Genomic DNA, 144,179 nt, shown 5'->3' on the forward strand with positions numbered 1-144,179 from the left:
TGGGCTCTAAACCCTAGAGTTTGAAGAAGAGGGCATGTGTCTAGCTAATAGAAAACACAGCACAAGAGAACCTTGACTTATGAACACTCTTAACGTCATTGAAATGCTAAATGTCCTTTACAGGAGGAGGGACAGAATCCATCCTATGTAATGTATGTCAGGAATGTCACCTAATGCACAGCTTGAGGGTAATCAGTTCTCCCTGGTGGTGAGGGTGGTTTAAGAATCTTATGAAATATACTGGAATTACTGCCAGGACCAACCTTGATTGTACTGAGTTTATTTTGGGGTATTATAGGAAATACAGGCTTTGAACTATTTTAAGGTGACAAAAATATTTCTAAAATCTCTGATATTGTAGCTCTTTCAGTAAATTAATTCAATTGCTTCTTTAATCAATCTAAGGCTATGATTATTACATTCATGCCTTCCTCCAATTTCCTAGAATGAAGATACAACATGACAGTACAAATACATAGGAATTAAGTACTGAACCTACATTGTTTCTTACTACCTGCCAAAGTGTTTTCCATTGCATTGTCACGTGTATTCTAATATTGGGAACTTCTGAAGAAAGTATCTGTAGACAGCATGTAGATTTTTGTTAATTTCAATTAGGTCCCCTCCCTTTGTTACAAGCCTTTGAGCTTCTGATCCTTTTAGTTAAAAAGTGTGTTAAATAACACTTAAACAAGTGTGTAATAAATAACACTTAAGGAATGTTATTTATTACACATTATTACACATTATTCATTTTCAACTGAAACACCAAGGTATTCTTTGTAACACTGACAGGGTTTTGCTTAAATTTGGAAGACTCTTTAGAACCCTGACTTTAGTAGCATACTTGGTCTTGAAGTGTTTTCTCACTCCCCAGATTTGTTGTCTAAAGAAATTATGCTTGTTCTTGGTGCAAAATGTACAGTCTGCTGTTCTCCTACAGTTCTTCCATTCTTTCTCCTACACTCTGAAATATCTGAGGAATGGTACATGACTGTATTTAGTGAATTATTATGCCAAAGTGGAAAAGTAACCCTTTTTTTAAAATGAGACAAAGTCAAGCTTGTATATATATAGTGTAAAATTATTTAATAAGTAAAAATAAAGTTATTTAATTGGACCAAGTGTAATTATTCTTCCCAATAGATAAAGTCAAATGAAAATGACCCTAGCACTATTCAAACATGCAGTATTCTCAATATCCGGGAACGCTCAAGTTAAATGTTTAAGGACAGCTGCTTTAGAATGATTAACACAGAGAAGAAAACAAGATTCTAAGTTTATTATCGTGCCCTCCTGTGAACGTGCAGAAGAAGCCAACAGCCATTCAGCCTTACCTTATTGTTTGCTAGTAGCTGAGTGCCAGAATAATTACTCTTTGTAGCCAGCATTCTTCTGGGCCCACACAGACCTACTCAGAAAATAGCTCATTAAAAGGACCTCTGAAAGTCCTTGCTGAGAAGGGGAAAATATGACCTCTTCTTCAGTTTTATCATAGACATTTTGTTGCTGCTTTTTTAATGTTCATTTTTTTATTTATCTTCCAACTGTGCTCTACATACTACAGGCAGCAGTCTGCAGAAGGAGGCATCTGAATTATCAACCCTCTGAGTTTTATTAGTAGGGGACAGGTAAGAATGCTTGTAGATGAGCTTGTATTGATTATTCCTTAAATGCCTGGCACAGATGACTGTAAAGGGTGCAGCTTCTGATAGGGAAGCCTATTGCTGATAATACAAGAAGAAATAATCCATTTCTTGGAGATTAAAATATTAACTGCCTTCCCTTATGTGTGCTTTGTTTAAAAGCTGAAAATTTAGCAGCAGATATTTCCAAAGTGCTCTGTGTATCCCTAATGTACCATCAAGGAGAACTCTGTTCTCTTCTTTGTGGAAAGGAGCTGAGGAATATGGGCTAGCTGGTATTACAAGACTTTCACTGCTGTCTGCTGAAATGACAGTAGAAAAAAAATTATGCCAGATTAACTAGAAGCCCTCAATCCTGGCATATATGCAGTAGGTAAAGACAAACACTGCCTGTGTTGAAATCTATGACAGCATTGCTTTTCTTTTTTCAATATACCCTTTTCTGATTGATAAAAAAGCTTGTTAAATCCAGAGGCCAGATGGCTTTTTGAATCTTGGAAAACATATTTGAGAGTATGTCACAATAATTTAGTGAGGTAATACCAAAACATGGAAGATGTGCTGTTATCTGTCGTTGGTATGTGGGTGGCAGCTGTATGGCCTTTTGAAAATCTAACACAACTCTTTATTAATATTCTTTGGATTGCAGCTCCAAAAATATAGTTCCTCAGCAGTACCAGTGGCCATATACAAGCTGCAGCAGTTTGGGAAAGGAGATACCTATTGAAGATGTGATTCTTATTTTAAAATAATAGTAATAGCAGAGTCCAAACACAGAAAAGAATCTGTGCTGCCAGAAGCAAATCACATCAGCCTTTACTTTCCTCCTGCCAGATCAACTATTTTTAAATGAATATTTACTTTCCAATTAAATAAAACTTGTCCAAAACATTTTAACTCTCAAGATCCCTTACTTTCTACAGTTTTTAAAAATGAAAATATTTTAATAAACTAAACTGAAAAAGCCATCAAAAAATTAAATGTACTTTTAACAGATTTTGTTTAGCTGAGAACAGACAACAGTAATAAAAGAGGAATATTAGCGGAAAAGGAAACTTTTAGGAAATCAGAAAATCAAAATGAGGAGACAGCTGTCAGTGGAGACATGCATGTCGTAGCTGCAGGTTGTGTATAAGCATTTCACTGCATTTTGGTGTTTGGATGAGAGCAGCTGGAGCTGGTTGGTTGTATCAGGGCAGGAGGTAATGACAGGGTCTGTTAACCTGGGGCATGGGAATGGGAACAGTAAATCTTACAGAGGTAGCTGCAGTCTCTGAGGGGGAAGTATTGGATACTGTCTTCTGTCCTCTCCTGGAAAGAATTTTCTTTGCTGAAAATGCTGGCAGTGAGAATGAATTTGAACCTGAAGCTGTAGTCCTTTGGGTTAGAGGACAATGTTTCTTGGAGTAAATGCTACAATTAACAGGTGACCATGGTACAAAGGGCCATGGTTGTTCATTTCTTCCTGTCAGATGTGGGTGACTGGGGTGTTCACACTGTGTTGGAGTGTTTTGGGTAGAGTTATACCTGGGGGAACACAGAGAAAATGCTGTTGTGAAACAAATGATGTTGTGCTTGCCAAAATATTGCTGAAGTGCTCTTGCTGACAGCAGGTTTGCCCCAAAGCACTGAGAGCCCTACATCCAGCATGTCCTCATAAGGGTCCATGAGGGATTTCACACACAGCTGTTAACCTGGAGAAGTTTGAAGTGTAACTCTGTATAAATCATCTGCTGAAGTGGGGCTGTTCCAGTCCTTCAGTTGCATCTAAGCAAAGGAGCAAAGCACTGCTTTAAAACTGAGCAGAAACCTGCACAGGTGGGAAATGCTCAATCTCATCTGCTGTATTCAAATCACTACCAAACCTCAATAGAGGTAAGACCAGATACCTTGTGCAACTCATGCAAGCTAGAGAAGCATCTATAGAGATGCAAAAATTTCTAGTTACACTAATTGGAAAATTAGCAGTCTAATCACAGAGTTATAATGTTATTAATTCCCTTTTCCCTGACAGGAACAAGTTGAAGGAAGCACTTCTCAAAAACAACATTTATATGAGCCCTTTTTCTAGTCAAGATATTAAGAGAATGAGGCTGTTGTTGTTAAAGCAGATAACTTTGCACAGGGTGTGTTTGGTTGCTGAAGCAGCTTTCTCAAATTCTCATGCACTAACTCATGTCCAGCTGGAGGCACAGCCCTTTGTGCAGAAGTAGAAGGCTTTACTACTGTGCCTTTGGCTTCTTGGTGAGCTGTATGTGTAATCCTGCAGTCTTTGGGTACAGCAGATACAGGGGGGTTCAACTTGTTCATTGCTGATTCCAGTGTGTTCTGTGGGTCTTGGGCTGATACTTGGTATTCTGAATTTATCATTTTTTTTGTATTCAACTGGACCACTAATCCCCTGAGTTTATCCATTTGGGAAAGACTTTTGTGCACTACCTCTCACACTTACCCTCTCTTCAATCTGTTTTCTCTTAGCACCTCCTCATTGGACTGTTCACCCAAGTGCACACAAACTCTCGTGTGCATGGGGCTTATATAATGGTGTAGTCCAGGTACAGACATACACTTAAAGTCCAAATGTCCTATTATTGCAGCTCAATGGTCTCACAGTTGAAAGCAACCTAGATAACTTTCTCTTTTCTACCTCTTTTATTTTCTGTGTATCATTATGGAAACTGCCAGCATCTCCAGTTGTTTGCAGGAAGGTGGATGATGGTGGTGGTGGGGCTTACCCTGTGCTTTGGGCCCACTTGAAGCTACTTTACTGTCTTTGTTAGCAGTTTACTTGTTCCTCCTTCATCAGCCAGCACATCTAAATTTAATGGTGTTTGACATGTTTTATATATGCTACATAAAACATGTTCTTCTCTTGCTCTGTTATCCTTAATACCACCAGCACACAAGGTTACATTCCTGTTGTGAGTTACAACTTATTATTAATGATTTGTGCTTGTAACCCTAAGGCTCCTATTCCACACTTGCACTTTCAAGGCTTCTGCTATTATCTTGTCCTTGTACTTTTGGAAGCATCTTTTAAAATCCCTTGTTTTTCTTCAACAGCCTTCAAGCTATGATAGCATGACATGTAGTATTAGAACATATATATCCTTTTTCTGGAGTCACTCTGTAGTTAATCCAATGTACAAAATTAATGGCATAATGGTCTGCTAGGAGATTAGCTCAATTGGTTAAAGCATAAGCTAAAATATGCCAAGGCTGTGGGTTCAATCCCTGGCCACTCACAACACAAAAAGCAAGTTGGATTCATTTTTCCTTATGGGTCCCTTCCAACTCAGACTATTCTGTCATTCTATCAATAAGAGGGTGCAGTTTTCAAAACATGCAGGGGTATGTGCAGGCACAGCTGTGATGCTGGGCACCACCTGCTTCCAAAATGCATTGCTTGCAACAACGTCACTGGTGTGTTCCCAAACTTGCTCTGCAGTGTTTTTGGAAGGAGAACAGCAGAGATGCTCACCTGTGGTGGCTGCACCACTGGGCTTGGTCCAGGCAGGCAGGACTGGCAGTGCTCAGGGTGTGGTGGCAGAATGTCAGAATGTGAATTGGTGGCACGAGAGCCCCAGCTCTGCAGGGAGGGAGCTGCTCTGGCTGAAACCTCTCTGCCCTCAACCACTAGGACATTTTGTGACACCAAAAGGCAAATGGCTGATGTGGGATACTATAAAATTGAAGTTCCTTCCTAGCATCATCCCACAAGACTGATATCTCAGCTCTGACAGATATAAGGAGGGATTTATTTATCCTTCCAGTGCTTGATTTCAAACAGCACCCTCTTACTGATAGGCACAGCTTTTGGGAAAACACAATGAGGGGAATTATGTCATATAGATTAATGAGAACATGCTTTAAGTTTGCTGTGAGGGTAACTTTGGTACTCTCTCACAGGGCTGAAATTGCAAGAAACTTACAGGAAAAAAGAATAAATTCTAATTTTCAATTTCTCACTGAGTAATCAAGTCAGAATTGTTCAAAAATGAACTGGAAAATAGGGATCTATTTTGCCTCTCTGCTATAGTAATGTGACTGACCAGTGTGCAGCCTTTTTTGCTGGGCAGAGGTATCATGACATTGCATAGGCATATATTATATATATCAGTTTTTATATGTATCTGCTAATGTGCTAGCATGAATGCTTTACATATGAAGGCGTAAGTCCTATGACCTTGCAAGGCCTCCAGTTTTAAGGCAGATATTTTTCTTTACCTGCAGGCACTGGATTTGATCTGAAGTCTCACATTTCCCAAGAAGTCTTCTGACAATGATCAATATAAAAATATTTAATAAACAACCCATGTGCATGTATGCAGCACCAGTTTTTTGTTTTGTTTTGATTTTTTAAAAGTTTTCTTTTGCTTTCAAACTTTTTCAGTCTACTTTTGTCAGTCCTTGACTGCCTTCCGTGGAAGGCCAGATAGCAAGCCTGGCCACACTAGTGCAGAATCAGCAACAAGATTTCAGCTTAATTTCTGCTTGATCCACACAGCAAAATGAACACAGGACAGCCAGAAGGAAGTGGTGATTCCCTGCTGAGGAAGTAGCCAGGGGCAGTCTGGGTGTGGGACAACCTACCTGTGGTTTTTTACATGGGTGATGGACTAGAGCAGCTTGGGATGTAACAACACAGTGTTTTAACTTGGGAGATGTGGCTTCTTAGGAAGTTTCAGAGACTGAAAGCAAATCAGCAGTTTAAGGGTGCCAGTGACACTAGAAATATAATTTAAAGACCCAGATCATCTTAGGGTCTAATATTTTATGACCATTTAGTCATACTGCATTTAATTAAGTCAAGTAAGCATAACAGAAGAGGTATTTTACTTGCCCTTAGCAAAAGGAGGAAATTAAATGTTATTTTCACTTACTTTTCATCAAACTTAGCAGCATATGTGTAGAGCAGTATCAGAGAGCAATTACAGTTGTATAAAGTCTGCTGGGCTGAAGAGCTAATTAAAATGAGGTTTGAAAAAAACCACTTAATCTGAATGAGCTCTTGCATTTTGAATAATAGATTAAATTTTTTTACTATTAGTCATTTGCTCTTTCTAGTGCTTTACACACATCACACATTAATTTTCAAAAGATACTTGTCTGCATTTGAGTGTGTGTTGATGTAATGAAAGAAGCACAAATGATTTGCTGAAGGTGATAAAATGGGCACATCATAAAGCTTGGGGAAGCTTCTGGGCCACAGTTATCCTGGGAACTTTGGCACAAACTTCTTCTTGACTGTAATTTCATTCTGGACCTTTGGAATGCGTTTAGCTTTTTCCTCTGAAGTTCCACAGAGAGAAAGTTGGTGTTCAGATGATCAACTGCTGCTGTTTGTAAAAGGTTTTAGAAAAGCCAGAGCTCATTACACAATAAACAGCTAATCCATATTAGGTTACTGTGATAGCTATAATGAGTCAGGATATGAAGACAGGCTGAAGGTTCTTACATCTCATTCACTGATCATTCCATCTGACTAGATTTTTCTCTAGATTTTTCTCTGTCTCGAGGAGGGGGCAATGTCTCTTTGTGGTTTGACTTTAGTCTGGACATAGAAAAGGAGTTTAAGGAGCGATTACAGAACTCAGGCTGTGCTTTTGGATGGCCCCTCTCCCTAGCTGGGTGAATGGTGTTAGCTGTGTTCTCTCTGAGTGTCAGAGCTATATTTATCACTCAGGAATTGTGGGCATGTGAATTTGTGCTCTGACCAAAACAGTGCTTCAGTCAACATGTTTCTATTTCATGATGTACACACTTGTTATTTTGCTATTATTTACTCATCATTTCCTTTTCTGTCCTTTAAACAAATAAATATCTTCAAAGGAAGAACTAGATGTTTCAAGAATGAGGTTTTCTCAGGGTGTTGTTTTATTAATAGAATGACTTACATTAACAAATCAGTGCAAGAAGTGGTAACGTGACCCAGCATATTGAATTTCACTTTAGCAATCTGTATTCCAGAAGGAAGTCCTGAGAAGCAATCATTGACAACAGAACCTCTATTTAAATTACAAAATAGGCAGCATGCTGAATGCATATGGAGCATATGAGAGATTAAACAGAAGTGTTTGTTTGTGTTCATAAGGTAACCAAGACAATAAAAATGGGCTCTACAACTAAGGACTACAGAAGCTGTGGTAATGAAAACAATAATTAATATAATTTAAGTTACTATCCCCAGGGCAGCTGTGAATTGATGGTATTAATTATGCAACAAACCTGTTTGTAAATTGATGACATAGGAGCTCATGGAAGTCATCTAGAATAATTTTTGTTTTGAAGCTTTTTGGCAATATATTGTGCAGCTGCCCATAGGCACCAATGGATATATATAAAGGCTATTAATATTAAACTCTATAATTTCTATTCTTCAAAAAACTAGTTAATGTGAAGGCTGCAATTATAAAAAATCAGTTATTTCATGTGCATAAGATTGATTATATAATATAAACCAGAATTCCTTAGTTATTGAATTCAATAGATGTCCCATTTGGTATTTTTCTGCCACTGTAACTGTATTGATTCAAGTGAATTCCAGCAGCAGGGAATGTATGATATTGAATTACCTCTGCTGTTACTACTGATTATGAAGGAAAGATGATAAGAAGTTTAATATATTTTTTAATATATATTTGAATTTTAAGCTTTTTTCTTTATTGTCTACCTCTACATATCAGAGTGGCTATTAACAGATGTAATGAAGTGCTGGAGGTCCAGCCTGTTAATTTCTTTTTGGTTCTTCAAGGTTAGAAACATCAGCCAGAGAGAGAGAGATGGTAAATGAGATGAGCATATTAAAAAGGTATAAAAATCTTTTTTCTACCTTAAAGAAGGAAGTAGTATTTAACAGTTCCTTCTGCTTTGCATTGTTAAATGAAAAATTAAATTTTAAAATGTCCAATTATTTTTACTTATTTAAAAAAAATAAAATTAAAATAAGCACTTAAAAATAATTTAAATCCACAGGTATTTCTCTTTTGTTTTCCCTCAGTGGCAATGTTTGTGTTTTCTGGCTATTCATGTGATATTTGCTTGTCTAGGTTTCTGTGAAGCAGCTTAGATTGCATGACCAGTTTTACCAGCTGGAAGTACCTGTTTCTCAATTGCTGTGAGTGAAACTAAGAGGAGCACAGTCCTGTCACTGCTTAGTGCAGTACCTAGCAACTTGAAACTGTCTGAAATGCAGTAATTGTATTTGCTTGTGTATGCTTTCTAAACTTTAAGAAAATAATATACACTAGGGGAATATAAATAATGCCATGATTTAATGGCATCTCCCACCTGAAAAAAAAATCTTGTTTGTCTATTTTAATGTATTTTCCAATCATAGTTTTAGCTTGCAAGCAATTTTGATTATTATTTCACCAGTGTCTTTAGGCCAAAGATGGTAAGGTTTTCTTTGTGTGTTCTGTAATTTTTCCACCAAAGCAATAAAAATGGGAAGTGCAGGGTAAGACACATACAAAATAAGGTAATATTAAGATATCTCCATTACTGTGCAACAGCCTGGAGCCTCTAGTCTAATTTCTTGTTTGTATTTCCTTGTTACAAATATGCAAATAAAATAGTGGGAGTTTAGCAATGCTGACACATTATATTGGAATTTGCCATAAATCTGTTTGTGTTTGGGCTTGCTATTTGCACACTTATTCCCTCTCTTCCTTTTTCTTTTATAAGGAATATTTTGCCCTCTGACTCAATAATGTCCAGTGATACAGAACAGCTGCTGTCAAGTGTCAAAACAAGAGCATGACTAAAGGGTGAGGTAGAGGGGGGAAATGTTTTTAAAGACAACCAAGGAAGTCAAAGTCCTCAGCTGCACTTCCTAATTAGAGAGAGAAGATGAAAGCAAAACTACAGGTCTTCAGGAAAGCAAAGGTCATCTCTAGCTGATTTTAGTGTAGACCCAGGCAGGGTGTAAGACTGCAGTGAAGGGTGTCAGCTGTACAGAAATCACTAATGCTGATGTGATGCTCCTGCCTCTGTGCAGGTAATCCTGCCCCTTGAAGGCACCTTGGGCTGGAGGCTGCATCCCTGGCTGTGTCCTGGGGAGTGGCAGCTGCTCCCTAGGGAGTGCATCCTTGAGTACTGATGGTACTCATCTGGCTTTTATCAGGTGCAAGGACTGAGTGTTTATTGGGCTGGCTAATAATATTTAAAAATGGTGTTGGTCTGTTATGAAGAGCAATGATCAGACTCTGGTACCTTAGCTCCTGAGAGAAGGACAGAGCTATTGTTTCTCCTTCACATAAAATAACATCCTGAGCTCCTGGCATGGTGCAGCATTTAGCTGTTATTCCTTTACTGTTGATTCAGGCCGTGCATTATTTGTTCCAGTGCTTGGTCACTTGTGTGAAATGGAGGGGGAAGTAAAGGTAGGAGAGCACCTTGTACCTGCACACCTGGATGTGTCTGAGAGAGCACAGTTGTTCCAAACTGTAGAGGAAAGAGCAGTTGACTGCATTTCTACATATAACCTGCCGCTGTTTTGCCCAAGCACTCCAGGAGACAGCTGTTAGTAGAAGTAACTAATATTTGCCTAGAGTTTTTTAAAACTAGAAATCTGTGTCCATCATTTTAATGTTCCAGCCACAAGATGATCAAGTAATGTAAACCATAATTCTGCTCTGTTCCATAATTGCTATTTGCTTATGGATGCAAATTACAAAGAAGCATAATGAGAGTCATAGCTCTTCAATTTGTTTCACTTTAAACAAGCAAGCAAGCAAAAAAAAAAAAAAAAAGAACAAGCTGAGGCAATAATCATGTTTTCCTGTATGATTCAATACAGTTCAACCCTCTGCATATTAGAGTTCATTGAAAAGACAATTAACAGTCATAAGATTTACATAAGATATAACAAAGGAATATCAATGTACTTCATATTCTTGAGTCAGAAAAAAGAATTTTTTACACCAACAAGTAATGGGAAGGCCAACATGTCAGGTTCAGTGGTTTGGGGTGTGGCTCCCTCTATTTACCTGGTGCATGTGCAGTTCCCCTTCCTGACATCTGGCAAAGCAACTGAGAGCTTTATGATGATGTGGACTTCTTCTTTTCCCTGGTCCATCTCCTGTGCAGGGGATTCAAGTGATTGGAGAGCACTGTGATAAAACCAAACATTTAGGTGAAATTGCCTTCATTTAGTCTCTCTTGTCTTTAGTGCATTCAGGCCCTATATACACAGCCCTGCTGAGAGGGCAACGGGGGGAAGGAGAAACAAGCAGACAGACAAACAACTAGTTGGTGTAGGTGGCTGGGAAGCCCAAAGAAAATGGAGAAGATACTTAAATTACAATTTATTTCTGATATTGCTCAGAATTAGCTGCATTTGCATTAGAAAATGTGAACATATTTTGCTTTTTTTTTTTTTTCAGAGCAAAAGTTTTTCCAATTTGGTATTTGTTAACCAAATACTCTAGGGGCTGTAATTTGCCCAGATACACTGATATAATTGAATTTTTGTTCTTCTAAAGTGGAGTTAAACAAAGATAAAAACAGCCGTGAAATGGATTAAATATGGTTTCCTAATTTTGTTATGGAAAATTGAAAGAATAGCAAGCTATCAAACAAAAGTTCTCCTGTCTGCTGAGCCACACTACTAGAATATAGAGAATGTTGATGAGTATAACCATGGCAGTGTTTTTTCTGTTAAAAAAGGCTTTAATACACAATTAGCCAATTAAAAACCCCCACCAAAACAACTGCAGGTAGAGTTAAAAACAGACATGTAAGTTACATAGATTCATTATTTCATGTTATTCATATTATCTCAACTCTGATAAAAATTGTCTTTGTTTGGATAAAAAAGTTGAATTAATTTTGTGTTTTGTAGGTCTCTTCTCAAGAATCTGGGACCAAACCATTGACCTTCACATTCGTACCATCCATTGGACAGCTTCCAACTCATTTTGAGGTTGTGGATATCTCTAAGTTCCTTGTGACAATTCCAGAGGAACCAAAGGATCTGAGCAACCAAAAAATTGTAAATAAGGTAGATTTTTCTTTGCATTGCTTTTTCCACTTCTTCAAAAGATAATTTTATTCTGAGCATTACTGAACTGAAGCCCTTTCCCTTGAATGGTTTCTTGGCTTGTGCTTGGTTTAATTACCAAGATATGGAATCATTGTGCAAGAGAAGGTGAGTGTCTGCTCAATAGCTTGCATTGCCTTTGCCAGACTTTATACTGGAAGGAAACCCTTGATCATCTCAATTCTGTGCTCTGTCAGTCATGCAATGACAGAGGGGGATTCCTTCTTGATCTTCATGACAACAAGGGCAGTGTGCAAGGAGTGTTATTACATGGAAATGGACCAGGAGTTGTTCACTGGCTCCTGGTTTCAGCAAATGCCAATGCTCTGGCTTCCAGAAAGGTGCCAATTCCTTTCATAGCTGCATAGTAATGCATCAAAGTCGAAGTAAGCTTTTGATTTTTGAAAACTTTTCCCTGTGATTTCTTGCACAGTGAAGCCAGCAGCACAGCATTCCTGGCTCTCCTTCTTTTAGTCAAGCCTTTGTTTGTTTCTTTCCTGCCTCACAACACTTAATGTGCTATTTTATTCCATGCTGCTTGAAAGGCTACCACAATCCTCAGGTTAATATTAGTGCTTATGGCAATTCTGCTTTTGTATAATTGCTCTTTTCCGGGGACATTGCTGGGGCTGCAGTTCTGGGTGCTTTTCCATAATAAACTTTTCAGAGGAGTTCACAGCCCTCTGACCTGAACATATTCCAGCATTTCAGCGATCTATCTGTCGAAAAAGGGGTTAGGTCTGGGCAAAGGGTGGATGTATTTGAAGAGACATTCACTGGAATATTATCCTCAGGTGGTTTAACTAATTAGTTACATTTACAGATGCTCAGTATTGGTTTTGTTGTAAGTAATGCCCAGGGTAAAGCAGAATCAGGTCATCCTGTGTATCTCTTCCCCATGTGTTTCTCTGTAGACAGAGGAACCCTTTCTGGAGGTTGATGCAGTAGTGAGGCCTTCATAGCACAGATTAGTCCCTCTTCTAAATTGTCTAGAACCTGAACAATGTTTTGACAACCAACATCAGATAATCAAAATAACACTGTCAAACTTGTAGTGGTGCTATCCCCCTTTATGGTCCAATATTTTTTCTAAGAACTGAACTCCAGGACTCATGGAGCCGCCAGTGAAGTGGAAATTTGTAATTACCGCGTTCCTCAAGCAGCATTCAAATATGAGCCCCATCTGGAGGCCTTCTCTTGCAGTACACAATAAGTCTATTCATTTACCTGATTCCTCCTCTGACAAGAAACATGATTTACAATAGCAGTTTCAATACTGAATGCTTTAATGATATGTGTGTCATGTGTGTAGTCTGCACTATTCCTGCTTTCATCTGAAGCATGCTTGAGAAGTGACATACTGGATGTGGAAATTACAGCAAATACGAGGAACAATTGTGGTCTGTGCTGCGAAGCTTGAACATACAGCAAAGCTCTCTGACCTCTGAGTCTGTTTGCTCTCTTCGAAGAATGCCTTGTCTTAAGGGCCTTTGTTTCTTCATTAATATGTATAGGTTTTGTCCCAGATTTGTCTGTCAGGCTCCTCTGAGGAGCATTGTCTGCTCCGTGGATGCTGTGGTCGGGGTGCCTTCCCACCGTGTCTGGTGTAGTGCGGTGTGACAGCTCACTCGGCTCGGCTGCTCTCTCCTTCCCAGCCCCTGTGCCGGCTCTGTCTGGGGCCATCGCTGTCTCAGAGCCCCCTGTTGCTCTGTGAGCTGCTGAGAAGGCAGCTCCCACAGTACTGGCTGGGGGCTGGAAGCTGGGACTCCCCAGGGAAGTGGCTTCTGCTGTGCACTCATGCCTAAATTCTTCATTTGCCTACAGCACTTTTGGTAGTGCAGAGACAGCCACTACCTAAAGCCAAAATTACCTCACATTTTGGGGAACACAAATAAAATGCAGTTAATTGGGATCTTTTTCCTTGTGTCTTTTGCAGTCTGACGCAGTCTCTGATGAGCTGGTCTTAAAGAGTGGGGCCAAACAAGGCTGTGTGTCCACTGTCTGTGCGGGCAGCACCCGAACGGCTTTCCCGTCCCTGGGGTGTCATTCAAGCAGAGGAGAAATGCAGGAGAATGACCTTTTTAAGGCTGAGTTTATCCTGATTACGGACTCTGGTGATGAAGATGAAGTAGCTGCTGCCTCAAGCAACGTTCATCAGCCTTCCGATGGCTACAGTCCCATCAGTGCTCAGCTGCTGACCACATCCCACGATTCCCCTGGCACCGAGGCAGGGAAACCTCCCGGCGATGGGCACCTTCCAGGTGTTGCACTTTCCCACAGTATTACTGATCCACAAAAAAACCAGGTAATGAGATCTTCAGAGATAACCTTTGCTTTCTAAACCTTTCAGGATATGGAACCAGTTTGTGCAGCAACTGGGTGAATTTGTTCTTTAATTAACATTTTCATTGGACATTTCTGTAACATTTGGACCTTAAGGAGGTGGCCCATCCCTTTTGACTTGCTGCCTCTCCAGCCTACCCATATGATTCTGCTGTGTGTGTGGAGCAGATGAGGCAGATGTATTCTTTAAGAGCAGCTCATCATGACAGCAAGTTAATCAGGAGATGTTAGATTCCTAGCTAGTCTAAATTGGGTAAGGTCATTGAAATCAATGGAGCCTCGAGATCATTTGAATTATTAGCATCAGACTTCCCAGACCTAGATTCTTTTTTCTCCTCAGCACCTCTTGCAGTCCTTTTTGCAAGAGAAAGAAGCTGTAAAAATCCTGTTATTCTGATTGTTGGTTGGTACACCTGACTTTGCACGGATGTAAAGAACAAATGAAGATGAAATTTCTATTTTATGTGGATCTTTATAGGTGCATTTATCGACTGATTAAATTTTCAATTCTCCCTGGGGCATTTCCAAAAAAGAGTCTTTGAAACGTTTCATTTACAAAATGCATCAATCCAAACTACTTCATGAAAAGTTAATGTCTCTCCTCTTGGGAAGAACACTGATGTATATTGAAGGGTGTATATGCAGTGGAAAATTCCACCTTTAGCAAAATAGCAATGTCCATGTCACATGAAATAAATTCAGGCATTTCCTTTGACCTTGACTGGGTTACCATCACTTGAAAATGCAATTCTTCATTGATGATTTAAAAACAAATGTTAAGCATGGCTACTTTGTTTCTGAAAATGATTTCCAGATTTCCTATCTTGTGTTGAAATACTTTTGCCACTCAATTTTTCATAAAAATTCAGAGTCAATTTATGATAGAAGACATTGTGGATAAGAAATCCACTCTGGTTTGGGATTCACAGCATATGAAATGTTTATTTCTTCTGAGAAACTCCCAGTAAAGTCAGTGAGATTTTTCCATGAGGAAGGTTAAAGTCATAGGTAAGCATACATAGAGGAAGCAGCCTGTAACAGAATACTTGTCCTGAGGAAATACAAATTTACTTTAGCAATGTTCAGGCTTACTTGGGTAGTTTTTAAAAAGCTTTTACAGAAATCAGGTGAATTTTGGAATACTATATAGAAGAGTTCCTATGTTGGATCTTAAGCTTCTGGTGACTTGAGAAGAAAAGAGGGGTTTGGCTGGTAACAGAAGATAAAGATTGCACAGAACAAGAAATTAAGTCCAACTTTGCTAACTGTCCACCTGAACAGGAAGAGAGGCAGTATGTAATATGGGTAATTGCATATCTTGTCATTATTCCTGAGTCACAAATTTTCAAGACTGTACTTCCTCAGTCTTCATTATCTCAGTATCTTTAGCCACCTCTATTCTTTCATAAAAAACAGATGTTTTTACTAACCCGCCTTTCACTGTTTTGGTTCTAAAGTGTTTCCTTAGGCATCATTCTTTCTGACTTGCTATCTAATGAAGGATCATCACTTCTGAAATGAGGGAAAAACTACAAAAAGATTAAAGAGATACATTGTTTATCTGTTGGTATATTTCCCCTTTACAAAGGACTCCATATATGGGCTACCTTTTCAGTTCTTGGATTATAAGGGAAGTATCATGTCCCTTTTAAGAGTTATTGCATATAACATTACATTAACTTAAAAACATAATTAGACAATGAGTTTCCTGTCAGATGTGAAAAAAGCAAGGACTGGTATTGGGGACCATTGTGTTGCAGAAGGGGTCACTCTAACTGACCCAGAGGGCTCATTCAGCTTAATTCATTTCTGACTTTGTTTAAACAAAAGGAAAAAAGGAAAGCACTAAAAAATTGGAAATTTCTGTTCTGTGAGGCATAGAGGTCCTGACTGATGTTGGAAAATGCCATGCTATATTCAAAGACTGAAATAAAATAACCTGTTATTCTGGTCACATTTGGAACTTTTTGGTAATAGTTTAATGTTTATATGTTCTGTTGGGGTTCTTTTGCCCCTTTTTTTTTTTTTTTTTTTTTTTTTTTTTTAATGTTAAAGAGAGTCTAGCTATGCAAGAGAGTCAGACTGACTCCTGCCTTTGGGAATTTACCCTTTGGCTTCAGTGGGATGTCTACTTCCCTGAGTGTCAGGGCATGGGCTCAACTTGGAGAAATTTCTTGACTTGCTGTGGGGGGTCAGTAACTGGAAGGATTTTTAGTTACTTGAAGTCACTTGACGTTCCTCAGTCCATTGAGTGCCATCTGGTTTGGCTTTTCCAGATGAATGAGTCGGGGTTCCTACAAACTCACGCCATTGCTTGGACAATGCACCTTCCTTGCTGGGAGAAACTGGAATAAATAGCATTTATATTAATTGGGTCTCAGCTCATAGTCTGATTTACTGTGTTGTCTCTAGGGATTTTTTCATGTTTTTCACAGTTTCTGGTATTTCCTTCTGACTTTCTGGTTCTCAGGTTGCAGTCTTTGTAGGCAATTTGTTTTTATTTTTTCCTGTCTATAAGGATATTCTACTGAGGTCAAAGCATGGTTAACTGGGCCCAGGATCAGGTCTAAATTGAAGACATGATTCACTCAGACGTGATTTGTGCCTTTTGGGGTCTCAGTTTGCACACTCTTTGCTTTTTCCTGTTTGACCAGCACATCTTTCAGGGTCTTGCTGGTATATAACTAACCACATCTCTTGTGCCCTTCCAGAACAGTGTGGCCTCACCAGAATGACCATTTGCAATGTCTCCAGCTCAGTTCTGCCATTTCAAATGTGCTAAAGGTCTTCTGGGCAAGGCTCAATACTAGTATTATGTCCACTTTGAAAATTCTGGAATGATTAACTACAAAGCATCAAGATCTTTTTCAAGTGCCTTTATCCCTTTGTGCTAACGTAACCTTGCCACCTATTTCAACTTTCTTCATACATTTTTGGGACATGTATAGGTACTCAGGAGAACAGAAAATGGCTTGCAGTTGAATCACAGACCAAAGAAGCACAAAACTACTTTGGTCACTCACTTCTTCAGCACTAATCCAATTCACCTACAGGAGGGTTTAATCTGGTAGAGAACCTGAAAAGAAAACAATTCTACTGATTGAGGGAAGTTATTCTATCTCACCTGGCACTGTTGAGGCTGCAACTGTAAAGCCATGCTCAGTTTGGTGCCAGCAACCTTCAAATTCAAGAGAGATGTGAGGAAGGGAGTGGGGTCCAGCACAAAAGTGTAAACGTGTCTGGGGCACATGTGAGCTGAGGCTGAAGGAGCTGGCTTTGTTGACTCCCACCAAGAGACAGCCTAGGAGGCATCTGGGAGCTGCCCAGAACCCCTTGCAGGGCAGTTATGGGCACGACAGAGCCAAATTCTCCTCTGCAGGGGCAGGCGAGGCAGCAATGGCTGCAAATCACAGCGTGGGTGATCCCATCTGGACCCCAGGAGCAGCTTCCTCAGTGGGAGGTGGTGCAGCACTGGCACAGGCTGCCTGGGGGTGCTGGAGCTCCATCACAGCTCTGGGGACTGAGGAGACACAGGCACAGCTGACCCGAGCCACTGGTGCTGGTGAGAGCCCTGCTTTGGGTAGGAGGCTGCACTAGATGATCTCTGGAAGTCACTTCCAAGCCACTTTGATTATGATTCCCTGATCCTGTAAATGAGGTTCATCATCTATGGATGTGGTTATTAATACTGTGTTGCAATAGCAAAATCATTTCTGAATACTTGATTAATGGCTCAATTAGCTCAGCATGTGAATGTTCAGTGGTATTTAAACTGGAAGAATTCTGCAAAATGTCTTGATCTTACTTGCAGGAGCATATTTGTCATCTGCTACCATGAATATTTTTGTAGCTGCTTATAAATCTTATTAAGTTTTAACTAATTAGAAGTCGGTGCACATCATATGATTTTATTATGAAGTTTCATATTTGTTCCTCGCTTTCTTTTAATCTGTTGTCTTTGTAAGGGAAATTTATCTATTCTAGTTTGAAATACAGAGATTAAATACCCTAACTCTGTTTTGGTAGTTGATTAACTTCCAGAATTCATTATTAAATTCAGGAGGCTGCTCCAAATTATCAGATTTATTACCACACTGCTTTTCAACTTGTTAAATAATTTTATCTTTCATGACATATTTAATAATAGTTTTTCATAATGATTAAATGCTGGTAAATGATTTTCAATTTCCAGCATTTTTGCTTCTTCTTAATTAGCAGTATTTTCAACGAGTCCTAATTTCTCAATTGAATAGAATATATATACAAGGATATAAACAACATTAATTTTTATATCCAATATTTTCCCTGTATACATCCATTGACTTTCCACTTTGAAATGTGACACCTTAACACATGTATAAAACAGGGGAAGTTAGTGTTGTCGTAAAGGCATTTGGAGGTTTTGTGTTTATTCCCATAAATCAAAGCATTGACCTGGCTTTTCTGAAGTTACCTTATGCAGAAAGCATCTTTGGTTTAAAAGGCTTGCTATTTGTATGGTATCATTTAGCAAGAAGACCTCACTGATTTAAAGTTACAAGGGCTAATAGGGTTTTGAAGTGTGTGTTTAGCCCGTATTTAGGCATAGTTTTGCCTTTGAAAGCTTTTAAATCTTCCTCTTCTGTAGCAGCTTCTTCCAGCATGTGCTCTCACTTGAACATTAGTTGTTTTGTTCTTATTTTTGTTTTGTAATATATCAATACTATATTACATAATCATCATAATTTGTCTCTATTATGGGTAAGATATATGTATTAAAAATATAATTAATAGGCTGAGCCAAAGCCATGAGCAAGTAGTGTGTTGAAACTGAATTGTATAATAATAGTCTTTCATAGAGCTGCATAATATTTTCAGGGTATCTAACAGCAGTTAAATAGGTGTTCTGATATATACATCAAGTTTGATGAAATTGGAGTCAATTTCCCTTCTTTGAAATTGCTCAGTCAAATGTTAGGTGACAATTTGTATCCTTTTGGTTTTACAGTTGACTTTAATCATGATTTCATACTGCTATGTTTTATTCATATTGTGCATACCTCAGTTTTTAATTTCAGCATTATAATAAGTTGGAAGATTTTGAGAGAATTTCTTTCTTTAGAAGCATGAAACTGTATAACAGGTTGATAATATACTTGTATGCTCTAATTAGTTTTGACAAATCCTAATTAGAATAGACCCAAGAAAAAAGACACTCATGAAAGAGCTCATGACTGTTTTATTAGTGTATTGAAAGACTGTGGAGAAGGGGATAAGGACTCTAACATGCCTGCAAACTGTCAAATGCTCTGCACTGTGAATGACAGGAGAAGTGAAAAGCAGACTGGATGTCTGATTTAAGTAGTTCCAAGCAAATTTCGCATTCTGATATCACAGTGCTGCAGAAGGGCAATTTGGTTGTTTACTGAATGAGAAAAAGAACACTTGACTTGAATCCTATTTTCAAAAAGGCTGCTTTCCAGTGAACTGGCAAAGTGAGATTGGACACTATTGCAATTTTCTTACCTTCCACTGTGTTTGCATAATGTGGATGGCATCACATGATTCCGGACACTCATGGCACCACTGTCTTGGGTTTTACCTCAAAGGAAAAATACTGTAGCCTTGAACCTTGTTTACATCAACAAAACTGAAGTGTCATAAACCCGAAGTACCACGTAACTTGTCTGCCTCAGTCACCTCCCCATAAGGACCTTAACCATCAGGCTCTATGGCCAAGCTTAAAACAGCCCTATGCTTTTAACCCACACAGCAGTACTAATGGAAACCCTATACGCATGACCACAGGACTGAAATGTGGGGTGTTTAACAGTTCCACAGGTTCCACCTATTTTAACAATTCTGTTCTTTTTTTTTTTTTTTCTCTCCAGTTAATTTCTACTCTTTCCACCTCTGATCATCTTTCCTCTAAACCACCTGCTGTCCACTTAATTTCTCCAATTAATCAGAAAGTAGCGTGCGGTCCCGTGGTTAACATGAATCAAGCCTCTTCGCTGGAAGATTCCTGTAACAACTGGCAGTCAGCAACCAGGTTATCTAAGCAAGAGTCATCTCTCTACTTTCAGTCTGCTTCCCATAGTTCATCTCCCTCAATGTGTAAAATATCCTCTTCTGCATCAAAGAGTTGGTACTCCACTCCTCGATTGTCTGATAACCTACAAACACCAAGTCTCTATAACCCTGACTGTGTTTGCAAAATGGGAGGCTTCACCACATCCTCTGTTCCGACAAAGACTCCAAATCTTTCCTCCAATCCTCCATGTTCAACTGAAATTCAAGGATCTTTAGCTCAGTCTATATCCCCTAGTTCTTCCAAAAAATTGAATGCTCTGTCTCCTCTCCCTGTACATATAATAACACATTCATTATCTCCTAGCCCTAAACCTTTGTCTCCACCCTCTCTTTACGGGTCTTCTTCGACCATATGTAGTATAAATGAGCCTTGCACACAAACGTTATCCAGAGGAAATTCAACCAAGTCAGGAGTCAAATCCCCTCTGCCAACCAGACTGACTCTCTTAACTGCTATTCTGAGATCAGGCTCCTCTCAGCGGAGGCCGCTTTCTCCTGCTTCTTGTCCCACATTTTCCCCTAGCTCCCTTAGTTCCTCAACACTTGCAATAGATCAAAAGTTCAAAACAACTCCCCCAACCCCCAAGAAATCTCTTTCAAGCCCTCCTATAAGGCCAGATTCCCCCAGCAAAGAGGATTATTGGCTTTCAGGATGGGCTCAGCATCTGCCTTTACCTTCCAAGCCTCATTCCACCCCTCAAGCAAGGTCCCTTTCTCCTAAAAAGCCCCCTCCTGTTCAATCACTTTCTCCAGACTGCCGAAATTCTTTGTCATCCCCTCTCTCTTCCCATAGAAGATCAGTTGCTTCTCCAGATTTGCAGTCTTCCCTGCATCCTCCTTGTGCCCCAGCTCCCTCTTCCTTTGCATACCCCACCTCTCCTTCTCCAGAAGGGCTGGGCGGTTCTGCCTCCCGGTCCTGGGCACCTCAGAAGTCTCAGAGAGTGCACACTTACTCACCCATCTTCACTTGCCGGTCATATCCTTTGCTTGCTTCTACCAGTCCTAGTGGTGCATTGTCTCCTCCCTCAGAAAAACACTCATCTCCTTCCCCAAGCTTCTTGCACTCACCTTCTAGATCTAGATCAGATTCATCCCAAACATCTGTTCATGAGATCAGTGCCTCCTCTCCTACCCCTTCTAGCATCTCAAAGCAGTGGTCTCTCCCACGGCCTCACTCTACCCCACTGGTTCCACAAACTGGCAGCATTAATTCCCATCCACTACAATTGAATTCTTCATTGGTGCAAGCAAATTTTAGGTCTAACTCCTCCTCTCCAAGACCTGAGCATTCTGCCACCGCATCAGTGTTAAAGTGCAGATCTCCCATCTCAGTCAAGGCACCAGGCACACTGCCATCAAGACCCAGAGAGCTGACTTCACCACAGTCTTTTTCCCTGCCTCCTGGCCATGAAAACTTCAAACCCAAGGTACTCTTGGTGCATGCTTATTTTATAATATTTCTTTGTCCCCGCAGGAAAAAAATTACACCCATGTTGCAGAATACTAGTAAAATAAATGTGATGTGGAAAAAAATGTGGAAAAGGAACAGGTTTTGTGTCAATAGTGAAGATAGTGAAAATTAAATCCTACCCTTCAAATTGCTAGCACTGTGTTCTGTATTATGGAGAAGATGTTTTAGGAATCCTTTAGCATAGAAAAGAAGATACTTTATTCTTGAGTATGATGATTTACTACTAAAGATGGATTTGTGTGCAGTGGCTCTGATGTACATTTGGTATGCATATTTGTGAAGCTTGCCTAAAATCCTGGTGTATCAAAAATCAACCATGAAGCATGTTCTCTTCAACCCATTCTAAAATAAATCCTTATGTGTTCCCAGGGAAAGTCATAGAAGTGTGGTGATCTGAGGTGCAGGGCTGAGCAAGAAGCAGTTTAATCTAATTGATGCGAACTAGCTGTTCCACTGATAAGTGATTCCCAAGCACCCCATCCTGCCTGTCCTCCTCACTTTCCTGGAGGCTTTCCTCACCCCAGCCACCCTGGGACTGGCCCGGGGCAATAATGAGCTCAGCCTGAGCAAAGACTTTGTGGCCAAGGGCCAGCAATGGATGATGAGGACAGTCTCCTGCTTCTTCCCTTCCTGTTGTACTCCTCTGATTTTGTTGTGCTAGACAGAGGATGAGGGGGAAAAAAAAGCCAAGCTTCCTACAGCCCAAACTACTGCAAATACCAAAGTCTCACACCTGGCAGATCAGCCAAGCTCCTGCTGTTTGTAATCCCCCCAAAGGCAGGAGAACCATTGCAGAGTGAGAATGAGCAACGATGGCAATTTCTGCAGGAGGGCTTGGGAACCAATCACACTGTGGATTTAAAGGTGTATCTCAAGAAAGGGAAGTGAAGGGTATCCAAAAATATGCAGCAGGTAGGTGAAAACAAGAGGAGCTGCTATGCGAAAAGGAGGAGTTTGTTGCAGAAAGCACCAGAGCTGCAGGAGGCTTCCCAACATTTTTTATCTTATCTTTGCACTCTGTGCTTTCCTTGTGCTGTGTTCCCTTTCTCCACTCACATCTGAGCTCTGTTCATCGCACAAAGTCTATCATAGTTTATTGATTTATTTCCTCACAGCACAAAATTACAGCCTGGTCTGCCAGATCAAGTTGTGTCAGATGTACTCCTAACAGTTTGGCCATGGCAGGGGTGACTTAAAAAATGTTAATTGGAAATGAGAGGTTAAAATCAGCACAAAGTAGCAATTGTCATGAATCGTTCTTTTAAAATCCAAATGAGCCAAGAGGAGCCATTGTGCCAAGCAAAGCTGTTCAGTATTGTTACACCCTGTCAGTATTAGTTAATGAAACAAAGAGATATGAAATTGTAGAAATTCCAAGAAAAAAGACCCTGAGACCAAACTGTAACCCATGACCAAGCCTGCAGATTGCAAAACAGTTGCTGTTCCTGCTGGCTGGTGCATGGAGCACTGTGAGGTCTCTGGCAGTAAGGAAATTCTCTACTTGTGACACAGAGCTATTGTCTGGGTTTATATTTGCAGAGATTGTTATACTTCTGTCTTTCCTACTGTCCCTTTTCCTACTAATTCTGCTTTATCATGCAATATGGCAGCAATTTTGAAACTGCCCTACCATCCCATGGAGACTGGGAGAGTGTCCACCAGTATAACAGACTTGGACCATTAGTCCAGTCTAATTTTTAATCTTGTAGACAAAGCTGACTCAACTGGAGATGTGGAAGACCTAAAATATCCAAATCTAATGCAGCTGGGTGTTCAGTGCAAGAAAGGTCTCTCATGGCTTTAAAATGTGAGTCAGAGACTTCATCTACTGCTAATACTGCCCATTCAACCCCCATTCTGCTCACTTATTTCCACCCCTAGATTATGGTTTAGCTTAATGAACTTTGCTGATGTATTAATGGTAGCAGGCTGTCCAGTGATACTCCAGCCTCAAATCTCAGTATATTTCCAGAGAAAAAAAGAAAAGTTTTGAGGAAAGACAACTTTAATATCTTTAGCAGCATTTAGGTCTCTTTAGTAGTAATCAGCTCAGCTTTATAAGTAGACAAAAAGCCGATTGCTTTATCTGACGACTGTTGACGCATGACAAAATCTTTTTATGTACAAAAGTACTAAGTGAACATCAAGGGAAAAAATAGAGCATCTGGAAGTGCTTGCCTTTGGTGTGTATAATTTGGCATGTGTAATTTTTCAGCCTTAATGTTGCTTCAACAGTCATTACAGCAACATTAAGGCACGCATTAAACCAACATCTATTAAAGCAGAATTCGGACATGCACCAAATAATGCAAATCAAAGGATAACCTATTTGTTTAACTGTTTGTATATATATATATATATATATAAGCATGTGCTTTCCCTTGGTTTGTATTTGTTAATGATTTAAAAATGGGAATGTTTTGCAAAGTGAATATAAACATGAATCCACAGATCAGCGTGAAGTGTCAGCTTTGGGTGATCACAGGAAATAAAAGCCCTCTCCCTAGACTTTGTAGATACTTTGTTAATGTCCTCATGAACCTAATATAGCAAAATGGACAGTGAAACACTGTAGGGACAGATAAATTGTGCTGGAATAGTTAGAATAACAACTTCTAGCTTTCTGTTTTGAAAAACTTTGCAGTGGTTTCATGGGGTATCATTCTTCTAAAGCCTTTGATTTTTCCTATTTGAATGTAGCTCAGGAATGCATATAGATCTACCCAAAACAGTTGGGGAACAAACTGACTTTAGCAACATGGAGCTCAGCACAGCTGCAAAACCTACCATAAAGCCAGAAAGATTATTCATGAGGAGCTCTAAGCTACCAAGGTTGGTAGCACTGATTTTAAGCCCTTATAGCAGATGTCTAGCAGATTTTGCAGTGCCCCATAGGTGATCATTCGAACAAAAAAAAGTTTCCCCCAAACTCCCCATCTGACATTTGCCCAAGCTCTTATGTTGGAATTGGTTTGCTTTTGCTTGTACTGTGGTGCAGGCCAGCAGACCTAACTGTCCACAGCTGTTTAAAATTATTGCTAGATTCCTATGAAGCAGATTATTAAATATATTTAGGTATTGAAAAAATAATTTAAAAAACCATGAAATAATGTGTAAAGAAACATATTCGTATAGATGAGAAACCGAATTAAAGACTTTCCACTCATCAAGACCTGCAAAAATAGCACATTGCTCACAGGTTCTGCAGTATATGGAAGTCATGAAGCACATGAAAGCAGTACAGAAACTTTCACATTTTAAGAGTCTGTTATGTCTTTATTTAGCTAATATAATAGTACAACTAACCTCAAAGTGATCATAGTTCTCTTTTCATATATGATGCACATTTTGTTATATGTCTTCACCAGCCTAGGAGCTAGTGAAGACATTGTATTTCCCATGTTCAATGACACAATTTTAGTTAGATTTCAATTATAATCAAACAAGAATACATTTTGTGAATATGCCTATTTTAATATTTAGAATTCGGTCTTCCATCTCAGTGATCAGTATTTTATTTTAGTTTAAAATAGCTAAACAGAAGTTTAGTTATGCATAACTAAACTTTTGCATATAGTTTTTGTATATGCATAAATTCATCTATGGAGCTCTGCAGTGTTGCTGTCTAAATGTTCAAAGGCCAGGATTCACCACACGTGACTTTTGACATTTGAAAGTTACATATCCAAGCACAATTTAGGTGATTCTATTACAGCTAGTGGAGAGAATATGGTGTATTTAGAAGATGATTTTATTTTACCTTTCCATTTGCCGACTTTGGGATTAGATTAATTCTGTAGAAATGGCTATGATTATAAAAAGCATCAGTGTTGACTGAAGAAACTGAATGATAGACATCTAAGTTAGAATCACTAAATCTCAAATGAATTACTATCCCATGCTCTAAAGCCCCTCCCACCAAAAAACAGAAAAAAGTTCAGTTCCAGAATTTGTATTCATCTGCTTTGCCAAGCTGTTCATTCAATATGATTGCTGTGATTACTGACTTCTTGAATGACTCATTCTCCTGTTTCCGACTGAGTGAAGCCAAAAGCAAACAATATTATGTATAGAAAGAATTAAAAGGTTGTTCCCTACACTATTTCAAGACAGTTGTGTGGATAAATTTCTTATCTGAGTTAAAATTTTGCCCACTCTGCTGTCATTGGGACCGTTAGTAGATATAAAAAAAATAGAAAGTAAACAAAATAATGACCCAAAGTGCAACATGCTGTTTTGGACCATTATCTCATAATCACCAGTATTTACTGATGCAGATAATGGTACATTAAAAAACCTGACCTGATTAACAAATAACCTTATTTCTGACCGACTGTCACAGAAATAATCAATCACTAACTTAGAAGTCTATTTTTGTGTGAATTTATGACTTTTTTGTCAGATTGTTGCCAAATAGGGAACAATGTAGCAAATATCTTAATAATAATAATAATAATAATAATAGTGAAAGTTCTAGCAGTCCTGTGATTAAGAATCCTACCTCTTGAACTCCTATAAATATAAAAGAGACTCACCAATCTTCTAAAAATTACTGAATTCAGCCTCTATATTTGTAAAGAAAATGTTAAAAATATTATTTGTAAAGATTTAAAAATAACTGGGCAAACAAATATAGTCTAAAATATAAATTATTTGAAAATAATAAATTTTAAGGTTCATGTTCAAATTTTCATACCCAAACTCATACATTTTATATGTTTAGATTGCCAGTTCTGTTAGTTTTGTTAGAGTGTGAAAGTTCCTATGCTTATTTTGTTTGGGTGGTAGAGTTATTTATTCCGGAGATGAAAAGCTGCATGAAGATTTAAATGGCCTATCTACTCAAACAAGCAATTCAGCATTTAAGGATCATAATCAGTCTCATGAGAGCCAATCACAGTAATCTCTCTGATTTCATGGTTCAGGATGACACCACTCAGCAACAGTTGTTGAGGTGGATGTACTGACAGACGTAGCTGTACATTTTCATATCAATTCGCAAGAAAACTTGGAAAAAAACTTACAGCCCCCCCGATACTCATTTAAGGGTAGCAGTCAGCAGAAAGTGGTTAAACTTACTTTGGAAGCTATAAGATAGAGGGAACTTGTTTTGTCCTACTTCATTACTAAGAACAAAACATGTACATTACCAGACTTTAAAGCCTTAACAAAACCACTAGATTTTTAAAAAGGGATAGTTTTTATAGGAAATACATAAGCATTGTTTTGTTGCAACATGTCTGCAAGATGATTGTAATTGTCTTTCATTCTGTCGTACCTTTCCCCTCTCTCCCCTCTCTCTCTTCTACCCTGTTTTACTTCTCTTCCTGCTCTCTGGTTTACCCTTTTAGCAGTACAAGATCAAGACAAGCTACAAGGCATTTGCAGCAATCCCTACAAACACATTGCTTATGGAACAGAAGGTTAGTGTTTGCTCAAAGACATGGGCACTGCATTGTACATTTGAGACCATTCAACTTTGTGTACAAATTCAGACATGTCTGTTGGGGAATACTGCAGAATGTGAATTCTGGGAACTACTCAGGACTGTAATTCCAGCCATTTTATAGGGTCATCCACTTTCACTAAAGATCAAAGTTCCAGTAATCTGAATTTCTGAAAATCTATTTACTATAAAAAAGGAAAAAAATTCCACTGTCCTAAAGGAATTGCCTTTTATCGCAGCATCTCAAAATCTGTTTTGTTTTTGCAAAGTGTCTGAAGCACTGCTGTTCTGGGACCTGACAATCAGTAGATCTTGGTTAGTTAATGATTATTGGACAGCTGTGCTTATACTCATAAATTTAACAACGAAAAATATGATATTTTGACCTGCTGTCTTGTTAAACTGAGAACCATCTTGACCATTGTTCTGACCTCTGTTAACTTCCATTCTTCCTGAACACTGTGAGAGCTAGTGGGCCATTCTCAGTTTGTAGTTTATGCTAACAATCATTTTCTGTAGGACAGGCAGATCGATTCAAACCCCAGACTTCAGTGCATTGGTTTACCGCCAAAGTCACAGTCAACAAAGGCAGGGCTGTGTAGTCTTATTCAGACAATTCAACTTGGGAAGTCAATTGAAAATTTAAGCTTTGCATTAAGGGTTCAAAATACCCACAGACATTTATTTTGAAAACATGTTTCCCAAATTAATTTACTCAAAAGAATAGCTAAGTTTAAGAAAAATTTTCTCTGATGATCAATGAGCTAAGCGTCTTGCATGTTTAAAGACATGCTTAAATCATGGTGACATTCAGTTTGTAACTCTATCAGAAAAAGCTTTCTGTTCAGGACCTAGTTGAGGAATTTCCCCTCTGATTAATTTCTTTAAGCATTCCTGACTACACATCTAAATATTATACACATATACAGCTCAGTTGATTTCACTACTAGTTTACAAAGCCTGAAGTTATTGGTTAGGGTGAACTCAACTGTGTACAATGTTTGAAGATGACAATTTTTTCCTTGAAATGTTACTGATTATGATCTAGTAATGATCAGTTAAGTGCTATAAATCAGATTATTTTTCAGAAAAAAAAGAGATATTCTTTTCCAATGTTCTTTTAATCTTGAAGGATTTTCTTAATCTTTTGCATAAAACCTGATCCTTCCCTTACTTAAATCTTGAATGCACTAATGAAGGTTATGTTTGCTTTAGCTTGCAATGTGGTGCAATAGAAACGGCTCTGTAAAGGAAAATAGCTGATGCAGGAGATTCTACACCCCTACAGAATGTATTTTGGGAGGGTTTTGTTTGAGCAGAAAGCCTGTTAGCAGGTGGAAGAATTTGGTGGACTCCTGAAGTACCACTTCATGGTTGACTTCACCTGAAAGGCACTGTTTGTGCACTCTGAGACTGCACCACCCTGCAACCCAAGCCAGGTAGGTGACCCTGAGCAGGACACTCACTCTAAGATCACACTCCTGATGTGAACTAGTGGGTTTATGTCAACTGTCCGATTGTACTTTTTCGTAAGAAAATGGATTTCCTTTTGACGGTCTTGCTGGTGCTGTCTTGGGCATTGACTCACAACCTGCATGTTACTTATCCCCAGTACATGAAACTGATTTGTGCAAACTAATGCCAGCACCTGTGGAAAAAGTAACAACTCAAAAGATATCTGTGTTTAGATAGACTTTTAGTTATCCATGGATTTACTGAAAATCGTAGCCTTGGTGTATCCTTCAGTAGTGAGAGCAGTCATGTAGTACTAATAAGAAATCAATTCTCTGTTGTAGGATTTCCCTTCAGGAGAGACTCTTGACTAAGTAACTTTGTAAGTGTATGTTTCAGCATTGCCTGAGAACATGCTTTCTCCCATCTGGGGAGTTATGGATGACAGTCTCCTATTGATCTGCAGCAGCAGCTAATTGTAGTGCTCCTAAGCTGGTCCTGTTGTGTCAGCTGATGAGAGTTGAGAGTATGACTCCTATGAGAAAGCATGAAGAAGTCACATGGCACACTCGGGCCCCATTGTACCAAGTCTTAATATCCAAATATTCTTCTCAAAATGTTGGGTAGGGAACTCATGATATGTTCTAGCTCAACGAGAATAGTTATGTTGTTCCCATTTTATGCAAAGCATTTTATACGCAGCATTTAAAAGAGTGAGATTTAGGACAGTAAGATTTTAACTACATAAGTGATATTTTATTAACATCCTAATAATTATTATATGATTAGAAAACCAACATAATTTTAGATACATTTTTTAGCCTAAGGTGCTAAAGAAGTGTTTTGCTATGTGATTAAATTAGAAATGCATGTTATCAGAAGTAGGCTTTTTCCCAGTGTGTGAGTAATTATGTTATTTAATTTAAGTGGTCATGAGAAATAAAATTAGTAAGAATTGTGTTGTGGGTGATCCTAGTAACAATTCATCTGCATTATTAATTGGGTCCTATGACAGAAAACTGCTCCTTGTGGGCCATGTAAGGTGCAATGATTTGACTGCCTCTAAATTTTCTGTTGATGTCTAACTTTCTTTTTCAAGTTTCTTTTACGTTTGTGTAGATGTTTTAATTTAAACCGGCAGTTTTCAACTTTAATTTAAACTAGCATTTTTCAACTTCTGCTAATGAAACCATTAGGTTGTCATCACCTTAATGTTTTTTCTAGAACATGCTCTTATCCTCCAGTACTCTTACTCAAAGAGAGTTGTTTGAGTACGTGCCCATTAGTTGAGAAGAAAAGGCTGATTGGCTCTATATGTGTATACTTTGAGAAACCCAGAAGTGGCTTAAGCTCATCAAGTCTCCTCACTGGCAAGTTTCCCAGCTGTTTGAGTTTGTATGAACCTGGTGTTTCTCACATCATTTCTGTTCGCTGCTCAGAAAAAGTGCTATCCAGGATATCTCTTGGAAGATTGGGTTGTAACTTCCTTCACAGCCAGAAGAACAAAACTTGTTTTTAGGGGACTCACCCTCAGCATGGGCAGGCTCTGTCAGGGAGCAGCAAGAGGGGGCTGCTCTGCAGAGAGCTGAGCTGGCAGCAAGGACGTCAGGACAATGTCCTTACCAGCACAGGCACAGCTCCACAGTGCCTGAGCAGGGATGGCAGAAATGCTGATAATGAGTTGGTGATACCCAGGGTCACTCAGCAGTGCCATCACAGCCACACAAATCCAGAGCTTTGAGTCAGGACCACAGGCTGTGATACTGAGCTCATCAGCCCAGCAGATCATAGGATCCACTGGCCAGAAGAGGAAGCCGAACAAGTTTAAGATAGGCATAAGGCAAAAATTTGACAGAAAGAATTAATTCGCTATTAGAAAAAATTGCTGGAGACTGAAATAGGCTTTTTATCACAAAAATTGAAAAATCAAGACAGGACAATTTTCTGGTTTCTCATATTCCACATAGTCCTGTGGTTTAAAGACGTCATACTAAGTGAACACTGTCATTCCTTCAGGCCTTACCAACACGGAGACAGTGAGTCACACTTATACAGACAGGCACTCTTGTGAAGGTTCTACAATTATATGGATGTGGACACAGTCTAATTCAAAATTCCCTTCTGAATTGGGTATTATTTAAAAAGTAATGTGTCTGTTATTTAGAGGTTGTATTTATCAAGTATCAGCTACAATGTCTTTCAGCCAAAACTGATAGATGAAGAATTTATTTCCAGGTGCTACAGCAAAATTCGTAACTTTAAATACCTCATGTTAAGAAAGAAAGGCAATAATTTGTGCAGTTGTAGAGTGATAAAGGGCCTTGTTTGTCTGTAATAATAACCAAATGTGCTAATATAGGAACAGCCTCTGAACTCCTTCTTTCTTTCTTTCAAGGGCCTTGAAAATAGTGTCTTAAAACAAGTACAACTTCATCTTTAGGATTATTTAGAATTTTATATGTAACCCAAAAACTGTTGTAGGCTTTGGATTTACAAACCAAAAAAATATTCTCTTAACAGTTCAGTCTTCTTTGGTCTACAGCAAGCTCTATGCAGGTGAATATGGGTTTTCTGTATTTGTCCAGCTACACATCCCCTCTACCTACTGATTGGTGTGAATTTCCCTTGTCTGAGCATCATTTTGGTGGAAAGGAAACATGGGCATACAGACTTGGTGCTGCAAATATTCTGCTCAGACTTCCCTCAACCTGAACTGAGGATGAAGTGTGGCACATGTGTTACAACCCAGGATGATGGAATGTGTCATGAAACAAACCTGCTTCACAGCTGAGGCTTATCCCACACTTCTTCTATCCCACATGTCTTCTGAAAAACAATAGGTAGGACTAGCTGTGGATGGAAGGCGTGCAATTGTTGTCTCATTTGGATTCTGTTTATCAACTGATTACAAGCAGACAGCAATAATTTCAATTCTAAGTAAATGTAGAAAAAGTGAAACAGTCTTTCCATATTTTGTTACACTTCTTGGAAAACTTCAAAGATCTGGTAATTGCATCCCAACACCTGCAAAAACAGACTAAAGACAGTGCAGCATATTCTCTTTGTGAAAGAAAAAATAGAAAAAGGTATTTTCCTCTGCATGCAAAAGGAAAAAAAAGAGGGTCTGTTGGTTGTGGGGGTTTTTTAAAATTTTTTTATTTTTTATTATTTTTAGATTTTTTTTTAAGTGAAAAGGAAGAAATGCAACTGAGGAAGTATGGCAGCATTCAGCTACATTGAAGACCCAGCTTTAAGTTCTTGCCTTTAGGAAACTCTTAGTTATTGTATTATCAAAAATCCATTGCTACAGGAACTGATCATGGCAAATGCAGATACAGGTTGCTCCTTGAAATCATACAGCAGGAGCCTGGAAGACAATTTTTCCCACTCAGATGATTGACCTAACTGCTGGACAATTGGCTATTATGAGGCATGTCAGAACTTTCTGGACCTGGAAAGCATTTCTGACAAGACTTTGTTGAGAATATTTTGATAAAAATAGGTTTTCCCCAAATATTTCTGGTGTGCAATTACTAGGCGAGTTTCTTTCACCCAGATTATATGTTCACATCAAAGTGTTTCTCAAGGCTAGAGACAAATACCTCGTGGTAAGAAAGAAAGGCAGTAATTTGTGCAGTTGTAGGACTAAATAAAAGACCTAGTTTGTAATAATAATCAAATATGCCAATGTAGGAGCAGCCTTTGAGCTCACTCATTTTTCATGGGCCTTGCAGTTTTCAATATTAATTATTTTATGGGACAGAAAATAGTAGGTATAATTTCAGTAAAATTTTCAGTATAATGCCCCAGAATCTTCAAGAGAGAAGTTAAAGGAAACAATGGTATGTGAAGTTCCATTGTATGGTGGGATTTTTTCACATGTGCTGAGGGCTTGGGAAAAGATAGAGATGGGGAAAATATGCTCAGTCCAGGGTTTTCAGAATACAGTAAGAAGAAAGCTATGTCAGATCTAGGTCACAAAATTAATTTTCTTCTCTTTCTATTGATGTGGTCCATTGGACTTTTCAGTCTTCTATTGAAATACTAGGTATTGTGTTTGGATCATTTACCAGTATCCTTTCAGCTCTGATACAGTTTTAGCAATCAAAAAGGAAGAAAGAGGAGGGAAGGGTTGTAGTCATCCACGATGTCAATGGCACAAATGCATCACACCCCCAAAATTGCCCTTTTCAAGAAAAAAAATACTGGTTCAGCAACTGGTTATTTCATTTAAATTGCTTTACATTTTCATTATCTAAATTATGATGTTCTTTTAAATTGTGGTACCACTGTTGTTTCATATATAATCAAAAATTTGAATGTCTAAACAAGAATGTTCCACTTCTAATACTGTTAGACCATCAGCATAGGAAGTGAATCTTGAGTACTGTTGATAGTGCTAATCAGCAGCATGTAGATAGAAATTAATCATAACATTTTTGCATGATGACACCAGTAATTTTGAAAATGTAGTTGTACTTTTTATCTCTTTATTTTTTCTATGTGGAAATGTGAAAGAAGGCATGCTGGGAAAAAAATGAGATGTGTTTTGAAAAGCTAACAACAGATTAAACAGAACCATTTATCTTAGTAGAGGTGGTAGGGATAGTTATAGAGAGTATAGTTTCCTGTTTCTACTCTTTCTTTGGAAAACTCAGCTGTTCAAATAAGAAAAATTGAAAAATAGGAAAAAGAAAAAAGAAAGAAAGAAAAAGAAGAATTAAAGAGGTGAAATAGTGAATGAAATTAGATTAATTGGTTTGAAGATAAAAATTTTCTTTTCCCAAAAGTACAGTAAGGGAGAACACTGCAGCTTTTTTTAGCATGGCTCCTGCATGATGGCTGTACCTCAGAGGGACTGTGGAGAGCAAAGACCTTGGTGCTGTGCTCACCTGCATTCCTTAGTCAGTGAAGGCTCCAAAATGGAAAGATATTTGGGAACTCAGCTTCTGAAATGAACAGATTCTTAAATTAGCCATCTTGGTTCTGAACAGAGACTTCTGGATGTAGCTGTAATTTCTCTGGAAAGATTCCCCCAAATCTTCAGGGTAGTTGTTTCTTACCCTTGATTTTGTTCACCCACTATTCTGGTGAAGTGAATATGAAACAGCAACTGTATTTTTTTTTCTTAACAATCTCTTTATTATGTTTATTATCTTACTGGTTTATTGGGGGTTTTGAGAAGCTTAGATAATTCCCCATTCCAAATCCATGATTGATTAAAAGTTTTTCTTTTTCCTAACTCACATTCAAACCTATCATCCCTCTATATCAGGCTGTTTTGTCAATCCTGACCCTAATAGGTACTGAAATTACTCTTCTACTTAATTTTATTGCTTATTGAACCAGGGGCACTGTACTTCAGTGCAGTGCTGAGCTCTCTTTGGCTGAGTCCTCCTCTTCAACAGGACTGTCTGTCTTTTTGAAACTCTAACTGGATGACAATGATGAGACTTCAGAGATGAGAAAGGGTATTTATCTTTTCGTGCTCTGTCTTGGGATAAGATTACATTAATTTCTGTATATCAAAGTGAATCACTTTTACTTTTCACCTTTTGAACTAAAACTACTCTAAGGCCAACACATTTGTCATTTGTCAAGAGATAGAGAGAAAGGAAGAAATGTTGGAAAGCAATCACTTTTAATTTTAGTAGAAGACATGGTGTTCCATGAATGTGCTTTTGTGCAAGTTCATTTGTGGGTGATATTATAATATTATGAAAAGTAAATTGTCACTAACTTTTCACTTAGGTGTACACAGATGCATGCTGCCAGTAGCTGGACAAGGAAAGAAATCAAATGTAGTCAGCAAAGTAAAACTCGGAAATAAGTATGCTTCTTTTCTTTTTTATTTTTTAAATATTCTGACATTTTCATCACAGGTCCACATACATCTCCTGTATTTGGCAGCCCTCATACCCACCTCAGTGGCACCAGCCCATTCACGCAGAATCCCACATGCATGAAAAAGGGCTTTACTGGAATGCTCTTTTTTCTCTTATACTTAAAAAAAAAATTAACAAAATGAAACCTTACAAAAACATAATGTGTTAAACAAAAAAACTCCACAAACTGTGCGGTTCCCTTCCCTGTAGTCCAGCTTCAGCAGATACATCAGCAGGCTTCCAGAGTAATTTTTGGTCTCAGCACGGTGTCTATTTGAAAATCACTTCAAAGCAAAAACGGGTGATGGCAGGGAGAATGTGCTTCACAGATGCTGGATGAAGATGAAAAGGGAACTGAGCAGTGGATTTTGGCTTTTGAGGGTGTTTTGTGACCCTTATAAAGTGAAGGGATTGGCAAACTGATTTCCACTGTTCTCAGACCTGCTCCAAGTGCCGGTATAGGGAAGTGAGTGGTATAGCCAAACACAAAAAGCTTGTGTTTTGTTTGGAAAGATTGCATATGTGCTTATTGTGAGATCACAAATAGAGTACGGAACATATTTTGCTCCATACATTTCTGATTTCAGGCTAAAACCCAAGAATGGCAAACACTCTTTTTCTTGCAAGGTGACACCACCATCCTCTTTAAACAGGAGATGCTTTTCACAGAAAACATCTACTGAAGGAAAAAAAGGGCCTCCTGTGTGTTTGGGTCCCTGCCTTGTCCACCTGCTCACAGGTGATGGCTCTCTGTTGACACACAGCAGGCAGCCCCCAACACCTCTGTGGCACACAGTGCACACTCACTGTGTCACGTTTACTGTGAAGGAGGTGGCATTATTGAAGGAGAAGACAATTGGAACTGGTAGTTTCTGATTTTCCAAAAGTGGAGATGATTCATCCTGCTTGAATACTGTCTTCTCTGTAAACCCATACCCATACCACTATGAATCAGGTTTTGGGAACCTAAAGAACATCACTAGGCCTGTAATTTCTTTCTTTTCCATCTTTCCATGGTGAAAGAAAAAGTGCCACCTTTGGAAACAGAGTATTGGAAAAAGTGTATGTTTGTTTGGTTTTCAAAATTTTCAACTCAGTATCACACCAATACCTCTTGAATTGCAGGCATTAGAAGAACCGACCAAGCCTGCTAGTGTGACTGAAGGCACTGCTTTGGACACTCATTCAGAGGTAGTGGCGTTATTTATCTTTCAGATCTATATTTGAAATCAAAAAAGCAAAGTTTAACTGAGTGATCCATCCTCCCTTTTCAGATGTGCTCCCCTGCCCAGCTCAGACAACAAACAGAAGAGTTGTGTGCTGTCATTGATCAAGTCCTGCAGGACCCCTTGACTATGGTAACCCATCATTATGTGGAATGGACTTATTATCTTCTTTCCCTTTTGTCTTCTGGCATTAACATGTCTATTCTCTGTTGGAAATAATCTTCCAGCGCCGGTGTGAGTCTTCTCCAAGTTTTCTGCAGATGAGCACAGAGTCAGATGTTGGCAAGGTAGGTGAATAAGCCCATGTCCACAGCAAGGGCTCTTTTTCAAGTAATTATAAAGGCGGGCAAAATCGGTAGGCAGTAGGGACTGCTGTGACAATAAAACTAATGGCAACTCAGAGCTGCAGCTGAGAAATGCAAAATCAAAAGTGTTTGGTGGCTAAAAAAGCATGGAAAGACAGAACTGTAGCCCTGGAGTCAGTGCAGTCTTTGCTGCAGGACGCTTTGCTGAAGTCACAAGGAGATATATTATGAAGGAGTGTTTTAAGGCTTCAGAGGCTAAAAATCTCTCATACCTTGCCTGCCATATGGCAGGGTCTCTGGCCTTCTCCCAGACTTCATCCCATCCATGTGTGCTTACTACAAAGCAACCAATGTTTCTAGCTTTGGTGGCAGGAAGCATCTTTCAGAACATAGGGTTTTTTTCAAGTTCATGATTTATTTTAAAATAATGGGAGTATTAAATTAATAGCTGGACTTATTCTGAAGTTCTGATTTCATTTTAAGTCTCACCACTCCTAGAAGGAGGATGTCTGCAATATCCCTTCGTCCTGGATGACTAAGAAATAGGTAGTGAGAGGGTGGGTTAATTTTCTCCTTCTAAACTTCTGGTTTCATTAAGTTATACTGATGTGCCTTTTGGGTTCAGAAGGATGGCTAACCAAGGGAAGAAGGTCCTGTATTCAGTTTGCTCCAGCTAAATTAAAGTTACCTATTGCAGCTATAGGAAAGTGAAAATGGCAGAAATACAACTAAAAATGGCAGGAAAGGCATTTCTGGCAGATGAACACATAAAAAAGTTAATCCATTCAAAATATCCTGCTGAATGTCCAGTCCACCATGCAAGAATAGGGCACAGGTCCAGTATTCCTCAGTGGCTATATTGAATATAAACTTCAAATTTAATTTCTGTTTTTGAAAGTACTTCTGTCAATCAGCGTGCAGGGGTGAATTGGACTCCAAGAGGCTGAAAGACAGAAATGTGATAGCAGGAGAAGGATGGGCAGACAGTGTAATTGAGTGTGTTTTCCAATGCCTGAAGAATCTGGAGTGGTTAAAATCCTGCTACCAAGCTGAGTTAGAGTATCCAAAAACCACTTCCTTGGGCAATTGAGAATGGCAGGAATCTTTTAGCAGTCATGAATGTCAAATAAATGCAGCATAGGGACCAAGCTAAAAGTGTTGAGGATCTCAGAATGAGGTCAAAAAGTGCTTAACAGAGGGTGAAAGAAGGTCATAGACATGGAAGAAAAAAAAAAGAGCTGATATGCCTTAGAATTGTTATGGGTTAGTCAAATTAAAGCAAATTCTTGCAAATGAAAGCATGGAGATATAATATTTTGTATTCTGTGAGCAAATGTAACTTCAATTTCATGGGGCAATGATACTTATGGCTATCTAATAATAAGCATTTTGTTATGAGAGTTCTCATTAAATGCCAACCTCAATAGAACAGGACCAATGTTTTTGAGCAGTAAAATTAAGTAGTATTTTCTATAATAAACATACAAGCAAAGCTTAAATATGTCTTAGTCTCATGTATGGTGTGAATATTTCTGGAAAACGTAAGTTTTCCTGAATTTGAGCAATTAATAAAATCTCAGAATGTTGAAAATCTCTTGGAGTTACTGTTCAGAGTAACTCAATATATTGATTATATATCTGTTTGTTTTTTTACAAGATGTCAACAACACTGCAGAGAGCAGCTGGGCGTGAAACCAGATATGTAAGTACTTTTACCATTGCTCTCTATTTTGCATGCAAAAATGCTTACTTTATCTGCTCCTAAACAATCCTGGGTGAGTCTGAACAAGCATCTGCTTGTGATATCAGATGTTGACTAGAATAGACAAGCAAATATATTACAGTGCTGGCATTTGAGACTTGAAGTGTCTTCTCACGGTAATAAACCCATCCCAGCTGGAGTCTCCACTGCTGTGTCTGTTGATAATTTTACCTGTGTAAATATGATGTTAAAATTAACCTCTTCACACACTTTGTTGTTGTTTCCTTCAAGCCTGGGGCAAGAGTTTAGCTGTTTGGTAAATGAGTGTTGTTTGTTATGGGTGCTGAAGGGTGCATTTCTCTGGACTCAGCCTGCACTGTAGGGGACTTGCTTTGGTAGAAGTCCTGTAGTTCTTGCTTATCCTTCAGAATCTGGGATTGATCCAAAGTTTTCTTTCCAAGATACAGAGCTGGCTGAAAACCCAGATGAATTGAAGCTGTTTTGCCACATACCAACATATGTTGAAAATATCTGTATTGAGTCATTTGTTCAATTACTGAAACATTAAACCCAATTAATATATTAATTCTCTCTAGCATACACACTTACTGCAGGTTCCACATTTTACTTGCAACTCATTTAGTCATGTGGTGAGAAATCTCAGCTTCCTATTCATCATTCAGCATTTCTATTGAATCTCAAATCAAAGCAGTACTGGCAAAGCAACAGAGCTCTCCCAGTTTTATGCCAGCACAGTGCTTGACTGATCAATTCAATTTTGCTTCCTGAATGTGGCACTATGCATATTTTATTGCATACTGCGATTTTTGCTTGACAGATTGTGCTGGCTCATACTAATTAGGAAGAATATCAGAGGAGAGCTTTTTAATGAAATAAAAGAGTGTACTTCAGAGGTAGTCTTTGAGAACAGAGTGTATTTAATAACACTCCAGTGCAAATCTCCAGCTCCCAAAACTGAAATATGGACATATACCATAATTTCAGGCATCCAGCTTAGGGAAGCCTAGGGATGGCATAGAAAATCACCCTTACAAACACCTTTTCTTCTGTTTCCACCAGAACTTTCTAGATGAATGAAACAAATCAATATTTAAAAATGTGTTTGGGAATAACACAGAGGTTTACTGAAGGCCAATCTTTCCTATAAATTGTACAGGTGTGTTGAACTTTTTGTGTGTCAGGAGACAGACTGGGGTCCCCAGGCTGGGCTGTGGTGCCTGAACTTGATGGGTCCAGGTTCTCCTGTGCTCTGCCATTGCTGTACTCTGCAGTAGTCACCTGAGGGATATATCAGGTGTCTTTAATAGCATAGGTGCATCACAGTTCTTTCCTCCTCTCTCACTCTGCTTCCTTAGTTGGATGTAAAAAGGCTATTTCTGCCCCAGTTAATAATCCAGGCAGTGGTTTGTCCTCTGGCCATTAGAGAAAGGACACACAGAAATGGTTTTCCATAGAGTTATCATCTTTTTGTATTTACAATATCTAATACTGAGATGCTTGTCAAAATGTTGCTTTGAAGACATTTTTGGTTAAAAGAGGAGCTTAAATTTGTTTATGAGTAATGCTTAAGTGTTATTTATAACCACCACATGTAAAGGTATATGTATGTATACATGGTAATATTGCTAATTACTTCAATAGGTAATAAAAAGTACAAAAGTATGTTGAAATACCCTGCCATTTAACAATTAAAATGTCATAGATTTGCCATGGCCTCAGCTACCTTTTATATTCTCATGAACTTCAGAACCTTTTAAGGTTGTAAATTGTACAAACAGCGAGTGTATAAAAAGTATGAAAACTAAATTCAGTTTATACCAGCTGACAACTAAGTACCACAGTCATAATTTAATGACATTTAATACTGTATGGTGTTTGATATGATTCTATTCACCATTTAATAATAATGCATCTCTGTTGGCTCTAGGGATGATACTGCCAATTTTTAGTAATAATAATAATACAATGATTCTCTAGATAGGAATTTCTCATTATTAACTGGAAAAATGAATGTCCATGTTACTGACATGTATGCTTATGTAGGATTGTTCTGGTTCTCCTACTATAAAGTGAGAAAAGGTTGAGAAGGTACTCAACCCAGTACTATTCATAATATTAAAAAAGATTGATGCTGCAAATTAACAGACAATGGCAGGCTCAGAAAAATAAGATTTAAATTTCAAGATTAGATCAAGATGAAAAACAGAAATTTTGTTGCACTTGGAAAAAAGAATTCCTAAAATCTTAACAGGCATTTGACTATATCTAGAAATAAACTGGAAATGAGAATGTTTTATATTCTTTCATACCACTGTGTCAGTGGGAAAACCTTCTCCAGCTAAGTTAAGCCTAGTGCTGTTCCTGAATTTTTTTCTGTCATCATTATAATCACAAATATATTGCATGTAATACTGTATATATTCATCTTTTTTGCAGGCCAACCTTTACAAATCGGTGCCTATAGTAACTGAGAGTCAGCTGGTATGTAGAGCACAGCTGTGATACACTGTTTTCAAAATTTGCACAAGCACAAAATTTTATTAATTATTTATTTCCTTAGTCCTTTGAAAAAAAATCCAGTCAATTTCTTTTTACAAAGCTGCATGGCTTCTACAGAGCTGTATTGGGTTTTTTTTCTGTGCTGAATTACACACCTGTTTCAAGTACCTGTAAATCCTGACACTACTTGTAAACCCATGGGCCAAGTGCCAAACTACAGAGTCATGCTGGATTTGAGGTGCATGACAGCAGTAGAATCAGCTGCTGCTTCTTGGACTCTTTTAATATTCCACTTATATAGTTTTGTTTAAATGTGAAATGATTCTACCATCTATTTTCTTCTTACAATCTATTTTACATCAAAGCTGCTTTAATGAGTGAAAAGTAAGGTAGGATCAAGTAAGAAAGGGAAATTATGTATCAGATGTTCATTTAAGCTCTGATCACAAATTTATCTTGATGGAGACAAAATTTCTGAAGAAGAGTCAGAAGAGAAATCATGGAGCCTGCCCAAGTGACGGTGATCATTAATAGCTGCTTAGAGGAAAAAAGGAGATGTGATCAGAAAATTTTCCCTTGTATTTTAAATAATGGAATCTTAGGGACTTCCTGAATCAATTTCTTCTCCTAGCAATCTTTGACTAAATCTGCTTTCATGATTTTTCCAGTTACTTTTTGAATTTTGTTATATTTTGATCTTTATAACATTCTCTAGCAGTAGACTTTACTTTTAAATTATCCATGGTGCAAAATAGTACTTTAGTCCTTTGTTTTAAGCCTATGACTTGACCTCAGTTCTTGTTCTGAAATAGCAAATAATTTTTCTTTGTTTTCTAAATAACACAAATTTTTTCTAGGTATTGCAATGATATCTAGACCTAGCACTACCAGTCATGTCTATTTCATGTAGAAAATTAAAAATTGCTTGGTCACTCTTTGAAAAGTATGGATACACTATCCCATATCACTGATGATCCTTCTTGCCCTTCTCTGTATCTTTTTCAGATATTTGTTTTTGAGACTGGGAGACTAAAACCATAAGCTGCTCTAGTATAGCTCTGAATACAGAACTTTCTATTTACATGAGGATGTGATAAGGTCCTTTATTGCTATTTCTATTCCTTTCTTAATAATTTATATTACTTTATTTAGTTCTTCCTAACTTGTATTGAGCAGCAAGCCAATGTTTGCACAGAACTATACACAAAAAAGTCAAGATACATTTCCTGAGTAGTGAGAGCTGGTTTCTCAGCTAATTAGCTCATTGGTGCATGAGCATGAGCAAATTTGGGATGTAGTTTAGTTTTCTGCTGTGAAATGTGTCAATGCTGAATTCAGTTATGTTTCACCTGCCTTTTATTATTCATTTACTCAGTATTTTAGGATCTCTTTGTAAGTCTTTGCAACAATATTTTTAGTCCCCTAATTAGTATTACCACCAAACTTTGTCACCTTACCAGACAATCTTTTCTGTCTGATCTGCATCCATAATTCAAGCCCAGATTGCCAAGCAGATTTCTCAGAACTCTGTGACTTGTTCCAATGCTGGTGCTGTGGACAGGGACACCTTTGACTAGACCACATTGCTCAGAGCTCCATGCAACCTGACGAGGGCTGGGGCATCCACAGCTTCTCTGGGCAACCTGTTCCACTGCCTCACCAGTCTCACAGCAAATAATTTCTTCCTAATACCTAATCTAAACCTGCCTTTTTCTGTTTCAAGCAAATCTCCCTCGTTCTGTCACTGATGGAATGGGGTTGCAACTGGGACCTGACCCACCAGTTTCGGCAAGATCCCAGGGGCAACCAGGGTGATAATAACGGGGGAGAAAATTAGAGGTGAACGTGCCCATACCTCTGCCAACATTCAGTCTTCTCATTTTTTGGACAGATACTATGCAAGGCTTATTTTCACACAAAATACCTTCAGTTCCTGAGGGAGGGTGGCCCTGTCCATGCTGCCCATAGAGAGGCACCCCAGCCCAGCCTGTAGATTATTTCTATTTGTGCATTTGCTCACCTGGGCCAAACCCATGCCAGAGAATTCCCTGGCACTGGGTCAGTATCACTGATTATGGGTCAGCTCTGGAACTTGTGCTTTGGCCCTGTGTAATTTGCTGAAAGTTCTGTGCACATATGATGGCAGCCCAGTGCTACCATGACAGCCTTTACCATTTTTTCATGTTGTTGTAGGAATAACAACAGTTTCCTTGGCAAAACTTAGTTTTAAATTGTTTCTCAGCATGTCAGCTGGGACATTTGTCATCAAAGAAAGAGTTCAAGCTCTTAGTTTTGGATCAAAGATTTTATGTAGTTTGTCAGAGTGCTAATAAAGTGTTTAGAATTCTGGTTGTTGGCTGATATCTGTCACTCTGTTAGCAGAGTCAGACATAAACATATGACTCAGTCAGCATTTGAGTACATGATGTTGTTTAGAAAATGCTTCCTTAAAAGCATTTCTACAGCATGCATTTGGAAGAGGTTTCTTACAAAAGGAGAGTAGCTCATCCTTGATGATTTCAGGTACCACAATGGGCTTTTGATTGCATGGTTACATGGTGTGGAGGAGTGCCAGAAGACCACATGTCCTTTGTCTCCATAATAATGACTTGATAGCAACTGCACCTTTCTTTTTAAATTTATATTTATTTTGAAAACCAGACATTTTACGGATGCTTTTCAGAAATATTGATAGAAAAATAAGCATCTTTTGGTGAATCCTACAAAGATATAGTCATGAAATATGGACTAGAAATTCAGTAATAAGCACTGCATATTTGAAAAAGTTGATCTTTGTAATGAAAATGTTTTTGATCCAGTTTGACACTTACTACTCTTTAAAAAAAATTAGTATCACTGCATGGCTGATTTTTTTGCTTTCAGTTGATTATTTTTCTTGCTTGATGAGACAAATGAAAGGGCCCCAATCTGTGGAGAGGAGGGAGAGTAGAAAACACAAATGTAAGAGAAGATGTTTTGCTCCCTGGGCCTTGCTCTGCCCAGGAGTGTTATGCTTATGCCTGCCTCTGCTGCCTTCACCTCAGACCCTGGGCTGAGCTCTGTCCTTTCCCAGGGCAGAAGCAGAGCACAAAACACCCTCTGCACCCTCCCCTCAATGGACATTGCTGGATGCCTGCAGATCCTGTTTTAAGGGGATCCATGACTCAGTTTACACACTACATCCAGCAATCTCAGCTGAATCATTTCAAGCTTACTTTCATAGTAAACTTCTCTTTTTCCAGACTGACTGATGAAGCAAATTGCTATTATAAATAGACAGCAGGGTGTTATTGAGTACACGTATGAAGCAGTCCAGCTGGAGAAAGATTGATTGTCCTTCCCGGACGTCCCAGCCAGCTATCCAGCACTGCTAGCAGTACGGGGGCACTATCCCGATATCCGTGGTTCAGGACAACACCTAAGGCAAACGCGCTGTGCTATGACAGCAGCGCAGCTTGTGGTAGGACGTGGCTTGGCTTGTGGCTACAGTCAGCAGAAATAAGAAGAGAGCGCTCTGCAGCTGTGGTGAATCCAGGTTTACTGGATCCCAAAGGAAGCCCACAACCGCAGAGAACATGGGAGGATTTGCAACAGCTTATAAGGAGGGAGGGAAACAAGGGAGGAGTCAGTCCTTGGACGAATAGGGTTTCAGAGGGGAGCGGCATACAAAAGATTGACTTAGGGAGAACACCAATGGAGATAACTTGAGGGTGGGGCCCCGGCCCCTGAGCCAATCACTCAATGCTCTAGCTGGAAGTTTCTAGAGAGTTCTAGAGAGAAGGGTGGGAGCACCAAGTGATGGACAGGGCACCGGGGAGGGATTTGAGAAAGGGTACATTGATCTCCAAGGCAACTGGGGAGGAGTTGGGATAACTGGCAGCATAAAGGAGGGAAGGGAGAACCAGGACAGAACCATTACATGATAGGGGGAACAGAACAGTCCAACTTATACAGACACAACACAACATACGTATTTATTTTATAAATAAATCTAATAGAATCAAGTTTCTTCTCTTCATTTTTATACCTGGTTGGATACTGAGGATGGGAAACTGTGACAACACTTATTTCTCAGTCCCAGCTGGGCAAGCTGCTTCTCTGTGCAGCAACCACAGAAGGACCTCAGCAGCAGTCCTGTTGTTACTACCTTCATCAGTTGTGACAGAGACCACTTATTTTCTATGGGTTTGTCATAACAGAAGAGAATACAACGGACTCATTTAAAAGTTTAAATTCAATCACCGATCTTGGAAGACTTGACTACTTTTAAAATTCCAGTGAGAAAGTGTACTTTTTCTTCCTTTTTTGGCTCACTGAATATGTCTATTTCAAAATTATCCCTTAGCCTCTATTTAGAGTTTATGCCACAGTCCATCTTGTCAGATTTTACAGTAAGAATTAAAAAAAAAAAATCACAGATATACTAAATTGAGAAGGTAATAGTCAAATTTTTTGGTTCACTGGTTGATGACCAAGGAATTTTTTCTTGGTGAAATAATCCAATTTGTCTGAAATGATGAGTATCACATATCCATGCTGATCAGATCCTCTAAAATTGTACTTTTCCAACTGAACTCTTAAAGATACTGTCACTGTCACCAAGGTGAGTGGCTCTAGTGCTGGCATGATTGGCAGTGGAGCGCTGCAGTGGGGTGCACAGAGGGGCTCCCTGAGCCAGGGGAACCTCAGAGGGAGCTGGAGAGAAGAACTGGCTGGATGGCCAGGCTCAGACAGTGGTGGGGAATGGGGTTAAATCTGGCTGGTGGCCAGCCACCAGGGGTATTCCCCAAGGCTCAGTATTGCAGTCCGTTCTGCTTAGTATCTTTATTGATGATCTGTGAGAGAGGATTTAATGCACCCTCAGCCAGTTTGCAAGTTGGATGTTGATCTTCTGGGTAGGAGGGTTCTGTGCAGAGGGATCTGGATCTGGACAGACTGGGTAGATGGGCTGAGGCCAATTGTATGAGGTTCAACAAGGCCGAGTGCTGGGTCTTGCCCTGGGGTCACAACAGCCGCATGCAGAGCTACAGGCTGGGGCAGAGGGGCTGGAATGGGGCCCAGTGGGAAAGGGCCTGGGGGTGCTGGTCAGCAGCAGCTGAGAATGAGCCAGCAGTGAGCCCAGGTGGCCAAGAAGGGCAATGGCATCCTGGCCTGTATCAGCAAGAGTGTGGCCAGCAGGAGCAGGGCAGGGATTGTCCCCCTGTACTCAGCACTGCTGGGGCCACACCTCCAGTGCTGGGTCCAGTTCTGGGCCCCTCACTGTGAGCAAGACATTGAGGGGCTGGAGTGAGTCCAGGGAAGGGCAGTGGAGCTGGTGAAGGGTCTGGAGCACAAGGGCTGTGAGGAGCAGCTGAGAGAGCTGGGGGTATTTAGCCTGGAGAAAAGGAGGCTCAGGGGAGACCTTATCACTGTCTACAAGTGCCTGAAAGAAGACTCTATCAAGGTAGTGATAAGACAAGAGGAAATGGCCTTAAGTCATGCCAGGGAAGGTTTATATTGAACATTAAGAAAAGTTTCTTCAAGGCTGCACAGGGAAGTAGTTGAATCACCATCCCTGGAAGAATTTAAAAGATATGTAGGTGTGGCTCTTAGTGATATATTTTACTGGTGGACTTGGCAGTGGTAGGTCATTGGTGGAACTCTATTATCTTAGAGGCCTTTTCCAATAAAAAAATTCTATTCTACATGTGTATCATTTACAATACCTGAAATCAGTATTATGTCTCCACTTTTGGTACTCTGTCTTAACATTTCCACTCATTGGACATAATATTCTGCAGGTACTTAAAAGATGTGCAGATGGAGTGCTCAGGTACATGGTTTAGTTGTGAACTTGGCAGTAGTAGGTTTATGAGTGGACTCAATGATTGTAAGGGTCTTTTCCATCCTGTGATTCAGTGACTCTATGACTCTATAAAATCCAGCACACAATCACTGGTATCATTCCCCAATAAGACTTTTCCTAACATGCTTCTGCCTGGGTGTAAGCTAACAGCATCACAGGTTGTCCTTGTTTCCTTCACAGTTACTGTTTTGAGGAGCCCAGTGTGAAAGCAGATGTGTGGCTGTGCATAAAGTGTGACTTGAACTAATCAAGCTGCAGCTGAATAGCCAGAAAAAAAAAAAACAGCCAGCAAAACCCACAAACCACGGTCTGACAGCTCTGTAGCTATTTTTTGTCAGTAATAAACACATGCCAGTGATGAAGTTCTGTGCCTAAAAGCAGCTCTTGGCACTTTTCCACGCTATCTGTATTAGAAGTAGTCCAGGCAGCATGACACCTGAATAATTTTGGTGGTGAAACACATCATTAAGAAAATTTTTTAAAATATAGTTAGTATAGCCCCACCAGAATTGACTTGTCTAACAAATATTCTGTAAATGGTAAGGTGTTTTATGTGATTCTTCTTCCATCTCTTTTCTCCTGGGTGTGCTATGGGTCAAGACAAAACCTGGTGTTATTCGTCCCGTGTTGGTGAAAGCAAAGAGTACACAGCAAAAGGAGGAGCCCTATCAACCCAATCCTTTTAAAAAGTACCTTGAAGAAATCAGTGATCAAAATATTGAGCAGGTGAGTAGCTCTCACTCTGAAGGATTTTGTAGCCTCAGCTAATTTCCCTAAAGGAAATGAAGGAATGATGAAGGAATAAACATAGATCCTTGTTTTGCTCCTGTCTCTTCTTTTTTTTTTTTTTTTTTGCAAAGTGAGATGATTCCCTAAGGGGCACCTGGATCCTAAAGGAAAGTCTTCAAGCTGAGATGAGCAGCTGGGCTTTCTACAGGGCCATTTTTCTTTGGTGATGTAAACACCTGTATGTTGAGGAGAGGAGGTTTTCATGACATCTGTAAGAAACATTGTAAAAAAGAGGGTTGAAATCCTGTGCTTCCCTATCAAATAGATGTCTAGGTCATATCTACTAGAGAGTGCTGCCTTCATCTGGGGCCCAGACCTTAAACCTGTCTGAAGAGAAATGACAGTGAGGACTGGGCAAGGTTCACAACTTCTTCTCCAAGGCAGACTGCAGGGGAACCCCAGTGTGTTTCTGTTCCACTTCCAGTCCATGTCTCCCCCAGGTCCATATCTCCCCCAGTCCATTTCTCCCCCAGGTCCATGTCCATGTCCCTCCACAGACTGAGGGTACAGTTGTACCACATGTGAAGCTGGGGCAGCAAAGATGCTGTATTCTCCCACAGCCCTCTGCACGAAGCCATAGGATCACTTTGCAAAAACACATCTTGGACTGTGCTGACCTGTATGAGGCATTATCTCAGAGAAACTCCAGATAAATGGCTGTGACAGCCTTTCCCCATGCATTTGTGTTTGTGTGCATTATTGGGAAAAAAACCTTAAATATGATACACAATCTGAATGTCCCTGTAAGAGTTTGTTATTAACCTATCCAGTATGTTCCAGATCTTCCATCTTGAGGGAAGTAAAATGAAGCCAATAGTCCTCTTGTCAGACACAATGTGAATAAAATACCTTACTAATTGAATTTCTCTTACTCCTGTGCCTCTCTACGCACATTAGACATTTTTGCAATGGCAGCCCCCTCTTCTTCCTTTTAAAACAGAATTTAATTAAGAATTTAATTTTATCTCTTTCCATTCCTCTCCATAGCTCTGATTTGATGTAGAAAAATCCAAGAACTCCTCAAGAGTACTGCAGCAGTACAGAGGAAAATAATTGTGGTATGAGTGGGTTTCAGTGACATATATGGATGGCATCAGAAGGTTTCCATAGACTTTAGAATTTATATAAAGTATAAGAAAAAATGAATAAAAAATAGCGATTTTTAGTTTGACTTTGAACTTTTGAGGTTGGCAGTGAATATCTGAGTTCAGTGACTACAGGTGAGTTGATAGTGAGTTATTCACACTTTAACTTACTGAAAGCCTTCAGATTCCAAGGTGCTGTGCTGCCATTTCCTGGCATGAAAGAGCAGAAGAGTTACCTGGACATTTTACTATAGAGCTTTTGCTCTAGGGCACCTCAGCAGAACCTTCCTGTAAAGGCAGAGGCAGTTCAGACCTCCCTTTCATCAGGGCTGGACACTGATTATGCTGGCTATAGCATTACTAATGAAAGTTTACCAAACTTCCTCTTTTCAGACAAATGCAAACCTGGGGTTATTGCCAGGGTTTGAAGCATTATGACATTTGAAGCTAACTGTGGAAACCAATCAACTTACACTTTATAAATAACTTGTGGCACGTATTACTGAAATACTGACAGCATAATAAGTCTAATGTTGTTACAGCAGAAGGCAAAATTATTTATATGAAAGCTACACATTAAAATGAATAAAAAAACCCCTGCATTGTCTTTAATAGATGGAAAAATTGATTTCACTATTAATAGGTTCAGTTTTGCTTCCTTTATGGAAATAAATTGTTGTATGCTTTATAGTACTGATAAATTGGTGTCTTTGTTGTAAGCTAAGTAATATTAGAAGTTGCTGTAAAATACATGCTATTTTAGAAGATCTTTGAGAAGACATCTTTGCTCTGAAAAAAGAAGTAATGACTTGTATTCAAATGGATTCACTTAACAGAAACTGGTTTTGTTAGTGTGAGAAATGGCTATATGATTCTCATTGTGGTCTCATAGAACAATTAATAGTACAATAATATGCTGATCTAGGGAAAACACTGAAGTGCCAAACAAGACAGCATATGCTCTTAATTTCAGCTCCTGCCTCCCAGAGCAGGTTCATGGTACTGGTATCATATCCCTTGTGGGTGGAGGGGACTTGGATGCCCAAGTGAGGATGTTCACAATCTTTCAGCACCTGTGAAACTTTCCTGAGGGATTTTAGTGCCTGTAGGAGGGCTGCAGCACTGACTGTGGAACTGGGCTTGGTGCCAAGACAACAGCTTGAAAATTGCTCTGGTTGTCTCTAGCTGTGAGGTTTTTAGCCTGTAAAGACTAATGACTCATTCTCCCCCTTCACCTGCTCTCAGTAAAAGCATTTTTGGCTGCATGCTGGCTGACTTCTAAAGAGGGGGAGTTCTTCCTACCAATATTCTCCCCAAATTGGGTAAATTTACTGCTTGCATGGGATATAAGAGCTGGGAATTAAAACTAGGAGACTGGAAGTTAGGCATTCTGTTCTCTGTGGAAGAGCCAGTGCTATTCTGTCCTCAGATAAGAACTTAGGAGGCATTAACTGTGGCTGTGGGCCAAAGTGCTCATACTGTTACAGATTTTCCCTGTTTTTCTTTGAAGATTTTCCCAGTCATGCATGGGAGGTTCAGCTCTTACATTTCTATTCTCTTTCTCTCTCTGAGTTTTCTTTTCCTTTCTTTCTAATACCGTTGCCAACAACAACCTCGCTAGGTAACGTTGCTGCCTCTCCTTCACGTAGCCCATCTTGAAAGGACAGACCATTTCAGACAGACCCTTTCACCCCTAAGTGCTGCATCTTTGAGGAGGGTAGAGAGTAGATGTGATTCCAGATGGCATCAGCTTTATTAATTTATCTCTTTTGATTTTTCTTAGACCTCTGCAGTACCTCCCTGCCCTGCTGAACCTCTCAGTGTGACACTGAGCACTGGTGACTGTGTGGGTGACATTCAGTTTGAGACATAATGATGCAGCCAGCTGTAACTGCTGACCTTCAGCTTCACATCCCTCTGTTGAACACACTAGGTGTTCTGCACACCAGAGAGTAGCTTGTTTGTCTTTCATTTCATTGAGAAATATCGTTATGTGGAAAAGTCAATTTCCTTTAGAATGGAATAGTTTTTCGTTTAACAGTAGATGATCTCATGCAGATAATCCAAAGTAATTAACAGAGAAAAAAATATCTAAATTAGCAAAGATCATCTGGAAAGGATGTAGTTCAGCTCACAGATATCTGTGAGATATCACAGATATCACAGATATCACAGATATCACAGATATCACATCATCTGTGTTCTGAGCACAGTGTGTATAGATTTAGACTCATGTGCCAATAAAATTTATAAACCAAGGAAAAGCCCCACTTTATTTTGGCTTTTTTTTTTTTCATGTTAGCATATGCTTCCACCTTTTCTTTTTGTTTTTTTCCCACCCTGAGGACCTATACAACTGGTATTACTGTTACCTAGTAGATATCCACCCCTCAAACACTTTTTACAGACAGAGTGTAATGTTTTTGAGGTTCCAATCCAACAGTATTAAGCTTCCCACATTTTTAGATGCCTTTACTAGACATTATGTTTTTCCCATCATGACAAAGAATTTTTTTTCTCTTAGCACATTTCAATAGCATCCAGGATTTTTCTAAGTATGTTCCACTTTGTTCAAAAAAGAACCATGAAATACACTGGAACTGGAAATAAATCTGCAACAGTGCTCATATGACAGCTTTATGAAGATTTTGATTTGAAATTAGGGAAACAATTTTTTTTTGGAGGAAAGTTAAGCATTTTGCTACATAATTATATGAAATGACTCATAACGAATGTTAGACAATTCATGTGTTTGCAAATATTTATTAGCAAGAATGCTTACAGACCCCTTTGTCATTAAAAAAATAAATTACTTTGGGCAATGGAAGAAGAACGATAAGGATGAACTAAAGAGATATTAGTTCCATTTGGTGTGAACCTGTGTGACCAGTTTGCAAAGGTTTAGCATTAATAGGGGCAGGCCTGGTGCCTTTGAAGAGGCACGGCAGGAGGCAAGGCTGGTGTGAAGTGGCTGGGCTGCTGCCCAGCTCTGATCCTCTGTTTGCTCATGCTCACTCTTTTGGTGGGCAATGCATTAGCTTCTGCTGGAACTAATCACAGCTCTTGTCACAAATTTTCTGGTTCTTTGGCTCAAAGGCACAGCACAGTGGAGTTGCTGGTCTAGACAGCCAGCCAACTAAGTGAGAATCCAGGATGTATTATGTCAACAGCCTTGACAAAATCTAAGTGCAAGATGTGTGCCAAAACCTGGGTATGCCTCCTTGACTCTATCCCAATTCTTTTGAAAATCTCTTTTTAAAAAGGGTTTTAACCTTAGGTGCAAAAAGAGCATACATATTGGGTTTTCTTAACCTGAAACACTATTAACTACTGACAACTTAGAGCAGCAAAAAATATTGTGTATGGACCTTCACTGGTTTAACACTTAAATGTCTCAAAAGTCTTGTTGGAGTCTTGCTAAAAACCCTGGAGTGCTCCTGCTCATATACAGATACAGCTATCTTTTTTACCTTTCAGACACCATTTTTACATTGGTCGTGTTCCTGTTTTATTAAATCCCCTAAACATGATGATTTTATCCTAGCACAGGATCCTTTAGGGATTTTCTTTTCTGTCGCTTGAGCACCAGTTGAGCTGCAGGAGGGAGATGCACTGGACCCCAGTCAATCAAAGTATAAGTGGTTTAATGGGACATCTACTGCAGGTTTTTGTGTGTGCACTTTCATGCCAATCAAAATGTTTAGTGTAGATCAATTGTATTGGCATGAAAGTTCAGTACCTTTCCTGGATCCATCAAGATCTAGGAGACATAAAATGCTGCAAGAAAAGCACTTTGCTTTCTGCCCAGACTGCTTTTTTTTGCACCCATTAATTTGTTTCTGTTTACTTTTCTTTTTTTTTTCATAGAAGATTGTCTCCCAAACCTTCTGTATCCAACTAAACTGATCCCTCCAGCTAAGTCCCCTTTGTGTCTTCCCTCCATCTCCCTCACTGACTGTCCAAACCCTGGACTTTCAGCCACTTCTCTTCTATTGTGTGTGATGTTAATGAGAACCTTATAGCCCTTACAGACACAACCTTTTGTACAATAAGGTGAGCATCAAGACCTGTGTAGGCTGTTATTCTTTTAATTCTAGGCAGAATTCAGCTGAGTCATTAGGATTCAGTGTTGGCAAGAGCTATGGGAGAGGTATCTCAGATGAGCCTGTGTGTCCAACTTCGCTGGAGATGTTACAGCTTTTCCTTTCCTTGACACAGCTCCTGTTGGGTCTGGCTTTCTCTAGACCAGCTAGGACAGGCTCCCACCACTTTTCATTCAAACTATTTCTTCTCTAAAGCAGTAGTAATCTATTTCATCCCTCATGCTAAGATTAGTTTTAACATTTCCCCTCACTAAAGTAATGGGGTATTTATTTTTCCTTGGTGATTGAGCAAAGGGAGACTAATTGAGAGAAATACAGACTTTTCCAGTGGCTCTGTCATCCTGACAAGCAGTTTTCTCTTGCCAATGCAAGGTGAATGATGTTATTGCTGACATTTTTACCTTCTTTGAAGCAGCATTGGAGATGTTGGACAAAAATAACTGTAGTTCAAGGTGTGTGGGTAACAGGGCTGGCTAATGAGCTTTGTAAGGTGAAAATTGTGTCCTATGCCTAAATTGAAGTCTTTTTGGTGAGCAGCTGACACAAGGTATTTACAGTACCTCAAGAGAGCCCCTGCCCTAGAAAAGCATCAGTTGTGGAAGTTCATAAAAGATGCTGTTTTAAACCTCTCAGATGCATCTCTTCTACTTCCTCTCTTTCTAACACAGAATCTGGCTGGAAATGATCAAACCTTGTTTCCAGGAGAGACTGTCCCACTCTGAGCTGTACAGTGTACTTTGTTTGGGATGCAAGACGTTAAAATGTTGGCATTGGGTGCTGTTTCTTTAGGTTTTGTCCTGGTTTCCTCTTCAGGGGAAGTACCAGGGTGAAAGAGTTTCAGGCATGCTTGACAGGGAGTCAGGACTGCTTTGAAAAATGTGTAATCTCTGCAGAGGATACGTGTTGATCAACTATCAGACTCTAAAGAAAAACCTGGAAATGCCTTTCTCTCTCCATACTAGAAGCATGGTTTAGGTTAATAGGCAACATCAGTAGTGGTTGATATTGGCCCCTCCATCCTGTGGCATTTACAGAATTTACTATTTTACCCACTTATGAGGATGAACCAGAAATAAAACTAGAACTAAAATCAACCTTCCATTCTGTCTTTGAGACAACCTGAACAAAAGCACCTTTTCCCATCTGAGAGACTGGTTTAAGCAGAACAAAAGTTCTGTTTAAATTTTTACTGAACTGGGCTGACATATTTAATTAGGCAGAAAAGATTTTACAATGAAATATTTTGGATAAGTTTCCTGGTTCATTGTAGGCATTCACATGAACAAATAAATAGTTCATATGACCAATAAAACCATTGCTTTATAAGGAAAATGGGTTTTTACTGTTGCTAATGAAAACAATGCTAAAAACTCAGAAATTTGAATAGAAAAGTGAATAAGTCAGGAAAAAGGTGTCTGAAGGTAACTAAGATAGTGTAATTTTTTGGTACATCATGTCAGCTGTCCTTTGGCAAACAGAATAATCAGATGTCAATACTGGGCTATTTACTACAAACAGAGTTTTTTTCACCCCAAAAGCAAATATTCATCAGTTAGATTTTTTTTTATGCTTCTGTTTTGGTCTATAATATTAACATTCATTGATAAACAAAGGAAAATTAATTTTGATTTTGTTCTCATAATTAATATTTAACATTTGAGTCAGTATATGCTGATAAAATTCCTAACAATATTTGCCTACTATTTCCTGTACCACCCAACTAAAGTCTTAAGGTAATAATGTTTTTAAAAAGAAATTATTAAATTTACTGTCATAAATACTTGCAGTAGTGGAAAACATAGCACAGCAGACACAGGATAAAGTGTTGACATTTCAAACAGCTAGACCCATTCTGTAAACAACATCCTGACAGCATGGGAATTTCTTTCTGTTCTCTACTAAACCTGGACTATTTTCTCTGTTAGTTGCCTGGATTTTCCCCTTTCCACTTGCCATCCTTTAGGATAAGGAATAACATGCAGTGTCTCGCCTGCTGTCTCTCCAGCCACCCAGTAAACACGTGGTCAGTGTCCACAGGGTCAATCTGTGAATGATAAGTTTCTAATTACTTGTTGTAATTAGAAACATGTTGCTTCACCTTCCACTAGAGGGCAAAACCAGCTGGTATAAATTCTTATAACCATTCTAAATATGTTAAAAATGCAGTATTGAAAAAGGACAGGAGGTCACACTGAATTAAGTTATTCTCCACATGCACTATTGTTAAAAAATTACCTTAAACCAGTGTTCCATCAGAAATGGGAAATGGAAACAACAAAAATGATTACCTATGTCTTATATTAGGGAGACTGGATATGGTAAGGACCTAAGCCAGGATCATGTCATTTGTTGGCTTGGGGTATAAGACAATATCAGCTGTATTGATCTGAAATGCTTATTGTGGTATTGTTTAGGCAGGCTTGACTTGGTGCCAGATTGGTTTTTTTGAAGTACCTGAATCTCCATAGGTGATGAAATTACAGAGATCAAGCTGAAAGATAGACTGGGCAGTTTTTGTGGATTTTTACTGTTTGAAGTGATGAAATACATAATCTGTGTCCCAAATAATTTCACAATGTGGTTCTAAGATTTGATAGAAGGAGGCAGTGGGAACTAAGGTATTGTGTCTCTCTCCTCACATCTGTGCACAGGTTACTTCTGAAATAAAAGTGTTGTCCACTTCACTGAGCTGATTCTGTTCTTACTTGCCCTGTTATCTCTCATCCTCTCCTTCCCCACTCTGTTGCCCAGCCACCAGGTGCTTCTGCTCTTATTTAAACTCCCCAGACTTTAATAATTATATGATTCAAAAGTTTTATTATTTAAAAAGCTCCTTTTCCTTTTGATTGCAACAAAACAACTCAAGAAAAAGGAATGACATACAAGTGTTGCAGTGATGGAGAATCAGAGGAAATGTGGAGCTCTGCGGTTTACTCCAAAGCATGGTTCTGATGGGAATCCCTCCAGTCTTTAAGGGAGAAATGTGGAAGAGCACAACTCTGCACCTGGGATACTGTGTCCAATTCTGGTCCCCACAATTCAAAAAATATGCAGACAGGCTGGTAAGAGTCCAAAGAAGGGCCACAGATGTGATCAAAGGACTGAGAAGGAGAACCTGCCCTATGAGGAAAGACTGAAGGAGTTAGGTCTTTTCTTCCTGGAGAAGGGAAGGCTCAGGGAGGACCTCTTCACAAGATTCCAGTACTTAAAAAACAGTCAGGGAGAGCACAGAGGCTTTCTCTTCTTATGGAGCCACATGGAGAAGACAAGGTACAATAGGTTCTACTAGCAGTAGGAGAGAATTAATCTTGTTATACAAAAGATTTTTTTTTTTTGTGAGAGGGACCAATCACTGGAACAACCTCTTTAGGGATGTATAGAATCCCCACCACAGGTGGTTTTCAAGATGTGTTTGGACAAGGTGCTAGGCAACCTCACCTAGGCTCTATTTCCCTCAAAAGGCTGGGCCCTTCTAATCGATGCTGTTCTAAGATTCTGTGTTTTATAGGAGGCACAATAGATGTAAATACTTCTCAGGGCAGAGACCACTAGCTGTTAGAAAATCAGCTGTTTTTTGAAGGAAAAAGGAATGACCTGCTCAGGCAAAGAGGCAAGAAATGAATGAGTACAGCTCCCTCAGTCTCTAAGTCTCCAGTGCCTTTCAAACTTTTCTTTCTGGCAACAAGGGCTGAATATACGATTTATGAACACTCCTGTGAAAATCTCCCTGTTTGTTAAATATTTAGGAGCACAGCCTTTGAAAATGGATTGGAGGGAACTGCCTTCTTGCAAGCAGTGTGAGAAATGTTAAAAAAATTACCATTTCTGTCTGGTCAGGCATTACTTATAACAGTAGCAGAGGACAAGTTCTCTTTAATGTCCAAATATGGGCTCAAGCCAATTTAATTTTTTTCTTTAATGGTCCAACTGGAATTTTCTTGAAACCACTAAATGCAGTCATGCCAAAAGTGTCAACTTTTCATAATCACTTGCAGGTCTCCAGGCTCATAGGTAAGCAGAATATTTAAAGGGAGTCTTTATTATTTTTTAAATGAAATCTGTGGTGTTTACTTCATCATCCAATCTCCTACTCATTGGAGTTTGTATTTGATTAATAGTAGCATAGTGGGAAGTGACATTTTGTGAATACAGCAGCCTTTCAAGGTTGCCATGGAAAAGCACTTTTCTCCCAGACATCATTCCAACAGCTTTTATTTTCTAGAAGACAGTTTCTCTCTCTCTTTTGAACTTTGGTATTTAAATGTTGCACTTGTGTAGGTGTATTGTGGTTGATCAATCTACTATCTGTGACCCAGAAAAATTGCTTTGGTGTAAAAAAAGATATCAGAGGTAAACAAGTCAGTTCATTAGTGCTGAGCTACAAATTGGACCTCCTTGTTGGGAAAATATTAATGATTAATATTGCTGTGTCTTCTTTGTATATTGTTTTATAGCATTCTTGCGCTTAATGATTTATTTTAATGATATCATATTTAGATGATATTTCTATCACTTTTGACTTAGTTTGATAATGCCTTCAGAAAATGTGTCTACAGTCCCTGCTCAGCTCATCTTTAAAGAAAGGTGTTTCTCTTGAAACACTTTTTAGAAAGATCATAACTTTCTAAACATAATCAATTGCTTTCTTTCAAAAGCCATTGAATTAGCAACAGAACTTGAAGGTATCTTAGGCTCAACAGAAGACCCAGGAACAGCCCCTTAAATGGAGGTGTCCTAAGTCTGGCACCACTTGGAATGACCTCAGCTACCCATTTCTCTGGAGACAGCTCTTCCAACGAAAGAGAAAGGAATTGATTATGGTGTCACCTCTTTTGGCCTGGGCAGTTTGACAAGTTTGAGAGCCTTTCTGTCCTATTTCCATAGGAGAAGCTGCTGAGATAGCACCCTGGCATTTCTTTGGTGTGCTGCTGTTCATTTAGAAAACATGCACACAATGCAATGGGATCAAGCCCCAGCAGGCACTTTCTATGCTTAGAAACCAAAACATGCTTCCCAGTGAAGACACCCAGGAGTGTTCAAGCTTCCTCTTGAAACATAATTACAGCCACTTCTATTTCTTTCTGCCTTTTCTTTTATACTGGATGTCTCTGCTAGGACAGATTAAACCAGTCTTAAGCACCAAATAGCACTTTAAGATGTTTTGTCTTCATTCTTAGAAGTCTCTACCTAATAAAAATTTGAGTGAGTTCAGCCTTATATCTGGCTTTCTAGGGTGATGGCATCTGGTCCTCTGCCATCAGAAGTGGATTTCAGACAGATATTTTTTATACAATAAGCATTCCCAAATATAATAGAAATTCTGGCTAACAACTCACTTCTGAGAACAGAAGCAATCCAGAGATAAAGGTTCTTATTAACAACATTAGCAGAAATATGTAATTGAATGAAGAACACCAAATCAGATTTGGTATGTATGAAACCTGTATGAGAAACAAAACTTGTATTTGTGCACTTTCAATTGAAGATAGTGAACAAGCAAGACCTAAAGGAAAAGGAAAATCATAATCAATGGAGAAGCACCCAAAGCTATATTCCAAAACACCCAGAGCTATATGGGCATTTTTATTGCAAGTATTTCTATAATGTATATTCTGAAATACAGTCTTAATTCACTCCAATTTCAGTTATGTTAGATAAAAGCATGAAATATAACTAGTTCTGGTAAAATTCCAAGGATGTACTCAGATCTTGAATTCAAGAAGTCAATATTTACTGATTTACTGAGATGTTGTGGACTAGCTTTTTCTTTTTCTCAGTTAAAACTAGGTATAATTAGTTATAGTTATCCTATTGGCAGAATGTGATCTTAATGCAAATTTTTATATAATAGGTGACAATTACAGTTGTTCACTCTTGAAGATTCATTAGAAGTTTCTGGTTTGAACTTAGAGTAGCTAAGGTAAAAGATCTCTTGCATCAGACGCTTGCTCAGAAAACAGGGATTTTCAGTTTAGCAGCTAATCTGCTAATAAAATATGTGGGGGAAATTCAGATCTGAAAATTAAATCCAATTCATTTCACAGTGTCACCTGGAAGGTGGTTAGAGTTCTTTGGATGTTTTCATTCAATTAGAAATGAGCCCCTTCCTTGGGCAGGAAGCATCTAAGCAATGACTATTTTGATGAGTCGATAAATAGTTCACAGTCAATATGCTGAGGGAAATTTCAAACACTTGTGTTGTTGGAAATTCTGACATTTTCTTTCCAATACATATTAAATTTTGAAGAGATTTGAATACTCCAGAAACAAATATGCATCCTTTGGGTTACATGAACTAACTCAAAGCAGATGGCTCTAATCCATGTGATTAGAAGAGGTTTGTCTCTGCTGCCTTACTCTATGGATGTGTGGGTTGTGGTTCTCATGCCTTGAGTGTTCATCATGGGTGGTGATGAAAATCCTTGCTGGCCACCAGCTCCCATAATCACCAATAGTGAAATCAGCCCTGCAAGGAATTGCAGTGCTTCGTTAGCCACAGTAGAAAATAGAGGCTCTTAACATGATTGCCACAAAGTCGATAGTGAAATGCATCTTAGTATTTTATGCAAGTGGTCCAAAATGAAACATCCAAGACAGAAAAACACAATATTGTTTGTTGCAGATGGGTTTTCTTGCAATTGAATGCTTCATTTTAATTTTCTAAATTACTAGCAAGAATTTGCAAGAGAAATCAACCTATTTTGCAGAAAGCTTAATTTTTTTGTTGTTGCTAGTATTTTTCATTGAAAAATAATTTTGGCAGAAAATCCTCAGTCAAGTCCATCGTGGACTGGCCCTGCATGTGAAGTTAAACTCAATCTGGGAAAAAGCAGCCCAAGGAAAATTAGTGCACTGCTGGGCTTGCGTGCATCTCCCTCCCACTCCTCTTATAGATAAGGAACCCTTACTGCAAAGCCCTGTAACTCTTCCAGCCTCTGGTATTCTCTGGTGTTAGGCTGCCCAGAGAAGCTGAGGATGCTCCGTCCCTGGAAGTGTTCAAGGCCAGATTGGAGGGGGATTTAAGCAAGCTAGTCTAGTTAGAAGGTGCTTCTGCCCAAGGCAAAGGGGTTGGAACTAGGTGATTTCTAAGGTCCCTTCCAAACCAAACCTTTCTATGGTTTTATGATTCATTCTATTTAGATTCAAATCTCTCAGTCTCACTGCACTCTGGAGACCTCTGGGCCTGTGTCTGTTAAGAACCCGTCATGAAACAGTGCCTGTGTGAGAGTTGTTTCTTTTTTGCAGGTACTTTCAGTACCTGGAAAGAGTTTTGAAATCTTCAAAATAAAAGCACATGGCTACAATAGTGTATAATAAGGATTTTCAAGTCTGTCAGAATGGTTTACTGTGTAAGTCTGAAGGCACATTGTAAATCTGTGTTGTGATTCCTATTTCTAGCTTACTTTTCCTTTTTATAGAGGTACAAGATGCAAAAGAATTTGGTGCTTAAGGACTGAATCTTTGAAATAGAATTTATACTGTGTCATCTCAAAGAGACTAGAGACATTTTGATCATAAATTGACCCTTTACATTATATTATTTTCTTTCCCCTTAGTTGAAAGTATTCCTTTATGTACTTCTATGGGAGGTTTACCATTTATTGGTACTGAGTATTTCATGTTCATTGTCACTCAGATAAAGCAGAGAGACATAAAACTGTTTTATGAACATATTTGCTTGTTGTACATGTTTAAATTAGTGTTTTTAGTTTTCTTTCCTATTGTGAAGGAATGTATCTATGTTTAATAAAGGTCTAGAGTGTCTAATTTATTTTCAAAGGGTAACTTGACAGCATAGTGTAAATGTGAATGTTCTCTGGTTACTATAGTTGAAATATTCTTACTTCCTATGTATGCTATCTCTCAGTGGTTCCAGTTTTAAGCTGGTGCCTCAATTAGCAAAGGTTGCAGACCCTCCAGAGAGCGACTTGGATTTACGAAAAACATCTTACACTGAGAACAATTCAGAAAGCTTTATATTAGTTCAGAGGCAGCTGTGATTCATAGCACAATAAAGATCAAATGACCTTTTAAAGGCAAATATGTCTTGCTGATCACAGAACTAAATGAGCAAAGGTCTAATCAAGATATTATATAACCACCTCTTTCTAAGCCTTGTCTTAGTCTGTAAGAGGTTATTTTGGGCAGGTGTATAATTTCTCTTTGAAATTACATCCTGCAAGTACTTATATAGTGTAAAGATAATCTACTCTCCTCAGTACAATTTTGCAGTCACAAATGCAGATTTGTCTAGTTTGGTCTTTCACTGTTCTTAGAAATAATAAAGAAAAAATACCACATTAAGAGAAATCTGAGTAACATCTGGAAAAGTTAAAAATTTTTGATTAAACTTGTAGGAGTAATGCAGAATTTTGTAACTGTCACAGGAAAGAGTGGTAATTATAAAAGCAATATTCATCTTCTACCATCAACAGACACAATATTTTCACATTTGCATAGGAGATAGGGCTTCTTGCCAGCTGCTTTGACCTGAAGATGAAAGAATGCCAATGACAGAGTTTGATGAGGTCTCACTGATACTATACACCCATAAAAAGTACAAAGTCCTACTTGCATTCACATCTCAGATCTGGTGGACACAAGCACATTCCTGTATGACTCTGAGGGGAGATAGTGACACAATGTCAAATAAGAAAGGGCTAATCCAGCTTCATTCTGCCTACTTCATATTCTGAAGTAGTACTTTGAAGTTGGCTGTGTCATGTGCAGTCAAGAACACAAAAAATTTGTATTTTTAAGGAAAAATCAGTAAGAACAAGATTCTGTAGCCCTTTGGTTAAACTCACGACAGGTATGGTACACTTTCTAAAGCAAGGCACACACATTTTGGTTTACGCTGACACTTGATGGAAATAACACATGCAATCAGCCTCTGGGTCTTCGGGCTGATGTCAGCCAGGCCAAGGCATTTGTTTCCTTTTCAGCTGGCAGAGGCAGAACTGTATGATTTCAGGCAAGATCTGAACACCTTCCTTTCAGGGACCTGCAAGACTAAGTGTTATTTTAGCAGAAAAAAGGGTGCAGCCCTTGGCTTATTGTTCTATATTCACTAAAGTACTACTTAAAGTTCTTTACAAATGAGCTCTGTGTTGCTTCCTTAAGACTAGACCCACCTGGCTATTAGAATGCATAGACTCTTCTGTGATAACTTCAAGGGGTTTTGGTCAGAGAAGCCTTGTGGAAACAGAGAGGACTCAATATTGTTTACTAACTATTTTTCCTCATTATTACTTGGTGAATTCCTTGCCTTCTTTAATTAAATATCTCCAAACCAATTAATATTAAGAGTACCTCTTCATAAAATAGAAATAATTTCCCTCCCTATGGAGACTGTCACATAGTTTGGCTCTTTAGTTTGAAAAGAGGATGCTATCAAAATAAGGGAAGAAATCTATTTCTTGGACAAAAAAAGGTAATTACTTTTGTCAGGTTTAAGGATGGACTTGAGACCTCATATTCAAGAAAAAAGGTAAGGTAGAATCATGACTCACAGGGGCGTTTCAGGTTAAGAGAGCAGGCAGTGAGTACCAGCAAGAAAGGCCGGGATGAGATAACACAATAGAAGTGCATTTTTCATTGATTTTCTCTCTATGTAATTTGAGGTGTTCCTTTCTCAGGTCACTGCCTGACTAGGGAGCTTTTCTTTCTTGTGAGAGGTGGAGAATTATTCTCAGAGGGCTTAGCTGTACATCAGAAAGTGAACAGAATATGAAAAATACTTTCCTTCTTCTCTTTGTGGCTGACCCTTCTTACTTTGTCTGGGATACAGATGTGCCATATTCTGATGAGGCAATATCTCAACTCTAGGGTTTCTTCCAATGGGATTCACTTGCCAAGATGCCACAGGTGTTGCTAGAACTTTGTACCTGTGTGTTATCAAGGATTGCCTAGGCTTGGTGATCACGGGATGCTGGGTTTGGAGGCAGAACATCTGTTCCACGCAGACCATCAAACACCTCCTGGGTGTGCGGCAGCAGGAGGTGGTGTAAGGTCTGGGGGAAGCCTTGGCCTGATTGACATTGGGAGCCACAGGAGTGTCAGAGGGAGAGATGTTGCCACTGAGAGGGCCTAGGCACCTTACCCCTTCCTTACCCTTCTTTTGCCTAAATTTACTCCTTTATAAAAATCTATTGAATAAATAAACTTGTTGCCTAAAGTTGTTCCCTGCCCTTTTCATTTTTGGGAATAGTAATCACAAAAAAAGAAGTTAAATGGTTCAAAGCTTCTGTTGTCGATAAAGTAGATGCCTTCTCTGGAAAGAAATCAGGGCAAATTTACAAAGGAAGAGAGAAATATATAAAGTAATTGCAGAAAATTAGAGTATATTCCACTTCAGTATATTTCTTTGTGTACACAGCCAGTTTAGTAGATCAGTTCTACTTCTCAAAAAGCACAGTGTAAAAATCAATTTTCTTAGAAGAGCAATATTTTTAAGCAACATATAATTCGCTGGTTTACTATTTGATCTAAATGCCAAAATAAATGAATGTCTTTGATACACTGATAATAGCAGGCTTTTTCCAATCTTTTAGAGAATACTTAAGCACCCACATCTTTTAGCAACCTTTTCTTTAAACATGATGTCTCTGTGTCACACTATAAGAAAATGTCACAAGCTTATGATCTTAACACTGCCTTTGTGAACTCGAGCTGATTTACCTGCATTCTAATTAAATTCTCATTGATGTTGGTATGGTTCTGGTTATTTATAACTTTAAGTGCATTATCTCATACTAAATGTATCATAAAGTAGGCGCTTTTGCTGTGATTTTTACTTGAGATGCCTCTTTGAAATTCAAAAGGGATTTATCCCTTCCCCACCCTTTTAATTATGGGAATATAATATAACAGAAAAAAGGCCATACCTTGAAATAGATTTTAATACAGACAAGGAGTAGTGAGAGTCTGCTGAGCACAGATCTAAGTGCCTTGCTATCCTTAGTATGTCTGAGGGTATTGGCTTTAATTTTAAATTTTAGTGATATTTTATATAGAAATTGAACTGATAATGGATTTCTTTTTCCTGTGTTTAACCTCATGCTCTCTCCAACCTGTGACATCTTGGCTCGGCAGTCCAGTCTTTCCATGGTGCCTATTCCAGAAAATGAGATGCTCATCTCCAAGGAGGTAATCAGTTGACATTTAATGGGTTTAAGCATTTGCATGCTAGCTTTATCTTCTATTTGCATAGCCCATATAAGGTTGATCAGTAAAAATGTGCTGAGCTTCCAAACCTGCTTTTTTTTCCAGTGCAGAGACTAATAAACCTTAATTGTTCTTAATGAACAAATAAAGAAAAAAACCCAGAGCTGTTTTACCAACTGTTGCTCATGTGAATTTGAAATAACAGTAACATTTATGCTTCAGGTTCCTGATATTTGCTGTTGGGATGTTAGCAAATGGGAATGGTAAATTATGCAGCCATGTTTAAATAACACATTCCACAATTTTCAATCACTACTATAGCTTCTGTTTTAAATATCAGGTACTACAGCTACCAGAAGCACTTAGGATAGTTATTAAGAATTTCATAAAAGACAGTCAAGAAAACATAAAATGTAATTCAAATTTGCCCAGTATCAAAATTCAGTGCCAGTTTGTTGGGTTTTTTTTTTTAACTTGAAGAAGGATAAAAAATTTTCTTGAAGTCAAAATTCAGTTGCCAATGCCCTACTGCATTTATGTGTCTAAACTGTAGGACCACAGTTATTACCACTGTAGACAACTCATTCAGTGAGAGAAGATGCAATCTATTATTCATTACCAATTTTCTCTTGAGACAGAGCATATAGAAAATCAAAAAGGTTCAGCTGGCACTGGCAAGTCCCTTTTTCCAACAAGAGCATGAAGATGAATGATAGCCTCAGTGTTGGAATAGACATATGTAATTCAATTAACTATCACACTCTTTACTCTGGCTTTGGAATGCAATAGGACACCACTCATTAGGGAGATTTTCAATACTATTTTAGAAATACTAATACAATACTATTTTCACCCATGAAAGCATAATTATAATAGCAGTATGAGAATGTTTATGACACAAGAATGAATTTTTTACTACCAAGCCTCTTTTACCAGGTGCATTCTCACAATTATCTCACTAGTTTTTTAATGAATGTAAAAATAGAGATAGGAATGATAATTATAAATTTAAAAACAGTTTGGTTTAAATTTATTATTTTAAAATTATATTCTAGTTTGTCTGAAAGCAGCCACATGATAATTTAAATATATGAAATGGGTATTTGCCAGTCATTTCTACCAAACATAACTTCCTTTTAGTTTTGAAAAATATTGTGGGAGTTTTGGGGTCAAGATCTTCACATTTTAGAAGTGGAGGATTTGCCTGAATTCTGATATCAATATCAGAATTGATAACATATCAATATATCCTCAGAGTTTATCTCAGTTTCCACTGGAAAAAAAATAAGGGGGAAAAATGATAAAAATGAAAAGAGGTTGATATCTTAGTAGTTGGGTGGATCAATAGACTGCAGTTCTGCACCAGGAGTACATAGGCATGACTGTAGCCTCTTATTCTCTTGTGCATCCCTGGCCTCTCTGCACACGGTGTCAGGGACTTGGAGCTGTTTCGTATCTCTTTTTGTTTGAATCTCCATCACAGCCCTCCAAATCTCCTCCTTTGTTCCTTGCCTTTGACATTTCTGCTTGTTTTTACACCATCAATCCCCTTTCCTCTGCCTCCCAGGAGCCACTTCTTGATTCTCTCAAAAGCAGGTGTTACAGTGTCTTCTATTCAAAGAAAAACCCAAAATGCCCTCACAACGTGAAGTTAGACCAAGAATACCTTTTAGATCTTCTCAGTTAGGTTGGTTTTTTTCCATCTTAGCTGTAAAGTTTTGGAAATATTATTGAAGTAATGGTATATCATTAGAAGGCAGTGAGAAGGACTAAATAGTTCTGAGGATAAATTTGGTTTTGAGATTAAGCAGATTTGCAGTACACCAGGAACTCTAAAATGGGTATATATACACATAAATGTAAACATGTGTATGTGTGTGTGTGTGTGTATATTTGCAGCCTCTGATGATGCAGATGATTTTCCTGTATTTGAAAACAGAGGGAAGCAAACAGCTAGATCCTTGTGTCTCATCCTCCTACTTTACAATTTGCACATTGAGGAAGAATTTTGCAAATCTAATGGAAAGACTGATACTTTCAAACAGAATTCTCTAAGAGACAAGACACATAGTTTAACTACTAAGATTATTAAGATCATTATTAAGATCAATTCAGAAAGTGAAGGATCTTGTACTGACATAGTAAAGTCAGGCACAAAAAAAGTGCAAAATTCCTTTGGTTAGAGGCCAGCTTGGTCTGTTCCAAGGCAGGTAAAATATATTAAAACTGTCTTCTAAAAGTTCCCTTGTAATTCAAACAAGCACTTTGAACAGAATTTCTATCTACATTTTTTAAAAAATCTTGTACTGACATAGTAAAGTCAGACACAAAAAAAGTGCAAAATTCCTTTGCTTAGAGGCCAGCTTGGTCTGTTCCAAGGCAGGTAAAATATATTAAAACTGTCTTCTAAAAGTTCCCTTGTAATTCAAACAAGCACTTTGAACAGAATTTCTATCTACATTTTTTAAAAAAGCTTAAATGTAGTAAAATAATGGGAGAATTTGTACCATGATCTGTAGAACAACTATATCTGATGAAACTGTGGTTGCATTTATAAGGACCAAAGACGATTGATGGGAAAGAAGATTTATAAGTGCTGTTATCAGTACACTTTATATTTCCTTTGATTAACGGCTTATTGGATGACTTATAATAATGTTAGCTAGAGGCAAATAATTAGCTTTAAAGTTGAAAAAAAAGTGTCAGATATCATTTTGTACAGCTGAGCAAGCTGACTGCTGGTTCCCTGGGGCCTGTCACTAATGAGTATTTTGCCACTACGACTATGCAAGTGGACCCCAGTCCATGTAGAAATATCAAGAAGAATTGTGTCAGGCTCACCGCAAGCTGCTCAGAAAGTAACATCAAGAGATGATATATTTACTCTTTTCTCTATTACAAATAAAAGAAGGCATTTTTCATAGAACTGTTCAACTCATAACAAGCAAATGATCCAGTATTTTCCCAATTTTTTAATCTCATTTTTAGAAGGAGGAGGTGACCAGGGCACATCATGCTGGCCACGTGAAGGCTGAGCAATCTCTTTGTCTCTTTAATGGGTGCCAGAGAAGACACAAATGCATCTAGAGATGACCCCCATTTTTCATTCTCAGTCAAGAAGAACTGAACAAAGGCATCTGTTTCCCCTGAGATCTATTGCTAGAAACTGAAGTATTCAGCATTGATACGCAGAAGGAGATCAACATTTATGTTGTCTTGGAGACAGGACAGAAAAACAGAATTAGGTGCAGCTCAAGTTATTTGGGACAGCCTTCTTATCTGTCCTGAGGGTAGTGGCTTCTTGGAGATAAGTTGTTGTCAAGCTGTCTCTGAAAAACTAACATATTTTCACCATTTTCTGTTTTTTCTGTGGTTGGGTTTTCAGAATTGTATGTTATAATGCTTTCTCTTTCTAGTGCATTAAAAAAAGCAAGGAAGGTCTTGGTTGATGATTTTTAAAATCACAACATCTTTCAGGCACCTGTGTTGTTCCTTTTTATTTGGGAACATATCTTGACTCTAAGAACAGTTTATACTGAAATCTCACCTTATGAGTTTCATAACCCACAAATCCTCATCCTAATTTAATATGTCTTCTTTTTTTTTATCAGTGAATTCTGTTTGGATGATGAACTGATTAGGAAAAAATCTGCCAAGTCATAAGTCCAATATTACTCTTACTGCTATCATAAGACCCTTAGATCATTCTCCTATATTATCTAAATTATTATCTATTCTCTTTATCTAAAATTATATATAGGCTCATACTTAATATTTCCTGCAATGTTCCCCCCTCAGAATGAGAAAGTAAGTGTGATTTGTGCAGTTCCAAAAGAACCCAAACAGAGGGACAGATGCTCTGTGAAATGTAAACACCTCTAGGAAGGAGTGAGAGAGGAAATGAGGGAAATGTGCTGCTAGTTTCTCCTTAGTAATTTGTATTGTTTTCCTCAAAACAAATTATTCAGTAGAAATTATAATAAATAAACAAACAAACAAACAAAAAATGGAGGTACCTTTTTATTCAGAAGAATAGCATTCGTGTAATTTTAGCATCATTCTGTTATGGCATGTACCAAGTAAGACCTGTGACTTCCCTGTGAAAGTAAGAAAATAAATAAGTGATATTCTGCTCCTTGTGAAATCCTCCACTACAACCAGTGCATTTTAAATGGAGGAGGTCTGAAGGATACTCTTTGAAACATAAGCAAGCAATATGCCAATAATTTCTGATACCTACTGTCTTCCTTTCAAGTGAAGCTAGTGTTTGCCTAGGCCATGATGTGGGAATAGTATTATAATCAGTCTCAGAATTTTACTGAGTCAGAACCTTTAGAGTGAATGTTTGGCATATATACCTGTATAATCTGAAAAAAACCATTGTGTGGAGGGGCTAAAAGTATGTCCTCATTACCCTTATTCATCTATGATTTACAAAATCCTAAGTCTACAATTACAATTACTAATAAATGACTAATTATAGTTACCAATACAATTACTTTAGGCCCATGTAATCTTTTGCTAAAGTTGAGTAATTACTCAGTTTTATCTGTTTTGTTCACGAAAGATCTGCAATAGTTGCTTGAGAAATCAATAGCATTTCTAAAGTCAACATTTATAAAAAGACCCCATGAGAGAAAGTTGATTCTATTGACTTGGGTGGCAACAGGATTTTGCCAACTATCTTCTGTGCAAAGTAACAAAAGTTCTTGAAATTTGAAATTCTATGAAAATGTCAATATGGTCCAAAGTTTTGTTTTACATTGCTCTTGGTCTTTATTTACTGAAGGAGTGTTCCTGCTCAGAAGTCAACAATAGTATTAATCATTGATAGAGTCTACCTATAAGAGGAAAATGTACCCATTTTAAGAAAGTGTCCTTGTACTACAGAATTTATGTAAAAGGTTTTACTGTAAACAAAAGCTCCAACCTAAATGATGTTATCGTGGCAAAGTTATGTTCTTCCAGTTAAACACCCTCCTCACTGGACCCTAAATTATTCTGTAATGATTCAGCTCTTCCATACTGCTCAATACCTTTTCAACTTGTAAAGAAGATTCCAGCTTGTCAAAGCAAGGACCTAACAGAAGCAGAGGGAGCTCCACTGGAAACACTCCCACTCAAAGGTCAACTTTATGCAAGCACCTACTTTTTCCATTTGGCAGATGAGATACATCTTTCCAGACATGTTGGGGACAAAGACAGAGTTGCTCATTGTGCCTTCCTAGGAGACAAGCATGGGCTCTTCATGTGTCACATCACAGATGTGCAATTCACTTTTTGCTTTCCATCTTGCACACGTTTGCAGCCTTGTTCCTCAGACAGTGGAGCTGCTGTAGACTGGTATGGCAGAACATTGCTGCCCCTTCCTCTCTGGAGTCGGGGTCTCACTGCCCTTGGGTTATTTTGACCAAGCCAAGGAGTGCAACCCTAAGCTCTCTCCATAGACTTATAGCAGTTCATTTAGCTGAAAATTTAATGACCCTGAAAATGAACATTAAATGTATGAATAACTACTGTTTTTACTAAAGGAGTAGGATTTTCAGGTGTTAGTGGTGACAAATTCTTTAACCTCTTAATTGGATGGGCCACTGAAACAGCAAACTGTTGCCTTCTAATATTTATAAATAGAAAGGCAAGTTCAAACAATGCACACTTCTAAAATCTCAAATAAAAACTTTAAGTATCAGCAGACAAACTTTCTATTACTTTATACTTGAACAGTGCTTTATTTTTTTTTTCTTAAAGATTTTGTATGTTAAGCAGAAAATTTATATTGCAATGGGTATTTGGGCAATACTTTAGTCACCTTCAACTATATCTTCTCGTTTTAAGTAAAAACTTTCAGTTACAGCCTACTGACTTGAAAGGGCATATTAGATCACCATGCTGTAACAAGGAGAAAGCATTATATGCATTTATAGAATTTTATTTGTACAGTGATTGCATAAAAATAATTGCTGTAAATATATTCATTTTATAAGTTTACATTTAAAAGTCTGAAAAGGTAGTAATATAAGAATGATAAAGAGAAAGTTTGAGATATCAGAATGTGATTCAAACTGCAATTTGAATCTAATTCCCCCTGGCATTAAGAAACAGCTGTTGTTATTGGTCCCCTTCAAAGAATGGCAGGAGTTCTGAGAAATTGTTTTAGAGGAAAAGAACTTGCCTTGAATAGCTAGACAGAACATAACTGTAGGCTGAAGAATTTTTTTTTTAATTATTCAGTACTTAAGTAATGCATAAGTAATTAGAATCATAGAATCAGATTTAAATTAGCTATAGTGTTTGACCACTCCTATGATATAAAATATGTTTCTTTATGGCTAATTAAAATTTCCCCACTTGCTGCCTTGTTTTCTTTCACCATGCAAATCTGGGCTGTCATTAAACCTTTCTTGAATGGCTGGAAAAGGAAAAAAATACTCCATGGTCTACTCTTTAGGTTAAACAAGTGCTACCTGTAGCCACCCCTCATCTGTCACATATCTTTCCCAGAAATCAACAAACACTTGTTACTGTCCTGATAGTTGTCCATTGGTTTCCTCTGCTTGCTTGACAAAGCAAAATCTATTTTTATAGTGAGAGCTCAATAATGGAAATTACATTCCAGATGCAGCCTTGCTAGTGCCCAGCAGAGGGGATTAACTTCCTTCAACCTGCTGGCTGTGCTCTAATTAATGCAACTGTATATTAGGTTATCCTTCATCACAACAAGGCTAGACTGATGCACATTCTGTGTGGTGTCAGACCTCATATCCCTCTTGGCAGAGCTGCTTCTCAGTCAGTCAGTCATCAGTCAGTCACTGTCCTGTGCCATTGCATGGGTTATTCACCTCCTCCATCCCCCCTTCTCTCCTGCCCCATGCAGGATTTTGTAATTGCCTTTGTTCATGGATCTTCTGCTAGCCCATTGCTCCAGTTTGGCAGAGTCCCCCAGACTCCAGAATGGGAGTCATACCCTTGGCATATCAGTCTCTCTTGTCCTCCAAATTAGAAACATCCACAGACTTCCAGGACACATAGGCTCTTCAGATCTCTGATGGAGATGTCACCCTAGCATCCTCTGAAATATTCCCTGGAGGAGACATTTTGAACTGTTGAATGCTATTTTTGTGGACCAGTGTCCCAGACAGGGACAGGCTGCATTGGTTCACCCTGCAGTCTACCCCACTCCTTGGTTTGGGTGCCAGGCTGTTACAGAAGACTGGCAAAATCCGTGCTAAGGGGGAGGCAAGCAACACCTGTGGCATGTGAATTCAAGGGTGGCCACATGCTCTGTCCTCCCAGCAGGAAGTTCAGAAAAGAAGTGGAGAGCAGAAAACCAATGTGAATCTGGTGTGTGATTAGTCAAAGTGACACTTGTCTGTTGAAATTTCTGTGGGCAGAGGAATTCCTAAAGAATGTCAATGCATGAAAAATCATTTCTGGTTCAGTAAGCAGAGCTGTAAATTAAGAGTGCAGCAAACCAGTGATTAAAAAAAACCTGAGAAGTGCTGTGTGGAGTTTTCCACAAGTTTTTGCAACTGCTCCTGCATAACATTTGCAGTTTTTATTTTCCTCTTCACTTTGTTTTCGCTTTTTATTTTCATTTTTTTATAGGTTTCCAATGAAAGAGGTTCTGTTTAGATATGATGGTGAGTATTACTATTTTTTAAAAATATGATTACAGTCAAAATTAAAATATGTAACTATTTTGGTGTCACTTTATCAAATTTTTATCATTTTATTTGAAAATATAATAGGATGCTTTAGGTACACAATTTAGTGTTTGGACAATAAGATGGCTATATTTGGTGAATGATTTTCTATGAAATATTACCAATGCAGAATAATTCCAATTCTTAACATGACAGAATAAAGTGACAATAGAATTAATTTTAAGTGGGATTCAATCAAATGGGTGTAAGAAATTGAGGTATACCCTGGAACTAGATTGTGAAAGGATGTCAGGGAAATATTTTTTTTTTTTATATTTGAGCACATAACCACATACTGCCATTAAATGAATGGTTTGCTAGAGTTAAATACATTGCAAATAATGTACTATGCTTGAGAGCTGATTTAGCAAGAGAGGTCAGCAAACAGGTGATACTGAAAAGTTCAGTGCCTTTTTTCCCCCTCTTACCTTGTTTAAGTCTTCACAAAAAAAAAAAAAGAGATTAATTATTAATAAAATTTTATTTCTATTATTATTAAGAATTTGTGAGTAGGATCATGGAGAGAAATGGAAAATGACACCTGAAGGAATACTGAGGTAAATTGGAATATTCGCAATGAAACAGCCTGATGAAATTTACCCTTAAAATACTTAACCTATGCCATTTCTCAAAACTAGTGATTAGCAGGATGAGTAATTTCCCAGAAAACTGGAGAAAGGTAAACACAATGTTCTATCTAAGCAAAAGAGGAAAGGAAAATCTGAGGAATCACAGAAAATTCAGTCCTAATAGCATTTCCAAGACACTGGAACAAAGTATTAAACAACATTTGTGGGCATCTAGAGAATGGTAAGAAGATAAGATTATTTGCACAGGGACACGTCAGAAACAAATCCTATCAAGTTGATCTCATTTCCTTCTGTGACAGCAAGGCAGATACAAGGATGTGTTTTATACAGTGTGTCTTCAATGTACTCTCACATGACATCCCTAAGCAAGCAAAGTAAATTAAATTCACATAAGGTAGATAGGTACTTGGTTGGAAAGCAGGACTCTAAGAAGGGTTATTTGCTGCCTGAGTGGGAGAACATCTCAGTGACTTCCAGAATGCTGTCTTCTAGCTCTAGTACTATAAAGCTTTGCTATTAATTACTTTCTCAATGACATGGACAATAGGCTTACCCAATTTACAGATAATGCCCACTTGGGAGGATTTGCAAGCAGCATGGAAGCCAGGATTTTAATTCAGAAAAATTCACTTATATTAAAGGAATGGTTTGAAATAAATATGATACAACTGACTGAAGAAAAATACAAAGAAATATGATGGCTACAGACAGAAAAAGAATGACAATAATACTGCAGATGAGAACCTGAGGATTATAGGGGAGGAAAAACTGAGTCTGAGTAGAAGAGGTGATGCTTTCAGGGAGATGTTGAAAGGAATGCTTATAATATGATGAAGATAAATACTCTTTTTTTCACTATTAGTGCAAAATCAGCGGCATAAGATGTGGGAAACAAATGGGAGGTTTAGAAAAGATGTAAAGGCTTCAGCATTTTCACACAGAAGATAAGGACATAAGAAATAAGGACAGAGGAGAGGCACAGCAGTTTCTCTTCATAATAGACTATTATAAAGGGAGATTAGTCACTTTTTCATCTTTCCTATGAGTAGGAGAAAAAGAGATGGGTCTAAATTTCAGGGAGAGAGATTTAGTTTGAATTTGAACAGTTACAGTTCTGTGAAAATTTAAGTCCCAAAAGAAGTTTGCCTCAGGCTGCTGCAAAGACAGGCAAGCTTCTCACAAAGATAAATCTGATCTGCCAGCTCTCATCTTCTCCCACAACTATAGGACAAAGGAGGTGTCTGAATATATCTTTTAGGCTTTTTTTTTTGGTGAAACTATGAATTCTATTTGTTAGCCAGATCATCAGGTTGTATAAACTAGGAAAACTAAGTGACCTCAGTGTGTGTTATGCATTTTACTAATCTGTATTTTTGACAAATTGTGTTCATACGAAAATACTTCTTTTGCAGCCCCAAATTAGGATCAAGAGCAAAAACTGAATTTGAAGCCTGTTTCTATATTAAGAAGGAATCCACAGCACCAGTCTTATTTAAAGCAAGATTAAAAAAAAAATGCTTATGGTATGCTAGTTGCAAGGCAGTAATAACAATGAAATATTCTTTCAAGAAATAATATGTACTAGCATAATTAACCCCAGAGATACACACATGAATATGCCATTTCTTGAAGTGCTTGCTGATTTAAGAGATGCCCAATGTAACACAGCATATTTTCTTTAGAAATAATATAAATGTTGAAATTAAATAAAGCTGTATTTTTGTTGCAAAACGTTTTTTGTGATCCTTGTTTTTACTCCTGTAAATCTGGCTCCATGGGTTTCAAATAGCTGAGAAGAAATGCCAACATTGCTGAAAGGAATGCTCCTGTGTGCTTTAACTTGGTCACATTTTGCCACCACACAAACACTTGTATTTTGTGAAGTAGTCCAGGGATTATTCATGTTGGTGTCAGCACCCACAGCAGTCAGCAGTGAACATGCACAGTGATTTTCCCCTGCCATGCAATATTCATAGCCCCTCTGACCCTGCCAGGTGCAGAGTGCAGGCAGAATTACCCTCTGCACTCCTGGAACAGCAGGAAGAAACACCGCTTTCCACTTTATGCTGCTGGCTTTTTGATCTTGTGCTGCTTCCACATGATGTTGTACAGGCCTGGTTCTTAAAGATTTTGCTTTCAAAATGAATTATGAAAGGGTAAGGAAGCTGGTTGTCTATGCTTGAATGAGCTACCTGAGTTCTCCCCAGTGTCTTGGTCCTTTGAACCCCAAATGACTCCTCCGCTGACTCTGACAACACGCTCAGGACCTTTGCATCACAGCCCTGTCCCAGAGTGCAGGAGCATTTTATCTCATGATGAATTGTGATAAAGACTGATAATTTAATGAGAATCCTCCTTGATTAAAATTAATGTGATGAACTATTTTATGAAGTACTACCACAGGGAAAACCATTAAAATTAAAACCAGCTTAAGTGGAATAGTCCATAGGCTACTCAGCCTTTTGCCCTATTGGAACTGATGTAACTTCAATCCAGCCTGCTTTTAAGCTGTTGGACTCTGTAGCTATGAAAACTGAAGAAAAGGTCAGCAATTAGTGAGTATTTCTCTCTATAGGTAATATATAAATTTTTAAGAATATTATGGAAAGATTGCTACACATTTAAGGGTGGTGGTTTTTTGTATTAGTTTCTTTCTCAATGAAAAAATAACAGAAGTTAACTGTATAGATCTTGTGAATGACATACCTATTAACTAGGTGGTGGAAAAAAACTCATTTCAGTGAGTTCAAGAGTTTGTGGGGACAGAAATCCACACATAAAAATAGAACAAAAAAGTATAGAAAAAATTAAAAAATAGATAAAAATTCATACATATAAACCATCTATCACTATAAATGTGTTAAAAATACTGTAGGAGCTGTAATAGATCTACCCACTAAGGACCTAATAGTATTTCTTCATTTCAGTAAAGCACTGAAGTGGGAAAAATTGTTATTTAAAGCCATGTGATCTGTGTGATTCTCAAAAGCCTTAGTCTGCTTTCCTGCTCATTTTTCTTCCAAGGTATTTGTTTTATTCTGAATTTGTTCCAACCCCAGATTTCTTTTCCTCTTGAGTTTCAGTTTTGTAGAGCCCAAATCCAGTCTAGCATGTCTAGCTGAGACAATTGTTCACACAGCTTACGTTTAAGTTTAAATTAACCCATGAGATAGACTGAAAGGTGAAAGGAACACAAGCAAGAGAAGGAACTACTGGGATTAGAGGAAGAACAGAGGAGAAATCCTTTTGCTTACCTCTGGGATTTTGTTCATCTGTGTGTACTTGAAGAAAGAGTTTCCCTCTCTGTTCAAAAAGCTTCCATCTATGAATGAAAAATGAGATTATACTGGCAATCAGTTCCTAGAAATTGTGTCCTGGGAAACCAATGGAAAAAGCATTAAGAAAAAAAAATCTTTAAGGAGAGATTATAAAGAGCAAAACAACATGAAAAGTGATTGCCTTTTCTGTAGTACTGAAAGATTAATGGATGCTGCTCATTCAATAGTGTAATATATTTAGTCCAGGTTCTGATGCCTTACCCTGATTTTAGTAATGATTTTATGGTAAAATACACATTCCCAACAGGATCACAATGGCTGCATAGCTTTACTGAGAGCTTATGATCCCCTTTTTGCCTCAGCTTCTCTTGCAATCTGACATGCCATGTTCACCCCTCTATGTACATGCTTGTGGTGTTTCTTTTGTTGCTCTGTGCTACAACTCAAGCTATCAAGAAAAGAATTTATTAAAGTTGGCCCAAGTGGTCAGAAGGGAAATGTGTCCAGCACAATAGGTGCATTTGGACAGGGACATACTTGAGAAAATCTGGATGCTGCATCAGAATAAGGACAGCCCTTGGTCCCAGGGTTCAACTGGCTGGCATCCAAAGCCTGGTTTGGAATGGCACAGATCTGTGCTCTGGACTCAGTTTTAATGAGAAAATTGCTTAAATCTTGGGGAGTTCACAAGCTAAAGCTATGCAAAATGAAAAAAGTAAAAGCACAGAGAGAAGGATTTTGTTAGGATGGTAAGATTAGCAACTCAGGGATAGAAAATGAAAAAAAAAACTGTACCTTAAAGTATAAAAAAAATCATCAAAAGCAGAGAATCAGCAAGTGGCAACTAGGCAACACTGAGGATCAGTCTGTTTAAAGGATTAAGATACAGTCTTACTAGAAGCAGCTGAGGGAGCTGGGGGTGTTTAGCCTGGAGAAAAGGAGGCTCATGGGAGACCTCTCTGTGAATACCTGAAAGGAATTTGTGGCCAGGTGGGCGATCAGTCTCTTCTTCCAAGTAGCAAGTGATAGGATAAGAATGGCCTCAGTTTGTACCAGAGAAGGTTTAGATTGAGTGTTAGGAAAACATTTCTTCACTCAAAGGGTGTCAGGCATTGATATAGGCTGCTGAAGTTAGTGGTGGATTCACCATGCCAGGTACTGTTCAATAGGTGCTTGGATGTAGCACTTGGGGACATGTGATAGACTCTGTGATCTTAAATATCTTTTCCAAAATGAATGATCCTATGATTCTAAGATTCACTGGTGGGATAAGATAGGAGCATACAATTGAGATGAACACCAACATGTGAATAACTTGCTTGCAACAACAGCACAATGCTTTCTGAGAGCTCATATTGTCAATGAAATACAGTACAATGCTCGTCTCCTTCATCTTTGACTGGATGACGAGGTTTGGGATTGGCAAATTCACAGTAAACATCACCTCTCTGAAGCTAAATGCAGCCATGCACAGGTTGATATGTTCACAATAGTCTGCACTGATGGCATAATGAAGGTGGCATGTCCATTGAGATGCCAAAATTTCTGCACCTGATTGTGTTTCTTGAGAGGTTCCTTTTCAGGTATGAGCCACAGTGACTGCTTCTACCTGTTCTGTAATTCCTAGTGAAACACCATTTAGGAGAGCCCCTGCAATTGTAGGACTACACGGACACTGTGGTTGTTCATGCACTGGGTCCCCACTCTTCACAGGCTTCACTGGACTGAGCCCAGAGTGGTCTGGCCTTGCACAACACAAGAGCATGGCTGACAAGAAGAATGAGATGGCACCTGCTTCCTCAAGGCTGACCAAGTGATGCAGCTGGCACAGGAAATATGCATGGTCAACTACTATGGTGGGTAGGGCAAAAAGGCTATGAGGCCATAACAACCACATAATAATAATGATAATAGAATGATGATAATAATAATAATAATAGTAGTAGTAAACCATGTAATGTATATTTGTAACACCTATAATGTAATTTCCTTTTACCTGCAGTTGTTGACTCTGAGCTCTTGGGCATTCATGTGTGTGCATCTCTGTGCGTGAGGAATGGGATTCCTTTGGCATGCACAATTTGGGTCAGTTGCTCTTCCTCTACCTCCAGCCCTAAATCTGTTGATTCAAACATCTGATGAATTGGAAGAACTGGTGTCAGAGCCTGTGAATAACAAGTCACACTGTGACAGGGCGATGAAATCTGTCACATAAGTGTCCATTATTCTGAGTTGCATGTAACTTGGATTAACATCATAAGACTTGAGATAGGCAGCCCTGAAATTTTGGATTAAAAGTGTCACTGCTTGCTACCACACCAACAACACACAGCAGTGACCTGCAGGCTCTTGCCAAACAGGCACCCCCATTCCTATGCCTGCTGTAAACATACAAGTAGTGAATTGGCAGTGAGAAAATCACTTTAACACACAGCTTGTCTCTGCGTAAACACATGTAGGAGCTAGGCATTCACAATTTGGGAGGATGAATCCTATTCTACCATTAGTACATGGCAGAGACAACACATTGTGGGATAATACTTTTGTTGAAGTAATTTTGCCTAGAAAACTTTCACTGCATTGCAACCATTAATAAAAAAGAGGAGTAAGCAAAAAGTGCTGTGGCCATTAGAAATCAGTGGTGCATTCTGTGCCAGGGGTCACCAGTTAAATTTCCATTTGAATTCAACAAAAGGGATGGATGGTATCTTTGCAGAGTTTAAACTGGAGATAAGCAATTACATGGATTCTCTGATGCATTGAGTTGTGCCTCCTGGCAAATGACTGACCTGGGCTCTGGCATTGTGATTTCTTCCTTAACTGGCCCTTCATTTTCCTGGCAGAAGGTCATAGTACTGCAATTCCCCCTGCACAAGGATTGGCTCCAGCCTGTTTGTGGCAGCCAGGAGAAGGGAAGGTATCATGGTTGTCTGATGGGGTGGGCTCAGCTATCCATCCTGGGAGTCATCTTCAGCACCAAGAGTCTTGCCAGCCACTGCTATCCTACTCTTCTCTGAAGCTGATGAGATTTTTATGATGCCCAGTAGGCTCAGTCAGGACAGCTTTTGAAAGAAAGGCTGTGAAATAACCCTGGTGCAGCTTTAAAGAGATTCTTGGACATTTTAATGTCTTTTTTTTTTTTTTTTTTTTGATTTGTTACTCCATCAATCATTCAGTGCTATTAATATTTTAATTTCTGCCAAATGTGTGGTGTTTCCTGAAGCTCAAGAATAAACATCAAGAACTGCTGAAAGAGGAACTAGACAAACATTTTTGCACTTAACTGTGCCAACTAGAACTAATACTAGGACCCTAACTCAAAATCTTAGGACAGCTTGGAACAGGTTAATCTTCAACAGAGAAAAAGGATCACGTCCAGCTGTTTCTAAATTATTACAGATAAGTCAGTGCAAGCTTTCACACAGTGAAGAAAGACAGAGCTCCTTGCTTACAGAGGAAAATGCTAAAAAATCTATTTGCTGAAGCACAATGGAATAGTTTTGTGAGTTTTTTAAGATTTGATCAGAAACCATCAACTGAGAAAAATGGGTTATATCAACTTTGCTGGAAAACAAAGGGGCTTAGAACACAAGTTGATTTTTGTGTTCTTTTAAAGGAAATCTAACACCTGTGTAAATGAGCTGAAATGGTTTCCAAGCAAATTCCTTGCCTCTGGTTTATCATCAGCAGGTCTTTAAAGTTAAAAAGAGATATGCTTGTTCATTTAATCTGACTGACAGACATTTACCACATATTCTTTCTTATGCTTCCAGAGCAAAGAGATAACTAGACAAAAGTGTTTCTGAAGATTTGTAATATAAAGGAGATTTGAATTTTTCTAATGTCAGTGCAAATCAGAGGTCATTTTCTTGGAGCTGACAGAACTGCACAGACGTAAGGAAAAGAAATGAATTATAATTTCCAGAGAGCACTTCACTGTTTCCATGAACATATCCTTTCTCATCTCCCTTATATTTGTTGCATCATTGCAGTCAGTGGCAGAATTAAGGTTGTGCAAATTTTTCTACTATGAACAAAACAAAACCAATCAAAAAAAAAAAAAAAAAGAAAAAAAAAGCAGAGCAAATTTGAAGGGTTAAGATTTATGTACCATTAATGTGATGGACAGTGATTGCCTGTTGCTGACCTTGGCCTTTCTGATATCTTTCATACAGAAGATTTCCTGCAAGAGAGAAAAATAAAATTGTGTGGTCAGAGGTAATTTTCCCTCATCTGCAGTTCCTTAGTTGTGACAAGGACAGTGTAGGAGGCAGGTCCAATAAAAGCACTGCTGGCAAGAAATTGTATTGAAGACTTCAGTCTTCAATAAACGTACACACATTCTGCCTCTTAATGTCTCTGTCATTCATGGTAATGCATCCACACTGGCTGTGCTTTCAAAAGTAGCTGCCCTTCGATGCTGTGCCTTCCCAAGCTGCCCAGCTGAAGTCACAAAGGGGAAACCCCCCTTAATTCCCTAGAACAAAGCCCACCATCAACTTCTCCATGTTCCTCTCACCTACTAAGAAATGGAGACAGAAGGATGACTGGTTTTTACCTCTGCTTGTTCAGCTTTGGGAACTTAAAATGTCTTGTTCAGATCTGAAATTGTGTGTGGGGTTTTTTATTTCAGTTAAGCCTTATGTGCTATCTCTGGTAGAAACTTCAAAGTCCTTTGGTACTTTTTCTCAATCTTTTCTTGGAAACAGTACCACATATATTTCTTTAAGCCCTCTGTTCAAAAACCTGGAGATTACACATCATGTAGCAAAGGCTGTTAGACTTATCCTTGATATCTGCTTTTTGGTTTTTTGCCTTTTTTTTAGTGAATATATAAATACAGACATTTACTTCTTAAATAGGAATGAGCACTTATTAGTGGGTATTTATTATATTAATTAGAATGACTGCCAAGTTCATTTTGACTACAGAAATGCAAACCTTAAAAGAATACCTTTGAGTAATGTTTTATACTGAATATCACCTGATTTTTTTTCTGAGTTTGCCCATAGTAAAACAAGTGAAAAAAGTGAAGCATATAAGGCTAAGGTAGACCACTGGAAATAAAACTGAAATGGGAGATGCAGGGTAAGTTTACTGCAGTGATGTCACCCTGCTTATCAGATAGGAAAATTTAGGTGAGATGTTAAAGGTTTTCTAATCATGTGGAGCACATGCTGGTTATGGGAGCACAAAAAGAAAGAGAGCTTCCTTTGACACCATGTATTCATTCCTCACATTGTTTTGATTTTAGAAGTCTGAAGTACAGAAGTAAAATACTGGATCGTGTATATTTTGTATATGTTGAAACTTTGCTATAAACTTTCTCACTTGCAAGAGATCACACCAAAGTTTCATAATGACAAATACATAGTTGTGGCTCTGTTTCCAGTACCTCTGTATCTTGGACAAATAAATCTGTTTACAACATATCTGACTAATAATTAACACATGTAGAGTCTTCCTGGAAAACTGTAGTCTGCAGCTTTCTGTTCAGATTTCTTTCTGATTGCTGACTGGAGGTACTACCTCTAGAGTAAATGCACACTTGCTGAGAAAGTGAAGGACAAAAAGCCTCAAAAGAGGCTCCTAGAGCCACAAGAATGTGGCACAAAATTCAGATATTGCTCTTATACTGCATTGCCAGTGAAGTTTCAATGACAAAACGTCTTGATTCTAGAAGAAGTTTCCCCCAAGGAGTTTACTCTGTAAAAGACAGTGGTTCTGCTAAGTGGAACAGGATTACAAGGAGTCTGTATCAGGGAAGTTCCTGCAGGATACGAGGCTGTTGCACAGGAAGAGATGATGACTGCAGCTTCACCATTGTCTCCAGAGGAGCTATATGTTACTGTGACCAGTACTGCACCTCGGGCTCTCCTGGGCCTGTCGACTGCTGTACTGACTACTGGGATGTCTGCAACCGCCCCGTGGAGCCCACCAGGTCAGAGGAGCCTTGGCCACCTCCAGCATGGGGTAAGTGGGCAGAAAATGCTCAGCTGGCTTTAGTGCATCACAGTGAAAATATAAATAAAAGTAAAATCCTGAAAAACTGACTCAAGTCATAGTGGACAAAAACACTGACCATGAAACTGGAGTGAGAATTATACTTGCTGTTTTTTCTTTGTCTCTAGGACATTAGCATTGATTTGATTGGTTCTCTTGGACAGAATCCCTGTTTTATTTGAAGTTTATCAAATAACCTAATTGGGTCAAAATTAGTGTAAACTGAAAAATTTCAATAGGGTTCCACAGATTAACATGAGATGAACAGCAAGCTCTAAATATTAGTACAAACAAATAATCAACAAAACTGAGGGTTATCCTGAATGATACTGCCCTGAGATGTTCTGCAATGTTTTCGATTCAGCACAGCTTTCCTGTAGGGCACTGTTTTTCTGGCAACAGCTCAGGTGCAGGACTAAATGAAGGGATGTGCTTAGAACAAGGAGTAGGTGAAGGGATGTATTTAGAACAAGGATTTGTGGCATGTTTTAGTTCCTTACAAGTTAGTTTGCAGTGCAAGTTCCTCCAGGACTACTGTAAACTAAATGTAATTATTTTTATCACTAAAGATTCAAAAAAAAATTTTTTTCAAACATCTGGTCCTCCCTTGGCTTGTGGATAGGCCAAATCTCTGCTGGTGGAGAAAATTTGGTATTCTCTACATCTTTGGCCAGCTTCTTACTGACAGTACACCAAATCTGGCCAAAGATGTAGAGAATGTACCAAAGTTTTAAAAGCCTAAAATCAATAAAATACTACTGTGATTTTTAAAAATTAACTCTTTTTAATAACCTTGCTGCTTGCAGTTCAGCACTTAGAACACAAGCCCTTCAGGAGGCTGTGCTCTTAGGTGTGCAGCCAAAATCTGATAAGTGGGAGTGACAGAAATGCTGCAAAACAAATTTAATTTTCCAAAGTGTTTCTAACCATTTAAAAGAATTTTCTAAGGCTCTGTGTAAATAAAGACATTTCTTTTCATTTTTATTTGGTGCAGTGATGTATATTATTTTTGACATGAGATTTTTGTTGTAGGCCCTACTTAAACATGCAGTTGTATTTCTGCCTACAGCTGAGAGCTGGTGAGTCTACTTTGGCAAACTGTCTTATGGAATTGAATCATTACAAAACCTGCAGCAGTTTGCCACATGGTCACTGCCACAAGTCTACCTCTAAAAAGTAGAAGTGTAACAGAAAGTTTAGATAAGGGAATAGGTGAGGGGTGATCTTTTTACTGCTTTCTTAATCCAATTTTTTGCATTTGTGTTAGCTGTTTGCAACTCCTAACATACCTGCCAGGGGTAGCAATTATATTTAAAATACCTTTACTTGTCCTATAATTGTTCTTATACTATTTTTTAATATATCATCTTTAAAAAGATGGAAAGTATGAATTTTTTAAAAATCTCTTTAGTGGATATTCATTATGTAAGTAATTTAGAGGGTAAAAGATGAATAATAAAGCCAAAATTAAGCAGGGGAAAAAAGGTAACAAACAAAACCATCTCTAAAGAATCGTTATAAAACTGGAATATCTGAGGAATTGGAGTGAAAAAAAGGAGAAACAAGTAGGACTAAATGCCTGAAGATTAAGAAAATTAGGAAGCATCATTAGAAATGACATAAGTATGCTAGCTGACTTTTAGCAAATGAGACTACACTTCTGTCTTAGGCTAAGAATTATTTAAGCACTTGAAGACCACATGTGCCAAAGTATTTTTTACCTGGAAGGTCTTGATCTTTTGGTTGCCAGAGGTTTTGCTCTCAGAGCCTCCTGAGTCACAGTTCTTTAAATAAACCAATAAAGTGAAGTGTTTTACATGGGCTGGAATGTACAGCAATAAAACTGCTCAGTGGTTTATTTCTGGATCTCCACATATACACTGAGAGGCTAAAGCAGAAACACTGTGACTTCTTGCATGTGTGTGCACCATACTGGGGGTCAGTATTGATTTAATTGTGTGAAACTGCTTTTATAAACCCAGCCTGCCCTTATAAACCCAGCCTTCAGTTTGTTTCTATGGCTTTCATGTGTAGTTTCAGAAGAAACTGCACATTCCTGCCTTAAATACCAAATAGAAGTTCAGGGTCTTTTTATTATAGTCATATTTTAAATTCTGTTGTTAGAAGAACTTTTTGAATTTTATCTCAGGACTTTATTTATTATTTATTTTATCTCTTTGTTTCAGTTATTCTGGTGGTACAAAAAGCCCCGTGAAAGCCCACACACTGGGTCTCACCCTGTTGGTGGTGTAAAAGTGACATCCAGTGAGTTTGCTGATTGCTTTTACATGACAGATGTGATCTGACCTACAAGGGAGTAAACCTAGAGATATTTCACGGACAGAAATACTCACACCAATGCTGGGGACAAATTAAATAAGAACCATTAAGGGTATATGAATGTTGGACTGTGAAGGAAGTCTCCATTTCTCAAATCTTCTCCTTTCCAATAATGATTTTCACATCATAAAATCTCATTCACAAAGTCATCAAGCTGCATCTTCAAATTAATTATTTCCTACTTAATGTATTAATATTCCAACCTAATACATTCAGAGCCAGACAACCTCATTGTATTCTCATGTGTCCTTTAGCTTAGAAAACTCTGTTGTCTCACTGATGCCTCAGGCAGTACTCTTGGCCCACAAAATATTAACTTGGCTAGGCTAAAGAAACTGCATAGTGTTAATTTTCAATTCCCTAAGCATAAATCATTGTAAAGCTGCTTCTGTACTAGTCCAGGTTTGCCTTTTATCTTGGGCATAGGCAGTGAGCCCTGCCAGCAGAGCTCCAATGAGGGGCTGTTCCATCTCTCAAATGCTGCATCAATACTTCTCTTGATACTTTTGAAATAACTTGCTTGATCCTCCTTCCAGCTACTGTCTGATGCTGACTTAGTCACATACTGTGACAAACTATGGCACTTTGGTAATTTGCTTTGAGTATTCTGTGAAATATACCTCAGCTCTTAGCTGACGTTGGATTACAGCAGACACTTTGGGCCTCAGACTGCCTCGGCAGGATCTATTTTACCTGTGCTAGCTCCCATAGCCTGCTGAATTAACAGCAGGGAAATAAAGGCATTTATAGTTAATACTCACTTAATAATCACCTCTAGTTCCACTTTGTTATGTAATCATGTAGGGCTCAGAGTGTGTTTCTGTCCTGGCAAGGAAGGAGGTGCAGGCCGCCGAGGGTGGAGTGTGTGTGTGCCTGGGCAGCCAAACTCCAGCCCTGGCCATGAGAGGGGCCTAGCCTCCCTCACACTCCTGCTGGGGAAAAGCAGGGTACCATGCCAATTTGCAAGTCAACACCATGTTAGAGCTTCTTGAGACTGGAGGAAAAGATCGGTCTGCCTTCGGCTGGATGGGCTGCCAATCTCACCCTCCTGACTTGGACTCTGCGCCGTCCAAAAAGCGGCGAAGTCAGAGGAAGCTGGAAGTCCCAAAAGCTGACATAGTCCACACGTGAATTACCAGCTGCTGCGTGGGGTCTCACACCTCATGGGAGAGGTGGGCACCAGTTGTAAGAATCCCTGTCTGGCGGGCTGTTTGGGTCCAATCTGGCTAGCTATGGACCCCAGCCCACACCATCTTACAATGACAAAGGCAAAAGATGAGAAGCGCTCTTCTCCACATGGGGACAAAAGTCCTAAATTTATTTCCTTGATAGGAGATACCAGATCATCCAGGTGACCCCCCAGGTGAAGAAAAAGAGAGCGATGCCTCATGGTGGGAGACTTTTAAACCTGGGGGAATGGGAGGTGGGGGAAGAGGACCACAGCCAATGGGATACAAGTGAGGAGTGGGCAAGGGGAGGAGTAAACCTGGGACAAAGCAGTTTAGTGCAAGCCCAGGCCCTCTCAGCAGGGCAAGAAGCATGGTGTCTGTAGGCTCAGCTGTCAGAACAGGCTGGAAACACAGAGCCGTGTGATAAATGCACGGTGCTTGCTCCTGACTCAGTCCAACACCATGTGCAGGCCTTCCGGATCGTTCTTCCACTGAAGCTTTGACAATCAAATGCACCGATGAAGCAATTTATGTGGGAGATACTGAAATGCGCACAAAATCTTTTCTCAGTGAAGTGTTACCAAATAAAAAAAAATGAGAGGGATGTATTTTTTTGGAGAACTCATCCCTCACTTTACGTTTCATGGTGGGTTTTGGAGGGTGCATGAAACATACATTTGCCTTGAAGTGCAATTGATCTGTCTGTTTTTAAAGAGGAATTAATCTGGCAAGGAAAAAGAGTTTATTACAATACTTTTGGAGTATTCACTAGTTTTATAAATTCTATACCTGTAAAAACCTATTTCTATTTTAATTGTCAATTAGAAAATAATCTTTAATAGAAATATTTTCTTTTTAATATTGGGAAATAATTTTATTTGAAGAACTTTTTATTTATATATAAGATAGTAATTCTTCACTGGGTGTTTTGAATCTGATGCTGAATTTATTTACTATGAAGGATAATATATTTTCTAAAAAAAATAAAATACATTAAACTGGCTTCATTACTTGGAAGAAACTGGAACCATATTGCTGACTTTCAACTAAATAATTCAAGCATACTGCATAAAACCAATTAATACAATAGTAGCAAGAGTTTTCAGTAATTCACTTGAAGAATTATTTTATTTTCACACATCTATATGTTATGTTGGCAGGTTGTTATAAAGATGGCCGATATTACGGAGAAGGAACAATAATTAAAGACAACTGCAATTCCTGGTAATGTTTCAGAGAACTGCAAATTGAATTTTATCTAGCTTATGTCATGAAACAGGAATTAAGGAAGAGAGCAACTTTAAATTCATACTAAACATGTAATCAAATCAAAATGGCTGCAAAAGTAGTGCTAAGTACTAAGGTTTTGTGGAGGTAGATTACAGTCAATTTAGAAGAACAGCAAGAGGGAAACTGAAATTTCTAATCAAGATCTGAGTATTAGACTATTCAAATCTCTTCCTCACAGGCCTAATTCTGTTTCTGCTCAGTCAAACCTAAATTGAAATGGTTTCAGTCTAGACCTGGGCATTGACCTGAATGCAGATCAAATAAATATAAAAAATGTAATTAAATTTTATTGAATCCTTCCTCCTTGGTGTTTTTTATTTTTCTTTAATGAGTTATGAGAACTTATATGAACCTGTAAGGAAAGGATATATATATACATACATACATACATACATATATATATATATATATATATATATATATATATATATGTGGAAAGGGGTGAATTGTTTGAGCACCCCTTTCTCTGCCTTGGGACAGAAGCAGACAGTGCAGGCAGGTGAGTTTTGCTGTCAGCCCTGGCACCTGCCTGCCTGGGCTTTGCCTCTCCAAAAACCAGCCCTATCCTGGAGTAGGAATCCCAGGGCTCCAGCCCCACCCAAACAGGGCTGGAGTTCCCACTGTGCTGACTTTAGTCCAAGGTCCTTGGAGCACAATGTCTGGGGCCATAAAACCTTTCCTGGGTTTCCAGAGTAAAACTTCCTCAAAACATCACATTTTTTCAGGAATTCAACATCTACGTTACATTCCCTGCTTTGGTCTCCCAAAGATGGAAGCAAAATGTTTCAGATATGACCTTTCTCACAAACTGTAAACCTTCCCACCTTGTTCCAGCTCGTTAGACAGTGAAGTAGGAAGAAATGATCCTATGTTTTCATAAACTGTCTGTGACAATTATATTGTTCACACGTTTTTCCCCCTTCCATCTGCCTTCTGCTGTTAAAGTGCATATTTTTCCTTTGACAATTCTTTTTTTTTTTTGTTTAATGATATTCTTGTCCTTTCAGCAAATGTTTCAACAGTCTCTGGAAATGTTCAACAGACGTATGCCTTGTTCGCCAAGACTTAATTCAGCACATCAATTCTGGAGATTTTGGGTGAGAACCCTTTTATTTAAAAGTTTTGTTATGCATCACAGTATTGCTCATTCTGTGTATGTGCAAATAACAAGGTATGCACTCTTCCCCACCCCTTCTTTCTCCAAATACATTACAGCAATTTGACAGTAAGTATGCATTTGTGAAACTTTCCAAATCACTGGCAGATTATAAAGCTTTAAATGGAAAGATACTGAACATCTCATGCTGGTAAGAGAACATCTGCTGTAAACATCTATCCAAAATATTGTCCAAATTTAGAACAATTTCTTTTCTCTCAAAACAAGATTTGCATCATCTTCCCCTATTCTTCACTGTGTTTATTACTTGGGATAGATATTTAAAGTAATTTTTTCCTGCACCCTTGAGAGCACTGTTCCATGTAACAGGACTCTATGTAGCACTGGAAGTGGAGAAGATGGGTGAAATGGGGATCAATCATCAGAACTTGGGAGGCTTAGTGTTTTTCTTACTAACAGTCTTGTTCCTGTGGCTAGTGCACAGAGATTAGGGACCTCAGTACTGGATCTGTGCCTTGGGAGCCTGCTGGCTGTGTACAGACAGAGATACAGGGGCAGCCTCCCTAGATCTGGGGTGCCAAATTCACCAATGAAGCCTGGGCAGATTTCAAGCTGTCAGGAGTGCTGAAACATTTTGTACTTCATGGGAGGCATTTAAAGCAACTGAATTAAGATAAAAAACCAAGTTAGGCCCCTGTCTCTTGTCAGTTGTAACCCTTGAGATTTATCCTAGGGTGACAGGTGAGATATGACTCAACTTCTCCATGTGTTTGCACTTTTCATGGACCACAGGGAGACCAAGAGCAATGAGATTTTTTTGGGCAGTATAAATCCCACTCCTTCGTCTTACAAAAGCAAGAAAGAAACTGGTAAAAAGAATGCTCTCTCCCCTGTCACTCAGCCCTTATCCAGTAGCAAATTTCAGTGTGTTCCAAATGTGTTTTACGGGATAGCTCCTCCCCGGGGGGAACTCCTGGGCAGGTGCTGGCAGAGCAACTCCTTCGCGGATCCCGGAGGAGCGGCCGCTCAGCCCCCTGTGCGCACAGTCCCGGACAGTTATCGTTCGCGTGACCAGTGTGAAGGAGGGCTCGAGACACCAACGTAAATCCAACTGGGTTTATTTCAGGGAGGTCTGAGGGTCCAAAGAGGGAGGGAAGCAGGGGTACCACTGCAGCCGAAGGGAGCCAGTGCCAGAGCGAGCTTGAGCCCCGAACCGGGGTGGGACTGGGGTTTATAAAGGGGAGAAGGTAGGCAGGGTCGGGGTACAAATCAACCAGTAGGGAGAGGGCTCAGAGGAGGGGACAAGGTGGGTTGATATGAGGTACACCTATAAAAATGTGGGGAGAGGGTGGTCTGGTTACAGAGTCCAATGGGGAATAGGAGAACATGGAACTTTCTAGAACTGGGGAGGGAGCCACGGCTGATTGACATTTAGACAGGAGTGTCTTCCCAAGGCATCCCCGCCCCATTTTCCCTGTGCCCTCCTCCCACAGTGTATGGCTGCAAGGGTGGTTTTCTTTGTGTTGTGCATATAGTTTGAAAATCAACATTGCAATCTGAGTTGGGTCCACCTGAGAGTAGCAAGGGAATACTTAGAGAATCATGGGGAGCCCTTTCTCTCACAGTGGCTATTGGTATAAAACTGGGGCAGAAGGTGTCAGCTGGGCTTTTTGCTGGGTTCAGCAGTATCTCTCTTCTGGTGCACCAGAGCTTGAGGGTGCACTGCAACTCACAACACAAGGCTGCTAGTTCTCTGTGGGAATCTGGGCTGGAACATGACTTGAGCACAAGTTCAAGAGAGTAGCAACATTTTGACTGAGTGTCTCGTTTGCCAATACTGCTCTGAAGTATTGCACATTCATGTCCTGCAGGCTGATGTGATGCTGACTCCAAATCACCACTATTCATATACTGCTGTGTTGCTCCATCCTGCACTTATCTGCAGTGGAAAAGTCCATAGCAATTATTTTCTTGTACATATTGAATGCAAGTTCTTGAAATGCAATTTCAAAAATTTATTTCTGGATGCTTTTGCTGTTGTACTCTTACATGAGCAGCGTGTTAATGTGAGTGTTATCTCTAACCTGGGTCTTGCTTTTTGGTTTTCATCTGTGAGGAAGATGGAAAGCTGACAACTACAGTCAGTTCTGGGGAATGACAGTGGAAGAAGGTTTCAAAAAGCGCCTGGGCACTTTCCCTCCATCTCATTCTTTGCTGAATATGAGAGAAGCTCCTGTAAGTGTCATGTACACTTGTTAATTGTTTTAAATAACTTTATCACATAGAAAAGTAAATGTGGACAATTGTAAGAGTGTGATTCAGGGTTTTGTCACTAAATGTTTCCATGTTGAATATGATATTCCTGGAACAGTTCTATAAGTCATAGAATGTCTGGCCCTATTGACAGAAATCAAATAAGAAGGAGCAAAAGAAAATCCTAATCACTGTGAAGCTCTGCAGCAATATTAATTTATCATTGTAGTTCACTTCCTCAAGAGGGCTCCATATTAATTCTCTCCATTTGCTAATCATGGCACACACAGCTGTAACCACTGAAAGATACATCTGGGCATCGTTCATTCAGGCAAACATCTGAGACTAAACAGCAATATTTGACAGAAGCTGTGAAAGCTTTTTTCAGGTTTTGAACAAATGGACAGCAGAATTGTGGGAATCATTGCAAAATGAAGTGGTTCTCTACTACCAGCTTTCTAAATCCCTTGGCCATGACAATTTTTTTGACAGCTAAATTGAATTTCCTATCATTTATTTATGCTGAAATTAGTTTGGCATTGAAGCAAATATACTTTAAGTTATGTACGTTGATAAAGCAATTTAAGAAAAATACAAGTTATTGAATCCAGAGTGATTTTTCCAATGCTTTGGATCAGTTACTTAGTTTCTTTCTTAGAGGACACAATTTATGGAGTTCACAGACCAAAAAAACCATGCCTAACTAGCTCACCAGAGTGAAATTAGAAGTGAAAGTATAAACAGATAGATCCAAGGTTTGCAAAAGTGTTAAGTATAACAGGTGTTTATCTTTGCCTTCAATATAGCTCAGGCAAGTGATGCCATTTCATTATCTGTTAGAAGTCAATTGCTGATGCTTGTTTATGTGTTGTTTCTACAATCCAAAGGAAACTTTCCAAACAATATTAAAGGTGATAATATAAAGAGCAGTTCTTTAATGAAAGCTTTCAGGTGCACAAAATATCTTGGGCATGCCTGATATGGGATTTCCACAGATTTTGTAAGTTTAATTAATTAAGATATCCAGCAAGTACATCCTATAGGAGACCAGTTGCTCTGGTAACCACCCTTGGGCCTGATCCTCAGTGTCTCTCCAAGGGGTTCTCAGCTCTATATTTTGTTATTTCTCCTGTGTGCTGGTGCAAAACAGGGGTGTTCTTGTTAGAAATGCTTTTCTTGAAAATATGAATATTTCTTTAAATAGAATTTCAAGAAGGTGGCATAAATGTGTGAGAAAGGATGATCTACTGTTCTGAAGTGTGAGAAAGCATGAAAAATTATACAGCTGCATATTAAAAATCTACAACGTTGCAAATATATATATATATATATATATATATACACACATACATATTTAAAGCTAAAAATCTTTAGGCATCAGTGGCAGAAGGGTTTCCACATGATAGAATGCACCGTGGTGACAGAGTGCAGAGCTGCCTCTTGAATGGGTTTTGGGGAAAGAAGGCACAGCCTCTGCAATAATTTGAGCAGTCCTAACCCTTTTGCTTGATTCAGACCATTCTTGGTGACACACAATGCCAGCTCCCTGCACCAGCAGAGTGAGGCATTGTGCTCAGGCCCAGATTGGCCAACTCAACCAAAATTACACTCTGAAGGGTTGCCAGAGCAAGAAGTGGACAGGAATTAAGCTTTGGAGTTTTGCCTTGTAGGATTTTCTGGACTACTCTTGGCAGCCAAAGAAGGATCATTTGATTTGAAGATGGCAGGTCAAAATAAGACAATGACATAAAATAATTTAACTAAATTTAGTAGGTGTCTGCCTTGAGTTACCAGTGAACTGCACTGAGGCTCAAAAGAATTGGATTGATTTGTTGTTTTTGGCATTTTCCTTGAGGGATATAGTGTGAAGCTTATATAGCACAGGCAAAAATTGGATTTCATGTACCCAGCCCAGAGACTGACATCTCCATTGCTAGGTATCTAGGTAAGACAAATCCCACCTAGGAAAACAGGAAAGGGGAAGGTTTCAAGAGATTCTTCATGATACTTCCTTTCCTCTGTTCAGTAGCAGCTGTTTACTCAGTAGTCCTGCATTATATCCAGCTTATTGAATAATTGTTATTAAGCTTCCTGTAGCTAATTTACCTGGTACACTTCTCACAGCCTTTGTTCCACAGATGCCTTTTTCAGTCATATTTTCTCTGTCTGCTGTTTTATGAAATCTATGAGCCACAACCCAACTCCCTTTGGCACTGCCAGACACCCAAGGAGATTCAATGCATTTTTCTCCAGAAATCCAACTTGGCACATTCATGCATTTAGTCATCATGAGACTTCCTTACGTGTTGCTGGAATCATGTACCTTTCACAGCATTCTAGGAAATCTTTCTACTTGCAAAAGCTAAAAATATAAAATAATACTCTCCATGTGACTTTCTCGGCTTCTGCAATATTCTTAGGGAAATCACAAACTTCCTGAAGTTGCTCATAGGGCTTTTAAAAGTTCTGCTTTTAATAAAAGACTTTACCTGCTCAACAAGGTGATACTTTTTTCTGGAAGGGAAGTTTGTCATAATGGTACATTAGAACACCCAAAAGACAATGATATGGAGCAAGAACCAAATCTGAACTGAGGACCCTCTGTTGCACAGTATGGCTGGACCTGAGTATAGACCAAGAGCTAAATGCACCACTAAACCTGTTTGCCTCCTGAAAAAGATGAAACTCCTCCATCTGAGAAGGCATTTTCACTGCAGGAGACAGTGCAATCATTCTTGAAGTTCCACGTAGCACAAGAATAATTGCAACACCTTTAAAAACACTGTGATGCACTTTTGGTGGTATTCTGTCAGCACGAGTTCTGGCAAGAGGTACATTGCAATGGTAAGATCTGCACCCCCAGCAACAAAAAGCTCACCTGAGTGCCATCTTACAAGAAGATGAAATACATAATTCAGTAATAAGGCACCATTTTCTCAATAAATATCAAGAGGCTCAGAAAAACAATTGAAAAGTAGACAAAGTACAGCCTCTGTTCCACTGGTATATGGCTTTTCACAGTAAAAGGCCTCAGCAGTTGTAGTTCTCTTGCAAATTGAAGGTCATTCATGCCCATTTGGTCTTCACAAAGCAAGTGATGTCCAGGATCTTTTTGCTACATTAAAAAAAACCCAAAAAACCAAAAAAAAGCTATTCCACAGGGAAACTATTTCCACATTTGCAAACTCAGTTATCTTTGGCATTTTCCCTCTTATTGGTCATCTATCTTTTCTGAAGAATTCATTGTTGAAATTTGAGTGCTCTTTTATGTCCTCTTACCTTCCTGCTTTAGCCAGGCTGCTAACTTCACTGCAGAGAGTACATATAAAGGTTTAAAAATAGTTCACCAGTCATTTTGCTGATTGCTTTGTGCTGTCTGATGCTGGTCCATGGAGCATACATTGAGAAACAGTTGTCTAGACTTGATATTTGCCATAGACCAGCAGCACTTCTCAATATCAGGGTAGAAACTTTTTCAGAAAAAAGGCCAATGTTTCTGGCTACAGATCAGTCCTGTATTTCTAAATGACAAGGCTGAGGGTTAATGAGGAATTTGCTCTGGGATTTACAATCGGAAGCTAATAAATACATTGACAGTAGGTTAGGAATACAGAAAGCAATACATTGTCAAAACTGGAGATCTATTTAGAATTTTGCTTTTCTCATTGGCCTCATTTGTAATGAGGCATCATAATGAGCATTATAAGCAGCCATTACCCCCACAATTGTGCTAAATATTTGCCAAATTTTGCTTTTTTACTGGTTGTTAGTCTCATCATATAAAAGAAATTCGATCTGTCTGGGATTTGTCCTGTATGTTTCATCTTCTAAGTAAATCTTGAATGCTTACTCACTAATAATGAACAGAATCATAATTTGTCAAGTTATTATTTAAATTAGTTGCTGCTTCCTGAGTGTCACTTGATGTTGCAAGTCCCATGTATATAAAACTATGAAAAAGCAGTCTTTGAAACTGATTAAGCAAAATAATGAGATTAATATTTTAGCAAGGTTTAAAAAATTTTTGGCCTTGTACGGATGGAGGTGAGACTTTCAAAATCATTGAAGTGACCTAACAGTTTGCAGTATTCCTTCGTGGATTCAGGACTCACAGCCTGCATCTAACCTGCTCAACCTAGTACCAGTGGGTCTGGGAAAACACATGGACTGTATCAATTTGCCTGTTGAGGCTGTATCCCAACCTAATGTCAGATATAGACCTGAGGAACAAGCTTCCTTTTTCCTCACCCACTCTTTCTCAGCTGGGGATTCTCTGTGGCAAATCCAGGTGCAGAAACTGAATGGAGGCGCTGCTGTTTCACAGTGTACACAACAGTGATATTGATACAGGCAAAGGGCTAAAATTTGGTTCTCCAAAAAGTCCTAAAATAGTTTGAAAGAACTGGCCTCAAAAGTTTAAATAATCTTAGCAAAAGGTATGTTTTATGATTATGAATCACGTAAACAATTTAGAAAAATATTTTAGCAAGGGTACCCAGAATTTAAACAGGATAGAAGCCATTGTGCTTCACAATTTCATCTTGCTATGAGAAAGAAGCATCAGTGAGTATTTTGCTCAGGAACAGATTATCTTATTTTGTATGTTGTATTTCCTTCTGGAACTGAGGTTATCAAGAAGTTTTTGAAACAGACTGATTGCATGGCCTAATACTGCAATTCTCTGTGGCTATTCCTATTTCCTTGCACAGCATAATCCATCATTCCATGAAGTTCAACAGTAAAAAAAAAAGGGTCAATAATTTTGCTATGTTGAACACCGAGCAGATTATTAGCAGTTGTACCAGATGGCTCTTGCATATGCAAATATTTGTTCAAAGCTTGGAGGACTTTGGAGGAGGACATAAATTTAGGCTGCAAGATGAATTAGGCTGGCCAAATTGCTTTAGTGAGCAGATAATGAATTTTCATGAATTCACTATCAAACTGAAAAGCAGAAGAAAAATAACTGATTTTTATTCTGGAAAAGGAATAATTGCTTCAGATTGAATAACGTCTATGTAAAAGACAAATCAATTATACACTGTACTTATTTCTCTCCCACAGTGACTAAAATTTCCTACCTACAGCCACGTGTCTGGGAAAACAGGGTAACAGGTATTTAACTTCAACTCTATTTGTAGCAGAGGGCTTTTCTTTCCAAAAATGCCAGCTGGGTCACACTTAGCAAATTTCATAGGGAATCACTGTTTGAGATAAAAATCAGAGAGGAGCTGGTCAGGTTATTCAGGATGGCAGCCTTGAAGCTCAGCTTTCCAACTCAGTTAATGGAATGCCAGAACCCTCCCGCTCTCAGGGGTCTGCAGCATCCAGCCATGGGGAGACCACCATGGAGTTGCTTGGGAAATCACAGAGGCCAATGCTTTAGGTTTCTTCAGTCTAAAAATTAAGAATTTTACAAACAAAATTACGATAAAATTTATGATAAAAAATAGGAAATTAAGCATTTACAGATCTTCTACATTTTGTTTTAGGGTGAGTCACTTCCAGAAGAAAAGTTTCCTGCAATCTTTTCAGCCATTTATGAGTGGCCTGATTGGATTCACGATCCTTTGGATCAGCGAAACTGTGGAGCATCCTGGGCTTTTTCAACCGCAAGTAATATTTCTTTTTGCTCCCTTTGAAAGTATCAGTGATGTTAGATGTGTAATGAAAATTGGAGTGGTTTGTAACAAAATTATATCAACTTGCTTTTCACCTTTTATTACCAAATAGGAACATTTAAAATTGCTCCAACTTTCCTTCTATACTGTCCCAAAATCTTTAAATGTCAATCTAAGCTGCAGCACTTTGCTTTTCATAAAATGGTGTAACATAAGCATGCGATCAATCTTTGTGACTTAATTTGGCCAGAGGGTCCTCACAAGTGCAGGTTTCTGCAACTGCTTCTTTAAGTCACAGCAGTCAGAAAAGGAAAGGAGCTTTAAGGTCAGCTAATCCCAGCTCCCTGAAAAAACCAGACTGAATGTGCTCTTTCTCTGATATATCTTATCCTCTGCAGTTTTAAAAAGAGAAAACCAAGAGAGCTTTTAACAGCTCTTTTGACAGATAACTGCAGAGATGAACAGAGATCACTGAGGGAAATAATTTGCAGATATTGTGTCTAATTTTTCCTTTCTACAAACAAATATTTTAATTTTAATTTACATAATTATTTTCAAAGCTGTGTAGTGTGAGATGCCTTCACATGTTGTTTAGGTCCATCTAATGTTTTCAGTCAGAGTTTTCAAGATTAGTTGTTGCTCAATGAACAGACAAGCACTGCTGTATAATTTTTTTCTTACCATGAATAATTTCTGTAAGTACTCCAAAACTTTTTATACCTATGAAAATAAACTCATTATCATGGGACTTTGCAAAAGCACAAAATACAGTTGCCGCCTGACGTCAACAACTTTGTTTTCTGAAGACTTCCTCAGAGTTCACCAAAGTTAGTGCTGATTTTGATGGGGATTTAGATTTCAAGAGATTTTTTTAGATTTTATTTTAAAATTGAAAAATGTGGGGCTAAAAGTACTACAAATAAAATTAAATCATAGCTAATGACTTGTAAGAGGCTTAATGATTGTTTCATTGTCATTTGATAAAGAAAGTAGAAGCACCTGAGTTTCACCCACAAGTAAGTTAACCTAGTCTGCCTTTAAATCAGTTCATAAATATATAAGTACTAAGAATCATGATTATCTGATTGAATTCAGATAAGGTATCTATGTCTGAGGATTATTTTTGTGTAATAAGGGAAGTCCCACATTTACACTTCAATATGTACATCTCCAAATATTCTTTGTAATAAAACCAAAATATACTTCCAGTCTTGAATTGTCTTCTTCCTAGGACTGCTCTTTTTTTTTCTTGTTTCTTTCCCCTCACATAAAGGAAAGAAAGGTTGAAAAGAAAGCAAAGAGATTTAGAGATTCAGCTGCAGAAAATTGGGAAGTATTTGTTTCTTCTACTGAAGACAAGCAGATGTGAATATGTATTTACAAACATGATACAGACAATTATGCAAATATCTCATCTAATATTTGGGTATTTGGGACTTTATAATAGCCAGTAAATCTAGGAATTTGTCATATAACAGCAAAGTTGCTCATGATGCTTTGCAGTTTCACAATCTTCTCTCGCAAAAGTCTGGACAGATTATGTCAGTATTGTTTAGTGAGGATATATGCACAGACAGAAAATATTGAGGTGGTATTTCTATCCCTCTTTCACAAAAACGACTGCAAAGTTGTGAGTAAATACTTGATTTTGATAACAAAAAATTTATTTTCAAACAGGTGTTGCAGCAGATAGAATAGCAATTCATTCAAAGGGTCAGATCACAGACAACCTTTCTGCTCAGAACTTGATCTCTTGTGATACCAGGAATCAACATGGATGCAATGGTGGAAGCATTGATGGTGCCTGGAGATATTTGAAAACACATGGGTAAATATTTTATCAGTCTGTTTAGATTATTTTAAATTGAAACAGTTGCTTAATTTGCAATAAAACAATACTGTAAATGTACTTAAAACTTCTGTGTTTCTTGGGATACAGGCTCTTCATTTCAAAAAACCTTGAGTAAGCAGCCAGTTGCATGAGACAACACTGTGAATATTCAAAAGAATCAAACATCTTTTCTCAATAAAGCAACTTGTAATCATCTCATTCCAAGGTTGTTCCAGAGTGCAACACTCTATTAAGGATTGTACCTAGATCCTTCCTCCTTCAGATCAGACTAAGCAGAGTTAAGAGCTATCAAATTCCCCCGAAAAGCTAGAAACTTTAAAATGGGATATAATCATTTATGGAATTACAAAATTATTTTGGTTGGAACTTTGGAGATGACCTGATCCAACATTCTGTTCAAAGCATGACTTTAAAATTAGATCAGGCTATTTAGGCCGTTTCCCTGGACACATTTTGAGTATCTTCAAGGATGGTGGTTCCACAACCTTTCTTGTAGCAGGTCAGTTTTTTGACTAATGGTCAAACACTTTTTTCTTATGTCAGCATTTTCCTTGGTAAGACTTGTGACCGGTACCTTCTTTCCAGCTTTTCACTGTGCATCTCCAAGAGTTTTGTTCTGTCTCCTCTATACCTCCCCTTATGTAGTTGAAGACAGGAATGATATACTCTTTGGCTTTCTCTTCTCTAAACTGAACAAGTCCAGCTGTCTCAGCTCCAGTTCCCTAAGTGCCTTCCAATGGATTTGCTCAGTTTGTCAGTGTCTTTCCCAGGGAACACATAAGTGAAAATACAACTCCATCTGCTGAGTAGTAATTTGAGGGGAAGATTAATTTTCCACAATGTCTTGGTTATGTTCTTGGTAACACAGCCCAGTATTGACCAGCCACATTTGCCAAGAGCGCTCACTGCTCACCAACATTCAATTTGCTGTTTCTCAGGACCTCATGTCCTTCTCTGTTAAATGACTTTCTACACTGGCAGTGCCCTGACAGTACCTGGGCAGTTCTGGCTCAGAGGCAGGGTTTGCCATCTGTCTTTGTTGAAATTCAGGGTATTTCTGTCAGGCTCGTTTCTTCAGCCTATTAACACTGCTCTGAACAGCAGCCATGCATACAAATCACTCCCTAAAAGTTTTACATTCTCCAAAACTTGCTTAAGGTGCCTTACATCTGGCTGTCCAGATTGTTAATAGACAAACAAAAGTGTTGCTTTTGTGTTGTCTCCTGGGGAATGTCATTAATAAACAGACACCAGTCACTTTGATCTGTTGACCATTCAACATGCCAGTCCACAACTGACCTTGTAAATGATTTACCTAGTCCAATAAACTAGAGGAACACCACAGCAACCTATGCTGCAAATGTCACAAAAGACAAGGTAAATGATAGGTACTGCTTTCCTTATTCTCTCTGGAGCCAGTAATTTCATCATGGTCAGGCTGTCTCATCATATCATCATTACCTGTCATGGTAAATCCACACATCCTGCTTTCAGTCCACTCCTTGAAGTCTGTATGCCTGGAAATGGCTTCCAGGAGAAGTTCAATAACTGCATTTTAGATACCATATAATAAAATCGTGCTGTTTCTTACATTACCAGAATTTTTTTATCTTTTCTGTTCCGTACCAAAATCTATTTACTGTCTTGCTTTTGTACAATCTCACCCCTTACTCTGATATATCTGAAAATGACAGAGAGGGATCTCAGGTGTTCTCTCTGTCAACTTTTGATTTTATCTATAACACAAACAAACAAACCATGTCAAGAGCAGAAGAATGTCAGATGTGATGTGTTGACATGGCACTCTGGGGATCCAGGAGAAGACCTGTCACACTATACAAGTGACAATTCTGCTTTCTGCAAGTGTATCAAACTATTTCTGATATGACAAGGGCTTTGTATTGTTATGAGGAGAGTTTACTTCGAGTGCTCCTCTATCTTTTTCTTTCAGGGTTTCAACACTAAACTGGCTTTCATTTAGGTTTTAAGAAGGAGATCCTTCAGCTGAGTGATTAGCAAAGGCCCCTTAGCACCTCAGGAGCTAAGGGAAAAGGTTTCATTAACGAAGAAATGAAAGTTATAACTTGACATTTTAATTTTAAGCACTTTTTAACTGCAATACTTTTCTTTAACTAGAAAAACAGTCTCATGTTACTCAGTAGTTTATGTTTTTATGAGAGTAATTGCAACACTTTGTCTCTGAATGGTTTTCTTGCCTGTTAAAAACAGGAGCATGAGAATTGCTGGTATAGATAAGAGAATTTTTATGAGCATTATCTCCAGAACAGTTGGAGCATCTTATTTTAGAGGGAAAGCTGTAAAGAATGCAGTGACAAGACAATCTCCTAGTTTTCTATTCCCTCTGACTATTACCCCATGTACAGGCACAACTACCATGAGCCCCATAATAATAAAATTCTTCCTATGCCAGAATGTAGTATTATTTTGACCTGAGCACTGTGGTTAGTGACATGGCCTGTTATACAGAAGCAATTTTTAAGTATAAAAGAGTTAGTTAGCTTATTTTTAAAAGAAAAGCAAGGCAGGCTGAAGCTCTGCAAGGGACTTCATTATCAACCTAGCTGTACCCTCGCAGGAGCTTGTTCTGGTGTAAATGCAATAACATTACATTTTTACAGCAGAGTGACAGTGTGTGCTGAGCAGGCTTTCTGTGAGCCTGGAAACACAGAGCCACAGCACCTCAGCTCACACAGCACATCTGTGAACTGTCTTTTCACCTTCACACTGCCAAGTACTTGCTTATTGCTCAGCCTCATGTTAGTCACCAGCCTCTTGCAGCTGATCTTCTCTGAAAATAATCTGAAGGGCAGTTGTGAAAACCATCATGAATTTTTGGAAGCTATCTAAATCTCCAACAAATCTCAGCAATCCAGGATTATTTTCTTAGTCATTTATTATGCTTTTTTTATTGCCACGGAGCTAGCTCCAGCTTGTACAACATCACTGTGCTATGACAGACCTTTGCTTGCTACCCATTTTTATCCCTGATCATTGATTTGTCATCAAAGTACCACACATGAAAGTATCCCTACTTACCTATTTTTATAAACATTTCTACATTCTGCTTTTCTTTCCTCAAGTTCAAATATTTCAAAACCCACTCTAAAATTTCCAGATGCAAATAAACACATTAAGGGAAATATCCAAATATCTTTAGAATAGATACTGGAAGAACACATGAACAGCACTTCTGGGTCCATCTAGCCCAATGTTAAGTCTCTGACAGTAGCCAAGAGCAAATAATATCAAGAACAAGAATTAAAAAAAAGTTTTGATTCACTGGAATCATAATTTAATCAGTTTTGTAGGTAAACCCCATAATCCATAACCTTTTACCTGTGACAATGCAAAAATATTGGAAATTTATGGCATACAAGTTAGAAGTGTCTTTTGAATGAGCCCTGTTAAATAGTGCTTGCTTCCATACACTTCCAGGTGACTTATTTTTAGGAATCATTATATTGCAATCATTGTGTCATTATCTGCATACCCTGCAACAGGGAGAAAACACATTGATTTTCTGTGGGGCCTAGTAAATTATCACAGCAGGCATTCAATGCTGTTTAAAGTTTCTGCTGTTTTGATTTCTGGAGTGTGCTCAGCTCAGGTTTTTGACAGATTTTCAGAAAAATCAAGTGCTGACCTAAACTAACCCCAGTAAAGTCAGAAAAAGATTTCCATAAAGCTCAAGGAAGCTAGGCATGTGCTGAGACCTGACTTTTCAGAATTACTAACCACCCAATTAACAGTGAAATCTGCTGTAAGTGGACCTGAAACACTGTTTAAATATCACTTTGTCTTCCTCCATTAATTAAAGAATAAATATGTATTCTATTACTAATTATCATTAGTTTTAAGTGTTTCAGTTACAAGTCATAATTTGGGAGAAATAAGTGTTCTTGAAAGCATCTATTTTAACTAATAAGAAAAACAAAAAGGTTATATTCATCAAGAATGAGGAAGAAACACTTCATTTTCAGGTGATATAAAAGTTAGACATGAATGTAAATAGTGCTTCCAACCACAATAGGGCTTCATCTGATTTGTACTTCAGGCTCTTGGCAGCTGTAGGGTATGAGAAAGATATTATTGTTATTATTGCAAATAACACAGTCTAATGTTTAGGATTATTTTCTTATCTCACAATTCAAATATATAAATGCAATGAATCCACAAAAATTTCATTAGATTGAACACACAGACATGACTTCAAATGAATTCTGTCAAGAATGTATGAACACACTACAGAGTTTTCCTAGTTGGCCCTGGATTCTGCTTGTTTCTAACACTATTTTTGTATATATGTGTCTATATTTGTGCATATAAACATATTCACATATATTTCTGTTTTTCTTCTATGACTCTTTTGGAAAGATCTTCTCCTTGAAATGTTTTTGATGTTTACTGTAGTGCTGGTGCTTCAGCACATACGACATTGTTCTTCAGCACATATGAAATTGTGCTTCAGCAGAAAGCTGTTCAATTGTGGTAATCAAGGCTGCAGAAACTGGTTGGTGAAAAGATTCAAACGTGACTCTTAGTTCAGAGATCTCATCTGGATTACCACTCAGCTCCAGTGTGCTACTGTATGTGCTCTACTTTGGGCAGAAAGAAAAAGATTTCTCAGATTTTCTATCACCAAATGCTAATGGTAAAATGCGATTTCTTATTCAAAACAGCTGAAGGATATAGGGGCTTATCTTGTAAAACTCCTGACAGCTAAATATACACTGTCAAGTGTAGTTATACTCCATATAGTATAGAAATATAGTTTTCAATTCCTCAGGTTCAGAAATTCCAGTATAATTGATGAATACAAATGCTTTTTATAGGAGTGACTATTTTAAAGTATTCTGCTTCAGCAAAATATTTGATTATGCTCTGTAAAAGAAACCCTCTCCTAGGCCCGCATGGCATTAATGCAGAAATGTGTATATTGTTTCAGGAATGTCTAACAGTGTTCCACGTATCCCATTTCACAAGCCATTTTTGATAAATTAAGGCCATTGACAACATTGGTAATTTATTAATCTTTTTCAGTGTGAGCTTTCATGTATCATAAATGAGATGAATGTACCAGGTGACAATTACTAAACACATTTTTTACCCTCTCTTTGGAGAAGAGTGGGAAGAGGACTACTGTAATGGAAACTTAATCATAAATATCATGTATATTAATTAAAGGAAATGCCATCCAGCTGAAAATATGCCATCTACATTTCTGAAGAGTATTACTTGAAATACAACAGTTGCAAAATAATTAAAAGCTTGAAGTAAAATGGCAAAAATTTTTGAGTGAGCTTCTTATCAACTCTTTTTTTTTAACTACCTGAACAGGGTTGTATCATATGCTTGTTATCCATCATTTTGGAACAAACACCTGGGGCCATCAGCTGAAAATCAGTGTTATGTGTCAAGTGAATATGGAAAAAACCATACAAATGGGCCATGTCCCAATGCTTTTGAAAAATCCAATCGGTTATACCGGTGTGCCTCTCACTACAGGGTGTCCTCAAAAGTAAGTTAATGAAATTCATCTATTGTCTCAATAATTTTACTCCTTTGAGGTTTGATTAAATATGTTCACTTAACTTCAAGACTAGAGCTGTGAATTTTCCTTTATGTTGCCCTTGAATTTTCCTATGAGTTGAAATTCTTTATAGTTTCTCAGTTGTACATCATCTCTTTAAAGTTTATACTTTGTGGTCCCATTTGAAATTTGAGATAGAAAATAAAGTATGCAGTCATAACAGTGCAGTTCTTCTCAAACATGTTTCTGAAGGATTTGTTAATTTGGTAAACCAAATATTCTCCAGGAGAAAAACAAGTACAAGGGCATACTTATACTATATATGTGTGCACACAATGATAAACTAGTATGAGTTTTAATTTTATTTAATAAATGTTATCTTCCCTTGCTCTCTCTGTTGCTGCTCTCACCTCCTGTCAGGAAACTGATATAATGAAAGAAATCAAGGAGAGAGGACCAGTGCAAGGTATGGTAAGTTTAAAGGATGATAGCATTATTGAAATAGTTAGACTTTGCAATGACCATGTACCAAAATATTAGAAAATGCAAATTACATGCCACAGTGGAGAAACAAGTCATATGCACTGCAGTCCATCCAGGGACATTTGGTGGGTAAATAGTGCCCCTAAAGCAGCATGGCTGCATCAGAGCCTGTAAAGAGTAAAATGACCTTGAACTGGATATGTTGAAAATTTGTGCAAAATGTGTGTGCAGGAAATCTGTGTGCCTTTTTTCATGACAGTTCTTTGGTCATTGGTGAAATAGCAATTTATGGAATTAAATGTTAGCCAGGCTCGGATCTATAGGGCTGGGGTGGATTCCCCCATGGCTAAGGCCAGCTCACCAGACCTGCTCTCCTCTGAAGGTAAAGCTGAACTATATGGGACTTCCAGCAAATCATTCAGTACTGAAATACCCTAGAATTTCTCATTTCAGAGCCCAAATGCTCTTGTTGATGCCTACCAGTTTTGAATTTCTCTGCTGAACTTTGCAATGAAGATCCCTGACCTCTTGGAGGTCAGAAATACAGAGACTCAGCATTGAGTAGGGAACTGCAAATTTTTTCTTTTTTACCCTGGATGCTATCCATTTGTGGCCATGTATGGTGCTGGCAGCAGCTGAAAATGCAGATTCCTGCTCACACCCAGGCCAGTGTAACTAGAGAGATTGATGGATGTGGGGCTTGGGATGATGGAGAATGGTCACAGTGCAGGATCTCCACCTCTCTTGGATGGCTGGCTGATGCAAACCCAAAGAATTTTACTTCAGGTGACTTCTGCATTTCTACTGCTTTTAATTATATAAGGAATTATCATAATCTTCAATTTATTATTCAAATGGTTTTGATTATGAGATAGAATTCATTTTGATGCATCATGTAGTTGAAATTACTTCTTAAAGCTCTTTATATGGGCAGCTGCAATTAATCTGAAGTTCAGACTTACAAGATCAACATCATCAGTCTTTTTTGTGTGTTTGCTCAAGGAAAATATTATTTCCCACACTGCATTTGATCTAGATGTGAAAAACAGTAATTTCTGCCAGTTTTAGAAAATGATAAAAATTAGGATCCTCAAGATAGAGTTTCAAACCTCAAACATTCTTCTGGATTAAATCTGCTAGTACTAAATTTTACACATGAAATAATCAATATTCAGCCATTTATTAGGATTTAGCCACTCACCAATTCAATTTTTTTTTTAAATTTAATGCTTTTGTGTATCAGGTTAAGGTAATGTTTTTTGTAGAAAAATCAAGATTTACATAATGGCATATAATCGAGACTATGCATCACTGACTGAAATCACTTGCTCTTTTTTCTTTTGGATATGAGTTTTAAATTAATCACAGTTATGACCCTGTAATTTGTCACTGATCCTCTCCTCTATCTTCCCATATTACAAATGCAACCAGGGCAAAAGTCTAATTTTAAAACCATAGCATACTTTTTCTGCAAATGATCTTCAAATACTGAAGGGGTTTTCCATTATTCATTCACTTGTCATTTCTGACGAACTTACAAAATGCTCAGGGACAGTCTTTTCTAATGTACTAAGCAATGTTTAATAGCTGGGAAATGAATTCAAGATCCCTTCAAGATCATGATGATGAATAGATTTGGATTTTTGGACATATTCAAAGTTAAGAAAAAAAAGGTTTTTTAACAACTGTGAAGCAGTAGGTTTAGGAATGTAATTGAAGATTTTACATTGTACAGCTTTCAAGTTTGAATGACAATTTCTCTTTGACCTACATCATTGTCTTACATGGTACAGAAACCGAGCAATTAGCAATTTTTGATTCAAAAATGAAATACTAGTTTTTTTAAGAAATCCATTTTCAAGTAAACATAGTGAAATTTCACCAATCATTTCAAAACATTCAGACAATCCTAATATGGCCCATACTTTTTTTTTTCATGGACTTTAGGAAATACTCTGACAGTTACAAGGCTGACGAAGGAAAATTATCCTCTCTGACACATCAGTCAGTCTTGATTAAAAAACAGGCTTACAAATTGCTGGCAATACATCACAGTTTTGACCCCACAAAACTTACAAATTCAGTTGTTATGATCTTGGGAAAAATGTTTATATTTGCTAGAGAAAGTAAATCTGTAAAAAGATGAAGAAAATTATCTGTAGAAAGTGCTTGACTATATTAATGGATAAGCTAAACTTTGTTTCCTTTTGTAGCAACTAGTTTTAATTTCTCATGTCTTTGTATGATTAAAAAGAGACAAAAAATCCTATTTAAGCATTTTATGCAGGGGAATGCATAGTGGAATCATTATTTTAATCTGCTGCATCTATATGCATAGATCTGACAAGCTCAGCATGACTGAAGTAGCCCATGCATGAAGTATAGTAAATCTTATGAAAATCGCTGCCTTTTCTGATTCATTAATAATTAATCTGTTCATTTTGGGAAATGCAAAGTCTTTCCTATGTGAGAAGGAACAAAATTAGGTGGTGGACTGTGATCACCTTGTCCTGTCCAAGTCACAGTCTGTATCAGGACAAAGCCACTGGATAAATAAAAATATCTCAGTTCTAGATCTAGAATTACCATAATCTTTGTCCATCCTGTACTTCATGCACCCAGACCACTCTAAATCCAGACCATACCATTGTTTAGGTCCTGATTACAAGGTATTACATACACATGGGTATATATATTTACACACATATAAAAACGTGTGTGTACACATGTGCCCAGGTGTGCAATGTATATATAATATACAATCATGGATAAAATTCTATCACATAAACTAAAGTTATTCTGGAAATACACTTCAAAAATTTCTACTTTATTTAAATGGAAAAAAATTTAGGTATGATATCTCTTCACAGACAAGAATTTGTCTCATTTGGGACACAAGTTGTATTCTCCTTTGTACTTACAGTTGAAGGCAGCAACATTGGAAGAAACAGATGGGCTGAGTCTATTAAGACATCATGGCTCCATGGCTGGTGTCACAGCTAAAGTGTTAGGGGGGTTTGACAATGGGATGGCCTAAGCACCAGGCATGCTGTCAGCAGATGGGACTCCCCTTTCTCAGAGAGGAAGGAGAGCCTTTGCTCAGGAGCAGTGGGTCTCATTGCCAGAGCTTCATCCAAGCTGTGATGGGGAAGGGACACAATATCAGGCTTGTCTGTGGCAAGGCAATTGGCCTCATTTAACCATGTTTTGAGAAATCTCTCTCATCCCCTAAAATTTTTGACTGTTTCGTATCTTCAGCCAAATATGATAGAGGTTCTTTTAAAGATAGTTAAATTTCTTCAAGTTTATGAAAATATTCAGGTAGGAAAAAGAAATTTGTAAGTATGCCAGACAGAAAATATGGCAGCATGATCTCATCTTACTGGATGCTGCAGATCTATACCAGGCACATATGTTATAAATGGTCCAACCACATAAAAAATGGTCAGTGAGTCTTGTACTTAATGGGACTCCTAAGGTGCTAGACTTTAGGAAATTGGATTTCACTAATTCTCATGTTCCAAGCAGTGTGGCAGTTAAAATCATAAACTAAAAATAAAATGGAATGAAGCTTATAGTTAATGTTTCTAATTCACTGGAATCTAAAGGTAATGTAGACCTGAAAAATACTTTCATTTCTCTGGATCTGGTAGCCCACCATAAAGCAAATGGTACTAATGGTGGCAGAACATATGTGGAAAAGAAACCCAGAACTTAATAAACGAATGATGCTTCTAAGAAATAATAAATAGACATAAAATGCAACTTGTAATCTTCATTTTCTTGCACAAAATGTTCAGTCCATCATCTCTTTCACCTTACATTTTTACGAAAAAAGGGGTGACTTTTCCCACACTTTCAACTAGCAGTCACGATTTATATACATACAAACAATTTGGTTTTCTTTAAGGAGATTACTGTGTATTTGATGAACTTTAAGTTTCAGAAAAAGGCATTTCACTCCACTATATTTCACAGGATATACATTTTCTGTTAAATACTTTTCTTGAATATGCAGATGCTAGTCTGAACTGAGTAGTTTATATATGAACCTCAATTTTATTGAATTCGATTTCAAAATTTATGTAACCCTTCATGAGGCAATGTTTCCTCTTAGTGCATTGGAAGAAGTCAGTGAGAGGGAGTTTCCATGATAAGGAAAACTGACAAACTTGATAAGAGACCGTAGAGAGAACTTTGTTGAAGTATTTCTATTGGTTCACTCACAGCAGGACACTTCCGAGAAATGGATGCTTTTAGTGGAATTACAAAGTGCACTTAATGCAATCCAACACACAACAAGAATTTCACCGGTAAAATGCAAGGAGCAAAGAATAATAGAGGTTATGTTTGCTGACTGTGATTTTTCCTACTGTTTTTCAGCTGTAATGAAAGTATATGAAGATTTTTTCCTTTACAAAGAGGGAATATATCGACACTCCCAGAAAGCAGGATCTAAATGGAAAACTCATTCAGTCAAACTCCTTGGGTGAGTAAAGCACATTCTTTTACCTTTTTTCTCTGCCAGTCATGAGTGTAATAAAATGTCAATGACCAGTCTGTAAACCAAAGACTTGACTGTCACAGATGGAACACTGCTAGCTCCCAACATAAGACTGATGTTTCATTTTTGCCTTGTCTATGAATTTTAGAGAGTACTGAAAAGAGGTGTAGACCCATCATCTCTTAATCTATTCTTATATTTGTTCAAAACCATCAAATATAATGTTTGTAGAATAAACCATTTAACCCCCATATATATATATATAGTTAAAACCCACATACACACACACACACATTTTAATATATATATATACACCATATAAAAATACTTGGTAGGGTATTCACAAATATTCCAAGTTGTGAACAAAGTTGATATCATTTTCTTCAAATATGCCACCAAACAGAATGCAAATAGAAACATGAAAATTGAGTGACCTCCCACTCAAATGGCATAGTTAGGGGTCTAGGCTTTCTGTGCCCTGAATAGAAACCAACTGCTGCTGAGATGCTGCTGATTTTATTTGGAAAACCGCTTCAGAAGCATGTGTGTAGTACACTAGTGGGTTTCCTCTCAAATGTAGACCAGGCCACTATGTTATCAAGACAAGTGTCTAATAATGCATATGCTTGAATTACTGAACACACCACAAGGCTTTATTCTTTGCCATGGAGGGAATATGCAAGGATGAATTTTTATTAAATCAATGAGTGAATACACAGAAAAATTACTGTAGAATCTCAAGAAAATATTTTATCGGTGGTCTAGAATATCATATAAGTAATGATTCCATGTGTGCTAGGAAAATTACTGAGAGTATTTACAACAAGTATTTCAAGAACATAAAATTGCAAAATAAGGTTAATTTTGTGCTTGTGATCTTAGTGAAGAAATCTTCATGAAGGGCATAGAAGCAAAGAGATGCAGCAGGCTTATGCCAGATCATCTTTGATACTGCTGCAAAAAGTATTGACTTGGACAAATAAAGGAAAAACTCCCAGCCATATTATTATAGAGAATATTGTGCAGCAATGAAAAAGAGAAACTGGAATTTAGTGTAGAAAAATGGGGCACTAAATTAGGAAAATACATTTATGGAGGACAGATGGTAAGTGTTGATTTTTGTATCTGTATTTAAGGTAACAGCTGTGAGAAACCAATAACATTAGACAGTAAAATGTGCAGTGCAATTTGAATACTTTAGCTCTGGAATGAGCTGCTGTGAGGCTGTAAGTTCAGGTGCTGGGAGGGCTGTGAAGTGTGCTTGGTGCAAGCATAGGGTGATGACAACTCTTCCCTAAGACAAGCTGCTCCACATTTGTGCAGAATAACCTACCCAGATGAGTGATTATGCAAGAATAGCACCAGGGGATAAAGTGATGGCTGAGGAGGGAGAGAGGAGGAGATAACTAAAGTGCCAACCATATGTACCAATCATATGAAGCTCAACAGGGGAAAGTGCAAGATTCTGCACCTGAGATGGGGCAACCCTGGATGTACAGACAGACTGGGAAATGAGATGCTGGAAAGCAGTGCCACAGGAAAGGACCTGGGGAAGCTGGCTGATTGAAAGTTGAATATGACTGAGCAGTGCCCTGGCCAGGAAGGCCAACCCTGGGGGTTATCAGGCTCAGCATTGCCAGCTGGGCAAGGGAGGGGATTGTCCCTCTCTGCTCTGAACTGGGGCAGCCTCACTTCAAGTGCTGGGGGCAATTTTGGGCACTGCAATATAAGAAAGATATTAAACTATTAGAGGGCGACAAAAATGGTGAAGGGCCTTGAGAAGAAGCTGTATGAGGAACAGCTGAGGTCACTTGGTCTGTTCAGCCTGGAGGAGACTGAGGGGAGACCTCACAGCTGTTACAGCTTCTTGTGAGGGAAGGAGGAGGAGCAGACACTGATCTCTTCTCTGTGGTGAAAAGTGACAGAATCCAAGGGAATGGCCTGAAGTTGTGCCAGGGAGGTTTATGATGGATATTAAAAAGAGATCATTCACCCAGAGGGTGGTTGGGCACTGGAACAGCTCCCCAGGGCAGTGGTCACAGCATAACCTGACAGAGTTCAAGAAGCATTTGGATAATGCTCTTGGGTACATGGTGTGACTCTTGAGGTGTTCTGTTCAGGGCCAGGAGTTGGACTCAATGATCCTTGTGGGTCCCTTGCTAGTCAGGATATTCTATGATTCTGTATTTCCACGCTGAAGTGGATGCTGATTTAAATGGGAACTGACAGGCTTTGCAAAGAAAATATAGCAAGGGACCCTTAGGCAACCCTTAGGCAAGGGACCACTATGAGCAAAATCTGAACACCTTGACTGAGACACAGGACTGTGTTGAATGGTCACTGGTGAACACTGAGAAGTAGGAAAGACAAGTGATCTGATGTACTGAAAAAGAACTTAAGTGACGGAAAAAGAAGAAAACTGAAGATGATATTATATATGAAACCCCAGACTTGTTCAGAGTTTAATATGGGGGAATGCATTTTCTTACTAACTCATTTATTTAATTTGAATATTCCTGAAATACCCAATGGATCCAACAGTATAAAGATTTACCAATCCTGAAATTGTCTAAGGCACAAATGTTGAAATGTTGTGGCCTCCAAAGTTGTGCCATATAAAATACTTGCAGACCTGTTTAACTGTAAAAATTGAATTAGATCTTGACAAGTTGGAGGCTGTTGGAGCCTTAAGCTAGGTGCTTCTAGAATGATAAATCCAACCATAAAATGTGATTCTGCATCATGAACTTTAAACCACTTCATTGTATAGATTCTAATGTCTTCAGGATTAAGCCATCACTTTTTAATATAATTTATTAGTTTCAATGAATTCGAATGCAAAATATGTGTTGTGGGTGTAAGTTCTTTGTCACTCATATACAGCTTGGAAGCAAAAGAAAATGTAGACTCCTTGACCTCAATAAAAAAACTCATGGGAATCTCATCATAGTTGTACTTCAGATAAAAATACAGATGAATATTTGCATTTTGCTTAGCTGAGATGGCTCCTGGGGAGACAAAAAGGAGCAGAGACATGCTGATAGATAGGATAAAATATGCAAGTTTTTTGTGGGTTGAGGTTTATTGTAGGCTTATTTTTATTTATAATCCCTTCCATAAAAGACATTCAATACTTGTAAAAGACAGCCATAATAATGCCAGACCCTATTAAGCTGATATTTGTAATATCTCAGAAACATTTTTGAAAATGCCTTAAATTGCTCATGAATTGTGCAACATATAAGGCAAAGGAGTGATAAAATGCAAATACATTTCAGTGATGCTTGCAAGAGCTATTTGTACAAAACCAGAAATGCACATACAAACTGCTCAATTGATCATTGGACCAGAAGGATTTTAAATGTTTAGACTGGCTTCCCTTGTTCTGCAAAGGGGAAATTGAAAGTTATTCTCCATCAAAGGTTTATTTATAAAATCAGCTGTGACAAGACTGGGAGTCTATCTCCCAGTGCGGTACTGTGAGGTACTGTGGGACCTCAGGCTCAGGGAGAGAATATGAAAAGACAGAATAGCATGGAAGGAGGAGAGAAAAGCGTGGAAGAGCCAGGTGGAGGCTGTTGTGGGTAGCAGAGTGTTTGGGTTTGGTCACAGTCTCTCTAGTGAAATAGGGCTTTCAGTTATCTGAAGGCAGGACGGACAGACCCACTGATACTTGAAGAGAACAGGGTCTCAGGCAGTTTCTGTGTCTATTCTAGACACAGGGAGATAAGCAGAAGAAGTGAGTAATGGAGACTGGAATACATAACAGCTAAGTTTTTATGTAGTAAAGTTAAATTCCTATGCCTCTGCATGTTTCCTTTATCTTTTATAGATATTCATCTGCTCTAGCTCAAGTATCTAAAGGTGAGCTGAATTGCTTCGTTGGATCTGATTTCTCCTTTTAGACTATAATAAAATCTGTGGGATAACATCACACTTAAATAGCTAAAATGAAAAATTCTAGATTAGATTACAGAAATCCCACATGGAATGACATCTTAAAGTTGCTTAAAACCAAAATGACTGGTGCATAATATTCATAGTAAGACAGTATTTTCAGAATCTTGCATATGTATGTGTTTATGTCCATACATGCATTCATGGATCCATACATCCACAATTACAGCTCTTAATGACACCAGAATGAAAATCAGTTAAAGAGGCACAACAAAACTGCAAATGGCAAGTGGGACTAAAGAGGACAAACTATTAGTGTGATAATTTTCATTTTTCATTGGCACTCTCCTATTTAAAGAAGATTGATGGCTGAAAAATGACATACAAAACTGTCATTTTTATCTCCAGGTCTCTTAATGAAAAAGGACTAAATTCACATCAAAGATGAACTCGGTGGTAGATTTCTTTCAGATCTGTACATTTAAGCTAGGATTTCTTATCAAACTTGTCATATTTGTTCTCTACTAGACTCTCTGTAATTTTTTTTTGTTGTTGTTGGTTGGTTGGCTGGGTTTTTAAATTTTATTTTCTCTTCTTTCTAGTCTTCTGGCTTTCTTAGTTCCATCTAGAAAAAGAAATGTAATGTCTATAGGAAAAGAAAACCTGGGGCAGATTTGTTGGTATAAAATACCATAGTCTGTTTGGTAAGGAAAGTACAGCTCAGTGAAGGAAGTACATTGGATGGATTAGCTGTGGTCCTAGTTCAAAAAAATATCTTTTCAAATTTAGTGAAGTACCCATCCTGTATGTTTGCAGCTTGTTCAGACAAATCTCTCTCAGATTTTTATTTCTGAATCACTTTAGTATCAGTGCCAAGCTACAATACATGATCTATACCTCACTAAGAAGCTGCAACTGCTGAAGCCATGACACTGAAAAATCCAGGCAGGTCTCAAAAGCCCATGTCTTTGGCTGCAGTTAAATCTATGGACTATCACTTTAACGCTCGGAGGAAACAAAAAAATGTGATTAAAAGCCTTGATAATCTTTCATGAACAAGATAGATTTTCAACGCTTGGAAGGAGCTCAGAATGACAAAAGGCTTTAATAAGAGGACACTGAGATGTACATTAGCTGGAAACACATTTCCCCTCTATTTTAATTAGCAATTCACGGAAAGATTTAAATGGAATAATGCAGCAGATTAAGTGGCTTGGCCAACTACTAAACTGAAACTTCTATGCCCTGAAAAAAACATTGGTTGAATGTTTAACACAAAAAGCCATACTAATGGAGATAAAATTGATATGTGAGGCGAAGAGCTTGTGGTTTAATGTTGAGGAGACAGCCAGAGAGAGCAACAACATTCTGAGATTTAATACATAATTAAATGATGCACCTATCCAAAGTCCAAAGTCTTGACTACTGTTAGTGATATCTGGGGTTTTGGCTTTGGAGACTGTTTTTCTCTATATTTTTCTCTTAGTTGCCCTCACTCGATCTTACGCTCAAAATAACTACAAACAAGTAACATCTTAAACCTCCAAAAGTCATAACCCAAACTGTTTTGTTCCTGAATAAAGAAACCTGGGCTTGAGTTCCTTCTTCTTTCATGGGGAAAAAATAATTACTTTTTCACTGTCAGACAGTCAACATCTGGTATTAAAGTTAAAAATTAAACAGCAACACTCACACATTTTATAGCAAAGAGAAATACATGAGGAGATCATGGGGAAAAGATACAGTGTCTGATGATTCATGCAGTTAAATCTATGAGAGTATCTCTCATACAATTCATTACAATTCAGTAGATCTGTGGGATCTGTGGCATCTGTGGGAGTGATTTAACTCTTGGCTCACTGGCTCAATTTGACTCACCTCTCCTGCTGAAAAGTCCGTGCAAAACTACAATGTCAAATTCCAGCAACCACTTTCTAAGAAGCTTTTTCTTGTGGTGAACATAAGTTAGTGACCCTAACCTTCTTATTTTTAATACAAGATTAAGAATTAAACTTTTATCCAATTGAGTAGATAAAATTGCTAATTTTTGAAGTGTACTAGGCTGTTGTGATCCAGCACTAAGAATAGGACATGACCCACAATACTTACAACTTTTTTCTCTGGTAGCATTATGATAGTTATACAATCAAATCCAGGAAGAAACTGAGATGAGAAGTTTTTAGACTGCATATATTTATGTCCAGCAAGCAGTTTAAATCCTTGGTTAATGCAAAGCATTGACTTCTACTAATAACAACTAATCTGCAGAAATTAGCTTGAGATCTAAAACCTGCCATTCCTCTTTATTTTTAAGGCCATATTTGTTTTCTGTTCATACCTTCAGTCTTAAGGAGACAGTTTGTATAATATTATTTAGCACAATCTTCAGAAATCTTCACTGTATTTGCTGTTAAGAGCATTTTACCTACAAAAGTGAGTGTAAGCACCCTTGAACCTAGTTTCTGTTATCTGCCAAAACACCTTAGTTTTGAAGCCACTGCTGATAACCCTTTTTCTTGTGTTAAGTTATATTTCCCATTTTTTATAATTTTATTTGATGATTAATTATCAGCTTACATTTTTTCCTGATAGCTTTCTTTATGCTTTCCTTGTGAAGTCTACATAAATTTTAGTGGTGTAGTTTATTGAAAAACAAACTGGGAAATGTTCAGATAAAACCAATTTCCATTCTCTGTAATACTACTGAAACAGTCTCTGTATTCTAGTTTTTACCTGTCAGGCAGAGTTGTGTATTCAGGGCTTGCTCCTACAGAGTTAATGTCAAGGGAAAGTTTTTACTGAAAAGGACAGCTAAGGTGCCTCTACTATATAAAATTGGACAAAATTATGAAAATCATTTTATATGAGACCACAAGAACTCATCCTTTTATCTGAAAGAGCAACAGAATTCTTTTCACAGAGTCACTTGGAGCAGGTTTCCTTGGAGTAAATGGAAACACATTGCTTACTTTTTTTCCTGAAGGGGATTAAATGTGGTTTTGTGAAATTACTTTTTTTAATTCAAGGTTATTTTTAATTGAAAATTGTGATAGTTTCTTTTGGAAAAGCTAAGTGGAGTATATCTCACAGAATATTTTTGCAGGAGAGAAGAAAACTCCCTTTCAAAAGTAATTTTCAGTAATTGATAAACAGATCTTCTTAATGATTTCTTAAAATCTCTTCTTTTTCTTCTAAATAAAAACAGGAAGTTTGGATATGAAATAGTGTCATGATTTAAGCCCAGTAGGAAATTAAGCAGTCACTCTCTCAACAGCTTCTCTCCCCCCACACACCCCAGTGGAATGGGGGATAAAATCAAAGTAAAACTTGTAGATTGAGATAAGAACAGTTTAATAATCAAAAATAATGTAAAATACAATGATAATGGCAAGTGATAACAAAAAGGGAAAAAGAAGTGCTGTATGATGCAGTTGCTCACCCCCTGCTGTCTGACATCAGAACCCCTTTCCTGAACCCAGTTTGGACTTGTTTCTGGTAACTTCCCCCAGTTTATATACAGGGCATGAGTTCTGGGGTGTGGAATATCCTTTTGGTCACTTCCAGCCACCTGTCCCAGCTAGGGTCCCTCCTAGTTTATTTTGCATTTCTCTTCACTGTTAAAGCATGAGACAAAAGGATAAAAAAGTCCTTACTTAGCAAAACCCGAAAAATCAGTGTGTTATCAAAATCACTCTCATTCCAAATTCATATCACAGTACTGTAACAACTACTGAGACCCTCTATTCTAGTGGAAACCAGGACATAAGGGATGTTGTCCAAGAATGTGTCACTTTTAAATTTTGGTTTTGAAGATTTTGAGGGACCGATCAACAATTTCTCTGAGCTGCTGCTCTGCAGGGAAGATGATCTGGAATTCTATCTAGAGTAAGCTGGATGCAACTATCACTACCTCCACTGGAAGTTGAAGTTCAAGTAGGGGATGTAGAAGGGTAGAAGGGGAGCAGTGGGGGGACCACCAAAATATATCAGGGGAGTCTGTTCTGTCTTCTCTTTACCCACCCTTTGCAGAGAAGACAACAAATATCTGCCCTGAGCCTTCTTTCCTGAAGGCTGTACAAAGCCAGCTCCCTCAGCCTCTCCCCATACATCATGTGCTCCAAACATCTCAGTGGACTCCTGCTGGTCTCTTTGCAGCCTGTTTATGCCTTTCCTGTGTGGGGAAGCTCAAGACTGGGCACTGGACACAGAATGGCAGTCCCAAAAACAAGGAAATCCATCACTTCTCCTGAGCTGCTGGCTGCACACTATATTTTAATTTACTTCAATTCAGAGTATTTGATGAATACCCATAGGCACTGATTAATGAGAAAGCAGCTCTTCTTTCCAAACTGTAAATAAAATGCATATCTCAAGTGCCTATGTATCTACGATGACACAAACCCTGGGAATCTAAATTAATGGATATGTTAGAGTCAAGAATACAAAAAAGTTTCCTTTTCTATCATGGCTTATAAATCTTCTTTTATTTAGAAACATTTCTAAGAATCAATTAATTCCTGTCAATGTATGAAACTAGAAGTTGACTCTTTTAGAAAATAACAAATATTAGAAAAACATTTAATCACAGGAATGTGACCCTGTGAGATATCGTCATACTCAAGCAAGCAGGAAAAATTATGTGTAGTACAAAATGCAGGAGTACATGAATTTCAATTCAAGGCAATTTTCTGTCTTTGAGACTAATGTAAATATTGGACTTTCACATTACAGCTGATGTATTTTTTAGTAAAATGGCCACGAGTAAAGAAGTAAATCTGAATCTGATATGAAATTCAAAAGCCTACAACTTTTTTAAAAAAAATTATGATCATGACAGATTGTATCTGAAATATTTGGTGAAGAAATGGCAATTATTGAAAATCCCTGAACATTCATGTGGAAATGAAAAGAAAATGCATCATGAGGCCTCTTTAAAAGAAAAATAATTGCATGCCAGGCTCATCATGGCAAATATTGTTTTTATGATTCCTTGAATTTAATCATCAGTAACTACAATTTGTGCTTGCAAATACAATCCACACTTCATCTCTCTGCTAGACACCAATTTATCTTCCTTTCCTTTTTCCCCTTGTCTGAAAGCACAGGTATTCCATGTGAATGATGGTTCACTGTTAACCAAGGAGAGTTGATGTCACTGTTGCTGCTCAAACAAAAGGATGACAGAAAAATCATATTTTCCCCATTCACAGTGTGGGATTTCTCATCATATTTTTGCTGGTTGCCTTTGAAAAGGCTGGAGCACTGCAAATACAGCTCAAACAGGCAGTGTTGATGGGATATACACCAGTAAACACCCTGTCAATGGCATTTGATATATCCTAGGATTAATTTCACACTGGAGAAAGCCATCTAAAAGTTCACATCTTTGGTTTTCTGTTTATTTGTGCCCTTTCATAGGCACCCAAGAATGATGAGCTCTGAATAGTAACTAGACAAGCATTCCTTGTATAAATTAAAAACAAGACAGAGCTCTTTAAGCTCCAGCAGAAAACCCATGTGGACTTAACTACCTAAGGTGTGCAGTGCAATTCTTGCTCACTGAAATACATCCAGGTGGTTGGGTTGGAACTTCTTCCCTGTGTATAAAGTGAGACTTAAAAATCAGCAGTTCAGCTACAGCTATACCTCTGTGAAAATCCTATCACTTGGCAGGTGGGGAAAATTTCTGGTATGATTTCACAGATATTTCCACAAAAGTTAGTATGTCCTCAAAGATGACAAAATCACCAACATCCACCCCCTGTCCCTTGCAATGAAACAGATTGGGCTGTCAGCAGTCCAATTTAATCTGAGAAAAGCTAGGAATATTTTCAGTCCCAACTCACCAGCTATTTCTGTAAAGGTGCTGGATGAGACTTCTACCAAAAATTTTGCTAGGGATCTTCAGTTGATTTGAAGAAATATGCTCACAATAGTTTCAATATTTCTACACAGTTCAGTTTGGCAGGCAAGCTCTCCAGAAGAGAGATTCTGTCAATGAAAACAGGTTTTTGCAATGAAAAACTAAAACTAGACTTGTGTTAACTTTTTGTAATAACTAATGGCAATTTGACTTGCGGTTAGCAAGTCAGCAGGTAACCTCACTTGAATCATCAGAGTTTGCTACTCAGGATTTGTCTGACACTGATAATGATTACAGCTAATGCTTGTATTTTCTGACTGCTTGTTTCATCAAAATACCATTCTTTTCTAAAAGGTGGGGAGCATTACCTGACAAAAATGGACAGAAACAGAAATTTTGGGTAAGTGAATACTTTGAACAGTGTTTTGAAGCAGATGAAAAAATATCTCAACAGCAGAGATCATGTAAAATCTACTTCTTTACTCTCTCTCTGTTGATTTTTTTCCTTCACCTTAAAGTGTTCTACATAATTCTATTCCCTCTCTGGCAACTTTTATCATGCTGACCCTCGAACTATTGCATCACCTGCCTCAATTTCAAAGCCTGCTTCATCCCACCTATACCTGTGGTTTTTCCTACACTGCCTTTTCTGTTTCAAATCTTATTCAATTTTTCAAAGGGTATTAAAATTTCTATGAAAAGTCAGTTCTTTTTGATGTCTGCAAATGAAAGTCAGTAAAATTAATCAATAGTAATTGTTAAAATATTTGGAAAAGACAAATTTTCTGTTTAAACAGTGTTGGAAATTGTTATCCAGCCATCAGAATAAGCCCCCAAAACTAAAACCAATCAAACTAAGAACATTTCTTTTAAGCCATTTAGAATAAGTTAAATTTTATCACTTGGACTATGACTAACAGCTCATCCCATTATTCCTGTGTTCATCTGAAGGTACTTTGGTGTTTACACAGCAGGGCTTATGGTAGGTATTTCACTGGTACCAAAGGCAAAACCTACTGAGACTTTATGAGAAAATAAGTTTCTTAATATGTCAATCAATAGCTACCTGAATAAAACATCATTCTTTAAAACTCATTTGATATATATATATATATATATCTTTGGTGCATCTCTGACAGGTTAGTTGGAATTCTGACCATTGTTGTTTCAATAACCACTTTCAGCAGTAAATAGTTGAATATTCATGTAATGATTTCTGCTTCAATGTATCAAACTGTCTTGTAGAAATACTATTCCATTTTTACTAACCCTGATTTTGGAACTGAAATTTTGATCAAACTGAAAAAGGAACAAATTATTCGAAATCAGAAAAAGACACATGCTAATTCTCAGTGCACTCAATCTGAGAGACTCTATTCCTTAAAGAGGAAGTTAACACAAAAGATTAATTTTGCATTTTACACTCTGCATTTTAAAATAATATTTTAAAATTAAAATAGATAATTTTTTCTGTTTTGTTTACTTTTAGATTGCTGCAAATTCCTGGGGAAAATCTTGGGGAGAAAATGGTTATTTCAGGATTCTTCGTGGACAAAATGAGTGTGATATTGAGAAGCTGATTTTAGCTACTTTGGGACAACCATAGTTTATTTGTACCATACTCTGCTTGATGTATCTATTCTTTCCATCGTTGTTTATTGAGTCTTTATGGGGGAAAAAATGATGACTTCTCTCTCAGTTACCTTTCTAATAGCCCTCATGAGGTCTTCCTGACTTGAACACACTGCAGACATCATAGCACACTTGGATCTCATCAGGTACAAAAAACCCTTTAGACTAAAAGCATGTTACATCCAGGACTACTGAAAACCTTGATGTCTCACCGAGCAGGAAGTTCCCTCCTCATTGAACAATGCCTGAAAAAAATGGAGTTACAGTGTTAGCATTAATCTCTTTACAATATATATACCCTGACCAGAAATTACTTCAGAAATATTAGGTGCTCTTCCAAACAAAATTGGCTCAGACAGCTCATGGTCATACTGGATAATAAATTCCAAAGAAATGTAAGCAGTTCTGATCCTGTAGTTGAAGAATTATTTCCTATCCACCTTTACTGAAAACTAAGTAGATAAGTTGTATCTATGTATCAATATCTCATCCAGGAAATTAATTTTTTTCCAGTAGATCCCACAAAGTTGATGCATTCAGTGTAATACAAAAATAGCTTGTAATGAAAGAGTGTGTTCCTGTTCCTGCAACCACAACCGAAATGGTACAATTTTAATAATGTTTTAATTAAAATAAAATAAAGAAGAAAATGTAATTTCTCCTCAATTCAGTCTAGACTAGACTAATTCCTGAACTGCTTGCCTTCCATTCCCTGTTTAACCTGAGAACAAGCACGTGCCAACATTCCCACAAGCCTGTTGCAAACAGAAAAAGATGGAAAAGGTATTCTGGTGTTTGTCTGGACTGACATATCTGTAATTCAGGCTCAGTTCCTGGTGTTGGTCACCACGATCACTAGTGCAAATGAGACACAGAACTCCTGATGCTTCTGTAGCTACTTCTGTCTGAAGAAGCAGCTTTTTGACACACATTCCCTCCTATAAGCATTGCTGCAAATCTTGACAAGTTTGAGGACTGTTTTGCTTATTTGCTAATTAAAATATCAATATTGAAACTATTGGCATAAGAAGAAATTAAATAATTTCTAACCCTTTCTGTTTCAATTAATCCAAAGGCCAAATGCCAACTAGAATAAAATTATCTATGAAAGAAACCATGGCACGTTAAATAAGTAGGGGGAAAGAGCTGCCATGAAATATCAGTGAACAAAGAACTTCCAGGTGTACCTTCAGTGTGTTTAATAATGCTTATTCTTTCTAGAATAGGAAGCTGTTTTCTAATGCCATCAGCAAATTCATTCAAGAATTTTTCATGGCAGTGGTATATGACAAGTGGCCATGTCTCTGAAATAACCTCTCTTAATCTAAAGCTGAGTGACTATTTATGCTGCATCACTCTAAGAAAGACATTTGTTAAAATGGCATTACCATACTGCAGCACAACAAGCCTTCTGTGGCCTTTAGTGTCATATAGTAAACTGAATTTAGACACAAAAAAACCTTTATCATTTGAAATTTGCAGCAAATTGAAACACAAGCAATTTTAGAAGCTCTAAATGCTGTGAGAGAAATAACTCTTCTAGTTTTAGTGAGCTAAGGTAGTGCTTGAGAGAAAAATATACTGAATCATCTGCACACCTATTTCCCAACCTCTTGGTATGTATTGATTCCATAAATGTCAAGATTTCAGAAGAGTATAATTTAACTTTGAAGTGAATGACACTGTAAAACATGTTCAGTAAACTCTGGAGGGGATTACTTATTGCAACTTCAAGTTGGCTTGCACTGCTGTGGCTTTTACTTTTGCCAGTGGCTGTTGCTGCTCCTGATTTCCTTATGAGACCTTCCTAAGATCTGGTCTGTGATGTTAAGCTTCTAATTTAAGGTAGTTGCTTTGTCCTGGATGGTCAGAGTGAGATTCCTCAAGGAGAGCTTCCCCTGGGCATGCTGAAATTAGGGAGGCTTCACAGCTTCAAGCTGGCAGCCAGCACTGGGACTCACAGCTGCAAAGCTTTATGTGCAGCTTAGTGCAACCTGCTTTATAGGAACACAGCCTGAAACAAGAGGAACAAGAACTCCCATGACATAAGGAATTTGCATCTAGAGCAGAGATGAGACAAGCCCCAAGACCAACATGGGAACTGTTTTCCTGTAGGTGCAGGGTTCACAGAATATTGCCAGACTAAGAGCAATCCTGAAGAGAGGAGCTACACTTCCAGAAATCAGAATAAGAGAAAGATATGTTTGTAAATATTTTCAGTGTAATGTTCTAGTAGAGATCTGACAGGAACTTGCACTTGGTCACTTAATGCTATACCTACCATTTGGAAACTGTTTCCTAAATGAAATTATATCTCTACACCTATTCCTCCCTGCAAGGACCAGGTTTTTATCAGGATAGAGGCTGGGTCTCTGCTTCAGTTAACAGAAAATTGTAACATTGCTTTATTCTAAAGTTTTCCTGCATCTCCCCTCAGTCCAGATACACCTGTATCCAGTTACCATGTTTGTTTCCAGACAATGTGGAGACTCCCAGCTCTCAACATTTTCTCAGTCCCATGTTGTTCAGCAGTCACCCCAAATCAAGGATGGTGGCAGAGGTCAGTGGGTGAGGGCAGCAGAGCAGGCACCTCTGACTCAAACAGCTTTTAGTTAGGGCATATTATAGACAGAATGAATGCAATGAAAGGAATAATTTCTCTTTTCTTTATTAGTCTAGCTGTCAAATACACACACCATAATACAGTAAATGTTATTGCTTCATCTATAACAATTTATTGTTTTGTCTGGAAATCTTTATCATGGAGCAGCACTGCACAAAGCTTTTCCTGGAGAAGGCAGCTAAGGAAGAAGCCTGAGGCAGGAGATCAGACTAAGCTCACCACTGAAATCCTCTGTGCTTTAAAGTTTTTGGGGCTCTTGAAGCTGTGGGCTACCTCAGGCTCTGTATGAAATATTTTAGGCTTATCTGCATGTTTCATTCAGCTCTTCCAACAGTGACAGCCACACAAACACATAGATGGGAACTCATTAATTTAAACTACTGCCTTAATATAAGCACAACTGCAATTCCATTGCAAAACTCCGGAGACTATAATCTTTTATTTCTCACTGCAGCAAAATGAGCATAAAAACACAAGTGTAGTTCATTATGTCTATCAAATAATGATACACAGCCCAATATGTTATCAAAGAAAAATTTCTAGAAAGCTTATGAGTAGAAGAAAAATATTTAGCCCTAGTGTGCTGTATTGTCATACTGTGAAGGACTCAGCTGTTGGTCCAAATTAATCAGCAATATTGCTATTGCATGTAGTTATAATACTGTTCTCTCTCAGAATCATAGAATTAGAAAGGACCTCTAAGGTCATCAAGTCCAACCATTAACCTAGCACTGCCAAATCCCAAACATGCACCCTTCAATGGCACATCTACAGCTTATTGAAATACTTCCAGGCATAGGGACTCAAACACTTCCTTGGGCAGACTTTTCCAAGTCTTGAAAAGCCTTTCTGTGAAGAAATTATTCCTAATATCCAATATTAGAAATTATTCCTAATATCCAATGTAAACCTCTCCTGGCACAACTTGAGGCCATTTCCTCTTGTCCTGTCGCTTGGCAGAACAGATTAACTCCCCACTTTTTGAAAAGGTTCTTCTCCATCCTCCTTCAGGCTAAACAAATCCAGTTTCCTCAGCCTTGTAAGATTTGTGCTCCAGCCAAATAGCTTCTCTTCATCAAGAAACTTGGAAACAGCAAAACTGGAAAATCAAGGTTTTAGAAACTGCTTGTCTTCTTTTTTAAACTACAGAAGAAGTTTTTTAAGAGCACTGTGTGCTACTAGCTAGTAGGATCCACTACATGTGAAAAAGTGTATTAAAGTGTGACCTCAATAGAACTCAAATTGCTGAAGTCTGTGAAGGTCTTGACATCAGAAGAAAGGCAAAAAAGCATAGAAGAAGAGGGAGGGAAGAAGTGTTTTAATAATTCTTTTTGGTTTCCACCAGGTATGGAAGCAAAAAGTAATTGTACTTTTGTCTTGGAAACAAAATTCAGCAAGTTTTTCAGGGCTTCAGCTCAGTCTAAAGCACAAAATGAGGCCATATTTACAGATTTTTCAGCAAGTCTGGGCCAAACTTTGACAAAGTCTAAATCCACAATGTGTTTCAGTTGGAATCATCATCTTGTTATAGTTCCATTCCACCGAGTCTGGCATGAAACTCACCTGTTTCACTCTGATTTCCTTCTTGGAAAACTAACCAAAATCAAAATGGACTGTAACAGGAGATTTTCTCAACTGCACTTAAGGAATGCACCAGAACTAAAAAAAAAAACAACCCAAAAAAATAACAAAAAAACCACCCCTGCATCTTTGGTCTCTACTAAATATTTAGCCTGCCAAATTTCATACAACACTGCTTCAAACAAAAAATACTAGACCACCACAGTGGTAGCTGCCGTAGTGACATTTTCATGGTAAATAACTGCATAAGGATTCATCCAATAAAAAAAGACAGAGGGAAAAAACACAACTAATCACTCATCTTTTCAAGCTCTGAATAATTTATTGTTCCATTAAACAGGAAACCTTCCTTCTTTGAGTGAAGTTTGGATGAACAGATGGCCATTTTACTAGTTGGCTACTTTTAATGTGGATTTTCGTTCACTGTTCTAATGCTTCTTTGTCCCTCATGGTGTGCTGCCTTTTAATGTGTTTGCATTTCTTGTGTTACCTTTGTTATTACTGACATGCTAATGTTTGGGACACTGAAGGTGATATTTAAATAAGGTTGCAGGCAAGTCATCTGTGTATACTTAAGAACTTGGGTTCCCATAAGTTTCCATGGTATTTTGGAAAGGCTGGTGGAAGTTATTTCAGGAGAACAGAAGAACAAGAAATTTAATGGAATTTCTGTGTACTGAATTTTCTTGATGGACAGGCTGCCCAAGTGCCAGTAGTAGAAAGGGAAAGAACAAGGCAAAACTACTTTGATTTCAGTCTGATTCTGTTCTGCTCTTTCACAGAATCATAAGATCATAGAACCATCAAGGTTGGAAGAGAGCTTTAATATCATCAAGTCCAGCTGTCAACCCAGCACCACCACTGTAACCCCATAATCACTAAACTGTATCATCCAGAGCAAGATCCAGATGCTTCCTAAACACCTCTGGGGTTGGTGACTCCACCACCTTCCAGGGCAACATAACAGCGATTTTTTTTTCTAATATCTAATCAGAGTCCCCCCTGTCTCAGTTTAAAGCCATTTCCCCTCATATTCTCACTGCAGACACAGTAGAAGAAACCAGAAACCAGCCCCCACCTCACCTCAACCTCCTTTCAGGGAGTGTAGAAAGCAATGAGCTCCCCCATGAGCCTGCTCAACACTTAAAAATCCCAGCTCCCTCAGCCACTCCACATAAGACATGTTTTCTAGACCTTTCCTTCATCTAAGTGGGCCACTATTTCATAGAAGGAGATCAGGTTGGTGAAGCAAGACTTGCTTTGTAAATCACATTGGCTGGGCTTTATCCCATAGTTGTCCTGTCCATGCTGTAAAATGGCACTCAGGATGATCTCTCCTCAACCTTGCCTGGAACAGAGGCCAGGCTGGGAGGTCTGTAGTTTGCCTGATCATCTTTCCAACTCTTCTTTTCTTGTGGATGGGCATTACATTTGCTACTTTTTTTCTCCATAGCACTATCTTGCGTCTAGAGCTCCTCTGCAGGAGAACTTCAATTCAAAAGGATGGGTAATACAGGTAGTCAGGGTGTTCAGAACTGCAAAAAACTCAGGGAAGAGAAGGAAGTTTTCTTTCTAAAGGCATGTTGCTCAGTCTACAAGCTGTGAAGGTACCTGTACAGAAGACATGAATTTGCTTTGCTGAGAACATTGACTGACAAAATAGGCCTGTGTAACTATTTCTTGTATTTTTTTTAAAATACTCTTTATAAAACAATAAATTTGTAGCCAAAGGTCAAGAACTTTAACTCTTTTTATCACACAGAAAGGTCTGCAAAAGCATCACACCCTTTAGTACCAGGAAGAAAACAACAAGGAGACAATCCTGGTGCAGATCCCACAGCCCTGCCAGGCCCAGGGCCTGGTAGCACACTCTACCAAAAAGAGTACTAGTTTCAGAAATGGTACTGCTTCATACCAAAATGCTCCTGCAAAAGTCAGCTGAGGAGTAAGAAAGGCCTTGAATGGTCTGTTTCTAAAACAGAACATAGCACTGGGTGTGAACAGTAAAATCTGTGAATTTATGTGAAATGCACGGCAACAGAGTTTGCTCAAGAGCAGGTCATCATGTGAGATGAGCTATCTAGCAAGTTTTTGTTCCTGAGGCTGGAGCTTGTGTCTTCTGGGTGTGGTCCCTGAAAGGCCCCTGATGTCACCAGGGAGTCATTGTGACACCTGTGACAGCAAGGCTTTTGGTTCTACAGGGCAGTCCTGAAGGGCCACAGTGCCTGGCCTCCTCCATCAGGGACAGACATCCAGTTGTGTGCTTTTTAAGGGTGCAGAGAAGATTTGCTGGACAAGGACACTGGCAGGGCCTGGGGCATGTCTGTGCCTCTTTGGGGAGGAGTGAACACCATCAGTGGGACTGCCACATTTGTTTCCTTGAACTGCAGGGGACAGGAAGCCAAACCCCAGGGTGGTCCCACAGCACCTGGCACCAAATACCACAGGAGAAGCTAAGGAGGATGGAACACATTGTGGGTCAGGCTCTAAGCTCTGAACACGATGATGCAGCATCAAGGAGGAGCGAGCGCCGTCAGCGAGGACGCCGGGTTTCTTTCAGCGAGCCGCAGACGGCGAGGAGCCGATCCCCGCAGAGGTCCTGCAGCACCTGGCACCAAACTCTGCGGGAGAAGTTAAGGAGGATGGAACGCGATGAGGGACGAGCTCTGAGACCCGAACGGGACATCCCAACCTCCTTGGGGTGGAGTGAGCACCATCAGCAGGGACGCCAGATTTCTTTCACTGAGCCACAGGTGGCAAGGAACTGATCCCCATGGAGGTCCCGCAGCCATGCTGGGCACGAGCCTGGTAGCACACCCTACCAACAAGGGAACCCTTGGTATGCCCTCTTACCAGTGTCAGGAATGATACCACTTTAGATAAAATCAGATCCAATGCTCAGGCCTCAGGCCAAGTATCTATTCTCCATAAAAAATGCATCTGAAAATTTAAAGACACTCTTGCAAGGCCTTTTATGTTAAGAAGATAGCAAACATGAAACTTGAGGGCTGGTTTTGTCATCACATTCTATTTTATGCTGTTCTATAAAATGTGGTACTGCATTTCCACAGTGTTATTAACTGAAGATGTTTTATCAACTGAAAGAGCACTTTTTCTCCTTTTTGCCCTGATATTAACATCACCAATCACTTATTAGAAAAAGCTTTTGTCCTTCCATACCTGTTTTCACATACTTCACTCCAAATATCACCCAAAATAGCTTTTCCTATTTTTTACCATTCTCACAAGGTGGCAGTGAAAAGTGAAGTCAATTTACAATTACTCTGTCTCACACTGCCAATAATGCCAATCTAAATCTCATGCCTGGTAGCAAGCCTCTGAAAAGCTTTCTCTTCTCCTGCTTCCTTAGAGACTTTAAAAATAACCCCCAAAGCCTGCATGGAGAAATTCGCCCCCATGCCATGCCCTGTACAAAGCCTCAGGTTTAATGCCCAGCATGGCACTATAGGCTACATGCTCTTCAGACCATGGCCAAAGACTACCAAAGTCATCAAAAAACAGTGTTGCACCAAGAACTGGTAAGACTGGAGCAAAAAGAGGAGTCTTCTCAAAAGACAGGTGTTACAATACATTAATTACTTGACAAACCCTCCCTGTATTCCATTTTTGTATTTAACTGCAGTTGACCTCTAATTTGTACACTCCTCGTGTCCTTCCATGACTAGTACTACTGCAGAACAGAAGCCTTAAGATGCCACTGTGAAGGAATTCAGTTGAGGATCAAGCTGCCTTCTTCTGGCTCACAGATTTGATGTGCAGCAAATTGCTTCAATTATAAATTGTGACCTGCCAACCAACAGGGAAAACTATAGTCACCTGCAACGCATGCTGAGACAACAGAGCCAATGATTTTAGAGAGGTTTTTCACTCATTGCAGCCCCCATATTTTTTTAGCTTGTTAGTTGTCTATGCAGTCACTAATAAATCCCCTAAAGGGAAAAAAAATTAGGATGTGGAGATCTCATGGATGACTAGCTTCCATGAGGCAACCTCCAGCCTGGAGGCAGAAGTCTGAGCCCTTCCTCATAGAAGCTGCTCTAGTCCCTTCATTGTTTATGTGGACCTTTGCTGGAGGCTCTCCAGTATGTCCATCTCTCCTAGTGTTGGGGAGCCCAGCACTGGCCAGAGTACTTCAGGTGTGGCCTCACCAGCACTGAGCAGAGGGAGAGGATCACACCCCCCTTTGACCTGCAAAGCCTGCTGAGGAGTAAGAAATGCCTTGAGATTGTTTATTTCTAAAACAAAGCAGAGTGCTGGGTATGAATGTGAAACCTGTGAAATTATATTAAAAAATAGGACAAGAAACACTCCATTTTCATATGTATTCTTAAATAGAAAGTACTGAACTCTTGTGGTGTTCAGTAGCTTCAGTGCTCACCAGCTTCTTTTCTTGTCCAGAAATGCACACAAAAACTCAGAGAAACAGTGTCACTATACTGAGCATGGACAAAAATTATTCTCTGACTAGACTTCATTGAGACTGATGATGGGACTTCAGACCTCGCTGAACTGCGGAAAAATATTGCTTTCCCTTTTTTTTAAACATCTTTTTCTTCAAGCCCCTGAAAGACTTTTGGTTAGTGCTGCTCAGTACTTATGTGGTTCTGAAGGGATTCACAGAACAGTGAATCAGAACTGGACAGTGCCAGTCTGGACAATAATATTTGTCTTTATTCAGAGGAGTCGAGCTCTGTATCAGAAGCAGCTGTAACAACCTTTAAAGTTCATGTACATCCACACATGTGAAAGCTATCTCTTGGGGAATGCTTTAAAAGTTTGTATGAGTATCTGATCAGAGCAGTTTATAACTTTGTCTATTTAAAAAAATCAAAACAAAACAAAAAAAACAAAACAAACTTTCATCTCTTAATTTTACATCTATCAGAGCGGAATTTACTAACTTCCCATATATATACAGCATCTTTGAAGAATTATAAAACTCCTAAGGAAACAGCAGCACTGTGTCCTGTTTTAAACCCAGACAGAAATTAGGGTACCATGCAGCCATTTGATCACCCTGCCCCTCCCACTCCTCCACCTCGGTGGGACAGGAAGGAGAATCAGAAAAAGGTAAAACCCACAGGTTGAGATAAGAACAGTTTAGTTATTAAAATTATAATGACAGCAGCAACAATAATAACAATAACAATAGTGATGATAAGGATGGTACAAAAAGAAAGAGAGGAATAAAATCCAAAAAAAGAGAACCCATGCAAAATGCAACAGCTCTCTGCCCACTGGCCAATGCCTATTTTACTCAATGCCCAAGCAGTGACTGGTACCTCCTGATAACTCTCCTCAGTTAATAAACTGAACATGATGTTCCATGGTATGACATAACACTTTGGCCAGTTTGGATCAGGTACTGTGGTTATGCGCTATATCAGCTTTTTGTGCAGCTTCTCACTGGCAGAGCACGACACACTGAAAAGTCCTTGACTTTATGCCAACACTGTTCAGCAACAGCTAAAACATTAATGTGTTATCAACATTATTCTCATGATAAATCCAAAACACAGAACTACACCAGCTACCAGGAAAAATATGTCCCAGCTGAAAGCAGGACACACTATAACAGTATGGTACAAGTCGTGTCAAATTGTAATTGTTGCAAAATTAAACTCTTCCTGACCCTTCTCTGATCAAGCAGACATCTCTGGATGTCAGTACACCTTCTTTGGCTGACCTGCTCTCCTGTAATCCTCTCCACCCCCCTCAGGGTTAGGTAATTGAACAGAATTGTCAGAGATGCAGTAACTTTGGATAATTCCAAGAGTGAGGTAAGGAAGGAAGCACAATCTCTTTTTGTTAATTTGATTTCCAGGGCTGATATTCACTGTGAATGGGATGAAGCATTGCCCTTGCTCAGAGCCTGAGCCAGGACAACTTGACCCTTGCTGCAGTTCCCCTTTGAGTTGTAAGGGCTGGGCCCCCAATTCCATCTGTGTTTTGCACTTATAGTAGAGGAAATGTATTGTACTTGAATATCTGTACTTGAATATCTGTATATAGGCTTTGCTCCAGGAGGTCCCGGTTGTCCTTGATGGGCTGCAGCTGTGATGTGCTTAATTGGGCTGCAGCTGTGACCAATGAAGATAACTGGGATAAAAGGGGGCAGGTTAGCCAGTCTGAGAGAGCCTTGGAGGAGCCCTGGCTTGAGAAAGAACAAGATGCGGAAGAAGGAGTATGTGCTGTGAAGAGCTGCAGCCATAAGACCACACTGAGGAGGTATAGACTTTAGAGAGTGTTCTGCAGCCATAAGAACACACTGATAACAACAGTATGGGACTCCAGAAATAGAAAAACAACAATTGGTGGCCCTGATGTGATAGGTAGAAGATGAGACAATCAAGAGCTGTGGCAGCCAAGAGCTGTAGTGATAGTTGGTGGAAGATGGGACAGCCAAGAGCTGCAAAAGAACATAGTCTTTGGGTCAAGGAGCTGTGACAGAGTATGGCCTTTGAGCAAGCAGCTATGTGTGTTGTACGTGGCCTTTGAGTCATGGGGAAATATGTGTGTATTGTACTTGAAGTATTGTATGTAAAACCTGGTTCTGTAAGTAAAAGAAAAGGGGGAAATATAGTAGAGGAAATGTAATGTACTTGAATATCTGTATGTAGGCTCTGCCCCAAGAGGTTCCAATTGTCCTTGATGGGCTGCAGCTGTGATGCCCTTAACTGGGCTGCAGCTGTGACCAATGAAGATAACAGGGATAAAAGGGGGTGGGTCAGCCAGTCAGGGAGAGCCTTGGAGGAGCCCTGAACTGAGAAAGAACAAGATGCAGAAGGAGTCTGTGCTGTGAAGATCTGCAGCCACAAGAACACACCAAGGAGGTATGGACTTTAGAAATCTGATAACAACAGTATGGGACTCCAGAAATAGAACAACAACAGCACTGACCAGGCCTGTTGCACTCCAGGTCAGTTGTGTTAAAGCACCTTTTGGAAGTTGGGTAGTGGTGCTTCTGGCAGTACAGACAGAGCTAACAGACCCAGAAGCATCCCAAACCATCATCACACTGCTTAGACCATCTTTTTTTATTCAAGTAACTTTCAAATCATCTGCTTTCAACACAGAGAAAGTCTTTGTGAGTCATTGATTACCTTTTTATTCTCCCACAATGCTGTTTCTCTTGCTCCTGTATTTAGAAACAAATGGGCTGTCTGTAATATAACAGTAATTATTGATATATTCAATATCAGACATGTGGCTAAGGTTTTTTGGAGGTGCTTAAGAAAGCTTCAAGTCAAGTTCTACTGATGCAGAGGAAAGTTGTGTGAATTATTTATGAGCGCTTATGAAAAGCTCACTTATGTGTATTAGAAAACTGATTTGTGTTCATAAAATTCCACTCTTTGCAGACACAATGTAACTTAAAAAAGCATCTTAATGGAGTCTAGCTAGAACCTAAAATCAATATTTCATTTATCCTAAAGAGAGCCTTTGCTTTCCAAAAGGCACAAAAAATAGTGTCTAGAATAGGGAATTGAGAGGTTTTGCCTGATAATATCACACAATCCTTCATCCACTAGAATTATCACATGATATCACTCATTTTCTTTACTTTGCACTTTACATCGTCCTTCCTTTTGATATCCACAAATTGATAAACATTTTCCAGCTTATAATTAAGCACCTGATCTAAACTTAGAGGTATGCAATTTTGTGTATGAATTTACATACAGGTTCTTGTACTAGTGGTGGAAATTTAGATTGGGTTGTTCAATACTTGGTGAGTCAAACCTCAGATCTCCTGCAATCCACCAGAACATTGTCATCTTCTATGGACAATGGCAGGTAACCATTTATTTTGTGTTTCTGTGTGGTATGTAGGACTGGCTAAAATGAGGGATAGTAAAGAAATTTGTCCACATAATATTAATATTATTGTGCATATAAAATTCCTTGTGGATTACCAGGTGTACACAAGGCATATACTTTTTCTTTATTCCTACTTTGACATTCCTAGGCATAGTAAAACCATATGTCTTAGATTCTCTCACCTCTTTACTTGTGGTCTTTAATTGCCAGATACATACTTCTGGAAATTATGACTGTGCCTTTTGGAAATTCTTGTCCTGAGAAGGAGTGAGATTGATTTCAACACACAGGTAGTGAGCATTCTCCTAAGCTGTGTGAGGCTAAGGGAGAAGATGGACATGCATGCAGAATCCATAGTGATTCACAAGGTCCTGAGTGTGATCTATGAGGCCAGAATTGTTTACTACATGAACTTGACAAAAATAAATTGTTTAAGATTATAACCACTCAGAAAAAAAATGTCTCATGCAGGATTTCAGTTTCCAGGAGAAATGAAACTACACAAAGTGAATTCTATGGAATAAATTACTAAAATTAAAAAGAGACAAATATTTTCTGAGTCTAGAATAGCACTTTGTTCCCTTTGCAATTTCTCATGTGCAAATCCCACAATGATAACAAGACACATGGATTTAACTTCCTTTTCTCTTTCCTGACAGATAAAGCTCCTTACCGCAGAGATGAATAGAGGGTCCTTCAAAATGGTTACTATAGAATTTTTTAATACCAGAAAACATTGTAATACATTGATGTCTTTCCAAAACCTACTTGTAGCTACGTTTCCATTTCCTTTAGACTCCAAGAGGCACAGGCATTACATTTCAAGCCAGGGTTTCTATTTTTAGAATGGCATTAAGTTTCTTTAGCAGTTTCTCCAGGCTGGCTGTCATTCTGTCTGAGCTAAATGGAGCTGGGCAAATGAAGTCATTCCATTCATCTGTTTCTTTGCATGTTCGTGGTTTAAAGTGGCACTGGTTTGTTGGGCTTTATTTAGCTTTACTGCAGCTTGCACTCAGTATAGCAGCAATGGAAAGACAAGAATGTAATGTTTCAAAGTAAAACCAACATTCACCCATTGCATTCTTTCTCAGATGTGTCTTGCAACATCCTACAGCTAAATATTTGTCAGATCTCATAGAATCAAAAGATTATTGTAAATGACTCATTACTTTTAAAATGTTGGAGATTTTTTCAGTTTAAAAGACTTTTGGTTTACATACAGACCATGTACTTCAAACCCTTTATCACTAGATATGTGAGCTTTGTAATAAATTTTAAAATGGTAAAAATTATTTAAAATCCTCCCAAGGACACCTCACTTCAGGAGCATAAAATTCTTGATAAATCTTCAGGATCTAAAATATAAAATGTAAAACCATGTATCACTCCAGGTGAGTGCATTTCCTATATACATACTTATTTCTTAGATTCAGTAAAGATAGTATTCTTAGTGTAAGTGAACATGGTATGGTCATTAGGAAATAATATAGTAGGCTGTGGCAAGTTCACTTCTGCCAATAGTTTTTGGCATTTCCGTTTATTTTATTATTAAAAGATTGAATAAACAGGATTTTTAAAATATATTTTTGCCTAATTTGGTTGGTATTACATTGCCCTTTCTTTAAGATGAATTAAAGATGATGCACCACTACTTGGAGTTCTTATATGCTTGGACCTAGAGGAAGCCTTCTTACTGGAATAGAAGAGGGTTTTTTTATTCACCATGATCATGTCTTCCCTATCAAAATATAATAATACTTTCCCATAAAAATATAATAATCAATTAGAGTTGGGAGTTTCATTCCCAACTCACTGCAATAAAATGATCCTGTGACAGCTGGCTTTAGGTGGCAAGGTGAGTTACTTTTCAGTTTAGAAGCTAAATGTATAGTACAATTACAGGGATTAATTTCTGTCAGTGCTCTTTGTGTCATCCTGCAGAAGGTTCAGCATTCTTTTGCACTTTCATTTCCCATGTATAGAAAGAAATACTTATTCTCTTAGCTCACAGTGCACTGATACACCACAGGTTACAATCATTGCTCATGAGAGTCTTGGTTTATTTGAGAGAGGTCATATAGGTCTGAATGACTCTGCTGTCATCCAATTGAGCATAATTTTTCTCATTATGGTAATTTTGACTAAGTAAGAAAAATACTGTAACATATAAATCCAACAGCTGTGACATATAGGAAAGAGAGGTGTTTCTTGTTTAATATGTATGCTGATATTAAACACTTGACACTTCTTTTTCATCTTACATCAAGGTCTTACAATTCACACTTATGAAATATTCCTCAAAATGAATGAAACAGAGGATTGCCAAAAGGCACTGACTTATTAAGATGCATTTCCTTTAAATTCCAAAATTTTTAGTTAGAAACATAAATAAAGTCCTGAAACATGAGAACATGTTATTTGGAACATTTGTACTGGTTCAAATGGATTTTGTCTCTCATAAATGTAATATTATGTCCCTTGGAGGGATATGCATCTATCTATATTTTTTTAGCTATGTATTTTTGAGAATGTATTGATTGATATTTTTGGATGTAGAGCTGGATGTCTAAGTATTCAATATTCCCAAGTGGAGTTCTTAATTCTGATTATTAAATATATCAAATTGCCAAATGTCAAGTATATAATCTTCAAAATATCTTGAAGACATTAAAAAATTTTGATAAGTAAACCTTCGTAAGGTGCAGAAGCATGACTGTTATTTCAAAATGGAGGAAAAAGTGAAGAAAAGTGACTTTCCTGTCACCCAGCAGTTTGGTAGAAAATAGATGATTCTGCTGTTATGTAATGGGCAAGTACACTGTCAGTAAACACCCCTGGAATTCATCTGGCAATTAAAAGAAAAATAGTCATACCTTATAATGAATTTTTAATGTTCAATTTAAATTAGGGTTGTGTTTTCTTAAATAATCCTTATTTATCTAAACCACCATTCTCCTGTAGCTGATTTTACCTTGGTTTTTTAAGAGATGAGCCTAAATCCTTTCTCAATAACTTATTGCCAGTTGTAGCTTATTTTAATGGTAGAAGATCCACAGAGATATTCATTAAATATGTAGGAAGTTAATGTAAAGATGCAAGCAGAAGCAGACCTTATTTTACTTCCTGTCAGGGTAGAAGAACCCCTTACTGTGCAATGGATAAGTCAAACTGTGGGGAAATTATTAAAAATGCTTTGAGATCTTTCACAGAGTATTTGCTGGACCTCACATATACTTTAAAAACAATTTAGGACACACTGCCACCCTTCCTCCCACAAAAAAGTAATCCAAAGAAAAAAAAATGTCCTTAATTCTATTGTTCACACTGAGTCCACCTGCAGAGATATTTTTGTGAGTTTCTAATGAAAGAGAGTGTGGCCAAGACACAGCTCACTGAGGTGCTACCTGGTATGTTAGCATTTGCATTTAAATAATAAACCATGGCACAGTAATTCTGTGGACAGAAGTCTACTGCTGGGTGAGACCCAACCAGCTGCCTTTCTCCCTCTTATTATACTGTTTCAGTCACTTCCCATCCTACCAGTCAGGCATTTGCAGAAAAATCGGAGTCATTTTAGATACCCAGGCAAAGTTATGTTCACTAGACTTCTCTCAAATGTCATTTTCTTTTTCCAGCCCCACACAGCTTCAGTCACAGTGCTCCTTTTGCAAGCTCTCTTAATCCATTTTCATGTAGTTACCTTTCTCACTGCATTTTCCCCCCAGCCCTCCTTAGTTCCAAATTCACTTCATAGCTGTTGAACACTCTCTGCTTGGAAAGTCCAGTTTCCAGTTGTGCAGTGAAAAAGTGCACCTGTGCATTGAACTGCTGATTGCCCTGTAAGCAACAGTATTTATTAAGGTTCATTCCTGTGTTAGCACCATGAATCTAATGTGGCAGCTTCTAGAACATTGCTTGTGCTCTGAGCTGTTTTCCCACCTTTATTCTAAGAGAAGGGAATCATAAAGTCTGTTCAGAAGTGCAAGTTTCCAAATTGTGTAGGGCTGGTCTGTGTTTCTATGTGTGCACCTGAATGGTTGCCTCAGGTCTGAAAATTATTTGGATTTAGCTCTTTGTAGTTTTTCTTGCATCTGAACATAAGTTAGATTTGAATCTTGAGTGTGAAAGTACAGATGTATCTCTTCCAGGCTGTATCTGGAAGGAACTCTGAGGGTGTTTCAGAACTGTTTGTCTTTTCTCACAGACATGACCAAGTGACATTATTAGCTACTGCATTGCCTTCCTTCCTGTTCATTGATGTCTGACTTGTACTGTTGTATCTGTTGCAAGTTCCCTAAGGATCCCAAATATCCAGGTTTTATCCCTCTTCTGCTTTTGCCAAGGAACTCCCCAGGCTGATGACAGTAAGCAGAAAACACCTCTTTTACATAGCACCTGTTGTAAAGTACTCATGAGCTAACCTGAGCATGCTAGCCCACCTTGGCTGCTCTGAAAGGTACTGCTGGGTACTGTCAGAACCTTTCCCTTTAGATTGTCTCAAAATCAGTATCCTTGCAGTTTGTGGCAAGTATAAGGATGTAGTTGAAAGACTAAATACAGGCATCCACCTGGCTGGGAGATGGCAGCACTTTCTTCATTCCTGAGGCTCCAATTACAATACCCTAATTGTATTAAAACCACAAAAAATGGAAACTTTTTCTCTCTCTTCTTACACTGAGAAATTTGACTTTAATGCAGACAATATTCCTCTCCTTTCCAATAATGAGTAAAATAAAAGATAAAAGCTTTCATAGGGCATTCCCCCCCCACTCACTGCTTAGTAACAATTATATTATTCCTTTATAAAGGGTGTATTTGACAATCAATTATAAAAAAGGATATTTCTGAATAGAAAAATAGCGAATAAAATTAATAAGAGAAGAAAGCATACTAAGAGGAATCACTGGGTATATACTGTTTCTTATGCTTCTTCCTAATGCATTTTTACTGAAACCTGACAGACAAGATGCTGCATTAGGCAACTGGATCCATTAGGATTGTTGGAACAAAGAATATGGGATTGCTAAGTGATTATCCATTATGAATTTCCTGTGGCTAGAGGTCTCATCCTGAGCACTGTGTTCTTTTTATACCTATGAAGGCTGGATTATTATTTTGAATAAAATGTGAGAGAGAAAATTTCATTGGCTTGGATTATGCCATTTTCTGCAGCATGACACTTGAGTCAAATTATGTCAATGAATAATAGTCTAGAGGTTTTGAGCAAATATGGAACACTATTCTTCCTAATTAAAAAGCAAAACAATGTGAAGCTCTTTGTTTCTGTAATGAAATTGCCACGAGAACAAGCACATTAGAGGTACAGAAACAGAATTCACAGTCAAAAAGCAATAACTGCCTGCATGCTATTGAGATTACAAAACAATATGTTTCTAGCTGAGTGACTGTAATTCTTTGTAGAATAGAGATCCATTAGGCAAGCAGAATTTACAGCTCATTTCAGCCTATGTGTACTTCCAGTAAAAAAACCCCAAAATATGATGTCAAACCCAGGAAGTCACAGATGGCCTTAGTCCAGCACAGGAAGAAGCTCAAGTGGGACTCACAGTAATACAGAATATTGCTTTACCTCACGGATATTTAATTCAAGTAAAAGTCTTTTTGAAAACATTTGGGATGACAGTATGATTGATTAGTTACACTGTACAAGCCCTATACTGTACTGCATGAGAAATGCTATCAAACTCTCAGGACCACAAACTGGGTTGTGCTAAAAGGACAGAACTGAGCAGCTTGGAATACATGCTGTAGACAAAGAAATTAATGCTGAATTTTAAAATATGCATAAGATATTAATAAAGCATTCATATTTTAACAAGTATTTTCTCTATTGCACTGACACATATTATCCAATGAAGCCTACTGTTTTTAATCTGCAGGCTCTTTTTTTTTTTTTTCCTCAGAATCACAGGAAATGAGATGGGAATCAGAAAGTCCATCTGATTTTTACTCCCCAGTTTGAGGCAAGACTGGCTGTATCTAAGCTAGCCCTGACAGATGTCTGGTAAGTTCTTAAAGCCTGCAGAGGAAGATGTAAGGACATTACTGCTAAGCAATTTACTCTGGTACTTACCTGTCTTTCCCATTAGATATTTTTTCACCTTTCTGATGTACACTTCCACTGCTGCAATTCTAGTCCATGTTACTTGTTTCATTCTCAGTAACCATGGAAAAAGCTTTTCCCCTATCTTCTTTTTCAGCCTCTTTTTAAGCTGGCCACTGTTTCCCCAAAGATTTCTCCTGAAAAACCAAATCAAATTTTTATGTTTCCACATTTATTGTCTAATAATTCTTAAGGGCTCGCCTTTTTGATTGTGTAACATCCAAATTGGAAATGGCAGTCCTGGGGAGGTCATATCATTGCTGAGAAGAGCAGAATGATTACTTCCTGTGATTCATTTTAAACAATTCCATTTCAATCTTTCAGTATTTCAGTAACATTATTTAATTACAATTTAATATCTTTTTGCAAACAATAATTATTTAAATTCTTATTTGCACTGATATGATATGCCATTGACTGCTATGTAAACTTGATTTTTATTGTCACTATTTCCGGTCTAGGCCAGGTTTTTTTGTAGGGTTTTTTCACCATTGTTTGTCTTGGTATTTTTGTTCATTTGTTTTTGTTTTTGTTTTGATTGTTGCTGTTTGCTTTTATTTCTTTTATCAATATCCTTCATTCTAATATTCCACTTACAGTGACCTCACAACCACACATGGCTGGCACATTTAATACATTGGATTTTGTTTAGGTTCCTAAATAAATAAGAATATTTGAGAATATGGAACCATAAAGTCCCCCTGTAGTACTTATATCCTTTAACTTTTGACCTATTAAAATATTTTTCTCCAATTACTTATCCATTTTATGAGAAGCTAATCAGGAGTGTGCTTTTGGAGGAAGTCAAGTGAATATCCTGTTGGACAGGGTCAAAAGTCCTATTCAATTCAAAGTATCCGCTTTCACCCATCTTTCAGGTTTCTTGTCATGTCAAAAAATGTAATTGGTTCATCAAGATTTCTTTTTAACAAAGAAATCCTGATTGATTATTACTTATCAGTTTGGTGTCTTTGAGATGACAATGTTTTGAAGTTGTTTCTTTCTAATATTTCTTTGAAAATTGAAGTTACAATTACTGCAGAAGCTTTTAGGCCTCTCCTATTGTTTGGTCTCCCTTTTTTTCTAGGAATGAAACACTGAATGATGTTATGATTAATGTCTGCCATATGGCCAGTTTTCCAAAATTGTTCAGAATAATTTTGTTTGAAGAAAATGTTATTCTTTGGCTAGGTCTTAACTTCCTGGATCTAAAAACATGTCCTGCTTGCCTGTTGTATTGTCCTACTATCTTTCTTCAGTGAATCAGGAGTTAGACCCCTGCCATCAACATCAAAGCCTATCTGTCAGATGATGGTACTAACACTTTTTCCTTTTTTTTTTTTCTAAAGGTTTCTTCCACTTGATCTTGCTAATTTAGAAGCCAGCAATAGACCAATAGACCAATAGACCTGATGGCAATACTCTTGGGGTTTTTTTTCCTTTTATTGTTGTGTAGAGATTTAATGAGTCTAAATGTCATTACATTTTGGATTCAGTGAAAGGGCATATAACTTGATATATAAAATTCTACCCTAAACTTCTTAATGTGTCATTATTCACCAGCATTCATGTCATAGAAATGATCAACTGAGTGATAGTTTTGGTGCTGAAATAATGTTGCTTACATTCCTGTGTGTTACATACACACATTTTTGTCCTTGTTACTTTGCTATAGTTCTCTTTTCCGTGTAGGTGCATCTAAAATCTTGCTGATAGTGATGCACCTTTTCCTACCCAACCAATTCCCCCTTCACTAGAGATTTGCAGGTTCATTATGTTGATAAGCTCCTGGTCTTCCTTGAAACTCATTAACCTACAATCATTCAAGTTTTCCCACTTAATCAATTTAATAGGACGCATCTATCACACCAGATGAACTTCCTGACATTTTCTCTTGGCAGGAAAAAAGAAGACAAATTGTGTGAAACGTGGATACAGTCTGAGGATCCTCCCTCTGTCAGACAGAAGGCATTTTGACAATACAGCAGTACCCTGCCAATTTGCTTCTTCCTCCTGGAGTCTTTGCAAACTCGAATGTTTGCTTCATGTGTTATTGTTTTGGGATCAATATACAGAAAAAATTACATGGGTGTCCTCAAAAGTGCTGTAAAGGAATTGAGGGCAGCCTATTAAGCATGTGTGTAACATCATGAACCCCATTGGAAGTGTTTTAATGAAAGTCTCTGTTGTATATGGGGCTGGACCAGGAGAATATTTTTTTTTTCAGAAAATTATGAATCCAGATCCACAGTGTTATTTTTTTTTTTAGACCAAATACTGCTAGAAACATAACAGTTCAAATTCCTATGCATAAGATTGAATTTCTGAAAATACAGAAAACTATATGACAAGAATACCCAACAAATGTGTAATAACTGAAATGGATAGCCATTAACCATGATTTACTCTCAGCTAGAAAACTGGTCTCCTTATCAGTTATAGCAGTTATAACTCATGGCATAAGAGACATCACCTCTTAACAAAGAGTATAATTGCTCTGGGTTTTTTTTTTTTTTTTTCTGATTATGAAAGGTCTGACTGAGATAATTTGCATCAAAAGTCCCCCAAGAAAAGTACCTACAACAAATACAATTTATTTTTATTTTGTTTTCTGAGGGATGTTTTAGTCTCTAAACTTATGGAAAATACCTTTAGGACTTCTCTGTAATTTTAAACTATACAAATAAAATTTGATATTAGAGGGATGATTAGTGTTTCTTCATTACAAATGCATTAAAGTAAATGCAGTAAATTTTGGTTTTGAGAGCAAAATGGTGTAAACAAAATGTAACAGAAACTGTGGTCTGATTGTGTTTATCCCCTCATTGCAAAATAAGAGCAAAGGCATTCAATAAGATCCAATTGCAAATTTTTATGTCGTAACCAAAACCACGTATAACCAAGTAAAATGCATAGAAGAGCTGCTTGTAACTGATGAAGAATACAATGTAGAACATCCACTGATGTTATAGCACAGAGAAAATATGCTCCATTGTTGGAAATAGAGATCAAACAAGCTAATCTATGTCTTAAAACCTGTGGGATCTGCCATGCTTTCATTGATGCCAAGGTCACAGATAAGGGCTGTGCTCAGCAGGCATACATCAAAAGTACAAATTACTGCAGCCACTCATTGGAGTGACTTCTGAATAACTACTACCATCACTGTGGGATGGGTCAAAACAATTATCATTTTGAGCCCCTCAGATAGCTGTTATATCACCAAGTATGTCTTATATATCTAAGTGCCAGACTCAAAAGCATACTTAAGACTTAGAGGAGAAACAAGCAAGGAATATGAATCAGTGAATTAGTGGTCAAATCTTTTAGATGGTAAGACAGAGTCTTATGTACAGGTCGAGCTCCCAAAGTCATTACTGTTTCTTGCTTCTCATCCACTGCTAATGTGAAATATATCCCAAGGAGAGGATCAGGGCTCCTTGTTTCCTGCTTCCTCCTCCTGTTATCACTGCCACCCACTTTTAACTCTCCAGAACAGTATCTGCAGTTGGGAGGAAAGACGTCTGACTCCAGAAACTTCTTTGAGCCTTGCTGTAAGCCCTTGAATGTTCTTTCCTTCTTTACCCAGGGAACCCAACAAGAAGGATGAAATATGGGCATGTTCCTATAAAAAGCCTACATGCTTTCACTCCAGGAAATCCATGTAACAAGATATTGTGAAGTGTTAGTGCCTGAATCCTAATAGGGAAATCTGGACATAGAAGCTGTCTGTGCATTGCAAGGAGTTGAAAAGCATTGGTTTGTTATAAGCTAAAGGCAACATCTCAATTTTACAAGTAATGGTAATGAGGAAACTGTTAAGGGAAAGAGCTGAATTGTTATTAAAAGTCACTGAAGCATAAGTAATTTAATTTAGTTTACTCAATCAATAAAAAGCCTTCTAGCTAACTGTAGGGCTTTGTCACAAGCCCTTACAATCTGTGGCAATTTCTTTGTGTTTTTCCAAAATGGAAAGGCAGAGTGAAGACTTTTCTCCAGATCACGGAGAAGAATCAATGAAGCAAGAGACCAAAATTAGTACAGGATTTCAGCTGAATTTGGAGTTAGGCTCCAAAACTGATCCTGAACATGTCTTACCTTTTTTGGATACTGGTGGACCTAGATGGGCAAAAAATGCTGACTTCTTTGGTCAAACAAAACTGCTGAATATTTTAACCAACAACCAACCACCAGAAGGTCTGTTTCTGGTCACTTGGGTACTGCCTTTGCAGACAGGAGTGAGGGGTCAGGAGTGAGATCTGGGTGCCCAGATCCCAGCCCTCATCCTGCTCTGCAGCTGTGAGAAGGGGCTCTCCACCATGGCCCACCAGGTCACCAGCCTCAGCTGCTGCCAGAGCACTGGCACTCAGAACACGCTGAGTGGAATCTCCACTGGAGGAGGGAAAATTGACCTGACCGCAAGAGAAAGGTCATAACAGTCTGAACAGTCATCCAAAAACAAGCAACCCCAAAATCAAAACCCTGTTCCCTCAATTTTATATATCTTATCTGGTGACTTTTTCAGTCATTGGCCACTGAGTTCTATTCTGGCACACTGTTGTCCTGGCTCTCAAGGGAAGCAAAAGAAACCCTGCTATCTGTGAACTCCCATTTCAGAGGAAGAAACCCTTAGTATTTCAGAGGCATTGTATGTAGCTAAGTTTAATAAAGCTGGTGAGGTATTTATATTATATATATGTCTATGATATGATATGTAATTGAGGGAAGAAAATTGTCAAAAGGAATGGAATGGAATGGAATGGAATGGAATGGAATGGAATAGAGAGGGGTGAGAGCATGGGATGGCTGATAGAGTCACAGAGCAATGTCATTTAGCAAAACAGATGAAGCAATAGAGACCAACCTACTCAGCTCAGAGAGCTGCTGGCAGCTTGCTTACCTCATGCTGAATGCTGCTCATTGTTTAATCAGTCAATATATGACTCCCCTGAATGTGTTTGGGGAATCAAGGGAAGAAAGATTGAAAACATGTTTTGCTGCATTAATTCTAAGGCTTAATTTTGACACTTCTTTAGTACCATCAGATGTGACTTCTCTGCATCAGCTCACCAATAAAGCACTGCTATTCAGTCTCAGTGTATTTTTTGACAGACTTACAAACTGAAAAGGGTGTGAAAATAAGGAATCAGTCATAGGACTGGCCAAGCAGCAATTTTCCATCAGCACACAGGAAATGGATGTTAGCATACTCCAGCAGGGTGTTTTAGAGTGGGATCCTGGTGATGACATCAGTTTTAGGAATATGGTTGTGCTGGCCAAGTCCTGTGTCCTGAGCATGCAGCCAACACTGCTGGCTTTTGGTTTGCACTTCCTACTCTGAAACCCTATATGCATTTTGCTGCCGCTGCACTGGAGTCCAGTACACAAAATACTGTGAGGGATATTAGAAAATTCTCTAACAGCAACCCAGCAGGAGAGGGGCTCCCACTCCTGATGCTCATGCTCACAGGCAGAAAGGAAAGTGGTCCACCAGTTGTGGGACATAAGGGAATTAATGGGGAATGGAAAATGCTTTCATTTAATTCTAAAATTAAAACTCTGGATAACTTTGTTTCACCGCTGATTAATTTAAAACTTTGATTAACCAGGCCTGGCTTTTCATTAATAGAGACTAGAATTATAAATAAGCTGGCAAGCCAAACGAGTCAATGTAGTTTCTTAAGTCCAGGTCTTCATAGATCCCGGCAAAAGTAAGGTTTACGCAGATTCCAGCCAATGTGTTCCCATCCCAGTAAATTCTGAGTACTTCACCTTTATGCCCTGTCTGATTCTACTGTCTGCTTTGTCCCACAAAAGGAAGAGATACACCTAGTTGAATCATAACCACTCTCACACTGTGTCTCAATGCTCTTCCTCCCCCTAAAAAAGAAAAGATCAAAGGCTCTTTCATTTAAAGGCCACGAAGATCCTAGGTGAAATCCCAGTGCTATTGAAGGCAATGTCAAAACTCCCACTGAGTCCAATCAGGTCAGGATTTCAATGCTTGGTTTTGTGAAGCAGATGAGTAAGAGGACGTGGGATATGGGTATATAAAACAGTCACAAATCACACTGTGAATCATGCACTGTTAGAGCTGAGCTTTTATATTACAAGAAATAGGTCATCCTGGGAAAATAAGAGTTGCAAATCTAAAGCTGATAAGAGCGAAGTGTTTTTATCTCATGCATAGTCACGTTCGGAACATCATAGCACAACTTTTTCATTGCTGAGTGAAGGGCTTAGATTAACACATTAGCCACTGAATAAAATTTGACTTAATTTAATAGGGGCTATGTAGTAAAAAATAAGCAGTATAAATGTCTATGATCAATAAAAGAAGATATAAAAATCAAAAACAGATGAGATTTGGCAAAACCCATTTAGGGAATGGACAATTATTGCAATACCTTCTCCAAGGTATTCCTATTTGCCATCTTAGCTGAAGGATACAGCACACAGAAGAGATTCCATAAGTTCTGTTGGAAATAACTGATGTTGTGAGAAGAGATGATTCTATGTAATTAGCCTGTGCATTATATGCCTCAGCAACAGTTACAAGAGTTTAATGCTAGGTAATCTCATGTCTCCCCATGTGGACAGGAACTGCACTCTGTGCCCTCCCTCTTACTGTCCCATCTTTGCAGAGTGACAGCAGCTTCAAGAAAAAAAACAAATTTACTTGAGGCAAGCAAAAACCAAGACCTTATCCAATAATTTAAAAAGAAAATTAAAAAAAAAAAAGAAAAAAAACAGTAGTAGGGGGCTGGAGTAAGTGACCAGACGTTCCTTCTGACCTGAATTATCTTTTTCTCCTGTGAAAACACAAGCAATCTGTAAACTCAAAATGCACAAGATCTCAACCTGTTTTCAGTGCAGGAAGGGATTTCTCTGATTTATTTCTTGGCTGCAAGAGCCCAACTGGATAGTCCTGCTCCTTACATCCTATCTGCAGAACCACCTTATTCATCTGCTAGTTGGTAGTGCTGCTCTTCTTCAGCTACGCAGCACTTGTGAAAAGTTTAGTGGTTGCTCTTCAGGTTATATGAAAATTAGTGAGAGCCTTTCCTTAATGCTAATTCCTCTATCCATATAAACCTTTTTCTCCTAGGAAAACAACTGCTACAAATCCACAGCTGCAGTATTTTAGAAATTATGTATCTGAGAGGTATGTTCTTCCTTCACAGTGGTCTTCCTGTCTGCTGGCTTTTACAGGGACAGTAAATGGCACATGAATTCATATATTCTTTAAAGGCACCTTGTCACAATATAGTATTGGTCTCCAGATCAGTAATATGTTAATAACTTCACAGTGTTAAAAGACAGATACTTGGGTTTTGGACAAAAACCCCCAAAATTAAAATAGCAGCAGCAATGACAACAACAATATCAAAACATTTTCATTAAAAAAATCACATTTTAAAAAAACTTGAAAATTCCAGCATCTTCCAAAAGACATTGATGAATCCACATGATAATGTGTCAGTTACTTTAATCAGTGATTGCATCTATTGAGTAGCAGCTCTCAATTTTCTTTTTTCATTCTTGTTGGATTTTTTCATTCTTTCAGAGGAAGAAAAAAGATGAAGACTTTATCTCTGTTTCACCTGCACTTAGAAACTAAAATGTTTCTCCAAATTGGGCACTCTAGTGCTTGTTCCTACCTTATAACATTCTACAAAGGAAGTTCCAGCACCGGGATTTTATTTAAAGACTTTGGGCCAGATCATGGAACACAGAGCCTGTAATAGTAGACTTTTTATATAAC

At 38.3% G+C, this 144,179-nt stretch overlaps 2 protein-coding genes across 2 annotated transcripts; both read left to right on the plus strand.

Moving 5' to 3' along the window:
- The first annotated feature begins 2,876 nt into the window (after positions 1-2,876).
- Positions 2,877-71,181, plus strand: MLIP (muscular LMNA interacting protein). Its single transcript, XM_071455336.1, has 14 exons — positions 2,877-3,029; positions 11,491-11,649; positions 13,625-13,993; positions 19,902-21,530; positions 26,926-26,997; positions 35,483-35,548; positions 35,632-35,715; positions 35,811-35,870; positions 37,546-37,590; positions 40,048-40,092; positions 46,556-46,681; positions 48,819-48,821; positions 63,027-63,080; positions 70,704-71,181. Exons 1-14 carry the CDS (start codon positions 2,877-2,879, stop codon positions 70,728-70,730), a joined length of 2,892 nt encoding a protein of 963 aa, XP_071311437.1. The 3' UTR covers positions 70,731-71,181.
- Positions 71,182-80,272: 9,091 nt separating this feature from the next.
- TINAG (tubulointerstitial nephritis antigen) lies at positions 80,273-118,218 on the plus strand. Its single transcript, XM_071431881.1, has 11 exons — positions 80,273-80,642; positions 85,342-85,405; positions 86,479-86,568; positions 88,709-88,823; positions 94,334-94,457; positions 96,140-96,290; positions 101,673-101,853; positions 102,286-102,331; positions 106,732-106,837; positions 116,967-117,012; positions 118,102-118,218. Exons 1-11 carry the CDS (start codon positions 80,273-80,275, stop codon positions 118,216-118,218), a joined length of 1,410 nt encoding a protein of 469 aa, XP_071287982.1.
- The last annotated feature ends 25,961 nt before the right edge of the window (positions 118,219-144,179 follow it).

The sequence above is a fragment of the Agelaius tricolor genome, unplaced genomic scaffold (assembly GCF_023055355.1).
Source record: "Agelaius tricolor isolate 1412-34295 unplaced genomic scaffold, bAgeTri1.0.p SCAF_1, whole genome shotgun sequence".
In the NCBI taxonomy this organism is placed as follows: Eukaryota; Metazoa; Chordata; class Aves; order Passeriformes; family Icteridae; genus Agelaius; species Agelaius tricolor.

Bases quoted from the DNA above. Each gene is read 5' to 3' on its own strand.
- MLIP (XM_071455336.1), top strand. From the start codon at position 2,877: ATGGGAATGGGAACAGTAAATCTTACAGAGGTAGCTGCAGTCTCTGAG. The intron at 3,030-11,490 runs GTTAGAGGACAA...TGTGTTTTGTAG, and splicing joins CTGAAGCTGTAGTCCTTTGG to GTCTCTTCTCAAGAATCTGG. The intron at 35,871-37,545 runs GTAGGTGAATAA...TTTTTTTACAAG, and splicing joins CAGAGTCAGATGTTGGCAAG to ATGTCAACAACACTGCAGAG.
- TINAG (XM_071431881.1), top strand. From the start codon at position 80,273: ATGTGGCACAAAATTCAGATATTGCTCTTATACTGCATTGCCAGTGAA. The intron at 88,824-94,333 runs GTAAGTGTCATG...ATTTTGTTTTAG, and splicing joins TGAATATGAGAGAAGCTCCT to GGTGAGTCACTTCCAGAAGA. The intron at 94,458-96,139 runs GTAATATTTCTT...ATTTTCAAACAG, and splicing joins CTGGGCTTTTTCAACCGCAA to GTGTTGCAGCAGATAGAATA.